Raw genomic sequence first — 144,179 nt, 5'->3', positions numbered from 1 at the left:
TCCCACATGTACCCAGCAAAGCAAACAAGTTAATTGGAATAGAAAGGCGGAACCTTCATTGATTTGCATACAGCAGGTGATAATTTAGCCTGTTCTGGCCTATAGCCAGATTAGCGGAGAGCAGCCCTGGGCATGACTCATAAAATAGGCACTTGAACAATTGATAAGTACATTTCACGAAACAGTGATGCGTGATGGGCTCCAGGACTACAGATTTTTTATTTTTTTTATCCTAGACAGGGTATAGTACCAGGCCCTTTAGAAAGACCTTTCTGCTGTGCATGCTGTGAAAGTATCTGGTGCCAAAGAAGAAAATGAATTTTTTTCTTTCATAATCAAAAGCTGTGCAATGTTTTCAAGTAGCACTTTGTACAGCAGCTGGCAGAGTTTCACTTGGCGGGAATGCTTTTCTCTTCCTTGTTCTGCTGCTTTAATCTCACTATTTCTGGAGTCGTGAACATTTCTGCCTCTCAGAGGCAATCATTTGTCTTTGTTTTGACTCAAAGTTATAATTTTGATTGGTAGAAAAAGTCCAAAAGGTGTTTGTATGAACGAGTGTTTTGCAACTCTCAATCTCAGGAACATTTAGACAAGTTCATTTCAGAGGCAATATTCCTTGCACAAACCCAATCTTTAATTAACCTTCACAAAACAATGTTTTGAAGTGGACGAACAAGACAAAAAAATGGCAGTCTGATTCAAAAATTATTTTTTCCCTAGGAGAGCCAATGTGCAAAATAGAGCGTTTTGCAGACATATATTCTGAGCTTAGGTTCACATGACATCTTTTGGGGGTGTACCAGGTAGATGGTGGCTTTAGCGTTGCACAACAAGGAGGAATACTTTTATTCCTCCTTGTTTTTTGCTTTTTCTATTTGTGCTGCATTCCGTAGCAAACATAGAAGAAGCAAAATGCCATGGATGATTGTTTATATGCAGGAAGGGACACCTTCCTGCACATAAACAATCACAATCCTCAATGCAGACACTATGGTGCAAGGATGCCTGCATTGGCGCAAGCTGCCTAATTTAGTGCCGGTGTAAGGGGAAACATAGGGTTGTGCTGTATTCTTGTAAATACAGTGCATCCCTGCATTTCAAAACTGGTGCAGCGAGGCACTGCTAATTTTTGCACAGTCCAGTGCTGCACCAGTTTCTTGTAAATCTGACTCTATTTTTTTTACACAAACCTGGTGCAAAGTGTAGTGGTGGTTTTTACAGTCCAACACAACTCACAATTTGGGTTGAATAAAAGGCAGAATAAATGCAAAGCTGTGCAATGTGCTGCCTTGCTTTATTTTGCTTAATGAGGGTGTTCCATGGGTGGTACAGGGTTGTTCTCATGCAGCCACCCATGCGTTTAAGGCAAATCCCTACCTAAAAAGAATTATTGACAAGGATTTGTTCCAAAATTCGGTGTCTCATTAAGGAAAGGACAATAAGATTTTTTTTTTATTTCTCCCTACAATTCCCACTTTGCATGAATTCTGCATTTCACTGCACACATGCAACGTGGGAAATGCCTTAAAGCATAGTTTTTGCACTCTAAGGAGCCCTTTCCTGTAAAAAGAACTAGCTTACCACAAAGCAGACACTCTTGCACTAAGGTTCAAGGGTGTTGGCATTAGTGCATGTCAGCCAAAAAGTGTGCCAGGACAGGAAGAGAGCAGACCCGCCCACATATTAGTAGATCTTGTCCTGTTGTGCTCTCTCCTTTTCATCCTATGCAGGGCAGAAAGTGAACTTGCTTCCCTGTGAAGTGTGATCCTTTTTTAGCAAATCTGGGTCCTGATTCTGGAGATAAGCTGCCAAGGTAGCACGTTATCCATAGTATTTACTATAGAGTTACAAACATAAATGAGGGTATGCCAAGAAAGGAGGACCATGTGCAATGCAGAGATCTCACATAACATTTTTAGGCGTGAAACATATGTGTGTCACATTACATCATTTTTTACACGAAAACAGTGCAAACTGAACATCATATTTATACTTTGACACTAGACCCGTCTAGTGTCAAAATATTGGGCTTAGCGCCATTTTTAGGATGTGTGAACCCAAATTGTGTCAAGGAGATGCAAGGTAGACGTTCCCGTCCTAAAAATGGCACTAACCCCCTAGTGCCATATTTATCTCACAGCACAGAAACGATGCACAAGGAGGAGGAGGACCTAAATAATGGCACTACGCCTGCTTAGCACCATTATTTAACACCTGGTCCGACCAGGCGTTAAGGGCCCGATAGGCTCATTTCCATGGAGAAACACCATGGAATGGGCACACTGATGCCCACTGAAACCTCCAAAACACCACCACCCTCACCACAGGGGCACTACTGGTGGAGGGAGCCCATAACAGATAAGTATTTTTTAAATTCTATGGGGTGCCACTGGGGGCCCCTTACAATGGGCCCCCTGCCTTGCACTGGGTGTAATGGGCTTGACCAGGGGACACTGGTCTCCTGTGGTGGTCATTGGGGCAGTGGGCATGACTCCTGTCTAAACATAGACAGGAGTCAATTCTTAGCTGCTTGTAAGTCAGAAAGTAGCGCTAGGCCATTTAGCTGCAGAAATTCTGCTGCTAACCAGTCTAGAGTCATTTCTGACCCACTAGTTCCATTTCACCTAACACCATTCCTGCTCGGCCAACATCATTTTTTTTACACTAGCCAGTCCTTAGCACCATCTTGCGTAGTTTCTTAAATATTGTGCCTGGATGACATTAGGGAATGGCGTTAACTCGCGGTAAAATAATGACACACAACTGCATTAGCGCAGTTGTGTGCCATTTTTCATAAATATGGGCATTAATGTTTTGGGTAAACAAAGATTTTGCTGATTTTTTCCAATGGAAATTCATTTTGAAAGTGAGAAAGAACACCCCATGTTGCATGGTAGTGTAGGAGAATGAGAGTGTCCAGAGGGGTAATTGATTCCCTCTGATGAACAAAAAATAAAAATAACGCGTAAAATGTTACATAAATGCCAAATATTATCGGTGAGCAGGATATGTCGATTGGAGAAAAGAATGCATAAGAATGTATGTTTTGCAAAAAAAGTTTCTGCACGCATAGGCTTTTGTTAATGTTGGAAAAGTGAGAAATATTTGCAAATCTTAAGCATCAATCATTGTTTGGGAGAATTCCTGTGTGCATCTTGCTATATGTGTTAATCTGTGGTTTTAAGTAAATTGGGTTCCACTGACCTTAACTACAAGAAATACTTAAAAAATGACATCGTAAGACTTTTGAATGGAATGAAACGTATTAATTAGCTCACATCTGCCTTAATAGAAGAAAGGCTGACCTTACATTGTTAGCCTACCAAGGAAGTCTCAATTCATGGCTTGAAATGTACTCATCCGTCATTCATTCGAGCTTTTGTTACGAATGTCATTAAGAACATGTGTGCATAGAAGTTACTGTACGATGCTGAATGTACACTACTGATGCAAATTTAACAAGACACCAATCGCTTCATTCATTACCAGTCTTGGGCCCATTCATATAGAAGTATTACAGCTTCCCAGACAAATCTTTGACTTCGCTTGGTTGCAGACTTTCTGGAATTCACCAAACCTGAGTAGGTCATGATTAGAATTATGGTGCAGTTTTAGCTTTACACTTAGTATCCTGCGAAAGCTTTCAGAATGTTTTATATGATTTGGTGGAGACATTTGTCCAAAGCGCAATTGCATGAATAACCTGCATAATTAGACATTACGAAATGTCAATGCCATTGAGCATTTTCTTACTTTTCCAAGCAGAAAATATTTTCCCTCTCGAGGAACCCCAAACTCAATACCCCTCAAATTTTAAGTGTGATCACATCACTTTCATAACAGTATTAGCTACTATTCTTTATGTTAGTGAACTTCAACCATTTCCAAAGTGAGGAGGGTTTGGAAAGGAGTTTGAGAACTTTCACAGACTATCAAGTTAGAGAGTTTTGTAAAACTTTGCCCTGGGAGGTTGTGCAGGAGTATACCTACCTAAGTAATGTCGCCCAGCAATTCAGAATATCGACTTCTACTATACTGGGACAGATATACAAAGCCTGTTTGCATTTCTTAATGGTCCGAATTGCTATTTCGGGCCATTAAGAAAAACATACAGGGCTTTTTTTATATACAAATCCCTTTAAGAAATCGTAAATTGCGATTTCTGCCCTTAGAAATCACAGTTTGCGATTCCAAGAATAGGGATTTCCTATTTGCGATCTCCATTCTGTTTTACCATGCATTTCCTAAATGCGACTTGGGTATTTAGGAAATGCAATAACCATTGACTTGAGTCCATGGCAACCAGGTGCAATTTAAACAAAAACATCCCAAAGTATTTTGTTTTAATTGCAATAAAGGCATATGTGTGCTCTACATGTGCACTCCCTATTTTTAGGATGCACCAAGGGGGGCCTTTTGCCCAATGCCATCTTTGGTTTTGCATTTCCTAAAGAGCAATTTCCTAATAAGGAATCTCTATTTAGGAAATGCAAAACCGGTCCATTGACTCAAATGCAATGGCATTTCTTAATAGCGATTCCCTAATAGCGATGCCTACTTTGTAGGCATTTCTATTAAGAAATAGGTATCTTAGTATATTGCATCTTGAATTTTTTAAATAGCAATTTCTATTTGCATTTTCGTACATCCGGCCCATTGTGAGAAATATTGTTGGAAACTGGGTTATTGGTAAGGGCAGGTACGCACCTACACTTAGCAATAGGGCACTCCCCTCCACTTAAGTCCAGTTAGGTCTCAATAAATTAAACCTAGCTCAACCCTTGGTAGCTTGGCAACGAGAGACAAGGCTTAACTTAGGAGGCAAAGCGCAAAGCATTCAAAATCACAAAACAGTAATTAAATAAAACACAGGAAACAGTTCAAAAATCCAAAACCAATTCATACAAATAGGACATATTTTTAGCTTTAAAAGGACATCAAAGCAAAGAAAATTGGATAAAGGGAAAGGAGATATTAATTTTTAAAGAATTAATGCTTTTTAGCGCTTGGAAATGAAGAGCGCCAATCTGGTCATCTGGTCGCACCTCGACTGGGGCAGCGTCAAAGTTTAAGGCCTCCTGAGAAGGAGCCCTGCTTGGTTACAGCCCAAGGGAGGCCTCGGTCAAAAGTTTACCTTAGGGCTTAGTCGTTTTTCTGGAGATTTTCTTCAGTGGGACCAAGTCGCCAATCCAATCCGACCTCATGAAACTCTTCCTCTGATATGCGTCGCTGGAGCCCATGTTGGAGATTTTTACCTTCGGACTTAGACGATTTTTCAAGATGAAAATCCCTTGACCGGGGCAAACCTGAATCTTGATTTGATGTCCTTGGAGCCCTCTTCGGACACACTGCCTGGGAGGTCCCGGTTGACTTCCTACGTTCAGACTTAGTCACTTTTTTGGAGATCTTCTTCACCTGGACGAACCTGCAAGTCAGGCTGGGTCGATGCTGAGGAAAGCCGGCAAGAGTTGCCGCGGCAGGGCTCAGTCCCTTTAAAGAGCCTTTTTGAAACGTGTAAGGAAATTCCTCCTTGGCATGGTTACCCCCTGACTTTTTGCCTTTGCTGATGCTGATGCTAAGTTTTGATTTGAAAGTGTGCTGAGGCCTGCTAACCAGGCCCCAGCACCAGTGTTCTTTCTCTAACCTGTACTTTTGTTGCCACAATTGGCACACCCTGGCATCCAGGTAAGTCCCTTGTAACTGGTACCCCTGGTACCAAGGGCCCTGATGCCAGGGAAGGTCTCTAAGGGATGCAGCATGTCTTATGCCACCCTGGGGACCCCTCACTCAGCACAGACACACTGCTTGCCAGCTTGTGTGTGCTAGTGAGGACAAAACGAGTACGTCGACATGGCACTCCCCTCAGGGTGCCATGCCAACCTCACACTGCCTATGCAGTATAGATAAGTCACCCCTCTAGCAGGCCTTACAGCCCTAAGGCAGGGGGCACCATACCATAGGTGAGGGCACCAGTGCATGAGCACTGTGCCCCTACAGTGTCTAAGCAAAACCTTAGACATTGTAAGTGCAGGGTAGCCATAATAGTATATGGTCTGGGAGTCTTTCATGAACGATCTCCACAGCACCATAATGGCTACACTGAAAACTGTGAAGTTTGGTATCAAACGTCTCAGCAGAATAAATACACACTGATGCCAGTGTACATTTTATTGTAACATACACCCCAGAGGGCACCTTAGAGGTGCCCCCTGAAACCTTAACCGACTATCTGTGTAGGCTGACTAGTTCTAGCAGCCTTCCACACACCAGACATGTTGCTGGCCACATGGGGAGAGTGCCTTTGTCACTCTGTGGCTAGTAACAAAGCCTGTACTGGGTGGAGATGCTTATCACCTCCCCCTGCAGGAACTGTAACACCTGGTGGTGAGCCTCAAAGGCTCACCCCCTTTGTTACAGCACCACAGGGCACTCCAGCTAGTGGAGTTGCCCGCCCCCTCCGGCCACAGCCCCACTTTTGGCGGCAAGGCCGGAGGAGATAATGAGAAAAACAAGGAGGAGTCACTGGCCAGTCAGGACAGCCCCTAAGGTGTCCTGAGCTGAGGTGACTCTGACTTTTAGAAATCCTCCATCTTGCAGATGGAGGATTCACCTAATAGGTATAGGAATGTGCCCCCCTCCCCTCAGGAGGAGGCACAAAGAGGGTGTACCTACCCTCAGGGCTAGTAGCCATTGGCTACTAACCCCCCAGACCTAAACACGCCCTTAAATTTAGTATTTAAGGGCTCCCCAGAACCTAGGAACTCAGATTCCCCCAACCTAAGAAGAAGAGGACTGCTGAACTGAAAAACCTGCAGAGAAGACGGAGACACCAACTGCTTTGGCCCCAGCCCTACCGGCCTGTTTCCCCACTTCTAAAGACACTGCTCCAGCGACACGTTCCCAGGGTCCAGCAACCTCTGAAGCCTCAGAGAACTACCATGCATCTAGAAGGACCAAGAACTCCTGAGGACAGCGGCTCTGTTCACCAAAGACTGCAACTTTGCAACAAAGAAGCAACTTTGAAACAACACATGTTTCCCGCAGGAAGCGTGAGACTTTGCACTCTGCACCCGACGCCCCCGGCTCGACTTGTGGAGAACAATCCAAATTATACTTTATTTCGGCTAAAAGCCATAAAAGTAAACAATAAAACATCATATCATAGTTGAGCAGTATGCCAGTTACAAATGGAAATCAATAGCAATTACCACATTATGCATTAAGACCCTGAATAAATATTAAAATCGCTTTTTATAAAACCAATGTAATACAGACATTATTCTAAAAATCTTTTGTCTTAAGGTGTTAAATATGTAGTGCGATGACCACTGTATCTTGGCTCTGGTCAATTTACAACTTGCTTCTTAAGATAAGTAAATGAGTAGAATCTAAAACCAATATGTTAAAACACACAATTATGACAATTCTCTGTTTCTTATTGCCCATGCACTTTGCAGGTATCTTGCGACAAAATAAACTATTTTGTCATTTGTGTCAGTTATGAAGAGACGTAAGGCTGTGTTCCATTCCCTTATCCCTATTGACCTTCATAACGGGGCAATCCACTTCTTCCTGGGCACCAGATATCTAGGGCAAAAGAACATAAAGTGCGCGAGTGACTATTTGTCTTTTGGCAATAATGACAAAATATTGAGTTACAGTCCTCCACGCTCCATCGTGCAGTGAATGTCTTAAGTGGGAGGATCCCTAATCTAAACTAAATAAAAAGTGTTTTGGTATAGGGAGGATTTATGTTATCCATATAGGCCTCAAATTTGGGGCTACATTTATGATCCAGGAACTGTAGCGTCAGACTACCTTTTCCGTCCAAATTTGCACCAGGATGTTCTCCCAATAACACCTATTAATACGCTCTTTTGCTTCCTTGGTCAGGTTATATGGAGCACTCCACACCTCCTCCATTTTAAGGAGTTTACACGTGTCTCTAATGTGTCTAAGCCAAGGGATCTTTAATGCGCAGTCACCTACAAGAAACTCCTTTAATGCTATGTGTAGGATAGACAGGTGCTCGGAAGTCCAAAGACGCACCCAATACTTAAGTGGTCTTAGCGCAATTTCGTAGTGGATTTCATTTAAGGCTAGGTCGAATCTAAGCGGAGTAAGAGGGGTGCTCATCGGCAGTCGCAGAAAGTTCCGTAAAAAACGGTTTTCTGCCATAGTCAAACACCTGGAATTAGTATAGCCCCAGAGCTCAGCACCATAGGTTGAGGCTGCAACTGCTGCTGCTTTATAAACAGTAATAGCAGGTGATATCTCCCCTTGCAAAGTATTCGCAATATTCCTCCCTATCACTGAAGACCTTTGCCTCAAGGCTGTCAAACTCTTCCCAATCTGCGCCGACCATTTTTGGTCATCGCTTAGCCTGATCCCCAGATAATCAAATTGGCTGACTCTCTCCACTGGTTGGCCTGCTATGGTCATTTCCCCCCCTAAACGATTTATGTGGGTTAAAAGCCATGAACTTTGATTTTGTTGGATTTATTTCAAGCCCTCTGTTCAAAATTTATAAAAAGCATCCAATTCATTTTGCAAGCCCATAGGTGTTCTTGAAATTAGTAGAGTATCGTCAGCGGGCATTAAAATGGGGACAGGGGTTCCAGCGAGCTTTGGGGCATCGTGGTTGCAATGTAATAATTGGTCTGCCGCACCATTAATATAAAGATAAAACAATATTGGGGCCAGAACGCACCCCTGCCTAACCCCCCTGTTAACAGGTATTGCTTCTGTTAAGTCGCCACTTTGAGACCAACGTACTTGAGCGTACGTTCCCTCATGTAGATACCTAATCAATCTTAGTAGTTCTCCATCAAGTTGATAGCTCTCCAAGATATTCCACAATAGATCACGGGGGACCATGTCAAAAGCAGCTTTTAGATCAATGAAAGCTCCATACAGGTGGCTTTTATTCAGTGACAGATATTTCCAACAAAGGAGATTGAACCTGAATACCTGATCTATTGTACTCATTCCTTTCCTAAATCCTACCTGGAAGTCGGAAAGAATGTGAAAATCCTCTGTCCATGCCTGCAATCTATTCAATACCTGCTTGCTAAATATCTTTTGAGTGACATCGAGTAGGCTAATCGGCCTATAGTTAGTAGGTTCTTCTCTTGGCCCTTTCTTGTGAATAGGGACTATGATTGCTCCTTGCCACATGGGGAGAAGTCCTCCCCCCCTCAGTATCTCATTGCTGAGCGCATTTAAGTACAAGGACCAAATTGTCGGTCGAGGGGCCTTCCCTTTGCGCACTGATTGTAGGGCCAAAGTTGTTTCTTTTAGGGAAAAGAAAGCCAGAGCAAATTTGGGTGATATAGCTCTCCCAGCAGGTAGTGTGTTAGCAATAAGATCATTAGATTTAAGTAAAGGGATGGTAATACTATTAATTTGAGGTTTTCCATATACTTTGCTAAAATGTGTCACCCAAGTTTCTGGCTGGATTACGGGATAAGTCTCCCCATCTTTAGGGCTACCTTTGTCTACCACTAATTTCCAAAATAGTTTGAAATCCTTCTCGTGAAGTGCATCTACCAGCCCACTCCAATATTTGGCTTCCCACTCTTTTTTTGCTTTTTTGAGTGCAACTTTGTACGCAACCCTGGATTCTCTTATCTCTAAATGGCTCCCTGCCTTTAGTGCTCCCAATAACAGTATTTTGGCCTGGCGACAGGAGTTAGAGAACCAGCTTACAGTTCTAATTCCAATCGCTGTCCGCCTCCTTGCTACCTGAAAGTGTGGTTTTAGCCGGTTGGTCAAAATGCTATGCAGACTGATCAAATCCACCAATGTGATGTTTGTATGCTTCAATGGGGAAAGCGTTGTTGCAACTATTCTATATATAGATAGCTGGACGTTTGCATCATCTTCTACCCGTTCCCATTTTACACTTTTAAGATCATTCGTCATAGCTAGGACATTGCCCTTAACCCATGTTGTCAGTGTTTTACAGCTGAATGAGATTGTAGAAAAGACGGTGCTCAGGGCTTGGTGATCACTATCATTTCGAGGGAGGACAGCCATGTCAATGAGAGATTTCCAGACAACATCATCTACTAAGACGTAGTCAAGATGGCTAGGGTACAGTCCTCTCCTATAAGTGGACGAGGCCGGACTGTCTGATCTAGTGTTTCCATTTACTATTCTTAGTCCCCTTGTTGTTATTAGGTTGTCTAATATATTTAATGCTCCCCCTTCTCTTTTAGCCGTGGCTCGAGCCTGCCCAGATCTATCCCAAGGCTCTGCAAACTGGATTTCTTTTTGCTGATTTACATCTCTGGAATTCAGTTCCATATTGAAATCTCCTGCGATGATTAGGCCCTGCCCTCCTGGTAGACAGTTAAGAAAATCTGCTAACATGCTCATCAATGCAATCTGCATCCTTTGAATGCCAGGTCTAACGTATATGTTTGCAATTACTATGCTAACAGGTCCCCTGGCAGTACTAAGTTCCACCTCAACGGCTAATAGATCTCTTGTGGGAGTTATTAGCTCCTTCACCTTTGGGAACCGATCGTGTTTTATCCATGTTATCAAACCCCCTGACGCCCTACCAGATGGTGAGGGAAGCGCGGTCTTCTGAAAGGCCCAGTAACCTTCCCTGTTAGTCACTGATGACACCCATGTCTCCTGTAGTAAAATGATATGGTGTTGGTCTATAAAACTACACCAGTTAGGGTTATCTGATTTCTGAAGCAGCCCTGCCACATTCCAAGATAAAAACCTAATCGGAGGATTAAGACCATTCCCCGTATCTAGTGGGATCTCTCTGTTCTCATTTAAACAAGGCATTGCTCCATAGTCCAGCTCCTCTAGTGGATCACTACAATGTGCTCCTAGTTCCGCTCCCCGGGTGTACAGTGTCTGGTTACTTGGCTTAGAGGGTTCTAGGTTGGATATGCCATCTTTCCCATCCTCCAACATGTGGGCCTCACGTCAGTCTATGGCTGAGGTTGGGCTCCTCTTTTGATGCCTTCTAGGTGTGTTTATATGCAGGGCCGTTGAGATGTTATATCTCTCTTGGGGAGACAGATTTGCCAATGGTTGAGGGATTTTTTGAGCGAGTGACATTTGTGAAAAAGTACCAGGTCTCACTCTTGAATCCAGTGCCAAGAGACCCTTTACTAGGCTCTGGCTACTCAGTTTGAGGCCTATGATGTCTGTTGTTAAACCTACTCTTGTATGTCTGTGAGCGGTGACTATGTCGTCTCTTATGATGGAGCTACACTTCTTCGTCCCCCTTATCCAATGGATTACTTTATTTGTGAGGGAATCTCTCTGCTCCTTTTGGCCATTGCTTAGCTTGGGTACATTTAGCATGTATATGTCGTAGTTACTATATCTAGTCTGGCTTGGAGGGACATTTCTCAATGGGCCTATGGTCCTTTTATCTAAAAGATCATTCCTATGCACCTCATAGCTAGGCCCTCTATTACACATTGTGTCATACTTGTTAGAAACGCCCACAGTCGGAGGTACACCTTTGCCCCCCTGGAAGTTCTGCTTTACCACTTCGGTCCTTTTGTCCCTACATATTTCTGTCATAGATGTTCCAGCTGGATGGGTTTGCTTGGGGAGGGGGTTAGGGTCAGATTTGGGTGATGAATTCCTTATGTCCCCAATTGCAGCAGATATGTCGTCCAGTTTCTTATGCATCATGAGGCTAAAGGACGTGAGGTATTCTTTTAAGCTCAGGATTTCAGCTCTTATCTGCACTAGCTGTGGCTCGGCGGGTTCATCCCTCTGCCTGGCTGAGGGAGTTGGTGACTCCTCTACCTCCCTGTATCTGCTCCTCTCTAATTCAGGTGGCATCAATAGTGCGAGTGGCGCAAAACGGTTGTTACAGTTTATAAGTGGGGACACACCACCCTGGTAGCTAGGCTGGCTCTGTTTAGGACTCGCTATTAGGTTGTTTGAATTTCCTGACCTGGTAGGTTCTGTATTAGGTCCTTGTAATACAGGCAGCTGTGGGTCTCTGCTCACAGGGACAAAGAAAGTTTTTATGTCATTAGTAGTAACAGTCATGTCTTTCTTGTGAGATTTTGCAGGCTTGGTGGCTAAGAGGCTTTCCACTTCCTCAATGAACTCGTCAATTTGAGTCAGAGTGTAATTTTCGGCGGCATGTCGAGGAACTTTCTTTGCCCCTCCCTGGTCAGTGGAGTTACCACTGGCTTTCCTCTTCCCCATCCTTATAAGTTATTTAAGTATCCTCCGTTTAATTGTCACGTAAATAAGAAGGTGGAAGACAGGAGGAATATAAGCGCCGTAGCAGTATGTGGGAACTCGACCTAGCCTAGCCACAATGACTAAATACTGGTGTTTAAGTTTATTTTCCTAAATACTGAAGGTTGAATCCAATCACAAGGTGGTATGTAAAACAATCAAAACAAACACCAAACAGTACCTCTAGGCAGACACTCGCCTGTGTGCCACCTAATCCTGCAGTCTTTGGGAGGATGTCAGGCCGCCTCCAGGCAAAAAAACGCGCTTCCCGCGAGCAGGAGCGCGATTATAGAATTTAAAGGGCTCCTGCCCTACTCGAATGCTGCTGCCGCCGCCTCCAGGCAAAAAACGCGCTTCTTGCGAGCGGGAGTGCGATTGTAGAATTTAAAGGGCTCCTGCCCTACTCGAATGCCGCTGCCGCCGCCTCCAGGCAAAAAAATGCGCTTCCCGCGAGCGGGAGCGCGATTGTAGAATTTAAAGGGCTCCTGCCCTACTCGAATGCCGCAGCCGCCGCCTCCAGGCAAAAAACGCACTTCCCACGAGCAGAAGCGCGATTGTAGAATTTAAAGGGTTCCTGTCCTACTCGAATGCCGCTGCCGGTGCCTCCAGGCAAAAAAAAACGCTTCCCGCGAGCGGGAGCGTGATTGTAGAATTTAAAGGGCTCCTGCCCTACTCGAATGCCGCTGCCGCCGCCTCCAGACAAAAAAACGCGCTTCTGTGGAGAACAATCACTTCAGGGAGGACTCCCTGGCGACTGCGAGACCGTGAGTAGCCAGAGTTGCCCCCCCTGAGCCCCCACAGCGACGCCTGCAGAGGGAATCCCGAGGCTCCCCCTGACCGCAACTGCCTGCTCCTCAGATCCCGACGCCTGGTAAAGACTCTGCACCCGCAGCCCCCAGGACCTGAAGGATCCGAACTCCAGTGCAGGAGTGACCCCCAGGAGGCCCTCTCCCTTGCCCAGGTGGTGGCTAACCCGAGGAGCACCCCCCTTGCCTGCCTGCCACGCTGAAGAGACCCCTTGGTCTCCCTTTGAAACCTATTGAAAACCAGATGTGTGTTTGCACACTGCACCCGGCCGCCCCCGTGCTGCTGAGGGTGTACTTTCTGTGTGGACTGGTGTCCCCCCCGGTGCCCTACAAAACCCCCCTGGTCTGCCCTCCGAAGACGCGGGTACTTACCTGCTGGCAGACTGGAACTGGGGCACCCCCTTTTCCATTGAAGCCTATGCGTTTTGGGCACCACTTTGACCTCTGCACCTGACCGGCCCTGATCTGCTGGTGTGGTAACTTTGGGGTTGCTCTGAACCCCCAACGGTGTGCTACCTTGGACCCAAACTTGAACCCCGTAGGTGGTTTACTTACCTGAAAAAACTAACAAACTCTTACTCCCCCCAGGAACTGTTGAAAATTGCACTGTCTAGTTTTAAAATAGCTATATGTGATTTATGTGAAAAGTGTATATGCTATTTTGCTAATTCAAAGTTCCTAAAGTACCTACCTACAATACCTTTCATTTGAAGTATTACATGTAAATCTTGAACCTGTGGTTCTTAAAATAAACTAAGAAAATATATTTTTCTATACAAAAACCTATTGGCCTGGAATTGTCTTCGAGTGTGTGTTCCTCATTTATTGCTTGTGTATGTACAACAAATGCTTAACACTAATCCTTTGATAAGCCTACTGCTCGACCACACTACCACAAAATAGAGCATTAGTATTGTCTCTTTTTGCCACTATCTTACCTCTAAGGGGAACCCTTGGACTCTGTGCATACTATTCCTTACTTTTAAATAGTGCATACAGAGCCAACTTCCCACAAAACGGTTCTCCAAACTTCTCCAATCTTCTTCCCGATGTTCTTTGAAGGTTCTTTTAAGGTCCACACCTCACCCAAGGTTCCAGAAGCTCTGAGATGCTCCTTGAGGGGGGGCAGGGCAGGCCTTCTTCTCTTGTAGTTCTTCCTTGTAGGGATCTGATGTGTGGGTGTAGGTCTGCCAGTTTTATCCTTGCTCCTGGGTGAAAAACAGGGGTGTCCTGGTTCTCCAATCAGGTGTAGGGTTCTTCCACCTGTGATGACCACTTCCTAGGAAGTGTGGCATAAATCAATCCCAAAGAGCAACATTCCTCAAAAATCCATCATAGCTGAAAATGATTTTTGGGGGGTACATCTGGCTGAGCCCACCCACTGGTGTGGCTAAAAATCCTAAACACACCCCTCTCCTGCCCTCTCCTAATCAAGGGGGCACCTAATTGTCTGGGTTTGCAGGATGTGAGGGAGGTGCTGGGTTGCTCCAAATGTCCTTCCCTGCCTTTGTAGATCAGTTTGGCAGCCCTCCCACCTTCCTGCTTCCCCATTTGCTGAGGGAAGATCTCCTATCCCAGGCACATCTCTTTGTATTGAGCACAGGCCACTTCATACCTCATCAATGCAGCCTGGCCAGGCTACCAGAGGCTGGCCAATCAGAGCAAAGCAGCAAAACACTACAGTGCTGAAGTTAGCAACTTTTTAGGTAAAGTTTAAAACTCTTTAGGTGAACAAGTTATATTAAATCCAACAATCATAATTTGTGGGATTTATTATAACAATGAATTTGATACCAAACATGAGGAATCTGTCACTAAAGTGGACTTTATAAATTAAAATAAAGTCTCCCCATTCTATCTTATGGAGGCCATTCAACACAATGAGGGAAAACAAATTTGGCTGTTTTACCTCACCAGGGTTTATAAAATTATTTTTATAAGGTCCCTGCTTATAGTTAAATGGCACCCAACCGTAGGGGCACACAGGGCACACCTTAGGGGTGACTTATATGTAAAGATAAAGTAGTTTAAGACTTTGGAAGTACTTTTAATTCCAAAGTCGAATTTGCAAGAAACTTTAATTTAAAAGCAGCCAGCAAGTCAGGCCTGCCTTTAAAATGACACTGGGCACCTCAGCAGGACACCGGACACCTATGGGCGCACTACCTATGCTGGAGTCCCTAAACCTACACGCCTTACCATATAATAGGGACTTATAAATAAGTTAATATTGCCAATTATAATTAGCCTAATTTCCACATCCACTTTACACAGCGCACTGGCCCTGGGACTGGTAAGCAGTACCCAGGGCACAGTCAAGAGTCAGTAACCACCAATATCTGTCCAAAAAGTTTCGGGGTGACCAGGGCAAAAAGGATGACTTTCCTACACTGCCCCCCGCAGATGAAAGGTGATGGGTACTAACCTTCACCCTGGTAGTCCTCATCAGCTAAGTGGAAAAACCTGGAAAGGCCTTCTGCGTTGGCATGGGCAGTCCCAGGTCTGTGGTCCACTGTGAAATACATCCCCTGTAGGGAAAGATACCACCTTAACAGTTTTGGGTTCTCCCCCCTCATTTGCATCAACCATCTGAGAGGTCTGTGGTTAGTTTGTACATGGAAGTGAGTGCCAAATAGGTATGGCTTCAACTCCTTCAGGAACTAGACCACAGCAGAGGCCTCCCTCTCAATGGCACTCCATCTTTTCTCTCTTGGGAGTAGTCGCCTGCTGGTGAAGGCAACTGTTTGATCTTGGCCCTCTTCATTAATTTGTGCTAATACTGCTCCAATCCCTTTCTCTGAAGCATCTGATTGCACTATAAACGCCTTGCTATAGTCAGGGGCCAGTAACACTGGTGCGGAACGCATAGCCTGCTTCAGAGTGTCAAAAGCTTTCTGACACTCTGAGGTCCAACTGCCCTTCTTGGGCTGTTTCATTGAAGTAAGCTCATTCAGAGGGGCCGCTATGGTCCCATACTTCTGAAAATCCTCCTGCAGTACCCAGTCAGGCCAAGAAAGTCCCTGACCTGAGTCTGGGTTTTAGGAGCCTCCCAATCCAGGATAGTATGGCTCTTGGGATAGAGAGGATGTACATGGCCTCCACCAACAAGGTGGCCCAGGTACACAACTGAACTTTGCCCTATCTCACACTTGCTTGCCTTGATAGTCAGGCCTGCTTGAAGCAGGGCCTGAAGCACTTCCTTCAGGTGGACCAAGTGGTCCTCCCAGGTGGAACTGAATACAGCCATATCGTCCAGATAAGCTGCACTGAAAGATTCTAGCACAGACAGGACTCTATTAACCAACCGTTGGAAGGTTGCAGAAGTATTCTTCAGGCCAAAGGGCAGCACCTTGAACTGAAAGTGGCCCTCTGGTGTGGAAAATTCTGACCTCCCCTCAGCTCCTAGACTTAAGGCAATTTGTCAGTATCCTGAGGTCAGATCAACTGTGCTCAGGAATTTGGCAGCCCCCAACCTATCAATGAGCTCATCAGCTCTAGGTATGGGGTTAGCATCCATCCTAGTGACTGCATTTAGACCTCTCTAGTCCACACAGAATCTCAGTTCCTTCTTCCTACCCTGGGGATTAGGTTTGGGTCCCAGAACCACTGGACTAGACCAAGGACTGTCGGAGGGCTCAATTACCTTGAGCTCCAATATCTTAGCCACTTCAGCTTTGATGTTAGGCTTGACCTGGTCAGACAGCCTGTACAGCTTGTTTTTGACAGGTAAGCTGTCACCAGTGCCAATGTCATGGACACACCAATTGGTGAGTCCAGGCGTCAAGGAAAACAGACTAGCAAACTGTTCCAAAACATTTCTGCAGTGTTGTTGCTGATGGTCTGTCAACTTGGGAGAGAGTACCACTCCCTCCACTGACCCATATTGTACATTGGAGGACAGGAATTCTGGCAGAGGTTCACTCTCTTCTTCCTTCCCTTCATCAGTGACCATTCAGCATGTCTGCCCTGTCCTGGTGGGGTTTCAATCTATTGACATGCAGAATCCTATGAAGATTTCTGGGGTTGTCAAGGACCACCAGGTAGGTGACCTTACCCTTTTTCTCCACAGTTGTATAGGGCCCACCCATTTGGCCTGAAGTGCCCTAGGAGCCAAAGGCTCCAAAACCCACACCAGCTGACCTGGGTGATACTCAGTCATGGTAGCCTTCTGGTCATGCCAGAGCTTCATGAGCTCTTGGCTAGCCTTGAGGTTGCTGCTTGCCTTCTTCATGTACTCAGCCATGCGTGACCGCAGGCCTAGCACATAATACAGCACGTTCTCCTTGGCTTCTTTGACAGGCTTCTCCCAAGACTCTCTCACCAAGCATAATGGGCCTCTTACAGGGTGCTCAAACAGTAACGCAAAGGGGCTGAATCCCACCCTTTTCTGTGGCATCTCTCTGTAGGCATACAGCAGGCATGGGAGGAGAACATCCCATCTCCTCCTGAGTTTGTCAGACAAACCCATGATCATGCCCTTCAGGGTCTTCTTAAATCTTTCCATCAGACCATTGATCTGTGGATGAAAGGGGGTGGTGAACTTATAAGAAACACCACACTCATCCCACATTGCTTTCAGACAGACAGACATAGAATTTGTGCATCTATCTGAGACCACCTCCTTTGGGAATCCCCCTCTGGTGAACACCCCAATAGGGCCCTAACCACTGTGGGAGCAGTGACTGTCCTGAGGGGTATTGCCTCAGGGTACATGGTGGCATGGTCCACAACCACCAAAATGTACCTGTTGCCTGAGGCAGTTGGTGGGTCTAGGGGACCAACAATGTCAATCCCCATCCTCTCAAAGGGAGTCCCAACCACTGGCAGTGGTATCAAGGGAGCCTTTGGCTTGCCCCCTGCCTTGCCACCGGTCTGACAGGTGACACAGGAGCTGCAAAACTCTCTGACCTTTTCTGACACTTGGGACCAATAATAATGGTTGACTAGCGTGTTCCAGTTCTTGATCTGTCCTAAATGTCCAGCGAAGGAAATATCATGGCTTAAAGTCAGGAGGGATTATCGCTACTTCTAGGGGACCACCACTCTCATGATTGCCCCCTGGCCTGGGGTCCCTTGCCTCGGTGTAGAGAACTCCATCCTCCCAATAAACTTGTAGGTTCCACTGGTATCCTCTTTTTCCTGCCTGGCACCAGTCTGCCTCATATCCCCAAGAATGGGCCACTCTCTTTGTCCCTGGTACAATTCTTCTTTGGTGGGTGGGCCTAAAGTCAATGGGACCCCACCCGCCCCTTGCAGTTCTGCCAAGTCAGGCAGAGCTTGCAGGGGAAGGGGCTCTCCCTCAGAGGTCAGATCCTCCCCCTCAGGTTTGGATTCCTCCTGATTCTTTGTACTTGTTGGGGCTGGCAAGCCAGACACAGTGCCCTTTCTCTTTTACTTGGAGGCTTGGCCCATTGTTCCAGGGTCCAAGTGTCCAGCACTTCCCTGTTGTGCTGTCTGTGACCTGGTCACAGTACATACCCATTCAGGGAGAATCATCATCTGGGCATGGACCCTTCTTTCCACGTCTGATCATTCAGATGCTTCCAGATCATTTACCAGTAGACACTCTACTGGGAGGGCAGGAGCTACAGCTATTTTCTTAGGGCCAGTTACACCTCCCCATTCCAGGCTCACCAGGGCCATGGGATGAAGTTTAGTTCTGCTATCTGTATATGTTACTTGGAGGAAGACACCAGGTAAGACATGTTTTGGAGAAACCAGCATCTCTGTGACCATTGTCACACTGGCTCCTGTATCTCTCAGAGCTTCCTCCTCAGTCCCATTGACTTTAGGCCTCTGCCTATTGTAGGAAAGTACCATCTTGCCTGGCATGTTACCCCCATTTTTACTGTATGTATGTTTGTTTTTGCCTATGTGTCACTGGGATCCTGCTAGTCATGACCCCAGTGCTCATAAAGTATGCCCTGTATGTGTTCCCTGTGTGGTGCCTAACTGTATTGCTGCGGCTCTGCTAACCAGAACCTCAGTGTTTATGCTCTCTCTGCTTTTAAAACTGTAACTGCAGGCTAGTGACTAATTTTACCAATTCTGATAGGCCCACTGGAACACCCTTATAATTCCCTAGTATATGGTACCTAGGTACCCCGGGTATTGGGGTTCCAGGAGATCCCTATGGGCTGCAGCATTTCTTTTGCCACCCATTGGGAGCTGAGACAAATCTTACACAGGACTGCCACTGCATCCTGCGTGAAATAACGCCCACGTTATTTCACCGCAATTTTACACTGCACTCAAGTAACTTATAAGTCACCTATATGTCTAACCCTCACTTGGTGAAGGTTAGGTGCAAAGGTACTTAGTGTGTGGGCACCCTGGCACTAGCCAAGGTGCCCCCACATTGTTCAGGGCAAATTCCCCAGACTTTGTGAGTGCAGGACACCATTACACGCATGCACTACCTATAGGTCAATACCTATATGTGGCGTCACAATGGTAACTCCGAACATGGCCATGTAACATATCTAGGTTCATGGGATTGTCACACCAATACCATTGTGGTATTGGGGCGACAATTCCATGCATCCCCGGGTCTCCAGCATAGAGCCCGGGTACTGCCAAACTAACTTTCTGGGGTCTCCTCTGCAGCTACCGCTGCTGCCAACCCCTCAGACAGGTTTCTGCCCCCCTGGGGCCTGGGCAGCTTAGTCCCAGGAAGGCAGAACAAAGGATTTCCTCTGAGAGAGGGTGAGACACCCTCTCCCTTTGGAAATAGGTGTGAAGGGCCTGGGAGGAGTAACCTCTCCTGGCCTCTGGAAATGCTTTGAAGGGCACAGATGGTGCCCTCCTTGCATAAGCCAGTCTACACCAGTTCAGGGATCCACCCAGCCCTGCTCTGGTGTGAAACTGGACAAAGGAAAGGGGAGTGACCACTCTCCTGACCAGCACCTCCCAAGGGGAGATGCCCAGAGCTCCTCCAGTGTGTCCCAGACCTCTGCCATCTTGGATGCAGAGGTGTGAGGGCACAATGGACACCTCTGAGTGGCCAGTGCCAGCAGGTGACTCCAGAGACCCCTCCTGATAGGTGCTTACCTTTCTCTGTAGCCAATCCTCCTCTGAGGGCTATTTAGAATCTCTCCTGTGGGTATCTCACCAGATAACTAATGCAGGAGCTCACCAGAGTTCCTCTGCACTTCCCTCTTCGACTTCTGGCAAGGATCGACCGATGACTGCTCCAGGACGCCTGCAAAACTACAACAAAGTAGCAAGAAGACTACCAGAAACGTTGTAGCGCCTCATCCTGCTGGTTTTCTCGACTGTTTCCTGGTGGTGTATGCTCTGAGGGCTGTCTGCCTTCACCCTGCACTGGAAGCCAAGAAGAAATCTCCCGTGGGTCAATGGAATCTTCCCCCTGCCAACACAGGCACCAAACTTCTGAAATACCCTTCCTCTGGGTCCCCTCTCATCCTGACGAGCTTGGTCCCTGGAACACAGGAGCTGGGTCCAAGTGTCTCCGACAGTCCAGTGGCCCCTCTGTCCAAATTTGGTGGAGGTAAGTCCTTGCCTCCCACGCCAGACAGTAATCCTGTGTACTGTGTGAACTGCAGCTGCTCGGGCTTCTGTGCACTTTTGCAAGACTTCCTTTGTGCACAGCCTAGCCCAAGTCCCCAGCACTCCGTCCTGCATTGCCCAACTCGCTGAGTTGGATTCTGACGTCGTGGGACCCTCTTTTGTTGTTCTGAGGGAACTGTCATCCTCAGATCTTCTAAGTGCCTGTTCAGGTACTTCTGCGGGTGCTGCCTGCTTCTGCATGGGCTCTCTGTGTTGCTGAGCGCCCCCTCTGTCTCCTCCTCCAAGGGGAGACCTCCTGGTTTTTCCTGGGCCCTGGCAGCACCCAAAATCCTCAACTGTGACTCTTGCAGCTATCAAGGCTTGTGTCTGGTCTTTCTGCGTGGAAACAACTCTGCATCCTTCAGCATGCCGTGGACATCTTCTGATCAAAGAAGAAATTCCTGGCACCTTCCGTTGTTGCAGAATCTTCAGCTTCTTCCACCCTGAGGCAGCCCTTTTGCATCTTCATCCGGGGTTTAGTGGGCTCCTACCCCCCCCTGGACACTTGCGTAACTCTTGGACTTGGTCCCCTTCCTTTAAAGGTCCTCAGGTCCAGGAATCTGTCATCAGTGCTTTGTAGTCAGTTATTATCCTTGCAAAATCCCCCATCTTGACTTTTCTGTCTTTCTGGGGTAGTAGGGTAACTTTACTCCTACTTTTCAGGGTCTTTTGGTGGGGTATCTTGGACACCCTTAGTGTGTTATTACACTCCCAGCGACCCTCTACACTTTTGGAGTATATGGTTTGTGTTGCCCCTCGGCCTATTTCTCCCTATTGCATTCTATTGTGTTCTACAGTGCTTGCGCTACTTTTCTAACTGTTTACTTACCTGATTTGGTTGTTGTGTGTATATTTTGTGTATTTTACTTACATCCTAAGGGAGTATATACTCTGAGATACTTTTGGCATATTGTCACTACAATAAAGTACCTTTATTTTTAGTAACTCTGAGTATTGTGTTTTCTCATGATATAGTGCTAAGTGATATAAGTGGTATGGTAGGAGCTTTGCATGTCTCCTAGTTCAGCCTAAGCTGCTCTGCTATAGCTACCTCTATCAGCCTAAGCTGCTAGAACACCTGTAATCTACTAATAAGGGATAACTGGACCTGGCACAAGGTATAAGTAACACAAGGTACCCACTATAAGCCAGGCCAGCCTCCTACATTGGTGGTGCAGCGGTGGGATAAGTACTTGTAACTGCTTTACCACTTTGTCATCAGTGCTTTTCATGAGAAAAACATATACCAAATACTTCAAGATATACAAACCGAACTCAACAGTTTAACTTTCCTTTTTTTTAACTTTCTTAAAAGTTTTCAAAATGTTTGAAAACTTTTTTTTCTCTGTCCCTTCAAAAGTTCCAAAACCTTTTTCTCTCTCTGTCCTAAACCTTTTCTATCTGTCTGCAGTAGAACTTACTCCCAAAGTCAAGCAACCTATGAGAGTTTAAACTTTTAATGTTTGAGGGGTCTCTGCATACTGTAGAAAGAGGATTAAGCATTGGCAAGAATCATACCAAAGACTTTCTCTTTAGCCTTCTCCTAAAAAATGACCAGAACCAGGCTGGTCCATCCCAGGAACAGGTGGTAGAAGAGGGGTGTGCCCAGACAGACTCAAAGGAGTCCCCTGAGGAGGCTGGAGAGGGATCTTCTAAAACCTGCCACCTATCAGGCCACCCAGTGACACTGGTAGTGGGAGGGGGTCACACATTAGTAGGGCACCTTTCACTCCTAAAGGCCAGGTTACTAGGGTCTAGCCAGTTAGGGACAGGTCTCTCTCTGCCAATTCCCATATCTCCTCTGTATCTCACAATTCCCAAGCCTCCCACCCTGAGGATGACTTAATGGAAAGGGAACTCAGAAAGGTGAGGTTGGAAGAGGCCAGGCTGAAGCTTAAACAGCAGCAGCTGGCCTTAGACAGGGAATCTCTGGATGTAGAGAGGTAAAGGCAGAGATTGGGGTTAGTTCCCCATGGTGACAGCAGCAGTGTTTTTGATAGCAATCCTGTTAGAGAGCAAGATTCCAGAAACCTGCATAAGATAGTCCCCCCTTACAAGGAGGTGGATGACATTAACAAGTGGTTTTCTGCACTTGAGAGGGCCTGTATGGTACAGTTGGTCCCTCAAAGGCAGTGGGCTGCTATCTTGTGGCTAGCTTTCACTGGTAAGGGTAGGGATAGGTTCCTTACTGTCAGAGAAAGTGATGCTAATAACTACAAAGTTTTGAAGGATGCACTCTTGGATGGATTTGGCTTAACCACTGAACAATACAGGATTAAGTTCAGAGACACCAGAAAAGAGTCTTCTCAAGACTGGACAGACTTTGTAGACTGTTCAGTGAAGGCCTTGGAGGGTTGGTTACATGGCAGTAAGGTGACTGACTATGAAAGCCTGTATAATCTAATTCTGAGAGAACATATTTTGAACAATTGTGTATCTGATTTGTTGCACCAGTACTTGGTAGTGCCAGATCTGACCTCTTCCCAAGAATTGGGAAAGAATGCAGACAAATGGGTCAGAACAAGAGTGAATAGAAAAGTTCATACAGGGGGTGACAAGGATGGCAAGAAGAAGGATGGTAAGTCTTCTGACAAGGGTGGGGACAAAGATAGAACACATTCTGAGTCTTAATCAGGCCCACAAAAATCTTCTGGTGGTGGTGGTTCCAAATCCTCTTCTAACAATCAGAAATGCCTTGGTGTTATTTATGTGAAGTAAGAGGCCATTGGGCAAGTGACTCCACTTGCCCAAAGAAAAACACCAAACCTCCCACCACCACAACCCCAACTGCAACCTCTAGTGCCCCTAGTAATAGCAGTGGTGGTGGGAAGTCTACTACAAATATCCAAGGGTGTAGCTGGGCTCACTATTGGCAGTGTAGTTGGGGTTGGTCTTGTTAGGGAGACCAGAGAGGCTGCTTTAGTCTCTGATGGGGGCATTTACTTTGCCACCTTGGTTGCTTGTCCCCTTAATATGGGTAAGTACAAGCAACTACCCCTAATTAACGGTGTTGAGGTTGAGGCCTACACGGACACAGGATGGTTATAGAGAAACTGGTTCACCCTGATCAACACCTACTTGGTGAGCAGTACCAAGTGACTGATGCTCATAATAACATACTTAGCCACCCCATGGCTGTTGTGAATCTCAACTGGGGGCGGTTGCTGGTCCAAAGAAAGTTGTGGTAGCCACTAAATTACCTGCAGATTGCTTACTAGGCAATGATTTGGAGACATCAGCTTGGGCTGAAGTGGAGTTGGGGGCTCATGCAGCAATGCTGGGCATTCCTGTGCATATTTTTGCTTTAACCAGGGCTCAGGCCAGAAAGCAAAAAGGACAGGGAATCTTGGAACTTGAAACAATGGACCAATTGCTCCCAAAAGCTAGGGGTAGGAAGGGTAAATCCTTGCCCACTATCCCTCCCTCCCTTTTGAGGAAGAGGAATCCTCTCCCTGTGCAGAACCTACACCAGATGAGCTGGCAGCAGATACTGCTGAGCTTTTGGGTGCAGGGGGCCTACTAGGGAAGAGCTGAGTGTGGCACAGCAGACCTGTCCCACACTAGAGGGTTTGAGACAGCAAGCTGTCAAACAGCAGAATGGGGATGTTAGTGATAGCCATAAGGCGTATTGGGAAGACAACCTCCTGTATACTGAGTCAAGGGACCCTAAATCTGGAGCAGCCAGGAGATTGGTCATTCCCTTGCAATACAGAGAGTTTCTTCTTACCTTGGCACATGACATTCCCTTGGCTGGGCATTTGGGCCAAAGTAAAACTTGGGACAGGCTTGTTCCCCTGTTTCACTGGCCTCATATGTCAGAGGACACTAAAGAGTTTTATCACTCTTGTGTGACCTGCCAAGCCAGTGGCAAGACTGGTGGCACTCCAAAGGCCCCTTTAATTCCACTTCCCGTGGTTGGGGTGCCCTTTGAAAGGGTAGGGGTTGACATAGTTGCCCCCCTGGACCCTCCAACAGCTTCAGGCAATAGGTTCATCCTTGTGGTAGTGGACCATGACACTAGGTATCCTGAAACCATCCCCTTAAGGACCACTACAGCTCCTGCAGTGGCAAAGGCCCTCCTGGGAATCTTTTCCATAGTGGGCTTCCCTAAGGAAGTGGTGTCAGACAGAGGTAGTAACTTCATGTCTTCATACCTTAAAGCAATGTGGAAGGAGTTTGGTGTAACTTACACGTTCACTACTCCTTATCATCCACAAACAAATGGTCTGATTGAGAGGTTTAATAAAACTCTCAAAGGTATGATGATGGGACTCCCTGAAAAACTCAGAAGGAGATGGGATGTCCTGTTACCTTGCCTCCTTTTTGCTCACAGGGAGGTACCCCAAAAAGGAGTGGGCTTCAGTCCATTTGAAATCCTCTTTCGGCACCCTGTGAGTGGTCCCCTTGCTCTTGTTGAGGAGGGTTGGGAACAACCTTTAAAAGCTCCTATACAAGACATTGTGGATTACGTACTTGGCCTAACATCAAGAATGGCTGAGTACATGAAAAAGGCCAGTAAAAACCTTCAGGCCAGCCAGGAGCTGCAAAAGCAATGGCATGACCAGAAGGCTGTCCTGACTCAGTACCACCCAGGACAGAAGGTTTGGGCATTGGAGCCTGTGGCCCCAAGAGCACTCCAGGACAAATGGAGTGGACCCCATCTAATTTGTTGAGAAAAAGGGTGACGTTGCCTATCTGGTAGACCTTGGTACTGCCAGGAGTCTCCTTAGGGTGCTCCATGTCAACCGCCTGAAACCCTACTGTGACAGGGCTGATCTCACCCTGCTCATGGCAACTGATGAGGGACAGGAAGAAGAGAGTGACCCTCTCCCTGATCTCTTCTCCACCACTGAAGCAGATGGCTTTGTGGAGGGAGTAGTATTGGCAGATTGTCTTACTGCTGAGCAGAAAGACAACTGTGTAAATCTCTTAAGTCAGTTTTCTGAACTCTTCTCACTGATACCAGGTACCACTACTTGGTGTGAGCATACAATCAATACTGGAGACAGTTTGCCTGTCAAAAGTAAGATTTATATGCAGCCTGACCGTGTCAGAAAATGCTAGACTTAGGAGTGATTGAGCCTTCAGAAAGCCCATGGGCTAGCCCAGTGGTGCTTGTCCCTAAACCTCACAGTAAGGATGGAAAAAGAGAGATGAGGTTTTGTGTTGACTATAGAGGGCTCAACCAAGTAACCAAGACAGATGCTCACCCTATTCCCAGGGCAGATGAGCTGATTGATACACTGGCTTTTGCCAAGTATCTGAGCGTCTTTGACTTAACTGCAGGGTATTGGCAGATTAAGTTGTCAGAAGATGCAAAACCTAAAACTGCATTCTCAACCATTGGAGGGCACTATCAGTTCACTGTGATGCCCTTTGGTCTGAAGAATGCACCTGCCACTTTTCAAAAGTTGGTGAACACAGTCCTGCAAGGGTTGTAAGCTTTTAGTGCAGCATATCTGGATGTTATAGCTGTCTTTAGCTCCACCTGGGATGATCACCTGGTCCACCTATGGAAAGTTTTGGAGGCCGTGCAAAAGGCAGGCCTCACTATCAAGGCCTCATAGTGCCAGATTTATCTGGGCCACTTGGTAGGTGGGAAACAGATTGCACCATTGCAGGGGAAGATCCAGACCATTATGGAATGGGCTCCCCCTGCAACTCAATCCCAGGTGAGAGCCTTTTTAGACCTCACAGGGTACTACAGGAGGTTTATTAAGAATTATGGCTCCATTGCGGTTCTTCTTAATGACCTCACTAGTAAGAAGATTCCTAAGAAGGTATTGTGGATAGCTAGCTGTCAAAACGCTTTTTGATAAGCTCAGAAAGGCCACGTGCTCTACATCTGTCCTAAAAAGCCCTTGCTTCTCCAAAAAGTTCATAGTCCAGACTGATGCTTCTGAATTGGGGGTTGGGGCAGTGCTATCACAGCTTAATACTGAGGGCCAGGATCAACCTGTTGCTTTTATCAGCAGGAGGTTGACCCCTAAAGAAAAGCTTTGGTCTGCCATAGAGAGTGAGGCCTTTGCTGTGGTCTGGGCACTGAAAAAGTTGAGACTATGCCTGTTTGGTACAAACTTTATTGTTCAGACAGACCACAAACCTCTACTTTGGCTAAAATTGATGAAAGGTGAAACCCCTAAATTGCTGAGGTGGTCCATATCCCTACAGGGAATGGACTATACAGTAGAACATAGACCTGGGAGTACCCACTCCAATGCATATGGACTCTCCAGATATTTCCACTTAGACAATGAAGACTCATCTGGGCAAGGTTAGCCTTATTGTCCCTCATTTGGGGGGGGAGGTTGTGTAGGAACATACCATCTTGCCTGGCATATTACCCCCACTTTTACTGTATGTATGTTTGTTTTTGCCTATGTGTCACTGGGATCCTGCTAGCCAGGACCCCAGTGCTCATAAAGTATGCCCTGTATGTGTTCCTTGTGTGGTGCTAACTGTATCACTGAGTCTCTGCTAACCAGAACCTCAGTGTTTATGCTCTCTCTGCTTTTAAAATTGTCACTGCAGGCTACTGACTAATTTTACCAATTCTGATTGACACACTGGAACACCCTTATAATACCCTAGTATATGGTACCTCCTACACTTATACCTCTCCATGCTGGGAGGTAAAGTGGCCATAGTTGCAATGTCCACCCCACCCATGGATACTAAGGTGACCTCTGTGTACCCTGATCCAAGCCCTTTGCCAACTTCCACCCCCATCCCTACACTAGAAATCCCATGGGATTGCCCACCAGTCGGGGGCTTCTTGGATCAGAAGGCATTTCCTCTTTTGTGTCCAGGTTGATGACACTCAAAGCACTTTCCGTCCTTAGCAAGCTCCCGAAACTTTCCTGCCTTAATAGGATCATAATGCTTCCCCTGATACCCTTTCCACTTAGAAGTGGAATGGCTCGGGTTTCCCCAACCCTAAGAGGCTTTTGGGGACTCTTGAGAGGACTCCTTGGGCTTTTTGTCATCTTTCCTTTGGTTCTTCCCCTGGGAAGAACCATATCCTCCCTTTTTCTGATCATCCCTTAGGGGTTTCTGGGTAACCCTGGTTCTTATCCATTCATCTGCTGCCTCCCCCAGCCCTCTGGGGTTGGTCAGCTTAGAGTCAACTAGATACTGGCAGAGCTTTTCTTGGGCACAGTTAGTTAGAAGGTGCTCCCTCATATTCAAATTGTAAAGCCCCTCAAAGGTTCTTACCTTGTTGCCCTGTATCCAGCCCTCTAGTGCCTTAACTGAGATGTGCACAAAATCCACCCATGGCTGGGTGCTTGTCTTTTGGGTGTCCCTAAACTTGAGCCTATACTGTTCTGGAGTCAGACCAAACTTTTCAGATAAGCACCTCTTCATGCTAGTGTATGAATCTTCCTCCTCCCCACTTAAGGTCAGAAGCCTGTCCTTTCCAGAGTTGGGGTCCAATTCCCAAAGAAGTGAACCCCAGAACAGAGGCTTAACTCTCTTCATCTGAAGGGCCCTCTCAAAGGCCCCCAGCCACTTGTTGATGTTATTCCCCCTCTACATAGGCAGGAACCACCCACCCCCATTGGTAATCTGGGGCAAAACCCCCAACCATGGACATCTCAGCTTCTCTGTCGCTGCCACCGTCTCTTTTCTATTCCCTTGCCCACTTTTTCTTTTCTTGGGCCAGCTTCTCTGCCTCCAAAGCTATAAATTCTAGGTAGGCCTCCAGCTCACTATGGGACAGGTTATCTCCTTTTGAAGGGACCCCCTTCCCCAACTAGCTTTGGGTATGACCCTAGCAACTGTGTGCAGTGAGGATCGGTCTTCCTCCTCCTAACCTAGGCTCAGATGCCCTCCCTCCACTGAGTGGTTGGAGCTAGCATCCTCCTCTTCTTCCTCCGCTGGAGCTTCCTCTGGGCCTACTTCTTGGGCCTCAGCCCATGCTGTCAGGGATTTCATCAAAACATGCTTCCTGAGGTTAGTGGCTGCAGGTAACCCCCTCTCAGTGCACAACCCCATAAGCTGGACTACTGTCAGTGTGGGTAGGCTAGTCAGATCAAGCTATATGGTTCCCTAGTTTTGTGTCAACAAAAACTTTTAGCAAAATTTGGAAACAAGAAATTTGAAAAAATCACAAAAATGCAAAAATTGAAATGAATCCAAATTAAAAATGTAAAACACATTTTTCACTAGGACAATTTAAAGCTTTTTAAATTTGCTTTACTTAAAACTGTAACGTGATACTGAACACAAGTACAGTATCCCACCATTGTGCTCCTAAATGTTGGAAAATGGGTTATTGGTAAGGACAGGTAAGTACCTACACTGAGCAATAGGCCACTAACCTCCAGATACAGTTAGGTCTCAATAAATGAAACCTAGCTCAACCCTTGGTAGCTTGGCAACGAACAACAAGGCACAAAACAGTAATTAAATAAAACACAGGAAACAGTTTAAAATTCCAAAACCAATTTATAAAAATAGAAAATATGTTTAGCTTTAAAATGACACCAAAACTAATAAAATTGGATAAAGGGAACGGGTTATATGAATTTTTAAATAATTAAAGCTTTTTAGTGCTTAGAAACAAATATCGCCAATCTGGTCATCTGGTCGCACCTCGACTGGGGCTAAGTCAAAGTTTAACACCGACCGCGATGGAGCCCTGCTCAGCTACAGCCCGCGGGAGGCCTCAGTCAAAACTTTAACTTAGGACTTAGTTGTTTTTCCGGAGATTTTCTTCAGCGGGACCAAGTATCCAGTCCAATCCGACCTCATGGAACTCTTCCTCAGATACGCGTTGCAAGAGCCCTTGTTGGAGACTTTTACCTTCGGACTTAGACTATTTTTCGAGATGAAAATCCCTTGACCGGGGCAAACCTGAATCTTGATCCGACGTCCTTGGAGCCCTTTTCGGATACACTGCCTGGGAGGTCCCCATCAACTTCCTATGTTCGGACTTAGGGCCATATGTATGAAAACTGGAGCTTGCGATTCGCAAATAGCGTTTTTTAAGAAATCGCTATTTCCGAGTCGCAATTGGCAATGTAACAAAATTGCGATTTTTGAATTAGCGATTTCTTAAAAATCGATATTTGTGGTTTGCGAGGCCCATTTACCGAATCGCATTTGCATTCTCGCAATTTGCGATTTGGTAAAAAATCGCAAATTGCAAGAAAGTTAGAGAATGCACACCTGGAGGAGCCTGATGACATCACCAGAAGGAAATGAGTCATCCCAGGCAGTTTCAGGTGCCACACCCAAACCAGCATCCTGAGAGAGAGCAGCCCAGCCACACAGAGCAGCACTCAGCAGGAGCAGAAACACCTGAGCCAGGATGGAGACCCCAGGAACATCACAGGAGAAGCCAGAGAGGATGCGCAAGCTTAAATTTAGTGAACAGGAGCTGGAGGTCCTGACTGAAGAGGTGGAGAGGAGCCATGACCGCCTGTTTGGGAAATCTTCACTCCAGGTTCCTGAGAGCGAAAGAAGAAGCTTCTGGCTGGACATTCAAGGAAAAATCTGCGCCATTGGAGTGGCACAGCGCTCCATAGAGGAGATTAAAAAAAGGTGGTACGACCTGCGCTCCGGTGCAAAGGAGAGGGTGGCAAGGAGACTTGCGGAGGCCAGGGGTACAGGTGGCGGTGACCAACCGAAGCACCAGCCACACCATTGGAGGACCTGGTGGAATCCACACTCCTCCCTGAAGCTGTGACAGGGGTCACAGACATCGACACCTCCGGTACACCGAGTGCCAGCCAAGGTAAGTGCAATGTTGTTTGTGAACCCAATATGTATATGCACACAAACCCCTTAGGAATTAGCATGTAATGTGAAGTAGTGTGTGAAGTAGTCCATTCCACATCTTAGAAGCAGCACAACAATGCATTATGGGAGTTGCAGTCCACAAACTAGTACAGACAGTAGCATAACAATGTAATGAAGCAGAGTGACAACCAAGGTAACACAACACACACACCGTGTAGAGCAGTACCTGTACCTTTATTGCCATTTTCAGACAGATAATGTAACATACAGAACTGACATGCTGCATATTGTTGTTGTAGGTAGGCCAGGCCCAGCAGCTACACACAGTCCATGTGTAGGGGAGACGGACACCCATCATCCCTCTGACACCAACACCAGTGGGTCCCTCCACATCTCCACTGTCTGCCGCAGGCCCAGGGCACTACCACTGCCAGACTTCAGCAGCGACTCGGATGTGCAGCAGGAAGGGCCAAGCACACCGTCTGCACCAGACAGGCGCAGCCAGATTCTGGAGGGCAGGGGTCAGCCAGCACCACGCAGGAGTGCAACAGAGTCCCAGCAGTAACCTCATGTGGCAGGTGAGGGTCCGTCCTTGTTCGGGGGCCTAGAGGCTGCTATGTTGCAGCAGCAGTGCCTGCAAAACAAGCGCATACTTAGTTTGGACCGGAACCTGCGAGTCCACAACAGACACATGATGGGCCTGCATCGGCAACTGGACGCACTGAATAACAACATTACACAGCTGCGTGAGGGACAGGTGCAGGCTTCTGAGGACACTAGGGACCTAACTAGTGCAGTTCGTGAACTCTGCCAGGAGCTGCGTCATGAAAGGATTAGCCGGCGCAGACAGGAACACAGATTCTGGACAATGTTTGGCAGCTACTGCAGGTCCTCCAACAGGATGGCAAACTCAACAGCATTAATCGCCCGTCGCGCAGTCGCGCAGGCTGCACACACCAGCAGGGACGTTGTCCAGGGCCTTGTGCACATCACAAATGTGATTGAACATGTCATGGGACAGAGATCTGCCACTCCCAGTGAGGTAGCCTTGGGGGACACTAAGGACAGTTCAAGCCTCAGTAGTGTTGCCGTACCTGCAGCAGACACCAGACTTCGCAGTGCCAGACGCAGCACTGCCACTGAAGGTGACATTCAAGGTGCCAGTGAGTTAACTGGGCACCCGAGTGATGTGCGTGGGAGGAGAAAGTGACTCTTGCCGCCATTACACTGCTGTTGCCACTATGACGGAATAGTGCGTGACTCAGTTCATTTGTTAATTTGAGTTTCTTACATCACCTGTTTACTTTATTTATCACTCATTCAATACCTGACGTAAGGTAATAAATGTATATCACTACAGGTACAGTTGTCGGTGGATTTGTATCATTCATACTCACGTCTGAAATGGTTGTGTGTGATGTCGGCACGCCTTTGCCTTCCCTCTGCTGCACTGGTCCTGTCTGCAGGCTGTAGAGGTGGTATGGGATCGTCCTCCTCATCTGATTCATTGTCACTGATTTCTATAGGTATACTTCTGGTTGTAGCTATATTGTGCAACATTGCACAAGTAGCCACTATTCTATGTGTGGTTTCTGGACTGTACTGTAGTGCCCCTCCACTTTTGTGGAGGCAACGGAAGCGACTCTTCAGCAGTCCAAATGTGCGCTCCAAAATGTTGCGGGTTGCCCTGTGTGCTGCTTTGTATCTCCGTTCTGCTGGTGTTGTGGGATTGAGGTAGGGCGTCATCATGTAGGTGCGCACTGCGTAGGCACTGTTTCCTGGAAGGGACAGAAGGTGTGATGAGTAACTGAGCCATCTGACATGGGTTCGCCATCTATGCACCAGTGTACAGAGTGACATTAACTAGTAGATATCCTTCACTAAACTCCCCAGCTAGCAGTCTTGTGTGAATGCCGCTGTGGCGAAAGATGTACGAATCATGTGTGCTCACTGGGTACCTGGCCACAAGATCGGTTATGATATAGGAGGCATTGCATATCACCTGTATATTCATGGAATGTTGGTATTTACGGTTTCGGTACACATACTCTGTGGCTGATGGTGGACAGATTGCCACATGTGTGCCATCTATGGCACCTAGGACGTGGGGGAACTGTGCTATCTGGTAAAACTCTATTTTTGTCTGCTGGATTTCCTGTGGGGTGTGGGGAAATCTGATGTACTGTTGGAGTTTGCTTAGCATGGCGTTGATAAATGCATTGAAAAATCTGGAGAGGGTACTCTGTGACACCTCCCCGGCCGCTGCTATGACCCCTTGATAGCTCCTTGAGGCGAGTAGGTGTAGGGAGCATAATGCCTGCACATGGCTGGGTATGCTGTGAGTCCTTAGTGTTCTGCGCTGCAGTATGGGTTGTAGCTCAGCTATCAGATCAAGTATCGAGGCTGAGTTCAACCTATACCTCTCAAATATTCCCTCCTCTGTCAGGTCAAATAGTGTAATGCGCACTCTGAAAATGCGCTCCTGTCTCCTCCTCCCTCTCCTCAAACCTGCCAAGATCCTCATCCTCCTCGCCATGACGTAGAGTGCAGCCATTGTGGAAAAGAGTCTGAGGCATTCTAGGCCTCTTTATATAGGTTGCACCTGGTTACCACTTGGTTTGACTTAGTGGTATTTTGCATGTGCATATGCCATTCTGCGAAAATGTGCAAATTGCGATTTTTTGATGCATCTATTTGAGAATTGGATTTTGCGAATCGCATTTTGCGCCTCGCAATTTCCTACTGGAAATACTGAAACGCAAAATGCGACTCGCAAAACCAGGTCGCACTGCAAATAAACGCAATTTTTGCGATTTCTTTTTTTTGGTCTGCGAATGCCTTTCATGCATCGCAGACCACGTTTTTGCACTCGTGAATGGCCGTTTTTTGGGATTTACACCATTTGCGAGTGCAAAAACTTTTCATACATCTGGTCCTTAGTCACTTTTTCAGATATTTTCTTCTCCGGGACTAACCTGCAAGTCAGGCTGGGTCGCGGTTGAGGCATGCCGGCTAGAGTTGCCGCGGCGGGTCAGTCCCTTTGTGGAGCTTTTTAAAAAAAAAATCCCCAAACTTCTCCAAACATCTGGATCTTCTTCCAGATGTTCTATTAAGGTTCTTTTGAGGTCCACAGCTCACCCCAAGGTCCTAGAAGCTCTGAGATGTTCCTTGAGGGTGCGGACTACAACTCCCAGAATGCACCTGGCACAAATTCTAATGTGGCCACTATAGAGTGGTCAGCTGGTCAGTTTCTTCAGGAGTTGGTGCAGGGGACTCAGTTTCAACTGAAGCCAGGCAAAGTCCTTTTTGTGGTGAACCCAAGCGTGCAGCTGGTGTAGTTCTCCGGAGTGCAGTGTCCAGGTGCAGGTCAGTGGTCCAGCAGGGCAGTCCTTTTTCTCCTGTAGTTCTTACTTGTAGGGATCTGGTAGGGATCTGAGGTGTGGGTGCAGGTCTGTATTGTATCCTTTCTCCTGGGTGAAAAACATGGGTATCCTGGTTCTTCAATCAGGTGTAGGGTCCTTCCCCCTATGATGACCACTTCCTGGGAAGTGTGGCAAAAAACAATCCCAGGGAGCCACATCGATCATGGCTGAAAATGAGTTTTGGAGGTTCCATCTGGCTGAGCCTACCCACTGGTGTGGCTAAAAATCCTAAACACACCCCTCTCCTCTCCCCTCCTAATCTAATCAAGGGTTACTTAATTGTCTGGGTTTGCAGGATGTGAGGGTGGTGCTGGGTTGCTCCAAATGTTCTTCCCTGCCTTTGAAGAATAGTTTGGCAGCCCTCCCCTTCCTGCTTCCCCATCTGCCGAGGGAAGATCTCCTCCCCCAGGCATAGCTCTTTGTGTTGAACCCAGGTCACTTCACACCTCGTCAATGCAGCCTGGCCAGGCTGTCAGAGGCTAGCCAGTCAGAGCAAAGCAGCAAAACACTACAGGTATGAAGTTGGCAACTTTTTAGGTAAACTTTCAAACTCTTAACCTAAATAAATTATATTAAATCCAACAATTGTAAGTTGTGGGATGTCTTATAATAATTAATTTGATACCAAACTTGATTTATCTGTCACTTAAGGGGACATTATAAATTAAAATAAAAGTCTCCCTATTCTAGCCTATGGAGGCCATTCACTACAATGAGGGAAACATGAATTTGGATATTTTACCTTACCAGGGCTTATAACACTATTTTTGTAAGATCCCTGCTTATAGTACATAGCACCCAACCCTAGGGGCACATAGGACACACCTTCGGGGTTACTTATATGTAAAATATGGTAGTTTAAGACTTTGGAAGTACTTTTTTAACTCCAAAGTCGAATTTTCATGTAACTTTAATTTAAAAGCAGCCAGCAAGACACTGGGCACCTCAGCAGTGCACCTATGGGTGTACTACCTATGCCCCGGTCCCTAAACCTCCATGCCCTGCCATAGACTAGGGACTTATAGGTAGGTTGATATTGCCAATTATAAGTAGCCCAATTTGCATATCCATTTTACACAGAGCACTGGTCCTGGGACTGGTAAGCAGTACCCAGGGCACAGGCAAGAGTCAGTAACCACCAGTATCTGTCCAAAATGTTTCGGGGTGGCAAGGGCAAAAAGGAGGACTTTCCTACACATATATAGTTATATATAGATTTGTAATTGATATCCTGGATAAGGTATTTTGTCTGAATAAAATTAACAACTCGATAATAAGGTAGAACACCAAAAGAAACTACAAGAGGCGAAAGATTTTGCTCCAATCCATATTGCATGACAATTATCATTTCAGGAAAAATTAAATGAAAGGAAACAGACTGAAAATCAATTAGAACACAACATGGTGCATCATTTACTTGTAACTCTCTTTTCTTTCTTAAATAGAGAACAAGTGCCCATTGTTAAAATCCTAAAGTAAATTATAATAATCGTTTTGCTTTTATGATAAACAATGCCAAACATTTGTTGTGCCTTAAATGTATTTACATGTTTGAAACCTCGGAAAATGTATTTATCTATTTAGAAACTTTGAAAAGAGCAACATGCAGCCGATTTATTTCAGAGCTGCGAGGATGGTACATATGCAATATATTTGTTACATTAATTTGCAGAAAATACCAAAACAGAGCAAATGTACTGTCTTTCATTATTCCAATGCTGAATTAATGTTTGCAAATCATAAGTGGGAGAAAATTGTGGTTGTTCCCATCAGTCCTTTGTATCAGTCTTGACCCTGTTCCCCATGGGAATAGTCCAACCTGAACTGCCATGTCAGGCCCTCCCTGGACGGAAAACACGCATCCTGGTATCCCCCTTCCTCAGCATGGCTAGCTTGAATCCAGTGGCAACTTTAGCAACACAAAAGGATGATGGGCAGAATGCTGGGAACAGGGTCAAGACTCCATTGCATATGGCTGGGTCCAACCTGAGGTGGCATGGTGAGCAAAAGAATGATAGATTAAACCTAGATTTGTGACTGGGGGTGAGTATCTGAAATGTTTCAGCACTACGTCCATCATTCTTCTGTGTTGCTTAAGTTGCCCTAAGTGGGAAGGGTATACCCAGACATGGGTCCCTTTCTCAGTGTGCCATTGCATTCAAGCTAGCCTGGTTGATGATACCCTGAAACTGGTCCCAGGATGTTTGTTTCTGGTCCAGGGAGGACATAGTCCGGCAGTTTGAGCTGGACTGTTTCCATGGGGAACAGGATCAAGACCGATTTGAGTTTGGCTGAAAAGTGTCAGCTCCCTGTCCTTTACCTTGTTCTGCTGCTACAAGCCAGGAACAGGATCAAGACCGATTTGCGTATGGCTGAAAAGTGTCAGCTCCCTGTCCATTACCTTGTTATGCTGCTACAAGCCAAAACCAGACCATAGCCAATCATACCAACCATTTCTTGAATAGAGATTTAACAGTAACTTTATTAGCTTCAAATCTGACCACCATAGACTCACAAAGACCACCAAAAACACCCCAGTCCTTGCCTAGGTCAACCCTAGACACTACTGACATTCTAAACTGCCTCTCAACTATCCTCTAGTTAGCCCATACATATTGTGTCCCAACTATCCCATGTGGATCAATCACATCTACCCAAAGGGCCTTCAATTTACAAGAATCCCATGAAGCTCAAACAGCCTCTGCCCTAGCCCACCTGTCACCCCAGCTCAAGTCTGCTTATCCATTTACTCTAGAGATCTTGTACATTGTCCCTAGAAAACCCATGATGCCCCTTCACACCCAGTCTGATTTTTAAAGAAGAACCTCAGTGAGTTTCCTACAAATCAAAGACGAGGCTAAATGTAGCCAATGGCCATAATGGGTAAATGACCACCCCTCTGCTAAAAACCTTCAGATACAACCAGTGGACCAACACAAACCATTCCTGGGTTGCCCTAAGAATCAAAATATTAATTACCTGGGCCAGTTAAAAAACTCCCACTGACGCTATGGCTTGCCCATTGATTCCCATCGGTACATCCAGATTCAATCTAGTTAAATCCAAAATCTCTAAACATTCCCCCAAAACATATATCAAACACCAGATACAATATTTTGGTCCACTTTTAAACATAGCCAGTCCCTTGACCCAGCCACCAGTCCAAGGAGGTCCAAAGACTCTTTGATAGTGCACAAGTCGGCCATATGGCCCTCAGTGCCATTCACTGGCCTTGAACTAGCTACAGCAGTTCACTGAGCGGTACTCCAAACTCTTACTGTTTCAGTCAATCAATAATAATAGATCCTCAACTAGCTCCCAATCTTCTTCAAACAACCCATCCTTCCCCGACAGACCCATCCCCAGCATCCAGATGTCAATGTACAGTGCACAGAAACCAGTACTAATCACCTGATTCTACAAAACATCGCAAAGGCTATCTATAAAAATGTCTACATGGGAATGGAGGGTGTGTGGAGAGAAGCATGTCAATGAACACAAGAGCATTGTAAAGGCATGTACATCTCTGGCCCGGAGGTTCATACCGTCATGGTGATATGTGGAGATGTGGCAGGTTGCCAGCGGCCAACCCACCACACTCATAATGTGGCGGTATACACCTCCAGCCTGTTGGTGGTGATACCGCCATATTAACCCTGGCAGTCAAAAAAACGCCAAGGTCTCAATAAGGGCCTCTGTGTTTTCTCAGAAGACGAATTGGAAATCCGAATAGATAGGCCTTCAATGGAGAGAAGGAGATATCCAGCAGTATCTTGCAAGCATATACCTCCAGGGCTATGCCAACCCACACTCAAACAATGACTGCAGTTTGGCGGGAGGCCATGAGGTTTGTGGGATGGGAGGGAACTCTCACAGATTACACTAATTTATGGGACAGTGATGCACTTCTGGAAGTAGGTGCCCACAACCAGCTCAAAGCATGGGACAATACAGGCCTAAGCAAAATAGGGGATCTATGATCAGGTGAGGAGATTATTTTCTGTGATACCTTTCAGCAGGACTACCAGATTCCGTAAAATGAATATTATACAGTATGGTTAAGAATGCACTAGCATCCCTGATTAAAAGGGGCATTATTCTGGCTGAATCCTCCAGCTTGGAGGAAAGGATATTGAGTGAGCCACTACACAAGGAAGTTGCCTCTTTAATGTATAAAAAAAATAAACAACTCACCTGACGATATGCAGACGCTAAAGGAGAGATGGGAGGTAGACATGGGTGGCCTGGAGGAAATGGAATGGAAAGAGGCAGATAAAAGCCCAAAGGAAGGTATCAATACAATGAGGATTGCAATAAATACTGCTGCACTTATTGCATAGATCATACTATTCTGCAAATATGCAATTGAAAATGGGAAGAATGAGCAGTGATGATTGCCTTGGGGACTGCACACAACACTATTGGGAGGGATTAATTAAACATATCGATCAGGTGTTGGATGGCCTGATTGAGGTCGTCACCAAGCGCTGTATATTGAATATTTGGGAGAGGATGGAATTCCAAAATACTTGAAGCCATGGGTGAATCTGGGTTGGGCGGTGGCAACACAAAATATTGCCAGAAATTGGAGGGGAGGAGACCAGACCTCACAAGCTGGCAAGAGGACATGGGTTTGTGCATCCTGGCTGAAAAACAAATATATGGAAGTAGAGGTTGCCTTAAGAAATGGATTAAGATTACGGAGGGGTGGCAAATGTGTACTGGATTGAATGTCTTGCTGTAATGTAAGAGACCGATGGACGAAATGTTTGGGAAATATAAATAAAGCAACCACCTTATAACTGATAGATTTGATGGGTTAAATATCGGATACAGCCAAGGCCAAGACGAAACAACCGTACTGGGAACATCTTGATAAACTGCTGTTTTGTATGTTGATGTAATCATCAATAATAACGTTTCAGAAATAGAAATTACTGCATATTGCAAGCAGCATTCCAGGACCATGATCTTACACATGATGAGTTTCTGAGATATGGTAGATGCTTGACATGTGCATTGATCCTCAAAGGTGGGATTCACATTTTACTCAGCTCTTCGCAAAACCTACTCCAGAACAGATGTTTTTAATATCACATTGCTTCATCCCTTTATAAAAACTTAGATTTACCAACTCATAGTAGCTGATTAAAATCAGCTGATGCTTAGCATTACAACCAGATGATTCAATTTATCCCCAAGACTTCCACAATGGACATGTGAGAGAAATCTCAGTAACTTAATCTATAATCCTTGTACGTCCAAAAGGCTTCAGGAGTACATTGCTGATAATATGCATATTGCCTTCCTTAACATAGTATAGGATTGTATAAGGGCTGTCATTAGAGGTTGCACTCTTTTGTATATTAATTCAAGCGAGAGCAATAATAGATCTAATATTTATGGTTTGAGAGCTTCCCTACAAATATTAGAAACACAATAGGCACTATCATCGAGAAGCCAAAGCGAATAATTCACTTTGGAGTAATTATTTAATCATCTAACCACCATAAATTCTTTTATACAAAAGCAATTATGTGACAAGGTTATCAGCAGAACTAGGCATAATGTGTTAGAAACATCAATATCAAGAAGAACAAATGCAGCACAGTTACAGATCAATAGTTCTATTCAAGAATCTAGCCCTCAATTAATTTCATCCACACGATGGGCCTCACTATGAGTTTGACAGACAGCCTCTGCCTGTGCGGCCTGAACCCCGCTGGCCCTATTAGTAGTTCTCGGCAGGGTCGGCAGGCAGAAACAGCAGGCCCCATCCAGCAGCACCTGTTGCTCATTCCACTGCCTGTAATTCAGACAGTGGAATGAGCAATGGGGTTGTATATGGGGGCCCCTGCATTGCCCATGCCAAGTGCATGAGCAGTGCAGCCACCCACCCCGAGTCCCCCATACCGCCAGCCTTTCCATGGAGGTGTAAACTGCCATGGACAGGCTGGCGGATGGGGACTGGTACTGGCTGATTACAACCGGCGGGACCGCCAGGCTGCAGGCTGGCAGTAGCCTGGCGGTGTCTGTGGTTGGTCAGTGGCGGCTCCGCCACAGTCAAAATGTCAAGTTCGGACCGTCACTTTAGCGGCAGTCCGACCGTGACCGTGACCCTGGCGGTCTAGTGACTGCCAGTGTCATAATGAGTCCCAATGTCTAATTATGGAAACACCTACAACAGAGCAGAATTTAGATAAACCAGTTAAGCCCCTGTCCCTGATTCAATCCCTACATAGTTTTTCAAAATCTTTATAATCCTCTGCCCTCTCTCCTATTATCGATTTTTAACTCATTTGACAACAAAGAGAAAATCCTCTCTACTTGGAGAGAAACTCACATTTCAAAATGAAGATAAGGAATTGTGAATCATATGATCCCATATGCTCATTAAGAGAAAACTCAAAGATAGACACTATCAAACAATCAATATATACTTTAGTTGGTTTAAATTTGCAAATCATAAACGCAAAATACAATACCACCAAGTAGTACACAAACAATATATGACAAGGCAAAACATTAAAAATTAACAATCATGGAATTCCTTAATTTAATAGCACAGTTAAAAAAATAGGCAACTGAGTGACAAATCAAAGGATCACTTAATAGTTGTAAAAACAAAACAGGTATGGCCTGACTAAAATTTCTCCCCACTAAGAGTGGCTTCAAATAGAGAAGCGTGCTTATAAATAGGGCAGAAGAAGCTAAGGTGCAAGGTGTCTGAGTAGATTTATTATCACAGCTACATGGAGGGGTGACCGCATCGCAAGACCACCTCTTGAAGGTACTAAGTAGAAAGTGAACCATATTTACCTAAATTGGGTTAACACATAATGATGGGTGTTGGACATGTCAAACAAACTGTAGGATTCCATTGACAGAGTAGACTACACAAGAGAACATGACCTGAATGAAGCCTTAGTTAGATCGAAGGATTTCCTCTCTTTCGAACAGTTGTCTATGAAAAGCATCTTCAATCCAGGTGAGATCTGCCTTCTTGATGCTCTCAGGAGACCCATAATTAAAACAGACAATCTCTGACATACGTGATCAAGGTGTGGAAGATGCACAGTCCAAACATGGGCAGTCCTTAAGTAATTTCCTGATAAATGCTAGTTCCGGTTTATTCCATATAGTCAACCATAATATAAGTGGTCTCAATCAAATCGTGTCAGCCAGAAATCTCTTCCCCAGCTCTTCCTGAACCATGAAATTAAATGAGCAGCTGGGAAGTATAAGTAACCTTCTAACAAAAAAGGTGTCCTCAGCACACTGTAAAAAGGCAACATTAGCATAACCCCAAATTCCACAACTGTATGTCATTACAGGTATGCACTTGGCCTTATAGCTCTCTAGCATGGCACCCACTGATTTGTGCCTAATCTGGCAGCAATGTCAAAAACAGCAGCAATACTTCTTGCAAAAATGTCTCTTTGTCCTAACCAAATGGAGGAGTCAGAGAAGGGAAAGTTTTAATTCTGGTTAGTATAAGGCTCTTGCATAGATGAGCTCTACTTTTAGGCCCAAATTTAAGAAAAGTTAGTGCTGCTTTTGCACCATTTGTTTATGCAAAAGCAGCGCTAACCCAGCACCATATTTAGATATTGTCACTAGAGCAGTCCAGTGACAAATTTCCTGACTTTGTGTCATTTTTTAGGAGCACATCCTCACTTTGCATCGTATAACGACAATGATACGCAAGATAGGTGTTCCCTACTAAAAAAAGATACTATCCCGCTAGCACCATATCTACAAGGCGACAGAAAAACAATGCACATCTAGGATCGGGTCCAAAAAATGACACTCATTCCGATTAGCTTCAGAAACTTAACGCCTGTCAGACCAGTCATTAAAAGGAGGCCCAGCCACGACTACATAAGAAAAACATGCAGAAGAAACCTTGGCAAACAACTGTACAATATGGACCTGTTACTCCTACAGCTTGGCATCCAGAGAAGACGACAGCGACAACGCCAAGTGCCACCAGCACCACCGCAGCAACCTCAAACACCACCACTGCAGCCACAAAGGCAGAGCAGAAGGAGGGAGAGAATATTCCACATATGTGTATCCATCCTTGTCCTCAGGGACGAAGAGGTAATGAGACTGTATCGTCTCAAGCAGGAGTCCATCATATGACTGCTCCACCACAATGCTCCTGACATCACAGCAAGAGTGGAAAGTCATTCAACCATACCACCCGTGACCAGACTCATTCCCGTCCTCCACATGCTGGCCTCTGGATCATTTCAGACCACTACAGCACAGGTGGGTGGGATATCACAACCATCCCTTTCTGCCTTCTTCCCTATGGTCCTGCATACCATCATCCACCTCAAGCCCCACTACATCTGGTTCACCAACACCCAGCAACTGTAGCAGGAGACTAAACACGGATTGTACCAAATTGCTGGGTTTCTGCATGTGCTGGGTGCAATGGACTGCACACATGTCCAACTTGACCCTCCTGCAACAACGGAACACCTCTTCAGGAAACATGCACACTCAATTAATGTGCAGGCCAATGTGGACCATTGTGGAATATTTACAAACATCCTTGCTAAATATCCGGGCAGCATCCATGATGCCTACATCTTCAGACACTCAACTATTAATAGACGATTCCAGGATGGACAATATGGCAATGACTTAATCGTAGGTAAGCCAGCTTACATATCATAACACAGACAACCCACTAAACATGTGGGAGAAAAAATACATACACCACACTAAACACACATGGACAGGGAAGCACAGATGTGTGGACAACATCATATATGCCACATGCCTCACTACCTCACACTTAATGCACATCACCTTCACATACACCCATATGTACAAGTTCTTAGCACCACCTGACTGACACTCTACATGATGGACTGGTGGAGCAATGTCCCCTTTGCATTCAAATGCTGGGGTCAAATCACTATGGCCCTCATTACAACCCTGGCAGTAAATCCCACCTACTGCCCTGCTGAAGGCCGCCAACATACCGTGGCCGTGGCAAAAATCCGCTACAGGTATTACGGCCCACATCTGGGAATCCGCCACAATACAGACACCCACACAAGTAAGCCACACCAAAGGTCAGTGATAAACTGCCGATACCAAAACCCACACCGTCATGCCAACAGGAATACACCCACACTATCACAATCTACGAATCAATGCAGCGGTCTTTCAACCGCGGTAATCCATTGGCGGTACACACCGCCGAGCTCAACATACACACACACTTACAAAACACAACTACATTGGACAATTCAAAATACACACACCTGATACACATACACACACCACACCCACACACTCACAACACTATAAAATGCCCACCCACATTATCCACAAACCCTTACAATGATTTTTGTTGAAGAAGCCGAGAGAGAGAATAGCAAACACAACCCCAGCATCCACAGGCACACAACACCATCACTCATACAACATCCACACACCTCAAACAACACACCCCAACACATCACATCACACAGCACACAAACATCACCTCACACATTACCCACACCACATCATGGCACCTCAAATTCCCCCCAGGTTTTCTGAGGAGGAACTCAGGGTCATGGTGGAGGAAATCATCCGGGTAGAGCCACAGATTTTCGGATCACGGGTGCAGCACACCTCCATTGCTGGGAAGATGGAGCTATGGTGGAGAATCGTCGACAGGGTCAACGCAGTGGGACAGCATCCAAGAACAAGGGATGACATCAGGAAGAGGTGGAACGACCTATAGGGGAAGGTGCGTTCTGTGGTATCCAGACCCCAGATAGCAGTACAGAGGACTGGCGGTGGACCCCCACCTCCTACCCCACAACTAACAACATGGGAGGAGCAAGTCCTGGCAATACTGCATCCTGAGGGCCTCACAGGAGTTGCAGGAGGACTGGACTCTGGTAAGTCATATCTTTACTACTATATCCCCCCACCCCACCTGCATGCCATCACATAAACACCTCACATATGCCCCACCATAACAACCCACCCATCCCAATCCCAAGCCCTGATTGCAACACCTCTGCATAGACACCCATCACCAAAGCATGTCCAGTACAGATACTCACCCATGCCCCAAAATCACTGATCACACAAGGGCCAACACAATAATGCAAGCACAGGAGTAGAGGGTAACTCACCCATTGCAAAGATGGCACACACAGATACAATAACTACGCATTTACACCCCAACAGGACCCCTACCCAACGTCACCGGATAGGAGGTGCCAGACATATCCAGTACCCCCACAGAAGAGACTCACAGTGATGATAGCAGCTCTGCACGCCTGGATCAAGATGACCAGCCCGGCCCATCTGGGACCTCTGGACAGTCGGTTCCCCTGCCACAGTCACAAACCACCACAGACCCTCCCCCTCAGGAAACACCAGCACAGCACCCACCCAGCGGGCCCATCCCTCTGTCCCCAGGACACGTCAATCAGCAGTGTGTCCCCCACTACAGGGACCCCAGGCAAACCCACCAACCCAAGACAATCAGGGACCTGAGGTCAGTGGAAGTGGGCACACGGTTCAGGGGACAGAGGCACAGGATAACAGGGAAACTGGGAGGACTGCTGTGCGACAGGGGAAGGACAGGCCCAGGGAACCCACACTCCACAAGGCACTCTCCAACATCATGGGAGCATACCATAATTCCCAGGAGACCATGGGCACGGTACTGGCCAAGTTTCAGGAGACCCAGCGGATGCAGGAGGATCAAAACCTGGGGATCAGGGAGGACTTGAAGTCCATCAACACCACCCTGGTCACCACTGCAGGGGTGCTGGCAGACCTGGCCAACACCATGAGGAACACAGTGGCACACAAACGGGCCCCTGACACTAGCCTGAATGATGAACAGCCCTCCACCTCCGCCAGCGCTAGAGGAGGGGATGTCCTGCCACAGGACCAAGAGGCCACCAGCACCCCACCCTGTGCAGAAGGCGAACCAGCCCGCCAACGGTCCCTGAGATCCAGCAAAAAGACAGAGAACATTGCCAAGACCCCGCCAGGAAATAACACTGTCCTGATTGTCACCCTTTTGTCCCACTTTGTCACCCTGACAACTTTGAACTGCCATTACTCCACTTCCTATGCCCCCTTGGACAATGCACCTGTGAGACCAAGAGACTGGACTCTACCATAGACATTCCTCCACCATCACCCCAGCCCATTGCACAACCCCTCCACTTATTTGCACAGAAATAAACACCCTTGAATCATAAATCAATCTGGAGTCAGTCTGTACTTTCACAAATGTGTAGTTGCAACCTCTCAGAAACATAGTAATGTCAATGTTCATGTTCACACAGCAATGTTAGACAGTTGTAAACATAGCAGAAGGCAGAAAGTGGGACCCAGATCTGTGAATAGGAAAGCCAAAGAGACATGTCAGGGTCCATACACAGAGGAAAAAAGGCAGATTCATGCAATGTCCTACAGTAGTATGATATGAGAGAAGCAGTGCCATCCTCTTACCTGTGTCTCACTGGAAGTATTGCATGATGATGTTGTTTCGGTTGTCTAGATCTTCTTCTTCTGCCTCCTCTTCTTCACTGTCCACAGGCTCCACAGCTGCCACAAGACCACCATCAGGCCCATCCTCATGCAGAAAAGGCACCTGGCATCGCAAAGCCAGGTTTGTACAACATACGGCATGCCACGATGATCTGGCATACCTTCCTCGGTGAGTAGTATAGGGAGCCACTTGTCAGATGGAGGCACCGGAATCTGACCTTCAGGAGGCAGAAGGTGCGCTCTATTATCCTCCTAGTTCACCAATGCGCCTCATTGTAGCCTTCCTCTGCCCTTGTCCTGGGATTCCTCACTGGGGTCAGTAGCCATGATAGGTTGGGGTAACCCGAGTCACCTGCAAATATCTAGGGACAACTGTTAGACATCACATAAGGGATGCTGTTATTCCTCAAAATGTAAGCGTCATGCCCTGAGCCAGGATACTTGCCATTGACAAGGGAGATGGACTGGTCTGCCAAACACACCATCTGCACATTCAAAGAATGGTAGCTTTTCCGGTTTTTGCACACCTGTTCATTCCTGCGTGGGGGGGCAAATGCCACATGTTTACCATCAAAGGCACTAATGATATTGGGGATATGTCCCAGGGCATAGAAGTCACCTTTCACTGTGGTCAAATCCTCCACCTGAGGGAAAACAATGTAGCTGTGCATGTGTTTCAGCTGGGCAGACAACACTCTGGACAACACGTAAGAGAACATTGGCTGTGACATTCCTGATGCCATGGCCACTGTTGTTTGAAAGGACCCACTGGCCAGGAAATTGAGTACTGACAGGACCTGCACTAGAGGGAGGAATTCCTGTGGGATGGCAGATAGCTGACATCCGGTCTGCCTCCAACTGGGGACACAGTTCATGGATTGTGGCACGATCAATCCGTAGGTGATAATGATGTGTCTGTCTTCCATTGTCGATAGGTCCACCAGGAGTCTGTATACTGGAGGATGACGTCATCTCATCACCTGCCCCAGCGGAAGTGCCCTATGGAAGAGAAGGGTGAGCATTGGCTCACACACCACGTAGGTTTCACAAGGCTGTTTAGAACAATTGTGATGTAATCGGTGTGTGGTGCTGTCTGCCCATATTCCTGGGCAAAAGTGCTGTGACGCAGTTAGTTGCCCTGCCATGTGCCCCTGTGAAATAGCGGCTGCCTGACCTGTAAGGAAGGACAAGGGGAAATGAGATAACTGCGCTGGCGTTGTACAGCGTCACGGTAGGTGGTCGAGGAACGCGGCGCAATTCAGCATTGGTTATCATTGGGCCCTATGGGTTCCAGGAGCCAATGACGACGTACGCCGGTGGTGACGGTATGCACCACTGTGGACGTGACCGCCATTTTCTATCTGTTCACTCACTTGATACCTGACCTTCAACAGGAGAGGACCTACACTGCAAGTGCTGCTCTGATCTGAGTCTGGAAGCGACAATGGCTACAGTGTCTGGGGAAAGGGCCCCCTACCTTCACTGCGGAGGATTTGGAGAAACTGGTGGTTGGGGTCCTCCTCCAGTACACGCTACTCTACGGTCCTCCAGACAAACAGGTGAGTACACTGTGAGCATGATGCATGGCACATGAAGGTGTGGAGTGTCGTGGTTGGAAGAGACGGGGGCAGAGGCCATCATGTGAGGATGGGGAATGTTTTTCTGGGCCAGGGTGGAAGGTTTGTGGCCAATGACTAAGAAGAACCGGATGGGGGAGTAACATCCATTCTTATTTCACTATTCCTCTAGGTCAGCACCCACCAGATGAAGGGGATTTGGCATGCCATCGCCAAGGATGTGCCGACCCTGGGGGTCTACCATAGACGGAGCACCCACTGCCGCAAAAGATGGGAGGACCTGTGCCGCTGGAGCAAGAAGACGATGGAGGCCCAGCTGGGGATGACCTCCCAACGTGGAAGGGGCGCCCGTCGCACCATGAACCCCCTGATGTACCAGATCCTGGTGGTGGCATATCCTGAGTTGGATGGGCGCTTGAGGGCATCACAGCAGCCACAAGTGGGTGAGTACAGTCTCATTCAGCTAGCTCTGCGCACTTAATGAGGTTTCTGGGTGGGGGAAGTGGGCTGTGGGTTCCCCTAGGCCAGGCCAGACGTGCCAAGGTAGATCCATTGTTTTGCAGACTTAGTGCCAATCCAACCCCAAAAGTGGTAGTGGCCCTCGACACCCAGTCAAGCTCCGGTGCGGTACAGGTGTGTATCAAATGGGTCTAGGCAGAGTCCCCCATGGGCAAGTGGTTTTCCCCTGAACTGTTAGTGCATGGGCTAATTCATAGGGCTGCTCCCTGTGTGTTGTGTCCGCCAACGGTAGTGGTGTTGCAGGCATTGACCATGTGTCTCTTCTGTCTTTCCCCCCCTTTTTGTTTTGTCACACTGTCTTGTGTACATTAGCATTATCTGGCGGAGGAGCATTGGCACCGGAGCAGGAGGAAGCTGCAACCCACATGGCCCTGGACGGTGAATTAACGGAGTCTTAAAGGCACCAGTGGGATGGAGGGCGAGGGGAGCTCCACGATGGGGACAGGAGGAGACACCAGTGACAGCAACTCCTCCTCTGATGGGATCTCTCTTGCGGAAGCGGGCATCTCTGTGCCCACCGCATCAACAGGTACAGCCGCCACCCCCCTACCAGCACCGCCCTCTCAGCGGCCCCTCGGCGTGTTTCCCACGCCCGCTCACCCAGGAGGGTGGGCATCTCCTTCTCCCCAGGCACCTCAGACCCTGCCCCAGTCAGCCCTACTGCCCTCAGTGAGGAGGCTATTGACCTCCTGAGATCCCTCACTGTTGGGCAGTCAACCATTTTGAATGCCATCTTGGGTGTCGAGAGGCATTTGCAACAAACAAATGCATACCTGGCGGGCATTCATTCTGGCGTGGCAGCCCAACAGAGAGCATTTCAGGCTCTGGCCTCAGCACTGATGGCAGCCTTGTCCCTGTGTCCAGCCTCCTCCCTCCAACTTCCACTACCTAGACCCACTACCTCAGCCTATCCGAAGCACACCATCAGACCAGCATGCACACTCATCAACACACAAGAGTGGACATGGCAAACATAAGCACCACACATCCCACAGGCACTCACACAAGCACCATTCCCATGCAGACACACCAACATCCACTGCCTCCACTGTGTGTCCCTCCTCCACGTCCTCCTCCTCCCTCCCACTCTCGTCTCCACTCACACCTAGATGCACTACATCCTCAGCCACTACCTCCATCACCAGCACGCCCATCACCACACACCGCTCATGTGCAATCACCACCCCTACTACCATGCACACGTCCTGTAGGAAAGTATCATCTTGCCTGGCATGTTACCCCCATATTTCACTGTATATATGTTGGTTTAGTGTATGTGTCACTGGGACCCTGCCAGCCAGGGCCCCAGTGCTCATAAGTGTGCCCTGTATGTGTTCCCTGTGTGATGACTAACTGTCTCACTGAGGCTCGGCTAACCAGAACCTCAGTGGTTATGCTCTCTCTGCTTTCTAAATTGTCACTAACAGGCTAGTGATCGATTTCACCAATTCACATTGGCATACTGGAACACCCTTATAATTCCCTAGTATATGGTACTGAGGTACCCAGGGTATTGAGGTTCCAGGAGATCCCTATGGGCTGCAGCATTTCTTTTGCCACCCATAGGGAGCTCTGACAATTCTTACACAGGCCTGCCACTGCAGCCTGAGTGAAATAACGTCCATGTTATTTCACAGCCATTTACCACTGCACTTAAGTAACTTATAAGTCACCTATATGTCTAACCTTTACCTGGTAAAGGTTGGGTGCTAAGTTACTTAGGGGGTCATTCCAACCCTGGCGGTCGGTGTTAAAGCGGCGGCCAACCCGCCAACAGGCAGGCGGTAAAAAAAAAAGAATTCTGACCCTGGCGGAAACTGCCAACAGAGACCGCCACTTTAAGACTCCGACCGCCACGGCGGGACAAACAAACAGCACGGCGATCACCGCCAACAGACAGGCGGGAGACAATGTACCGCCCACCCTATCACAACCCACCAAACCGCCACCTTTTCCAGGGCGGTAGCCCCGCCGATAAAAACACGGCGGAAACAGACATTACGAACGGAAAACGCTCACCTCTACACACTCCACGAGGAATCTGGACAGCATGGAACCCGAGCTACACATCCTACCAGCTATTGTCCTCCTGCTCCTCTACCAGGAGCACGAACGCCGGCGCAGAAGACAATGGTGAGTACTGCACCTACGACACAGGGGAGGGTGGAGGCCAAAAATGACGGGGACACACATACGTGACACACCCACCTTCACCCACAACTACATACACATCAATGCAGAGCAACAACTCAGAGTAACACCCCCAAACCCCCCGGAAGAAAGCAAAGACAAAATAAAATGACCATGAAATTTGAAGTATATTGTACGGCTAAGTAAAAAAATATATCAAACATCTATAACTATATATACATATGTAAATTGTCCTGTCCAAATTGGGTATCAGGCATTGTTCGTGGGCCAATGGGCCTAAACACATGGGCAAAGCCCACACAGGATACCCAACTCTAATGGAGAGAACACTGCAGGGGCATCAGATAGCAAAACTACAGGCACCTCAGGGGGAAGGGAAGGGGGGGCACCTCAGCCAGATGAGTCCACGACGCCAGATCCACGAGGGGCCTCCATGGCCACTGTTCAATCCTGGGGAGTGCAAAGCCACAGTCTCACAAGTCTCTACAGTGGGTGGATTGCCCACTGTGCCATCCTGGGGAGTGCAAAGCCACAGTCTCACAAGTCTCTACAGTGGGTGGATTGCCCACTGTGCCATCCTGGGGAGTGCAAAGCCACAGTCTCACGAGTCTCTACAGTGGGTGGATTGCCCACTGTGCCATCCTGGGGAGTGCAAAGCCACAGTCTCACAAGTGGATTACAGACTCCACTGGTTCTGGAGGAGGCATGGTGCCCAGAGTGCTTCGTGCAGCCGTGCCTGACACAGATGCGGGCCGGCCCCTTCTGCGAATGGGCCAGCGGTGCTTGAGACGGCGGTGCCCAGCGGAGCGATGCTTGAGATGAAGGGCCCAGCGGAGCGGTGCAGAGATGGCAGTGCCCAGCGGAGCGGTGCTTGAGTTGAAGGGCCCAGCGGAGCGGTGCAGAGACGGCGGTGCCCAGCGGAGAGGTGCTTGAGATGAAGGGCCCCGCGGAGCGGTGCAGAGATGGCAGTGCCCAGCGGAGCGGTGCTTGAGTTGAAGGGCCCAGCGGAGCGGTGCAGAGACGGCGGTGCCCAGCAGAGCGGTGCTTGAGTTGAAGGGCCCAGCGGAGCGGTGCAGAGACGGCGGTGCCCAGCGGAGCGGTGCTTGAGATGAAGGGCCCAGCGGAGCGGTGCAGAGACGGCGGTGCCCAGCGGAGCGGTTCTTGACTTGAAGGGCCCTGTTCAGCGGTTCTTGACTTGAAGGGCCCTGTTCACTTGACTTGAAGGGCCCTGTTCAGCGGTTCTTGAGACGGCAGTGCCCTGTTCAGCGGTTCTTGACTTGAAGGGCCCTGTTCAGCGGTGCTTGACTTGAAGGGCCCTGTTCAGCGGTTCTTGAGACAGCGGTGCCCTGTTCAGCGGTTCTTGACTTGAAGGGCCCTGTTCAGCGGTGCTTGACTTGAAGGGCCCTGTTCAGCGGTTCTTGAGACGGCGGTGCCCTGTTCAGCGGTTCTTGACTTGAAGGGCCCTTTTCAGCGGTGCTTGACTTGAAGGGCCCTGTTCAGCGGTGCTTGGCTTGAAGGGCCCTGTTCAGCGGTGCTTGACATGTGTGTCCAGGTCACCAGATCCGGCCATTACATGGATTTCACTCGCCACCTGACATGTGGCTGCCGGGCCCTTCGTGCACATCTGTCTTCTCGCTTGCGGGGCCCTCCTGTGCTGCCGTCCCGGGCCCGTGGGTGTCCTCCTGCACACCTGGAATGGGGCTGGTGGGGCCCTCCTGGGCAGCTCGCCTGCTGCCGGACTTGTCGGGCGTGCTGCCCTTGCCACCCTTCCCTGCTCGTCTGTGGCCCTTTCCTCCCTTTGGCGGTGTGCCAGGTGGCACCCCACTCCCTGACGGTGCCAGGGTAGTGCTTTTGGAGCCTGCTGTCTTTGGCCTGTCGCGCCAGGCACTGGCTTTCTTGGCTTTTTTTTTCAGGGGGTGGGCTGGCCGTCTCTTTACTCCTAGCCGAAGTAGCTGGCCTTGAAGGTGGTGGACTCCAAAATCCTTGGACTATTGTCTTTGTAGGTCCAGGTTTTGTGGTGGCTGAGGTGCTGATTGGAGTCTAATGAGATGGAGGGGGTGGGTCAGTTGTTGGAAAGAGGTCAAGGTTGGAAAGGAAAATCAATTTAGAAAGACAGGGACGGGTAGTTGTAGTGGGTATGGGAGTGGAGGAAGAGGATGTGGTTGTAGGAGAGTGAAGTCTGGTGTCTTTGTGTGCAGGTGCTTATGCTGGAGACTGTCGTGAGGTGGATGGCTGTTGGGTGGGTGGCTGCCTGCATTTGTGTGGTTTGGAAGAGGGGGTGACAGACACACTGGGAGAGGACACAGGGGACGTGTAAATGGTAGTGGGGGTGGTGACTGCACGTGTGCGGAGTGTTCTGGTGGGTGTGCTGGTGATGGACGTAGTGGCTGAAGATGTTGTGCATGCAAGTGTGAGTGGAGACATCACAGGGAGGGAAGAGGGAGACGAGGAGGAGGGGGACACAGAGGAGGCAGTGGCTGTTGGCATGTCTGCATGTGGATGTTGCTTGGGTGAATGCTTGTGTGATGTGTGGTGCTTATGTCTGGATGAGCTTCCCTTGGGTGTTGAGGTGTGTGCAGGCTGGTCTGTAGGTGTGTCTGGGATAGGCAGAGGTACAGGGGAGTGGGACTGGGTTGAGGAAGTTGGAGGAGAGAGGCAGGAGACAGGGACAATGGCTGCCGTCAGTGTTGAGGCCAGAGCGTTGAACGATCGCTGATGGGCAGCCTGACCCGAATGAATGCCCTCCAGGTATGCATTACTCCGGTGCACCTCCCTTTCTACACCCTGGATGGCATTCAAAAGGGTAGACTGCCCAACAATAATTGTCCTCAGGAGGTCAATGACCTCCTCACTGAGAGCAGCAGGGGTAACTGGGGCAGGGCCTGAGGTGCCTGGGGCGAAGGAGATGCCCACCTTCCTGGGTGAGAGGGCACGGGGCGAACGCTGAGGGGCTGCTGGGAGGGCGGAGCTGGTGTGCTGGGTGGCGGCTGTACCTGTTGTTGCAGTGGGCACGGATGTTGCCGCCACCACAAGGGAGCTCCCTTCCGAGGACGTGTCTGTGTCGCTGGTGTCACCACGTGTCCCCGCTGTGGAGCTCCCCTCGCCCTCCGTCTCACTGGTGAAATCCGAGTCAGTTGCATGGTCCTCCATGCCCATGTGAGATGCAGCTCCCTCGTGCTCCGATGCCACTTCTCCTCCGCCTGATGATGCTAATGCACACATGAACAGGAAGACCACCAAAAAAGGGGGGGGGTGGAGAAACAAAGACATGTTGAGTGCATGCATTGGCGACACTGTTGGCGGAGAGGACAGACACAGAAGCCCCCTGCACTACGCCGCGCACTTGGGGTACACTACTCAATCCGTGGGACATGCCCTACAAGCCTATGGACGACAACTCCACACATAGGTGACACAGGGCCATGAATAGCTGTACTAGGCAACCTACAGAGGTGGGGGGCGGGGGCACAGGGCCATGCCTAACGGAGGGGCCTAGCCTACAGAAATCGCCCTGGCCTAGGGATATCCACAGCCCTCCTCCCCCACCCAGACACCTCCAATGTGCGCAAAATCAGCAGAATGTGCTTGTACTCACCCCCTTGTGTCTGCTGTGATGTCCTCACGTGCCCATCCAAATCAGGGTAGGCCACCGCCAGGATCCGGGACATCAGGGGGGTCAAGGTACGACTGGCACCCCTCCTACGTAGGGAGGCCATCCCCAGCAGAGCCTCCGCGGTCTTCCTGCTCCCGCGGCGGATGTCCTCCCACCTCTTCCGGCAGTGGGTGCCCCGTCTGTTGTGGACCCCCAGGGTCCGGACGTCCTTGGCGATGGCACGCCAAATGTCGATTTTCTGATGGGCGCTGACCTATGTGACATGTACAGGGGGAGAAAATAAAAAATCATCACCTTCTGCATGCTCGATGTGAGTGGCCCCCCATCCCCACCCTTGCCATGTGGCACATGCTCTCATCTGTCGTTTGATGCATGCCTCATTCGCTCCCCTCCCCACCATCTTTCATTCAACCCACTCAACCCAGGCATTGGCCACAAAGCATGGTCCCAATGTACTTCCCTGTTGGTCTGGAGGACCGCAGAGTAGCGCATACTGGGGGAGGACCCCATCCACGAGTTTCTCCAATTCTTCAGAAGTAAAGGCAGGGGCCCTTTCCCCGGTCGCAGCAGCCATTGTCTCTTCCAGACCGAGGTCACAGCAGCACTTGCAGTATAGGTCCTCTCCTGTGGATGATCAGGTATCGAGTGATTAAGCAGATAGAAAATGGCGGTCATGCCCGCGGCGGTGCGTACCGCGGCGGGGCATACCGCGACCGCCGGCGCACCACATCATTGGCTCCTGAAACCCATAGGGTTCAATGTTAACCAATGCGGCTTTGCGCTGCGGTCTTTGACCGCCTACCGCCACGGTGTGCCACACCAGCGCATTGACCTCACATCCCACTGTTGCACTTCACAGGTCAGGCAGTCGCCATTTCAAGGGCCCCCATATCTTAATTTCTACTGCATCACACATGCCTAGGCCTTGCATCAACACTCATACAAGCCATTCAATGCATTGAGAATCGTGTACTGTGCAAGCTGTGGGAACGTACCTGTGGGTTGATTGACTCTGTGCTCCATGTTGTCCTTCCTAGGCACCGTCCGCTGGGACTTGCGAGGAGATGGAGGAATCTTCCTGTGTACAGACCTCTGGTGGACCTGTCGACAATGGAAGAAAGACATGTCATACTGACATACAGGCTTGACAGAGCCACTATACAGGAACTATGTGCCCAGCTGGAGCCAGACCTGATGTCACCCATCCGCCAACCCACAGGGATCCCCCCTCTAGTGCAGGTTCTGTCAGTACTCCATTTTTTGGCAAGTGGGTCATTTCAAACAACAGTGGCCATTTCATCAGGGATGTCTCAGCCTATGTTTTCCAAGGTGTTGTCCAGAGTGTTGTCTGCCCTGCTGAAATACATGCGGAGCTACATTGTTTTCCCTGAGGTGGGCGATTTGGCTACAGTGAAGGGTGATTTCTATGCGCTTGGACATATTCCCAACATCATTGGTGCAATTGATGGGACACATGTTGCTTTGGTCCCCCCCAGTACGAGTGAACAGGTGTACAGGAACAGAAAAAGTTATCATTCCATGAATGTCCAGGTGGTCTGTTTGGCTGACCAGTACATCTCCCATGTAAATGCCAAGTTCCCTGGGTCAGTGCATGACGCGTACATCATGCGAAATAGCAGCATCCCTTACGTGATGGAACTACTTCAGAGACACCATGTGTGGCTAATTGGTGACTCTGGTTACCCCAACATGTCATGGCTACTGACCCCAGTGAGGAATCCCAGGTCAAGGGCAGAGGAACGGTACAATGAGGCCCATGGGCGTACTAGGAGGGTGATCGAGCGGACCTTCGGCCTCCTGAAGGCCAGGTTTAGGTGCCTCCATATGACAGGTGGATCCCTAATGTACTCACCAAAGAAGGTGTGCCATATCATCGTGGCCTGCTGTATGCTTCACAACCTGGCTTTGCGACGCCAGGTGCCTTTCCTGCAGGAGGATGGTCCAGATGGTGGTGTTGTGGCAGCTGTGGAGCCTGCGGAGAGTGAAGAGGAGGAAGACGAAGAGGACGACACAGACAACAGGGACACAGTAATACAGCAGTAGTTTCAATGACATACAGGTAAGAATCAACACCGGCATTTTACATTTACTTAAAGTCTCCTGCCTCTCTACTGTCTGAGTTTCCCCCCAGTGTATGTTAACTGAGTTGTGACTTTCCCTTCCAATTTCAGAGATGTGGGCCCCACTCCGTGACCTCTGCTTTGTTTCCCCATGGACTACAGCTGTGTGACAGTGGTATGTTGTCATCACAATGTAACTGGACATTTTGGCACGGTTCTGTGTAATACATTTGTTCAAAAATACAGGCAGACTCCAGATTATTTTTGTGCAATAGTGTGTTTATTAAAGTGCTCAATTTTGGGTAATGGTTGCAATTCGGTGATGGGTGATGGTAGAGGAATGTCCATGGCAGAGTCCAGATTTTCAGTCTCACAGGTGCATTGTCCATATGCCTGTGAAAGGTGGAGCAGGGGCAGTTTAAGGTTGGACAGGGTGACAATGTGGGACAGTGGGATGATAATCAGGGGGTATCCTTTCCTGGCGGGGGTCTTGGAATCCTACTCTGTCTTCTTCCTAGATCTCAGGCCCGCTTGCGGGGTGGTTCTCCTTCTGCAGGGGGTGGGGTTCTGGTGGCCTGTTGTTCTTGTGTCGGGGCCTCCTGTCCACTAGCACCGGCGGAGGTGGTAGCCTGTTCTTGGTCCATGCTAGTGACAGGGGCCCTTTGTGGTGCCACATGGTCCCGCAATGTGCTGACAATCTGATTGAGAGCCACAACGATGGTGCCCATTGTGGAACTGATGTTTCTGAGTTCTTCCCTGAACCCCATAAACTGTTCCTCCTGCAGTACCTGGTTCTCCTGGAACCTGGCCAGGACCGCCGCCATCGTCTCCTGGGAGTGGTGGTATGCTCCCATGATGGAGGATAGGGCCTCGTGGAGAGTGGGTTCCCTGGGCCTGTCCCTCCCTGTCGCACAGAAACCCTCCCAGTTCCCCTGTTTCCCTGGGCCTCTGTCCCCTGGACCGTGTGCCCACTACCACTGCCCCCAGGTCCCTGTTGTTGTTGGGGTGGTGGGTTAACCTGGGTGCCCTGTAGTGGTGGACACACCGCTGCTTGACGTGTCCTGGAGACAGAGGCATGGGCCCGCTGGGTGGGTGCTGTGCTGGTGTTCCCAGAGTGGGGTAGGTCTGCTGTGGCCTGTGGCTGTCTGAGGGGAACCGACTGTCCCGAGGTCCCCGATGGGCCGGGCTGGTCATCTGGGTCCAGGGAGACAGAGCTGCTGTCATCACTGTGGGCCTCTTCTGGGGGTGGAATGGACATTTCTGGACCCTCCTGGGCGGTGTCGTGGCGTTCGGGTCCTGGAGGGGTATAAGAGTATGGTTATTTCTTCTGTGTGTGCCACAGCGTGCAATGGGTGGGTGCCCGTGTACCCCAGTGCTGGCATTCCCTTGTGGGGGCTGTTGTGACAGTGGTTTGGGGGGGATGGGTATGTGCAGTGGGCATGCTTAGGTGATGGGTGTCCATAGTTTGTGGTTGCATGCAGGGATTGGTGTTGGGATGGGTGGGTTGTGATGGTGAGACATTAGCAAGGAGGATGTGTGATGGGGGAGGGGGGGGAGGTTGGGGGTATGATTTGGCATGCCGGTGGTTGGGTGGGATGAAGTAGTTGAGATTAGACTTACCAGAGTCCATTCCTCCGCCTACTCCTGCGAGGCCCTCAGGATGCAGGATCGCCAAGACCTGTTCCTCCCATGTTGTAAATTCTGGGGGTTGAGGTGGGGGTCCGCCGCCAGTCTTCTGCACCGCGATGTTGTGTCTGGATACCATGGAAAGCACCTTCCCCCGTAGGTCGTTCCACCGCTTCCTGATGTCGTCCCGATTTCGTGGATGCTGACCCACAGCGTTGACCCTGTCCACTATTCTTTGCCATAGCTCCATCTTCCTGGCAATGGTGGTGTTCTGCACCTGTGTCCCGAAGAGCTGGGGCTCTACCCGAACTATTTCCTCCACCATGACCCTGAGTTCAGCGTCTGAAAACCTGGGGTGTCTTTGGGGTGTCATGGGGTGGTGTGGATGAGGTGTGGGGTGGTGTTTGTGGTGATGAGTGTGGTGAGTGTGGTGGTGTGTGGTGTTTTGTGCTTGGATGTTGTGTGAGTGATGGTGTAATGTGCCTGTGAATGCTCTGTACTAGCTGGTGGTGTCTCTCTCTGGCCTTAGTCAATAAATGGTGGTCGTAGGGGTTTGTGGGTGATGTGGGTGTGTGTTTTATATTGTGTTGGGTGTGTGTGAGTGGTGTTTGTATGTGTATCAGGTGTGTGTATTTCAAAATGTCCAATGTGGCAGTGTTTTGGAGCTGTGTGTGTATTTTGACCACAGCGGTGTGTACCGCCAATGGAATACCGTGGTTGAAATACTGCCGCGTGGATTCGTGGGTCGGAATGGAATGGGTGTATTTCTGTTGGCGTGACGGTGGAGGTTTGGTCATCGCCAGTTTTTCGCTGGCCGTTGGTGTTGCAGACTTTTGTGGATGTCGGGTTTTTGGCGGTTTGCCTGTTGCGGGTCAGAATGACCGTGGCGGTTTCCTGCGCCCGCGGCGGTGTTATGGCGGTCTTCTGACCGGCGGTAAGTGCCTTTTACCGCCGAGGTCAGAATGACCCCCTTAGTGTGTGGCACCCTGGCACTAGCCAAGGTGCCCCCACATCGTTCAGGGCAAATTCCCCAGACATTGTGAGTGTGGGGACACCATTTCACGCGTGCACTATACATAGGTCACTACCTATGTATAGCGTCACAATGGTAACTCTGAACATGGCCATGTAACATGTCTAAGATCATGGAATTGTCCATGGTCCCCCGAGTCTCTAGCACAGACCCGGGTACTGCCAAACTGCCTTTCCTGGGGTTTCACTGCAGCTGCTGCCAACCCCTCAGACAGGTTTCTGCCCTCCTGGGGTCCAGCCAGGCCTGGCCCAGGAAGGCAGAACAAAGGACTTCCTCAGAGAGAGGGTGTTACACCCTCTCCCTTTGGAAAAAGTTGTCAGGGCTGGGGAGGAGTAGCCTCCCCCAGCCTCTGGAAATGCTTTGATGGGCACAGATGGTGCCCATCTCTGCATAAGCCAGTCTACACCGGTTCAGGGATCCCCCAGCCCTGCTCTGGTGCGAAACTGGACAAAGGAAAGGGGGGTGACCACTCCCCTGACCTGCACCTCCCAGGGGAGGTGCCCAGAGCTCCTCCAGTGTGCTCCAGACCTCTGCCATCTTGGAAACAGAGGTGCTGCTGGCACACTGGACTGCTCTGAGTGGCCAGTGCCAGCAGGTGACGTCAGAGACTCCTCCTGATAGGCTCTTAACTGTGTTGCTAGCCTATCCTCCTTCCTAAGTAGCCAAACCTCCTTTTCTGACTATTTAGGGTCTCTGCTTTGGGGAATTCTCCAGATAACGAATGCAAGAGCTCATCAGAGTTCCTCTGCATCTCTCTCTTCACCTTCTGCCAAAGGATCGACCGCTGACTTCTCAGGACGCCTGCAAAACCGCAACAAAGTAGCAAAAATGACTACTGCAACCTTGTATCGCTGATCCTGCCGCCTTCTCGACTGTTTCCTGGTGGTGCATGCTCTGGGGGTAGCCTGCCTCCTCTCTGCACTAGGAGCTCTGAAGAAATCTCCAGTGGGACGACGGAATCCTCCCCCTGCAATCGCAGGCAACAAAAGATTGCATCACCCACCGGTCCTCTGGGTCCCCTCTCAGCACGACGAGCGTGGTCCCTGGAACTCAGCAACTCTGTCCAAGTGACTCCCACAGTCCAGTAACTCTTCAGTCCAAGTTTGGTGGAGGTAAGTCCTTGCCTCCCCACGCTAGACTGCATTGCTTGGTACCGCGTGATTTGCAGCTGCTCCGGCTCCTGTGCACTCCTCCAGGATTTCCTTTGTGCACAGCCAAGCCTGGGTCCCCAACACTCTAACCTACAGTGCACAACCTCCTGAGTTGTCATCCGGCATTGTGGGACTCCCTTTTGTGTCTTTGGGTGAGCTCCGGTTCACTCCTCTTCCAAGTGCCTGTTCCAGTACTTCTGCGGGTGCTGCCTGCTTCTTTGAGGGCTCCCTGAGCTGCTGGGTGCCCCCTCTGTCTCCTCACCCAAATGGCGACATCCTGGTCCCTCCTGGGCCACAGCAGCCTCCAAAAACTCTAACCGTGACCCTTGCAGCTAACAAGGCTTGTTTGCGGTCTTTCTGCGTGGGAACACCTCTGCAAGCTTCTACACAACGTGGGACATCTATCCTCCAAAGGGGAAGTTTCTAGCCCGCTTTGTTCTTGCAGAATCCACAGCTTCTACCATCTGGTGGCAGCTCCTTTGCACCCTCAGCGGGCATTTCCTGGGCATCTGCCCACTCTCGACTTTGTAGCGAATCTTGGACTTGGTCCCCTTGTTCCACAGGTACTCTCGTCCAGAAATCCACTTTGGTTGCTTTGCTGGTGTTGGTCTTCCTTGCAGAATTCCCCTATCACGACTTCTGTGCTCTCTGGGGAACCTAGGTGCACTTTACACCTACTTTTCAGGGTCTTGGGGTGGGCTATTTTTCTAACCCTCACTGTTTTCTTACAGCCCCAGCGACCCTCTACAAGCTCACATAGGTTTGGGGTACATTCGTGGTTCGCATTCCACTTTTGGAGTATATGGTTTATGTTGCCCCTATGCCTATGTGCTCCTATTGCAATCTACTGTAACTTTACATTGCTTGCATTACTTCCTTTTGCTATTACTGCATATTTTTGATATTGTGTACATATATCCTGTGTATATTTGGCATCCTCATACTGAGGGTACTCACTGAGATACTTTTGGCATATTGTCATAAAAATAAAGTACCTTTATTTTTAGTATATCTGTGTATTGTGTTTTCTTATGATATTGTGCATATGACACCAGTGGTATAGTAGGAGTTTGGCATGTCTCCTAGTTCAGCCTAAGCTGCTCTGCTATAGCTACCTTCTATCAGCCTAAGCTGCTAGAAACACCTCTTCTACACTAATAAGGGATAACTGGACCTGGTACAGAGTGTAAGTATCCCTTGGTACCCACTACAAGCCAGGACAGCCTCCTACACGTCCCCTGTGTCCTCTTCCAGTGTATCTGTGAGCCCTCCTCCCAAGCTACACAAACGCAGGCACACACCCACTCAAAAGCCATCCACCTCACAACAGCCTCCAGCCCATGCACCTTCAACCAAATGCAGCAGACCTACACCTCCTACAACCACTACCTCTTCCTCCACTCCCAAACCTCCTCCATCTTACCGTCCCAGTGTGTATATAAAACTTTTCCTGGCTAACATTGACCTATTCCCTACACCTTCCCCCCCGTCCTTCCCCTAGGGCCAGGATGTCCAGATCCCAGCCCAGCACCTCAACCACCAAATCCTCCAGCACTGTGGTCCCTGTAAGTCCGGGAACATCGAAGGCGGCACCCATCAGGGCTGCCAGTGTGCCACCTAGCGAGGCCAAGGATAAGCCCATTCCGTCACCTGCCAAGGTGAAGAAGGTGCCCACATTCCGTAGGGAAAAGCCGCACCAACCACCCAGCAAGGCCTCCTCCAAGCCAAAAGGGGACAGTGCCAGGGTCTCAGCAGCCACTTCCAAGGTGGGGAAGGGACACAAGTCTAAAGGGAAGTCAGCACAGGGCACGGAGCCTCCGGTTGAGTGACCATTGTCACCCCTTCTGGCAAACAGAGCAGCAACCTGTACTGCGGTGGACACCGCCACCTGCACCGCCACCTGCACCACCACCTGCCCTGACACCTGCACCGCCACCTGCACCACCACCTGCACCACCACCTGCACTGCCACCTGCACATCTGTTGCCTCAGCAACAGTCCCCAGCATCATCCCCAGTGGGCAGTCGTCCGAGGCTGCAGGAGACGTCCTTCTGCTCCCTCCACAGGTGCTGACACATGCACCACCGGCAGCATCTCCGCCACAGACACCGCCACTGCCACCACCACCAGCCCTGTGACGTGCACAGACAGTGGTACCACAGCCGACATGGACAACATTCCCAGTGGACAGCTGTCCCAGGCTGCAGGAGATGTCCTAGAGCCTGCACAGCGTATGTGAGGCACCACGACCAGCACTGTTAGCACCAGCAGTTGGCTGGCAAAGTTGCAGCAGCAGCAGTGTGTCTCTGACTCCATGGAGTATCATGCTACCTGTTCCCAGGCAATCGCGTGGCATCCATACCCAGATGAGGGAATGGGACCAGCCACACAGCATGTGCAGCACTCTGGGCACCATGCCTCCTCCAGAACCAGTGGAGAACTGCATCCACTACCCCAGTCCTTGGAAGGATGAAGCACTCTGGGCACAAAACCCCCTCCAGAACCAGTGGAGAAAAGCATCCACTACCCCAGTCCTTGGTAGGATGAAGCACCCTGGGCACAAAGCCCCCTCCAGAACCAGTGGAGAAAGGCATCCACTACCCCAGTCCTTGGCAGGATGAAGCACTCTGGGCACCATGCCTCCTCCAGAACCAGTGGAGAACTACATCCACTACCCCAGTCCTTGGCAGGATGAAGCACTCCGGGCACTAACCCCCCTCCAGAACCAGTGGAGAAAAGCATCCACGAACACAGTCCTTTGCAGGATGAAGCACTCTGGGCACTAAGCTCCCTCTAGTACCAGTGAAACATGTCACCCACTTGAGAGACTGTGGCTTTGCACTCCCCAGGATCAAGCAGTGGCAAACCACCCACTTAAGAGACTTGAGAGACTGTGGCTTTGCACTCCCCAGGATCAAGCAGTGGGCAAACCACCCACTTAAGAGACTCGAGAGACTGTGGCTTTGCACTCCCCAGGATAAGGCAGTGGGCAATCTACCCACTTGAGAGACTGTGGCTTTGCACTCCCCAGGATAAGGCAGTGGGCAAACTACCCACTTGAGAGACTTGAGAGACTGTGGCTTTGCACTCCCCAGGATAAAACAGTGGGAAAACCACCCACTTGAGAGACTTGAGAGACTGTGGCTTTGCACTCCCCGGGATAAAGCAGTGGGCAAACCACCCACTTGAAAGACTTGAGAGACTGTGGCTTTGCACTATGCAGAATAAGGCAGTGGGCAACCCACCCACTTGAGAGACTGTGGCTTTGCACTCCCCAGGATAAAGCAGTGGACAAACCACCCACTTGAGAGACTGTGGCTTTTCACTCCCCAGGATAAGGCAGTGGGCAACCCACCAACTTGAGAGACTGGCTTTGCACTCCCAGGATAAAGCAGTGGGCAAACCATCCACTTGAGAGACTTGTGAGACTGTGGCTTTGCACTCCCCAGGACCAATCTGTGGGCATGGAGCCCCCTCATGGAGCAGTGGCATCGTCCCTTCATCCAGCTGAGGTGCCCACTCTCCCCTTCCCCCTGAGCTGCCTGTTTCTTTTCGACCTGATGCCCCAGCAGTATTCCCTCCGTTTACAGTCAGGTATCATGTGTGGGCTTCGCCCATGCATTTTGGGACCACTGTTCCACGGACAATGATTGGAACACTATCCGGACTTGTGTAGTTGCTGTACATATTTTTATATACTGATCTGTTACAGACCTGGTTCCACATCTGAATTTTCGATGATTACACTCATTACAATCATTTCATTTTGTCCTTGCGTTCTTCCAGGGGGTTACGGGGTGTATTTGTAATGTTGCGGCATGTATTTGTGTGTATGGTGTTGTGGGTTAGGCTGGGGGTGGGAGTGTTGCGTGTGTGTGTCACTCTCTTTTTTCTCCCCCCTCCCATGTGTACTAGGTGCAGTACTCACCGTGGTCATCGCCGCCATCTTTGCTGCTCCTGGTAGAAGAGAAGGTAAACCAACATTGGTAGCACATGAAGTTTGGGCTCCATGGCGTCCTGGTTCCTCGTAGGGTGTCGAGAGGTAAGTGGTTTCCGTTCCAAAGACTGTTTCCACTGTGCTTTTGATGGTGTTGGTACCACCCCGGAAAAGGTGGCAGATTGGTGCCTTGTAATACAGTGGGCGGTACATTGTGTTTCGCCTGTCTGTTGGCGGTTACTGCCGCAGTGTTTGTTTCTATCTCCGTGGCAGTCGAAGTGTTAAAATGGCTGTCTATGTTGGCGGTTTCCGCCATGGTCGTGATTAATTTTTTTTTACCGCCGGCCTGTTGGCGGTATTACCGCCACTTTATCACCGACGGCCAGGGTGGTAATGAGGGCCTATATGTGCCCACATGTCTATGACAACATACAGATTCTTCACACATAAACACCCAGCATGGAATAACTCAACTATGAGTATTGTATTGGCCATGCCACTGTCAAACAACTCACATATTGGTATATCCCTACATTTAACATGCTGTAGGAGCTTCAGGCAGCACTGACAATTGATGCTAACCTGTTGGTGGCATTCCTTTCTACATATCATCAAAATATATCTGATATACTCATCGTATTCACCTTACCCTTATGTAGTGCGTAGTGCAGCAAACATTGAAATAGATCATCACCATCATTGATAGATCATCTGTAAGAATGGACACCTCACAGCACACCAACAATCATACCCATAAATCCCATATCTCTCTAACATGATACAAGGATACCTACAGTGGACTGTGGCAGCTGAACTAATGCCAGTGCATTGGTAGAGGCCAGCAATGCACAATAATGAGACATAGGACTTTTCAGGGCTGGATTGGTGATGTAGGGCAGTGCAGAAAAGCACCTTGTGCTCTGTCTTGTCCCACAGGTGCCTGGAAACTTGTTGCATACATCACAATACATCCCATACAACTGTGCCATACTGTGCATATAAACCACATGCACATACGCATGCTAGCCAGAAATTGTCAACAACAACACTTTGTGCAAGGGAGGTATTTCAAGGCCAAGGGGGTGGGATTCACATGCAACACACAGGGTGCAACACCTGTGTCATGGCACACAACACACAAAATAGGCACAAATGATACAGACATCACTCTTCTGCAGGGCTATGGTAATAGGACTGAGGGACAAATACAGACAACAAAACACATATTCTGCGTGGGTGAACTGTCAGACCAGAAAATAATTAACGATCACCAGGCTTCTGAGGCACAACTCATGATTGGAAAATACCTCACCACAGACCAATACAACTATGCATTCAAACAGGAACACAAACAATACTAGATGTAAGTCTCAGTCACCACTCTACTGAAAACAATTGTGTGCCATGGCACAAAGCAAGTTACAAATATGCATGTCTGACACATTTTCTCACATTCAATTGCAGTGGGCCTAGGTTACGGTATCCAGCCATGGGTCATGACCCCATATGGAAATCCACAAACTGATGCTGAATGGGCTTACAATGAAGCACATAAAGGGACCAGGTATGTGGTGGAGAGGACATTTGACCTGCTGAAATCCAGGTTCAGGTGCCTAAGTCTAACTGGAGGAAGCCTGTTATATGCACCACTCCTTGTATGCAACTTAATACTTGTCTGTGCAATTTTGCACAACATCTATGTATGCACCAATGTACTCTGAGACAAATAGGTAGACGTCCCCAGTGAGGAGGATGAAGACAATGATGCACAACAGGAGGATGGGGAACAACCAAGCTCTGCACCTGGAGCATGCAGAAGAGACCAAATTGTGCACAACATTTTCAGTTAGAGACTGCACTGCATCAATAAATAAAATGGCATACCATCGCATCACCATCACATGTCTATTTAACTTGCCCACATCTCAGAGAGTATGATTAAACCACAACAGATGTAAAAAACTTAGGAACATAGGAACTAAAAACAACTTAAAGCAATGGACTACCATATGAAAGTGTGGGTGAAACGTAGGATTAGTCTGTAGCACTAACAATTTACATTGTCACACACATATCACACAAGTGTGTTGGCTTGACATATGCCTGCACTAATCCTGGAAATACATGTGAAGACAGATGTATGGCTTAGGTAGGAAAAGAGTAGCAATTACCTACAATGGCAGGTTTGCTTGCTATGTAACCAAGCAATTTCTGAATGTCACTATAACAGGTGATAAAAGAAAATATGCTCCTCAGTGTCACTCACATGTTTGACATACAGGGACCAAAACACCTAAATGTCCAGGTATCTCAGACTCAGTACAGTTTGGAATGAGTATGTGAGTCAAGCAATGCCTAAACAAGTCACAGGCCCTTGCCAAATAGTATGTGTGATGAAGGACACAGATAGTTTGAATGTCACATCTTCTCCACGCACAGCGGTCATGAGTAATCACACAATCTAAATACACTCATTGTGAATGTGATAAAAGTTGTAGAATGCAGGTGTGAGTGTGTGCCCATGTCAAATAAATGATGTGGAAGGACAGCTAAGAGACTCCCTTACGTCACTTTGAGATCCAATATGTGTAGGACACTCAGACACCACACAAGTGCTGTGGGTGGTGTTGTGTGATGAGTGGGGGGATAGTCGTATGATCTAGCAATTCATAGAAACGTGAGGCCAAATATTGCTTAGCCTGTAGAAGAAGCTATGTCTATCAGCAAAGTATACAGGTCTGACTTAGCATCCTGTGCATAAATGAAGGGACACTGTTGATGAAGTAGATTGGTACTAAGGGCAATCTGCTGAAATTATGACAGTAATTCTGAGCTAGAAGCATATCAGACAAAATATGCCATCAATGTGTAAGAAGGATCACACATAGACTAATGCACACTGTACAACAAAACAATGTTTCCATGTAGCACCAGACACATATTCACATAGATTGTGTAGGTCTATACATATTGCAGTCACATTGGCAACAACTGCAACTATGTACTTGCCAGCACAACCATTTGTGACATAAGCAAGTGACAAATGACAGTATATGTAGCCTGAGTCTGCAGATATGACACAGTTCTACAATCTATCAATGACCTAACCAAGCATCACAGGAATAATCCCACCTATGCATGCCACGTCATGTCAAACCCTAGAAAATGATGAGACATGTCTAACAAAAACAAGCTGTAAGTCCCAAATAAATAATAGGGCAAGCCTGACATCAAGAGCCTCAAAGTGAACAAAACATACTTGGCCATGGGACCACAAATGTGCAGGTGTTTGTCTACAGGTGTGTAGGAGGCTGGCCTGGCTTGTAGTGGGTACAAAGGGGTACTTACAATCTGTACCAGGTCCAGTTATCCCTTATTAGTGTAGAAGAGGTGTTTCTAGCAGCTTAGGCTGATAGAAGGTAGCTATAGCAGAGCAGCTCAGGCTGAACTAGGAGACATGCAAAGCTCCTACTATACCACTGGTGTCATATCCACAATATCAGAAGAAAACACAATACACAGATATACTAAAAATAAAGGTACTTTATTTTTATGACAATATGCCAAAAGTATCTCAGTGAGTACCCTCAGTATGAGGATGCCAAATATACACAAGATATATGTACACAATACCAAAAATATGCAGTAATAGCAAAAGGAAGTAATGCAAGCAATGTAAAGTTACAGTAGATTGCAATAGGAGCACATAGGTATAGGGGCAACACAAACCATATACTCCAAAAGTGGAATGCGAATAACGTATGGACCCCAAACCTATGTGAGCTCGTAGAGGGTCGCTGGGACTGTAAGAAAACAGTGAGGGTTAGAAAAATAGCCCACCCCAAGACCCAGAAAAGTAGGTGTAAAGTGCACCTATATTCCCCAGAGAGCACAGTAGTCGTGATAGGGGAATTCTGCAAGGAAGACCAACACCAGCAATGCAACCAAAGTGGATTTCTGGATGAGAGTACCTGTGGAACAAGGGGACCAAGTCCAAGAGTCGCGACAAAGTCGAGATTGGGCAAATGCCCACGAAATGCCAGCTGAGGGTGCAAAGGAGCTGTCACCGGATGGTAGAAGCTGTGGATTCTGCAAGAATGAAGAGGGCTAGAACCTTCCCATTTGGAAGATGGATGTCCCACGTCGTGTAGAAGCTTGCAGAGCTGTTCCCACACAGAAAGACCGCAAACAAGCCTTGCTAGCTGCAAGGGTTGCGGTTAGGGTTTTTGGATGCTGCTGTGGCCCAGGAGGGACCAAGAAGTCGCCACTTGGATGAGGAGACAGAGGGGGCACCCACAAAGTCAGGGAGCCCTCACAGAAGGAGGCAGCACCCGCAGAAGTGCCGGAACAGGCACTACGAAGAAGAGTGAACTGGAGCTCACCCGAAGACACAAAAAGGAATCCCACGACGCCAGAGGACAACTCAGGAAGTTGTGCACTGCAGGTTAGAGTGTCCGGGACCCAGGCTTGGCTGTGCACGAAGTAAATCCTGGAAGAGTGCACAGGAGCCGGAGCAGCTGCAAATCACGCAGTACCCAGCAATGCAGTCTAGCGTGGGGAGGCAAGGACTTACCTCCACCAAACTTGGACTGAAGAGTCACTGGACTGTGGGAGTCACTTGGACAGAGTTGCTGAGTTCCAGGGACCACACTCATCGTGCTGAGAGGGGACCCAGAAGACCAGTGATGCAGTCTTTTGTTGCCTTCGGTTGCAGGGGGAAGATTCCGTCGACCCACAGGAGATTTCTTCAGAGCTCCTAGTGCAGAGAGGTGGCAGGCTACCCCCAGAGCATGCACCACCAGGAAACAGTCGAGAAGGCGGCAGGATCAGTGATACAAGGTTGCATTAGTCGTCTTTGCTACTTTGTTGCGGTTTTGCAGGCGTCCTGAGCAGTCAGCGGTCGATCCTTTGGCAGAAGGTGAAGAGAGAGATACAGAGGAACTCTGATGAGCTCTTGCATTCGTTACCTAAAGAATTCCCCAAAGCAGAGACCCTAAATAGCCAGAAAAGGAGGTTTGGCTACTTAGGAAGGAGGATAGGCTAGCAACACAGGTAAGAGCCTATCAGAAGGAGTCTCTGACGTCACCTGCTGGCACTGGCCACTCAGAGCAGTCCAGTGTGCCAGCAGCACCTCTGTTTCCAAGATGGCAGAGGTCTGGAGCACACTGGAGGAGCTCTGGGCACCTCGCCTGGGAGGTGCAGGTCAGAGGAGTGGTCACTCCCCTTTCCTTTGTCCAGTTTCGCGCCAGAGCAGGGCTGGGGGATCCCTGAACCGGTGTAGACTGGCTTATGCAGAGATGGGCACCATCTGTGCCCATCAAAGCATTTCCAGAGGCTGGGGGAGGCTACTCCTCCCCAGCCCTGACACCTTTTTCCAAAGGGAGAGGGTGTAACACCCTCTCTCTGAGGAAGTCCTTTTTTCTGCCTTCCTGGGCCAGGCCTGGCTGGACCCCAGGAGGGCAGAAACCTGTCTGAGGGGTTGGCAGCAGCAGCAGCTGCAGTGAAACCCCAGGAAAGGTAGTTTGGCAGTACCCGGGTCTTTGCTAGAGACTCGGGGGATTATGGAATTGTCTCCCCAATGCCAGGATGGCATTGGGGTGACAATTCCATGATCTTAGACATGTTACATGGCCATGTTCGGAGTTACCATTGTTACGCTGTACATATGTAGTGACCTATGTACAGTGCACGTGTGTAATGGTGTCCCCACACTCACAAAGTCCGGGGAATTTGCCCTGAACAATGTGGGGGCACCTTGGCTAGTGCCAGGGTGCCCACACACTAAGTAACTTAGCACCCAACCTTTACCAGGTAAAGGTTAGACATATAGGTGACTTATAGGTTACTTAAGTGCAGTGGTAAATGGCTGTGAAATAACGTGGACGTTATTTCACTCAGGCTGCACTGGCAGGCCTGTGTAAGAATAGTCAGATCTCCCTATGGGTGGGAAAAGAAATGCTGCAGCCCATAGGGATCTCCTGGAACCCCAATACCCTGGGTACCTCAGTACCATATACTAGGGAATTATAAGGGTGTTCCAGTATGTCAATGTGAATTGGTGAAATTGGTCACTAGCCTGTTAGTGCCAATTTAGAAAGCAGAGAGAGCATACCCACTGAGGTTCTGGTTAGCAGAGCCTCAGTGAGACAGTTAGGCATAACACAGGGAACACATACATATAGGCCACAAACTTATGAGCACTGGGGTCCTGGCTAGCAGGTTCCCAGTGACACATAACAAACATACTGAAAACATAGGGTTTTCACTATGAGCACTGGGCCCTGGCTTGCAGGATCCCAGTGAGACAGTGAAAACACCCTGACATATACTCACAAACAGGCCAAAAGTGGGGGTAACAAGGCCAGAAAGAGGCTACTTTCTCACAAGGTGATTGTGCATTGCAGTGCTGATGACTGATCTTGAGGATGGCAAATACCCACCAACCCCCAGATATTGCCATAGGAGGCTACATCAACTCTAGACACAGTCAGGGGCCTGCCTGCTGCCTGTGCACAGTGAACTGAGCTGAGGTGACCACAGTCAACCTATGTCAATACATACAACAATGGACCTGTGCAGGCATACAAAATGCCACTGGAGCAATGATGACTAGGGTGCCATCACTGCCTGAGAGCAGATCTGCTATACAGATGGAATGCTAATAGGGAAATCTGGCAATACAAAAAAGGGTGAGTCATAGTACATTCCAAGTGTATATGCTAATCATATAAATCCTATATCTTAGCACACGTGCCACTATGTGGACCAGGTTTGGTAGTGTCTATTTGTGTATGGACAAAAGAGAACAATTTACATATGAAAATGTGTATATGTCACATATTCACGTACAAACATATGAACAGTACATATGTTTCCACATAGGGAACCATAGTGCACACAGATATGAGTACACAGCCTTGAGATATTCAACTACATATATCCATGCTCGAAAAGAGAATTGGTAGTTGTCACATCCCTAAACACACCGCTGCAGTATGCATTACTTATCATACATGAAACATATCTTTTCACACACAAACATGTCCAATACATACCAACAATGAGACATGCCAGCACGCCATCTCCAACAATTATCATGCATGGGGAACTATATGCTACACATGTTGCATTGCATCATAAAGTCTGGCACGTAGAACACACCAGAGTGTGACACACACTTGCACTTACATCACCATGGGTTACCGCAACATAACCCAACCTTAGTCAACAGCATCCTTTGTTGAACATTTGTCAAGGGTATCATATGCTTGAACATGTTTTGCACATGGCCCTTCCTATCTTAGGCTGTGCTGTGAAACAAACAGTGGTAATTCTGACATAACAATGTGGTAGACATACAATATGAGTTCCATCACATATGTACACTCACAGTACACACATTGTACTCATGTGTAAACATGTATGTGGAAAATAGTCTTCATACACATGCACATTTACAAACAGTATCAGTCCTCCAATGCATCACACACACCCACAACTGCCATGAATAATTTCCACAATGTGATGGAAGACTTCGCTGCCTGGATGAAGGACAGCTGCCTCAAGCTCCACTTTCTGGGACCCTCCACATCCCCCTGGAACAACTCCTGGTGGCCTGCTTCCCTCATCATTCCCCCACCCCAATAAACCACACAGGCAACCTCAGCTTCATCTTGGGTTCATCGCTGACCATGACCCATCAGGTCAACTCGGTCACATCCTCCTGTTTTCACACACTACGACTTCTCCGGAAGCTATTCAAATGGAATCCAAATGACTACCTAAAAACTGTAACCCACGCCTGGTCACCAGCAGACTCAACTATGACAACTGCCTCTATGCCAGCATCACTCAGAAGAACCTGAAGAAACTACAACACATCAAAAACACCTCCACCAGACTCATCCTGGACGTCCCCCACTACAAACAAATCACCAGACACCCAAGGGACCTCTACTGGCTCACCATCGAGAAGATAATCAACTTCAAACTCCACATCCATGTATACAAGGTGCTCCACAACCTAGGACCCACCTATCTCAACCACTGCATCGCCTTCTACTTCCCCACCAGACTGCTCCCCTCTGCTCAACAGGCACTAGCACCCGTACCTCACGATCGGAAGACCTCATCCAGAGAAAGGTGCTTCGCCTACCTTGCGGCAAAGATCTGGAACACACCTCAGGCAGTCACCATCCTTGCCTCACTTCAGGAAGGACGTTAAGACCTGGCACAGAGAACAAATCCCTTCAGCGCCTTGAAACCCTTGCGAGTGGGTAGTTGTGCTCTATAAATATGATTGATTGATTGCTTGCTTGATATGGAAACACATTCCTTAGTTACCTGTACACAGTGGAATACACATGCATACATGTGTTGCCCAACCATATAAACCACAAAGATGCATAGCACCTGTAACTAGGAATGTGAATCTGGGTGTCCTGTCAGCCTTCCCTGTAAAACCCATGTATGCCTGCCATGCGTAAAAAAAAATTCTGCATAAAGTAGTTCAACAGACATCGCAAATACCAAAAATGAAGCTTCGCCCCTGCGCATCTAATCAAAATCGTCCTGCCTTGCCAGCCTTCATACAAAATTTCATGCATGGCAGTCAAAAAAACAATGCACATAGTAATCCTTGAAACATCGCAAATACAGAAAAGATACCTTGCATCTGCGCGTCGAAACTAAATGGTTATACCTTGTCAGCCTTCATACAAAATTTCACGCATGGCAGTCATGCACCCAAAAAAATGATGCATATCAGGAAACATGATGCATACACCCAGGAAATGACATAATAGAACTTCCTTGCTGCACACATGGAAAAGTGAACTTACTTTCACGTTTACTTTACAGTCTTATAGTCTGTGCTTGGGAGAGGTTGTTTGGTGCTTGTGCTGGTGTGAGGAATGGTGGATTTTGATTCTTTTGTGTTTTGTGCTGTCTGTGTCATTTTCATCTAGTAATTGTTGTCATTGTATTGTAAATATTTGCCCTGTTATTGTGTCAGTATTATTGAGTGTCTGTCTTGGGATAGTTAAGTTTGTTGGGGTAGTTGGGGTTAGGTGGGGAATAGTATTTTTCTTATTTTTTGGGGGTATTTAGGTTGCAGTGGAGGGAAACTGTAACATGTCAGAGAAGGGTGCAGAGGATGACTGGGGATGAACTGGGAGGGTTCATCTTGTTGGTGTGCCATTACCTCCCTAACATTGTGGCTATGGGTGGCCTTGTGATTGAAAGCTACCCAACAGAGGCACGGAATCTGCACTGGGCCAGAGTGCTGTACCAGCTCAGACACATCTTCTCAGTTGAGTGCACTGACCACCAGTAGAAGCACAAGTGGGTAGACCTTATCGCCTGTGAAATGGATCTCCTGGATCACCTTGTTATTTGGGTCAGTGGAACTGTTGGTAAGTACCCCTTATACATAGCTACATCCTCATTTGCATTTTCCTAACTGCAGGACATAAGGATTAGTTCACAATGTCATGACAAAGATGAGGACAGCAAGTTCTGTGTCTCAGCCAACCTGCATTCATGAGGTCAGCAATGCACCAGTTGCTGACAATTTGCACATTCCTCTCTTTGTACCTTATGTATCGCATATACATATTGAAGTGCTGAAAACAAAACACACATGTGTAATGGTGCAAGGGTTCATGTGTCCCACGCACAATGGACCATGTCCATCATGGGCTTGACAACTATGGAAATGTCCACAGTAATATCTAACTGATGACAAACATGATGCTGGAGTATAGGTGGTCATGGATGTATGTGATCCTTGAGTCATGTATGTTCAGAGTGGCACAACAAGGACACAAATATAAGAAGGACTTAGCGGCTCCTACTGTTACATTATTGCACTGTTTTTTTAATGTAATGTGGCTGATGGCAGCAAGTATTGACACACCATTTGTCAAAAGTGGTACAATGCAAGCATTGTGGCACTTTTAATCCCTGGTGCCACATCATGTCTGTGCCAAGTATGATGAATGTAAGGGGTGTGTTCGGCTATAGGAGGCATACAAGCAGTTACATCAACTAGATTCTCCTGCACCATTTTTGGAGTCAACTTGAATGCATGCCTAAGGCAGGTTGGTTAAATGACACTCTCGTTGTTTTTAATGTGCCTAATTTCACTTAGACGTTTGGCACCTTCATGTATGATGCAAAACATCCAAAGTACCACCATAATGTCATAGTTTACAACATAGTGTCATGACATGTGCCATAGTGCGCCGTATGTCAAATACGGCACACACATGGTGGAGTTTTGTGGTGGTTGGGGGTAGCAGAAAAAGTTGAGCATCTGAGTTGCTGCTCCTTTTTCACATAGATTTACTACAAAGTACTAAGCTTATGACAATTGACAGTGTCCCGTCCTCAAGAAATTGTTACATATGTATTTGAGACATGTATGAATGGGTGAATCCCATATCTGTAAATATTTTTCTGGGCTAACAATGTTTGTCTAGATGGCATGTTAGAGGTGCCAGTTGCTCATTCCTGAACCTAAGTTAACTAGGTCAATCTGCTAAACAAGTAGAATGTGTAACAGCTGTCCATAATTTTCTTTGTGAAACAATCACACAGCTGTGTTTTCCTGTCATGCCTTGCAGGTGGACCTACTCCCTACACTATTGGCGAGGTTTCACAATTTGAAAACCCCGATGCAACCAGTAAGTGTTACCCTGTATGTCAAATGTGTAGATCAAGGGTTGTGCGGAAGAGAGCATAATGTGTGCAATGTCATGTTAAAAATGCATGTGTGTCAATTAAGACACCATTATCTATCCTTGGGTATCAACATCATGTCTGATGTTGTGTTGAGGATGTGAAATAAGAATAAGTGATGCACAGGTGGCAACATGTGCTGTAATCGATTTGTGAGCCTTTGGAAAAGATAAATAGGCTCACAAACACAGTGATCAGTCAAGATATGTGTCAGAGGTGCTGGGTCTCATAAATTTATGGATGTTGGCAACATATCTGTCACAGCAACTGTTACTGCAGTGTGTGCCATAGGTGACACAAAGTTACTTTGGACATGCTACAAGTTATGTCCATGTGTCAAGGTCTCCAAGGGGTTTATCAACTATAAAACTTGCACCACTGGTGCTTCACTACTATTCTGAAATAAAGTGATGCACCGGCCAAGGAAGGAGCTTTTTGAAAAGGCCAACAGTTAGTTGAGTACACATTGAGATTTCAACTCTTCTTCTGATAATTGTGGTCCATGTTTATGGATTGTAGTAAATAAAATGTGTGCAGATGAACCTACATCATGATGAATGTGAGTGAGAATTGTCACATCATGTGTGTATGAGATGTGCATGGTGAATTTTTACTTGGTACGTAGGAAATGTTTCTAGCTTGTGTGCAAATAGTGTGCAATAGTGGCTAGCCCTTAACCCTGTGACATGAATAATATATCATACGTGCTTGGGTGGCAGATTGGTATAGCCTTTGAGCTTGATGTTGTTTTATGAGGTCTTGTGGATGAAATGCGTAAGGACATGGCCGAGGTCAAGTTTCGGTTGGCCAAACTGGAGCAGGATAATGAGTGTAACTACAAACTTTTGAAGTTCATCAAAAAGAAGCTGAAGAAGCACTGTCTTTGAAACCTTTCCTCTTCCCAGTACCTTCCTTTCCTCTAGTTTTAGTGGGTTTTAGATGAGTAGACATAGGTAAGGTAGCATAGAGTAAGTTAGTTTTAGGACATAGTTGGTATAGTTAGGGGTGGGATTTAGGTATCTTTTTTGTTTTTGGCAGGTATTGGGGGTGTTGTGTATAGGATTATGTGTAAATAGAAGAATTCAAAATAATATATATTTGTTTAGGCAATAGGATTAGGTAGTCTATGTTTAGCTTTAGTTCGTGTTGTTCTTCTTGTCTATAGTCTCTTAAGGGGGGTGGGGGAACAGTGTTTGTTATGTGGCATCATATGTACACAATAAGTTTAGATAAGGATAGTTAGCTGTAGGGATAAGTTAAGATTAGTTAGTATAGGTTAGGTTAATGTAGGTTAGTGTGTAGTTTAGACTTTTGTTAGGTAGTGATTTTTAGAATTAATACATCTTGTTAGTTTCCTACAATATGGTGTCCATGATGATTGACTGTTTGGGTGATATCATGTCTAGACTGCTCACATTAGACAAATGCCTTTGGGTTAGCATTCAGTATTGATTTACATGTGTGAATATGTGTATCCTCTATGACCAAGAACCTGTCTGATTGGCAGTGGTATGACATCAGCTACTCAATACACTATTCAGTGCAGTTCCTGACACTCTGATTGTGCATTGATACAAATTCTAAGACAGGTTAGCAGGCAAAATCTATTGTTTGTGGTCACTAATTTAATATTCAGTGCTGGGAAGTTTTGAACCTTGCATTCTACCTCATTTGGGGAATAGATACAAGCACACGAACTGCTGCACCTCGCAGTCTCACATATGCCCATTTTATTGGTCACATCGATGATGTGCTGGTACAGTCATCAGGGATATTCCTAGACACTTGTGTTCCGAACCACACATGCCATATTTAAACTTGCTTGGTACCTGTTTATTACATGCTTGCAAAACCCAGAAATGTTATTGTGGTCCCGAATGCTATCAGTCACCTTAATCATGTTTAGGTTTATGTGTGTGGCTTTGTGTCTGACAGAAAGCCACACATGTCATTTTGTTCTGTAGTCATTGTCCTATCTTCACCCAATGCATACATTTGAAACAGTTGATGAATCACAGAAAACAAACCAGAATACATGTGATTATGGTAATTTATTTACATGTGCAAATTTTGTTTCAGATGATGTACAATGTACAGTTCACTGACCCCATGAAAGATCCCAAGCCATTGGATGTTCAGTCTGAGTCCAAGGGTGAGGGACATGGGTGGTGCTGTTGTTGAAGTTGAGGGTGGCACACACACATTATGGGACAGAGATGTGAAATAAAAGGTCCTGGCAGCTGCCATTTGTGAGAAAGTGAAAGGCATCACTGCAGCAAGGAGGAAGACATTCACGTTCTCAATGAGGGAGGCCAGATTCTGCTGCATGGACTCCAGGAAATTTTGGATTGAACCCATCCTGTTGTCAATCATGCTGTTGCCACTTTGGATGGGGGGGCAATTGTTCCAGCCTCTGCCTCAAGACAGCAGCTATGTCTGCCATGGACTGCTGGAGTCCACGTAGTGGAGAGTGGGTGCTTCTGATGGCAGGATAATTGTCCTCATTTGGATTAAGGCACCTCTGCACTCCCTTTAGGCTACCCGCCATCGTCTCCATCTCAACCTGTACCTGCTGTGCCAGCTCCAGCTAGACTCCTACTGCTGTTTTCTGAAAGATAATGTCTGGGTCCTCAGAGGCCTGGGCTGAGGCTGGACTGGTCATTGCTGTGTGTAGGTTGTTGGTTGATTCATCTGGAAACCCCACAATGCTGTGTGTCCTCCCTGTGACTGGAGATGTTGTCTAGAGGGAAGGCAGGACATCCTGGAGAGTGTTAGCATTGGTGGCCGCCACGTGGTCATCCAGATCATCTGAAAAACCCAGGACAGGCGGCTCAGCAGGAGGTAAGGCTTCATCCTCTGCAATGGGATAGTGAAAGGTCAATCTTGGACTGTAGTGGCTGTTGACATGAGTCATCATTTTCTTTCTATTTGTGCATTTGTGACATAGTACTGACCCACACATCAATGCACACATATATGGACCCCTAGTTGCATACTGTGCCACCTGAGCATCATTTCTATGGAGTCACCATTGACACTATCTGCCAGTTCACATTTTCCAGTGTGTTACCCCAACTTGATTGACCCCTTTTATTGATTTGACTCTGTTACATATGCGTGCCATGAGCATTGTTGGGGATTTGTGCACACACAACAAATGGAGATGTACAGAATAAATTGCATTTGTTTTTTTAAGATAATTGAGTAAGTAACTGACTCCTCTGACATCCCAAGTGTGTTGTTAGAGTGATGGAAGGGTGCGATCTGTCCACATGCAACAGGTTTCCTTGTTTAGGAGGCTGGGGTGGTTTGTAGTGGGTACCACAGGTACTTACACCTTACACTAGGTCCAGTTACCCTTATTAGTGTACGTAGTCAAGGCCTAACTAGTAGACATGGAAAGCTCATGCAATATCACTACTGCCAAACAGTACTTACACACATGAAAGAAAATACTCAGTGGTACAAAAAGGTACTTTATTTTGGTGACACACTTGCCTAAAATACCATAGAGATTATACTCCCTTAGGAGGTAAGTAAAATACACAATATACACACTAGTATGCAAAAACAGGTAAGTAAACAGTTAGAAAACAGTGCAAATAGAGAAAATCACAATAGTTAGAAATACGCCTAGGGGGAACACAAACCATATACTAAAAATATGGAATGCGAATGTCGGCTTCCCACCTAGGCAAGTGTAGTGTGTAGAGGGTTGCTGGGAGTGTTACAAAACACCAAAGGTAAGTAATAGAACCCACCCCAGAGTCCAGGAAAGTAGGAGTAAATCACAGGAACCTACCTGGAACACACAAGAAAACAAAACAGAAGATAATGCAAGGATCAGAAGAGACTGCAAGACACAAACAGTGGATTCCTGGACCTGGCGACCTGTGGAAGAAGGGGACTAAGTCCAAGAAGCACATAAGAGTCCAGGAAGAACAGGAGCCCTTGCTAACCCGGATGAAGGTGCAAAAGGAGAACCACTGGTGAAGAACAACAGTCAGTGCTTGTAGGAAAGTCCTCCTTTTTGCCCTGGTCAATCCGCAAATGTTTTGGACAGATACTGGTGGTTATTGACTCTTGGCTCTGCCCTGGGTACTGCTTACCAGTCCCAGGGCCAGTGCTCTTTATAAAGTGGATATGCAAATTAGGCTAATTATAATTGGCAAAGTTAACCTACCTATAAGTCCATAGTATATGGTAGGGCATGGAGGTTTAGAGACCCCATCATGGTGGCTGCTTTTAAATTAAAGTTACATGCAAATTCGACTTTGAAATTAAAAGTAGTTCCAAAGTCTTAAACTACCTTATTTTTACATAAAAGTCACCCCTAAGGTGTGCCCTATGTGCCCCTAGGGCTGGGTGCCATGTAACTATAAGCAGGGACCTTATAAAAATAGTTTTATAAGCCCTGGTGAGGTAAAACAGCCAAATTCGTTTTTCCCTCATTGTAGTGAATGACCTCCATAGGCTAGAATGGGGAGACTTTATTTTAATTTTAAAAGTCCCCTTAAGTAACAGATACCAAGAGTTTGGTATCAAATTAATTGTTATAGTAAATCACACAACTTCCAGTTGTTGGATTTAATATAACTTGTTCAGGTAAAGAGTTTTAAAATTTACCTGAAAAGTGGCCAACTTCAGCCCTGCAGTGTTTTTGCTGCTGTGCTCTGATTGGTCAGCCTCTGGCAGCCTGGCCAGGCTGCCTTGATGAGGTGTGAAGTGGCCTGTCTTCACACAAAGAGATGTGCCTGTGAGAGGAGATCTCCCCTCAGCAGATGGTGAGGCAGGAAGGGGGAGGGCTGCCAAACTGGTCTTGAAGGGCAGAGAAGGACATTTGGAGCAACCCAGCAACACCCCCACATCCTGCAAACCCAGACAATTAGGTGCCCCCTTGGTTAGATTAGGAGAGTACAGGAGAGGGGTGTGTTTAGGATTTTTAGCCACACCAGTGGGTGGGCTCAGTCAGATGTAACCTCCAAAAATCACTTTCAGCCATGATGGACTTTTGAGGAATGTTGCTCCCTGGGATTGATTTTTGCCACACTTCCCAGGAAGTGGTCATCATAGGGAGAAGGACCCTGCACCTAATTGGAGAACCAGGACCCCCCCCTGTTTTTCACCCAGGAGCAGGGATAAAACTGGCAGACCTGCAGCCACACCTCAGATCACCATCAGACTCCAACAAGGAAGAACTACAGGAGAAGAAGGACTGCCCTGCTGGACCCCTGGCCTGCACCTGGACCCTGCACTCTGAAGGACTGCACCAGCTGCATACCTGGGCTTCACCACAAGAAGGACTTTGCCTGGCTTCAGCTGGTTCAAGGAGGGACCCCCTGTTTGCAACAGGTGAAAAATTGCTAACCAGAGTCCCCTGCACCAACTCCTGATGAAAACCAACCAGCAGACCACTGTCCAGTGGCCAAAAAGGAGTTTGCGCAAGGTGCATTCTGGGAGTTGTAGTCCACACACCCAAGGAGCATCGCAGAGCTTCTGGAACCTTGGGGTGAGCTGTGGACACCAAAAGAACCTTATAAGAACATCTGGGAGAAGATCCAGAAGTTTGGAGAACTTTTGGAAAAAAGCTCCATAGAGGAACCGACCCGCCGTGGCAACTCTAGCTGGCTTGTCTCCACCGCGACCCGGCCTGACTTGCAGGTCCATCCCAGTGAAGAAAATCTCCAAAAAAGAGACTAAGTCCGAATGTAGGAAGTTGACTGGGACCTCCCAGCCAGTGTATCCGAGGAGGGCTCCAAGTACATCAGATCAAGATCCAGGTTTGCCCCTGTTGAAGGATTTTCACCTTGAAAAAACGACTACGTCCGAAGGTAAAAATCTCCACAGAGGGTTCCCATGACGCGCATCTGAGGAAGAGTTCCAGGAGGTCGGATTGGACTGGCAGGTTCGTCCCGTTGAAGAAAATCTTCAGAAAAACAACTAAATCCGAAGGTCAACTTTTGAGCGAGGCCTCCCCTGGGCTGTAGCCCAGTCGGGCTCCATCGCGGTCGGCCTTAAACTTTGACTTTGCCCCGGTCGAGGCGCTAGAAAACAATCATTCTTTAAAAATTCATATCTCCGGTTCCCCTTATCCGATTTTATTCATTTTTGTGTCATTTTAAAGATAAAAATATAAGCTATGTTTATAAATTGGTTTTGATTTTTAAACTGTTTCCTGTGTTTTATTTAATTACTGTTTTGTGATATTTGAATGCTTTACACTTTGTCTCCTAAGTTAAGCCTTGTCGCTCATTGCCAAGCTACCAAGCGTTGAGCTGGGTTTAATTTACTGAGACCTAACTGGGCCTAAGTGGAGGTTAGTGGCCTATTACTTAGTGTAGGCACCTACCTGCCCTTACCAATAACCCATTTTTCAACAATGCTGCACCCAAGAAGACGGATAAGGTTCCTGGTTGATGCAGATGTTGTCCCACACCGCATGGATGATTGCAGTCTGGTTTGTGTTGCTGGATTCTGCCAACAAGCCTTGGTAAACGCAAAGCTCGTGGTTAGCGGTAAATGGCGCTGCCCGGGACCAGGAAGGACCAGGTTGACTCCACCCAGGAGGGAGAGTCAGAGGGGGCTCTCAGCAGTCCAGAGTGCCCACAGAAGACCAGGCAGCATGCACAGGAGTCCCACAGCATGCAGACAAAGAAGGTGCAGATAGAGGCCCATGTAGCTCTACACAAAGAGATTCCACGCCAAAGGAGAACCACTCAGGAAACTGTGCGTCACAGGAAGGAGCGCTGGGGGCCGGAGCTGTGCTGTGCACAAAGGACTTCGTGGAGGGTCACACACAAGCCTTGGCAACTGCAAATCACGTGGTGGCAAGCCCTTACCTCCACCAAATTTGGACAGCTGGGCGTCTGGACCGTCAGGACCACTTCAGTTCACCAGCCGTGTTGCTGGATCTACACACTTCTTCAGGAGAGGGGACCCAAGCCACCGGTTGTCGCTGCAAAGAGGTGCCTGCTGAAGCAGGGAAGTGACTCCTTCACTTCAAGGGATGTTCCTTTGTTCTTCTGGTGCACGCTAAAGACAGGCAGTCCTTGGAGGATGCACGACCTGGAAACAGTTGCAGATGCTGGGAGGAGCTGAAGATACAATGTTGCAGAAGTCATCTTTGCTTCTTTGTTGCAGATTGTAGAGTTCCTGGAGGGTCCAGATGCAGTTCCGTCGGTAAGAAGGTGAAGTAAAGAATGCAGAGGATTCCTGCTGGAGTCTTGCAATCCGAATCTGAAGAACCACCCAAGAGAGAGACCAGAAATAGCCCTGAAAGGGGGACTGGTTGGCTACATAGGTAAGCACCTATCAGGGGAGAGCGCTGATGTCACCTGCTGGCACTGGAATCCAAGATGGCAAAACCCAGGGAAGCCTCTGGAGAAGCTCTGAGCACCACCCCTAGGGTGGTGATGGACAGGGAAGTGGTCACTCCACTTTTCTTTGTCCAGTTTTGCGCCACAGTAGGACTGGAGGTCCCTCAACCGGTGTAGACTGGATTATGCAAGGAGGGCAACAACTGTGCCCTTCAAAGCATTTCCAGCGGCTTGAGGAAGCTATCCCTTCAAAGCCTTTAACACCTATTTCCAAAGGGAGAGGGTGTAACACTTCTCTCCCAAAGGAAAACCTTTGTTCTGCCTTCATGGGCTTGAGATTCTCAAGCAACAGGAGGGCCGAAACCTGTCTGAGACGTGGCAGCAGCTGGGGCTGCCTGGAAAACCTCAGAAGGCTGGAATGGCAATACTGGGGCTACTCTAAGGAGCCCCAGAGTGCATGATATCATACAACCAATGCTTGCAAAAGACTTTGGGTAAAATTTCAACATGTTTGATACCAAACATGGCTATGTTCAGAGTTACCATTATGTAGCTGGACATAGGTACTGACCTATGTTCAGTACACATGTAAAATGGCGTCCCTGCGCTCACAAAGTCTGGGAAAATGGTCCTGGAGGTCATGGGGGTTCCTCTGCTAATGCAAGAGTGCCCTCACACACAGGTCCTCAGCACCCTGACCTCATGGCTGGGCGGCCTGCTATAGGGGTGACTAATAAGTGACCTGGTGCAGTGTGGATGGCAGTGAAGGGGGTGCATGCAGATTTTCAAACAGGCTGCAATGGCAGCCCCGTAGAAGCCTTTGCACAGGCTCACTATGGGTGGCAAAAGATACGCTGTACCCCATAGGGATCTCCCGGAACCCCAAAGCCCTGGCTACCTAGGTACCATATACTAGGGACTTGTGAGGGGGCACCAGTATGCCAATTTTGGGTGAAATACTGGGTTAACCACATCCAGTGACCAATTTTAAGAGAGAGCATAACTACTGGGATCCTGATTAGCAGTCAAACACACTGACAAACAGGCCAAAAGTGGAGGTCACCAAGCTAGAAAGAGGCTACTTTCCTACACCTTGTTGCAGAGCTGCAGGATGTCTGCATTTCTCAAATGAGTGTTGTTTTGCTGGAAGGTAGACCTTCCTGTTTGCACACATAGACACAAGGTAGTTCATTGTTACGTTGTGTGGTACAGGATGCTGAACACATGACTCAAAGTGACGAGAGGGATGCATGTGGAAAGCCCACCCACTTGCATCACTCTGGCTACACACATGGGGTGGCATGAGGACCTGACACCCTTTGAGGCTTGTTGATGTGTGGATGCATTATGTTGGGACACCACATCAGGGGTGGTATTATAGTCGCAGGTCTAAGGACTGACATTGTTGCAATTCTATTGTGGACTACATTCAATGTGTGTTGCAATCATCATCTAACATTGTGGCAGACAGCAGTCCTGTTATTTGAATTTGCAGGATCTGTACCTTCCTGCACATGTGCATTAGGACGGGCAAGAGTGACACCCCTCCACCATGCAGGTTGTGTTGCAAAGTTGGTATTGTCTTTCATATTTTTTGCCATAACCAAGGTTAATAGAGGGATGCATTGACTGTGACAGATACACATCCCTGCACATTTGAAATGATGCTGCACAGCAGAGCAAACTGAGCTGTTGCACTGTGTCTTTCTACATAAGTGGGTAAATATGTGCCACAATATCCAGACACATACATCAAAGTGCTCTACCAAAGCATATTTTTTTATCTTACACTCCAGTTGTGTATTGTAGTAGCTCAGTATCAACATGCCAAGGTAAGGCACCTTGCATGCCTCATCCTGTCCTAATTCTCATGTGTCCCTCTCAAACCTGACACTGCATGTAGTAGCCATTCCATGTGTATACTTGGGATCTTCCCAAACAACACACGTGTGACCCACCCAGCTTATGATGCCTTTGGAAGTGCACATCTGTAGTTGGTTCAGTGTAGTCCAGGAACTCAGGGATGGTGTGGGAGTGACAAATGTGTCCGTGACAAGTTTGTATTTCCAAAGAAAGTAGCTGTTCATTGTGTGTCACATTATGCATCACACGTAGGGCAGCCTTTCTGTGTATTTGATGGATTGATTCCAAACCGCCATTTTCCTTGCAGCCCAGCCAATAGCACATTGGAAGCACCGTTTTTTGATACTGGTCACCATGGTGGAAGTTTCCACAGTAGCTTCATGTGTTTTGTCACTATTGTGGTGCTTTACTGCATTGGCACCATAAATCATGGCACTAGTGCAGCAGAGCACAAGTAGGTCCACTGCTCGCAATGCTTGCATCACTTTCACATCTCCCTTTGGCAAGCTTCACAAATAAGGTTAACAGATAGCATAGTGCAATCTTAATCACATTTCTGCCTCATTTGTTCTTCCCTCCTAGAGTAAGAAATATTTCCTTGCAAACATCATATCTAGCACAGGCATAGTGTGGGGCAAGGATGTACTAAGTGGATTTTTGCGTGCATTCTGTGACTTTGTTAATGTGGCACAAGGGGAATGGGTGGCTTGAATACAAATTGACACCAATCGATATGATGCTAATTTTGCTGTAAGGGCTTGCAAATATGGCCCCCTACTGAGACAGTGAGACCACTTGTAGCTGATGTTATGCATGAAGGTTTCACTTTCTGCATGAGACCAGTCATTCCCACTACAAAGGCAACCTTGCTACAGGGTGACGTGGCAGCTACTTGTACAGCAGCACAGATGATCATCACAGACATGCCCATATGTTGTGTCTGATCACTTTTTTGCCAATTCTCAATGGTGTATCGTGGTGCCTCACAATTCTTGTTGCCCCCCCCACTGTGCGACAAGCATAGTACATGTTGCCCAATGAGTGTTACACATGGGCAGGTGGTTAAGTTGCAGCAGTGAAGGAATTGATGTGAGGGTTGGGCTATGGTCACTGCATATATGGGGGAATGTGTGAGCGCATTAGAAGTGTTTGGCCCTTATGTGTCCCCATGCAACCCTTTTGCATGCATTCAATGTGTCCTATGTGCCTCCCCCTTCTGCCATTTGTTAGTTTCAAGATTGCCCCCACCGCAACTTACCCTGCATGTGTGGTAGGTCTTGGAACTCTGCACTGTCCTGTCCTCAGACTCCAGTAACCATCTCCTCCAGGATGACCGCTGCCACTGTCTCCTCCAGGTCATCCAGGTCCTCCTGGGGTGCCGGACTTTCACCTCCAGTCTGCAGTGCTGCCTTTCGGTTCCTGGACAATTTCCCTTTGGTTGTACACTTGCTATTGTGCCAGCGCTTCTTAAAACCGGTGACAGTCCTCTACACCGCTGCCACACTGTTGATTTTATTGACTATTGACTAACATATGGTCTCCTTCCTAACTGTTGGCAATTTGGAAGTGACGAAGAGCTGGTGTTGGTGCTTCGTCACCTCTCTGACCAAGATGTTATTCTCCTCCTCACAGAAGTGACACTTCTTCTTCCCTTTCCCCTTCTCCTGTGAATTTGTTTGTCCATCCTAGCTTGTACTGAGCGGACTGGGGTCTCTCCGGGGTCTCTCCTATCCTACATTGTCCATTTTGGGTCCTTGAGGCTTGTTTGGCACTATCACAGGCTTTTGTTTGATGCTTTGAGACACAAATGGTGCTAGCATGATTAGTGTAAACAAACATGCAGCTAGTCATGCTAATGCCATTTTTGCAGCATTAGCGTCATTTTTCTGTGAGACGCTTCGCAGTGGTTAGCGTAATTTTTGTTTTACAGTAACTTTACCTTTGCGCCTTGGTGTACCATTTTGTAAATAAGGTGCACAGATGGTGCAAGGAAATACCTTTATGCATTATTAATTTTTTTGCTGCACAACTTCGCTAGCGCAGTTTGCATCATTTTTCTTAAATTTGGGCCTTAGTATTTCTATTGCCTATCATCATGGTATGCGATTTAGTCAAATTAATGCTAAGATAAAGTTCCAGAAAAATTTGAAGCCCTTACGCTGTCCTTCAGATTAACACAGTATCATCTACATATTAGAAAAAAGGAGAGCCATTCAACATAGGTAGGTCACGACCCCCAGAGACAAGGATCGGCTGCAGATTGTTAACATATAGGAAAAATAAAAAAGGAGCTCCAATACAACATTGTCTAACCCTTCTGTTAAGTTTGAAGAGCTCAGTGAATTCCCTATTCAGACCATACCTGACAGAAGCATTCCGGTTAAGGTGCATCTCACGTAAAAAAGAAACAATATTTTTGTCAATCATTCAATCAATTCCCTCTTTATTCGAATGTCATTAACAATCATAAAAGATAAACATACAGAATACTAAATCATACGTAACAATCAATAAAACAATACACAAATATTACAGTTTAAAAGTCAAGACGCTTACGATATGACACAGTTGCCTTGACAGAACGACCCACTCTAAAATATACATCAGCACTTGGTAGCGATTGAAAAAATCCGAGGGCAACCCTACACTGTTTAAAATTGTGGATTTTAAAAAGAGGTAATACATAGTGAGATATTTATACAGTTTGAAAAAAATATCATAAAGTGCAACAAAGATTGGAAAGAAACAGTATCACTAGCACTTTTATTTCTGTCAGATTCCCATAGTAGCCCAGCGGAAAACACAACATATAACACATGGAACAAGCTCTAAATTTTAACAGTAGGACTCTTACCCAATTATTAGACACGTTCTTTAAATAAGATTCTGGGTCAGGACTGATTTTTAATATGTAATAATTGCTATCAAGTGGTTTCTTTAATTCTAAGATATACCTTTCGACGCAACGTTTTTCCATAAACAAATGCTTCACGGTATTCTTGTCAGATTTGCATACAGATAAAATTGTTAAACAAAGTGCATTTACCCAAATAGCAAAATTTTGTTTGACATATGTAAGCCTTGGGACATCCATTCTTCAGGAATACTGAAGACAGTTGTTAATAATGTTATGAAAGAAAGAAGCTCTGGGGTTGCTCCATATAGATAACCACAACACAGGGTGCCCATCTTAATGGAATTCTCAAGTTACAACAAGGCCATCTCTTCATGACAGAAATAATGAGGAGTTGAAAGAGGAAGAGAGAGAAGACGTCTACAAAAGTGATCCTCTTCGACCAGCAAAACACGACAATCACCATAATGCCAAATTCCACGCCCATAGCTTGCAACAGAGACACATTTCTTAGAATACATTTCTTTGAGAGAGGCTATTGGCTTTTCCGCTACAGATTTACAGACGTTTAAAAGAGAACAAATGGCTTGCTTGTATTGCTTCCTGTGTTTCTAAAACTGATGTCCTCTGCCTAAGAACCATTAGCATCAAATACTAAGCCAAAATATGGGAATTTAGAGAAACTCTCTAGGCAATTCTCATTAACCCGTAGAGTGAGCAACTAATAACTTTTGGGGCCACATACATGCTGTGGTTTGAGATTTGGTATAGTTGGTGGACAAAGCTAAATTAAGCATGAACCCAGAGGAAGCTTGTTCCAGGCACCTCAAAGCATTTAGGATCCGCGCTATAAGCACGGCATCATCAGCGGACAGCAGCAAGAGTATGGAAACAGAATTAACATGGGGAACATCTTCTATAATAGTGCTTAAAAAGGCATTACGTTTAATAATATATAAAATAAAAATAAGTGGTGCTAAAACACTTCCTTGCCTAGCTCCATGCTGCAAGTTGATAGGGTCGGATAATTCACAGTTAGGACCAAACCTCACTCTGGTACTGAAACCTCGGTGGAGGTGTGTCAAAAAGTGCATACTTAAGCACAATTGCCCAGAACTTGTTAACGATTAACTTTACCGAAAGCAGAAGATAGATCCATGGATGCAAGGTATAAAGGTAATTATTTAAATATAGTATATTTCCTTAACAACAAATTAAGATTTAGACATTGTTCCTAACCTTTGCCTAAACCCATATTGACAGGGAGAAAAAACACTATTATCATCACACCAAACCCTCAACCTGTTAAAAATGACTCTACTCATTAATGGTTGAATCAATAAGAGATATGGGTCTGTACCACTTAGGATCAGTGGGGCTGCCTTTTTCAAAAGCAGTAACTATAATGGTGCTAGATCACGAAGAGAGAACAGCTTTTAAGTCCAAGTTGATAAAAACATTAGTTAACAGAGGTGCCTACCGATCAAACCTACATTTAAAAATATCAATGAGTACTCCTTCCGACCCAGGAGCTTTAGAGGAGGAACTACTGTTGAGGGCAGTAATCACCTCCTCTACATTGAATCAGTTTTACCATCTGGGAAAAATGAATCTGCACGATCAATAGCATCAGCAGTTCTGCAGTAAAAATAATTAAAATGGCCTACCCACCCGTAATATGACTAATCATTAAGGACAGAATTGTCTTTTGTACATTAAATTCACTGACACCTCTCTAGAATTCACCTAAATTCTTAACAGAGGCTGCACTAGTCAAATGGCCCAAATTAGCTATTTGGATTTCACGCTTCCTAATCCCCACGGCTTCTTTATAGCGTGCCCAAGCCAAGGCAATTGCATTAGAGTTTCTGGGTTTAGCTGACTCTACATATCTCAGACCTCTATTGTCATGAGAGCAGGATTTATCAAACCAACAAATAGGTGAACAATCATGTCTGACAGTCAGCTTAAGTAACTGGTTCTTTATTATATTATATAATGCTCTAAAATGATTGCACACACTTTTCCCCGCAGGAATCTCAGCCAAACAAACTGGGAAAATATCCAAATTGGACTTGATTAGACCATCCACGAATTTAGTAGGATCTGGCAAATGCCATACAAGCCAAAGACTGGTATGCTGTGGCGTTGGCAATGTGACTGCCTCCTCAGGACCTCTAGTGATATCAATTGGGAAAAGTAGAGTAGCAGTCAATTGATTGTGATCACTGAAGGCTAGACACATTCATGCAAATACAGTGTTAAGCCACAGGTTATAAAAAATAATCAATAACTGACTTGCAATCTCTGCCATGAAAAGTAGGCACGCTGGTCCTCTTTCAAAAACAGATTAATTTGTGTTAACAAGGTCACAGGCCAGAAGATAGCATCCTAACTGAACATCTCTTATTCCAGATGAGCCGGTCACTGAAAACGTATTACCATGGTGCGAAGAGCTAGTGTCAGATGCTATATTATTAAGTTTTTTGTTAAAATCACCACAGATAAGAATATTATATTCAGAATGAGCAGAATTAGGATTGTACATATGTTTGTCAATGAAACAAAATAAAGTCTGACAATTCCTAATTATGAAACTAGAAAAATCGTTATTATAAAAATGAATAATATATCATTTAAATCAATGGGAGCCAGTCTGTTCTAACACCTGGACCTCAGAACAACTAAGATTTAATCGGACTATTTTGACCTTGACTCCAAGTCTTACCCCTATTCCCAAACCTCCCTTTTGTTGACCGGATGAAGAAGGAGTAGCAGGAATAGTAAAACATGAATAACCATTATAAACCACTGAAGTTATAGCCCAGGTTTTTTGCAAGATAATACAATCAAACTGTTCTGCCAAGGAAAGCCAATTCATGACCAGTTTGCTGTTAATCCTTGCAATATTCAGGACATAAAACTAAACCCAGTTAAATATCCCCTGGATTTAATGCTAGGGTCAGAACTCTGATCGACTGAAGCCACCTCGGTTCTGGCAGGGAATAATTTATCAGACGAACAATTTTGTACAATGTGACCACTGGGCATAGAAGGAAAAACTTTGTTACAGCCTTTGAATCTCTCAAATAATAACCATCCCCGCTATTCATAGATTCGGCACCAGGGACAACTGTAAGTCAATCACCCCCCTCTCATCCTCAAAGAGTGCAAATGTATTGGTAAGAGGGATTTAGGGAAGACTTTTAGTCAAAAAACAGGAACGGCAACTGAGCCAGAAGCATAAGGCAGCCTAAAGAGTTGGAGTTTTCAGAAATGTCCCAATGGAAGTGGAAGTATCTAAGAAAACTCTGGAAAGGAGAGTTTTGGTCGGGTTAAAAGGCTGAGGACAACATTTGGATCTCTAAAATTTACAACTATACAGTCGCCAGGCAATGTTTTAAGAGATGGCTTAATCCAATCAACTATTCTGGCCATTAAAATGTGAGCTGATAAAGAGTGATGAAATCCCATATGCTTATTTAGTCAATGCAAGTTCTTATGGATCAGTTGATCAGTTGACTCATTCTAATCCAATTAGAGTCTAGGTACATTAGCCAATATTAAAACATAAGGGGAAATTGTAAGGAGTAAATTCAGTGAAAAGTACTTCCCGTTAGAATGCATAGATCATCTATCCGGTTGCTCAGAATGGATAGGAAAAGAATACTCCTCATGCAAAAAAGAAACAGGTTAATTAAGCATGGCTGCCTGCGGGAGAAGTAGGGGAAAAAGGGGGTAAAATAGGAGTGCATGGAGGGGCATACACCAATTGACTTGACGAAGCCACAAAAGAAAGATTATCATTATTCCTAGCTTGGGGAACATAAAATGCATTAGAAAGTGCTTTATTAGCAACATTAAATGTATTACAATCAACTTGGAGGTTAGCTACTCCTGGAAGAGTAGCTGAAGATACAATGACAGAGGGGCCACCGCCTTCGGATTGAGACAATTTGGCAAAACTTGCTTCAATACTGTCAAGGCGATCTTGCAGGGGCTTTAGGAACCTTTTGAATATAGTTTCAAACCTGGTGCATATTTCATCAGAATTGTTCGATACAGGATCAACTGCCCCAGTGTCATGTATGGCATTATCAGCCTTAGGACCTGTTAGTACCTTCGATCGCACAGTTCATCCTTTCTTCTTTTCAACAGGAGGTTCGTTAGAAAAGAAATAGCGTGATTTGTGAAAACATTGTCCATACTCTCCAGGTAAGCAGTATCATTCGTAGCAAAAACATGCCCCACCAGCTCTCCATCAGATTGTGTACAGACATGCATGCCCCCCACCCCCCAAAGAAAGTCTCTTTTCTGTCAGTGCAATTTCCTTGGAAAGCACCCCAGCTGCATGCACTAAAAAATAGTTAATAGTAGCAATTGTGTTATCCGCAGCAGAACTACTCACGATTTTCCTTTTGCCCATGATCGAAGAAAATAATGGTGCAGATCAGTAAAACAAAGAGTGGTGGCGCAGCCTTCTACGGTCAATGATGGTGAAGTAGGGCCTGGTCTTGGTCCGGGCATGTGTCCTTTTAGCACTGTTCAGAAGCCCCTACAGGTGCAGTCAATGCTGGGTGCAGGCTGGGGTTAGCGACCCAAGACTAGGCAAACCGGCATTTTTTTGTCAATCCGCATATCCAGCATGATACCCCACACCTTGTCTCTGCTGAATCTATTGAGAGCAAAGATTAAGTCCATAAAAGCCAGGTGTACTGCTCCAGGTTTGACTACGGTGTATTTATTGATTAAAAGCTATAGTTTAAAGCACTTATCGACAGTGGCCTTGCCTGAGCTACAGTCATATTGAACATTCAATAGCATTCAGGGTTTTTTAGACCAGGTTGTTAGTCTGGATAAGAGCACTTTACTAATGATTTTAACCTCTGAGTCTATCGAGCAAATCGAGTGGTAACACCGAGGCTCATATTTCAGGCCCTTTTTATATTCAGGGATAACAACACATGTAGTCCAAGTGCTGGGGAAGTTATACTTAAAAACAGTGTTTAAATGGATGTTTAGAATTGGGGCCCATAAATGAACGTTAGATTTAAATAGATCCATCAGAACCCTGTTGGGACCTGGATCCTTGTGGCTAGGAACATTTATAACAGCACATCTTACTATCCAGTCAAGAGAGAGAGGGAGATCATGCGGAGAGGTTGATGTTGATTTTGACCCACATGTCAGCCATGATGTGCTGTGACAAACAGCGTTATTGGTCACTGGTGAGCAACGGGTGGTTCATGATCTCTCAAAAATTGGCACTAAATCTGGAGGCACAGACAGAGATCAGATAATGTCAGGCCTCTTGTTTCAGTGCACACATCCTACCCTGCGAAGCAGTTTTATACTGGATTCTAAGGAGGCAGCTTTGCATGTGTCCCTAGGCTTTTTCTTGAGAGCTGCCAAGAGAGCTCTGTGGGCCCTAGAACAGGAGCAATAAAACTATTTAATATGTGTGGGTTGGCATGGTCTGGAAGGAGTAAGGAGGACCACCCTGCGTCTACTTATAAGCTAATACGAGAAAATAAGCACCACATTTGAGCACTGGAGGTCAAGACATAGAATGAGAAAATTAAAACAATGACCAAACAATTTGCAGTGAGAAAGGTCAGGGTAAATGCCTTTCGACCTAAGTCTATGCCCTGGGAATGTGTGGACAGATGACCATAGGTTACTGTAGGAAGGTAGCCTCCATCTAGCATTGTTACCCCCACTTTTGGCCTGTTTGTGAGTATATGTCCATGTGTTTTTACTGTCTCACTGGGATCCTGCTAGCCAGGACCCCAGTGCTCATAGTGAAAACCCTATTTGTCAGTGTGTTTTATATGTCTCTCTGGGACCCTGCTAGCCTGGACCCCAGTGCTCATAGTTTGTGGCCTGAATGTGCTCCCTGTGTGGTGCCTAACTGTGTCTCTGAGGCTCTGCTAATCAGAACCTCAGTGCTTATGCTCTCTCTGCCTTTAAAATTGTCACTGCAGGCTAGTGACCATTTTTTCCGATTCTAATTGGCACACTGGAACACCCTTATGATTCCCTAGTATATGGTACCTAGGTACCCAGGATATTGGGGTTCCAGGAGATCCCTATGGGCTGCAGCATTTCCTTTACCACCCATATGGAGCTCAGACAATTCTTAGACAGGACTGCCACTGCAGCCTGAGTGAAATAACATCCACATTATTTCACAACCCTTTTACACTGCACTTAAGTAACTTATAAGTCACCTATATGTCTAACCCTCACTTGGTGAAGGTTAGGTGCAAAGTTACTAAGTGTGAGGGCACCTTGACACTAGCCAAGGTGCCCCCTCATAGTTCAGGGCAATTTCCCCCGGACTTTGTAAGTGCGGGGACACCATTACACACATGTACTACATATAGGTCAATGTAACTCCGAATATGGCCATGTGACATGTCTAAGATCATGGAATTGTCCCCCCATGCCAAATATGGTATTGGGGTGCCAATCCCATGCATCCCCTGGGCTCCAGCATGGACCCTGGGTACTGCCACCAGCTCTCTGGGGTTTTCACTGCAGCTACCACTTCTGCCAACCCACAGACAGGCTTCTGGCCTCCTAGAGGGTGTTACACCCTCTCCCTTTGGAAACGATTGTTAAGGGCCTGAGAGGAGCAGCCTCTCCTGGCCTCTGGGAATGCTTTGAAGGGCACAGATGGTGCACTCCTTGCATAAACCAGTCTACACTGGTTCAGGGATCCCCCAGTCTCTGCTCTGGCACGCACCTGGACAAAGGAAAGGGGAGTGACCACTCCCCTGTCCATCACCATCCCAGGGGTGGTGCCCAGAGCTCCTCCAGTGTGTCTCAGACCTCTGCCATCTTGAATGCAGAGGTGTGAGGACACAATGGAGGCCTCTGAGTGGCCAGTGCCAGCAGTTGATGTCAGAGACCCCTCCTGATAGGTTCTTACCACACTAGGTGGCCAATCCTCCTCTGAGGGCTATTTAGGATCTCTCCTGTGGGCTTCATTTCAGATAACGAATGAATGAGCTCATGAGAGTTCCTCTGCATCTCTGTGTTTGACTTCTACCAAGGATCTACCGCTGACTGCTCCAGGACTCCTGCAAAACTGCAACAAAGTAGCAAGAAGACTACCAGCGACATTGTAGCGGCTAATCCTCCTGACTTTCTCAACTGTTTCCTGGCGGTGCATGCTCTGGGGGCGGTCTGCCTTCACCCTGCACTGGAAGCCAAGAAGAAATCTCCTGTGGGTCGACGGAATCTTCCCCCTGCTAACGCAGGCACCAAACTTCTGCTTCACCGGTCCTCTGAGTCCCCTCTCATCATGACAAGCGTGATCCCTGGAACACAAGGGCTGGATCCAAGTGACTCCGGCAGTCCAGTGGTCCATCTATCCAAATTTGGTGGAGGTAAGTCCTTGCCTCCCCATGCCAGACAGTAATCCTGTGTACTGCGTGAACTGCAGCTGCTAGGGTTTCTGTGCACTTTTGCAAGGAATCATTCGTGCAGAGCACAGCCCAGGTCCCCAGCACTCCGTCCTGCATCGCTCAATTCACTGAGTTGACCACCAGCTTTGTGGAACCCTCCTTTTTAGTGTTGAGACAACCGCCATGCTCAGTTTTCTGGAACCCATGTTCAAGTACTTCTGCAGGTGCTGCCTGCTTCTGCATGGGCTCTCTGTATTGCTGAGTGCCCCCTCTGTCTCCTCCTCCAAGGGGCGACCTCCTGGTCCTTCCTGGTCCCGGGCAGCACCCATTTTCTTTAACCGCAACCTTTGCAACTAGCAAGGTTTGTTTGCACTCTTTCTGTGTGGAAACAACTGTGCATCCTCCAGCACACTGTGGGACATCTTCTGTACAAAGGAGAAGGTCCTGGCATCTTCAGTTGTTGCAGAATCTTCAGCTTCTTCCACCCAAAGGCAGCCGTTTTGCACCTTCATCTGGGGTTTAGTGGGCTCCTGCCCCCTGGACACTTTCGTGACTCTTGGACTTGGTCTCCTTCCTTTACAGGCCCTCAGGACCAGGAATCCGTCTTCAGTGCTTGGCAGTCTGTTGTGGTCTTTGCAGAATCTCCTATTACAACTTTATTGTGTTTCTGGGGAAGTAGGGTAACTTTACTCCTACTTTTCAGGGTCTTGGCGTGTGGTATCTTGGACACCCTTAGTGTTTTCTTACACTCTCAGTGACCCTCTACACAGTACACTAGGCCTAAGGTCCCTAAGTGGTTTGCATTCCACTTTCTTAGTATATGGTTTGTGTTGCCCCTAGGCCTATTGCATCTTATTGTATTCTACAGTGTTTGCACAACTTTTCTAACTGTTTACTTACCTTATTTTTGGCTTGTGTGTATGTTTTGTGTATTTAACTTACCTCCTAAGGGAGTATATCCTCTCAGATATGTTTGGCACATTGCCACTAAACTAAAGTACCTTTATTTGTAGTACCTCTGAGTATTGTGATTCTTATGATATAGTGCTATATGATATAAGTGGTATAGTAGGAGCTTTGCATGTCTCCTAGTTCAGCCTAAGCTGCTCTGCTATAGCTACCTCTATCAGCCTAACCTGCTAGAACACTACTGATCTACTAATAAGGGATAACTGGACCTGGCACAAGATGTAAGTACCATCAGGTACCCACTATAAGCCAGGCCAGCCTCCTACATTGGTGGTGCAGCAGTGAGATAGGTACTTGTAACTGTTTTACCACTTTGTCATTGGTGCTTTTCATAAGAAAGACATATTCCAAATACCAAAGAATATACACTGTTAGCCTAAAACAGTTTAACTTTCGTACTACAAACTTTCTAAAAAGTTTCTAAAAAGTTTTCAAAAGTTTGAAAGGTTTTTCTCTTTTCTTTAAAAAGTTTCTAAACTTTTTTCTCTCCATCCTAAACCCTTTCTAACAACTATGTCCGCAGTAGAATTTACTCCCACAGTTGTCCAGGCAACCTATGGTAGTTTAAACTTTAAAAGTTTGAGGTGTCTCTGCATAGAAAGAGGTTTAAGCCTTGGTAAGAACCCTACCAAAGATCTTCTACTTAGCCTTCTCCTAGAAAATTACCAGAACCAGTCTGGCCCATCCCAGGATCAGGAGGTAGAGGATGGGGGTACCCTGCAAGAATCAGGGAAGGGCCCTGAGGACTCTGGGGGTGGGTTCATCCAAAGACCTGCTAGCTAACAGGCCACCTAGTGATACTGGTAGTGGGAGGGGTTCACACACTAGTAGGGCACCTTTCACTCCAAATGGCCAAGTAACTATAGTCCAGACAGTTAGAGACAGGTCCACTTCTGCCAATTCCCACATTTCCTCTGTGTCTCAGAATTCCCAAGCCTCCCAACCTGAGGATAACACCCTAGAGAGGAAACTCAGAAAGCTGAGGTTGGAAGAGGCCACACTGAAGGTAAGACAGCAGCAGTTGGCCTTAGACAGATAATCCCTAGATGTAGAGAGGGAAAGGCAGAGGTTGGGCTAGTTCCCCATGGTGGCAGCAGCAGTGTCCTTGATTTTAATCCTGTAATAGAACAAGATTCTAGGAACCTGCATAAGATAGTCCCCCCTTACAAGGAGGGGGATGACATTAACAAGTGGTTTGCTGCACTTGAGAGGGCCTGTATGGTGCGATTGGTCCCTCAAAGGCAGTGGGCTGCTATCTTGTGGCTATCTTTCACTGGTAAGGGTAGGGATAGGCTCCTTACTGTCAGAGAAAGTGATGCTAATAATAACAAAGTTTTGAAGGATGCACTCTTAGATGGATTTGAATTAACCACTGAACAATACAGGATACAGTTCAGAGATACCAGAAAAGAGTCCTCTCAAGACTGGACAGACTTTGTAGACTGTTCAGTGAAGGCCTTGGAGGGATGGTTACATGGCAGTAAGGTGACTGACTATGAAAGCCTGTATAATCTAATCCTGAGAGAGCATCTTTTGAATAATTGTGTGTCTGACTTGTTGCATCAGTACTTGGTAGACTCAGATCTGACCTCTCCCCAAGAATTGGGAAAGAAGGCAGACAAATGGGTCAGAACACGAGTGAGCAGAAAAGCTCATACAGGGGGCGACAAGGAAGGCAAGAAGAAAGATGGTGAGAAATCTCAGAATAAGCATGGGGATAAAGGTAAAAACAAAGAACCTTCTTCACATCCTAAACACTCTTCAGGGGGTGGGGATAAATCATCATCTCCTTCTTTTTCACAATCCACACACACTAAAAAGCCTTGGTGCTATGTGTGTGAAAATAAAGGTCATTGGCCGGGGGATAAGTCCTGCCCAGGTAAAGCCCCTGAGCAACCACCACTAATACATCAAACTCTAGTGCCCCTAGCAGTATTGTTAATAGTGGTGGGACTGCTGGCAACAGTCAAAATAAGGGTGAAGTTGGGTTCACTTTTGGGTTCATCATAGACACTGGGGTAGTCAGTCCCAAGACAGTTTCTGTCACACCTGGTGGCACTGGCCTTGCCACACTGGCTGCTTGTCCCCTTACAATGGATAGGTACAGGCAGTCAGTTTTAATAAATGGTGTTGAGGCCCAGGCCTACAGGGACACAGGTACCAGTATCACTTTAGTGACTGAAAACCTGGTGTCTCCTGAACAACACCTCTTTGGACAACAGTACAAGATTATTCATGTCCATAACTCCACTCAGTTCCTCTCCTTAGCTATAGTTCAGTTTAGTTGGGGTGGAGTTACTGGCCCTAAGCAGGTGGTAGTATCACCTAGCTTACCTGTAGACAATCTCTTAGGTAAAGATCTAGAGACCACAGGTTGGGCTGAGGTAGAGTTTAGGACCCATGCTTCCATGCTGGGTATCCCTTTGGAATTGCTTCCTCTCATTTCAGTTGAAATTAAAAAGCAAAGGAGAGAAAAAGGCCTGAAATCTTAGGATCCTTTTCCAACAACAGGTAAAAAGGGCATCAAAGTATCCACTACCCACCCTGCCATGAAGGATACCATTCCTGTGGTGGGAAAAACCTCTCCTGGGGTGGAACCTGTACCAAGGGAACCATCAGCTACCACAGCTGTACTACCTGAGGTGAAAGTACCTCTCTGTGGGATAACTAATACTGGTGAGAAAAATTGCACCATTTTAGTTAACATGGAGCATCCCTCCAACCGTCCCAGAGAAACTTAGTGCAGTAGCCCTGCACTGCCTCACAACACTTAGGACAGCAGCCCTGCCCTAGTGTGGAGCTTTAGGACAGCAACCCTGCCCTGCTCCAACTCAAGAGAAAAAGCAAACCTGTTCTCTCTTACAGCCATATGGATAAACATTTTGCCCAAGTATGGCCTTATTGAGACACATCCTTGTCTGGCATTCTCATCACTTGATATAGGCCCAGTGGATCAATCCCACTGCTCTAAACTAAAACATACTAATAGGAACTCTGAGAATATATCTTCACATTGTTGGCTAGCTAAACAACTCCAAACAGGGTGGTTCACATCCCCACAAGGAAGTAACCATACAGTGGACGATAAAGGGAGTAACCAATCAATTGCAGAGCTACTCTCCACTTATCACCACTTAGACAATAGAGACTAAACTGGCCAAGGTTAGTCTTATCGTCCTTCATTTGGGGGGTTGTGTAGGAAGGTAGCCTCCATCTAGCATTGCTACCCACACTTTTGGCCTGTTTATGAGTATGTGTCAGTGTGTTTTTACTGTCTCACTGGGATTCTGCTAGCCAGGACCCCAGTGCTCATAGTGAAAACCCTATTTGTCAGTGTGTTTTTATATGTCTCACTGGTACCCTGCTAGCCAGGACCCCATTGCTCATAGTTTGTGGCCTGAATGTGTTCTCTGTGTGGTGCCTAACTGTGTCACTGAGGCTCTGCTAATCAGAACTTCAGTGCTTATGCTCTCTCTGCCTTTAAAATTGTCACTGCAGGCTAGTGACCATTTTTACCGATTCTAATTGGCACACTGGAACACCCTTATATTTCCCTAGTATATGGTACCTAGGTGCCCAGGTGTAGGAAAGTACCTTCTTGCCTGGCATGTTATCCCCATTTTCACTGCATGTATGTTTGTTTTTGCCCTTGTTTCACTGGGATCCTGCTAGGCAAGACGCCAGTGCTCATAATGTATGCCCTGTATGTGTTCCCTGTGTGGTGCCTAACTGTATCACGGAGGCTCTGCTAACCAGAACATCAGTGTTTATGCTCTCCTTGCTTTCTAAAATTGTCACTGCAGGCTAGTGACTAATTTTAACAATTCTCATTGGCACACTGGTACACCCATATAATTCCCTTGTATATGGTACCTAGGTACCCAGGGTATTGGGGTTCCAGGAGACCCCTATGGGCTGAAGCATTTCTTTTGCCACCCATAGGGAGCTCAGACAATTCTGACACAGGACTGCCACTGCAGCCTGAGTGGAATAACGTCCAAATTATTTCACAGCCATTTTTCACTGCACATAAGTATCTTATTAGTCACCTATATGTCTAACCCTCACTTGGTGAAGGTTAGGTGCCAAGATACTTAGTGTGTGGGCACCCTGGCACTAGCCAAGGTGCCCCCACATCGTTCAGGGCAAAGTCCTCGAACTTTGTGAGTGCGGGGACACCATTACACGCGTGCACAGCACATAGGTCACTACCTATGTGTAGCAGCACAATGGTAACTCCGAACATGGCCATGTAACATGTCTAAGATCATGGAATTGTCACCCCAATACCATTCTGGTATTGGGGGACAATTCCATGATCCCTCTGGTCTCTAGCACAGAACCCGGGTACTGCCAAACTGCCTTTCCGGGGTTTTCACTGCAGGTGCTGCTGCTGCCAACCCCTCAGACAGGATTCTGCCCTTCTGGGGTCTGGGCAGCCCATTCCCAGGAAGTCAGAACAAAGGATTTCCTCTGAGAGAGGGTGTCACACCCTCTCCCTTTGGAAATAGGTGTGCAGGGCTGGGAAGGAGTAGCCTCCCCCAGCCTCTGGAAATGCTTTGATGGGCACAGATGGTGCCCACCTCTGCATAAGCCAGTCTACACCGGTTCAGGGATCCCCCAGCCCTGCTCTGGTGCAAAACTGGACAAAGGAACGGGGAGTGACCACTCCCCTGACCTGCACCTCCCAGGGGAGGTGCCCAGAGATCCTCCAGTGTGTCCCCGACCTCTGACATCTTGGATTCAGAGGTGTGGGGGCGAAATGGACTGCTCTGAGTGGCCAGTGCCAGCAGGTTATGTCAGAGACCCCTCCTGATAGGTTCTTACCTCTCTTGGTAGCCAAACCTCCTTTCTTGGTAGCCAAACCTCCTTTTCTGGCTATTTAGGGTCTCTCCTCTGGGCTATTCCTCAGATAACGAATGCAAGAGCTCACCAGAGTTCCTCTGCACTTCTCTCTTCGACTTCTGCAAAGGATCGACCGCTGACTGCTCCAAGACGCCTGCAAAACCGCAACAAAGTAGCAAGACGACTACCAGCAACATCGTAGCGCCTCATCCTGCAGGCTCTCTTGACTTTTTCCTGGTGGTGCATGCTCTGAGGGCTATCTGCCTTCACCCTTCACTGGAAGCCAAGAAGAAATCTCCCGTGGGTAGTCGGAATCTTCCCCCTGCCAACGCAGGCACCAAATTACTGCATCACCGGTCCTCTGGGTCCCCTCTCATCCTGACGAGCGTGGTCGCTGGAACACAGGAGCTGGGTCCAAGTGTCTCCACAGTCCAGTGGCCCTTCTGTCCAAATTTGTTGGAGGTAAGTCCTTGCCTCTCCACGCCAGACAGCAAACCTGTGCACTGCGTGATTTGCAGCTGCTCCAGCTTCTGTGCACTTCTCCAAGGATTCCTTTCTGCACAGCCTAGCCTGGGTCCCCAGCACTCCATCCTGCAGTGCTCAACCCGCTGAGTTGGACTCCGACGTCGTGGGACCCTCCTTTGTGACTCTGAGTTCACAGAACTTCCAAGTGCCTGCTCCGGTACTTATGCGGGTGCTGCCTGCTTCTGCGGGGGCTCCCTGAGTTGCTGAGTGCCTCCTCTGTCTCCTCCTCCAAGGGGCGACATCCTGTTCCTTCCTGGTCCCCAGCAGCACTCAAAAACCTCTACCGTGACCCTTGCAGCTAGCAAGGCTTGTTTGTGGTATTTCTGCATGGAAACACTTCTGCAACATCCAGCACGCCGTGGGACATCTTCCATCCAAAGGAGAAGTTTCTAGCCCTTTTCGTTGTTGCCGAATCTTTGGCTTCTTTCACCAAGAGGCAGCCCTTTTGCACCTCCATCTGGAGTTTTCTGGGCTCCTGCCCCCCTGGACACTATTGCGACTCTTGGACTTGGTCCCCTTCCTTTTCAGGACCTCAGGTCCAGGAATCCGTCTTCAGTGTTTTGTGGTGCTTGTGGTTCTTGCAGAATCCCCCTATCACGACTATTGTGTCTTTCTGGGGTAGTAGGGTAACTTTACTCCTACGTTCTAGGGTCTTGGGGTGGGGTATTTTGGACACCCTGCACCCAGCGACCCTCTACAAGCTCCCATAGGTCTGGGGTCCATTCGTGATTCGCATTCCACTTTTGGAGTATATGGTTTGTGTTGCCCCTATACCTATGTCTACCTATTGCATCCTATTGTGATTCTACATTGTTTGCACTACTTTTCATACTGTTACTTACTTGTCCTGGGTTGTGTACATATAACTTGTGTATATTACTTACCTCCTAAGTGAGGGTATTCTCTGAGATACTTTTGGCATATTGTCACTAAAATAAAGTACCTTTATTTTTTAGTAACTCTGAGTATTGTGTTTTCTTATGATATTGTGCTATGTGATATAAGTGGTATGGTAGGAGCTCTGCATGCCTCATAGTTCAGCCTAAGCTGCTTTACCATAGCTACCTTCTATCAGCCTAAGCTTCTAGAGAGACCTCTATTCTACTAATAAGGGATAACTGGACCTGGCACAGGGTGTAGGTATTGGGTTTCCAGGAGATCCCTATGGGCTCCAGCATTTCTTTTGCCACCCATAGGGAGCTCAGACAATTCTTACACAGGACTGCCACTGCAGCTTGAGTGAAATAACATCCACATTATTTCATAGCCATTTTACAGTGCACTTAAGTAACTTATAAGTCACCTATATGTCTAACCCTTACTTGGTGAAGGTTAGGTGCAAAGTTACAAACTGTGAGGGCACCCTGGCACTAGCCAAGGTGCCCCCACATAGTTCAGGGCAATTTCCCCAGACTTTGTGAGTGCGGGGACACCATTACATGCGTGCACTACATATAGGTCAATACCTGTATGTAGCTTCACAATGGTAACTCAGAATATGACCATGTAACATGTCTAAGATCATGGAATTGTCCCCTCATGCCAAATATGGCAATGTGGTGCCAATCCCATGCATCTCCGGGGCTCCAGCATGGACCCCGGGTACTGCCACCAGCTCTCTGGGATTTTCACTGCAACTACCGCTGCTGCCAACCCACAGACAGGCTTCTGCCCTTCTGGGGTCTGGGCAGCCCAGTCCCAGGAAGGCAGAACAAAGGATTTCCTCTGAGAGGGGGTGACACACCCTCTCCCTTTGGAAATAGGTGTTCAGGGCCTGAGAGGAGTAGCCTCTCCTGGCCTTTGGGAATGCTTTGAAGGGCACAGATGGTGCCCTCCTTGCATAAACCAGTCTACTCCGGTTCAGGCATCCCCCAGCCCCTGCTCTAGCACAAAACTGGACAAAGGAAAGGGGAGTGGCCACTCCCCTGTCCATCACCACCCCAGAGGTGGTGCCCAGAGCTCCTCCAGTGTCTCCCAGACCTCTGCCATCATGAATGCAGAGGTGTGAGGGCACAATGGAGGCCTCTGAGTGGCCAGTGTCAGCAGGTGACGTCAGAGACCCCTCCTGATACGTGCTTACCTGACTAGGTGGCCAATCCTCCTCTGAGGACTATTTAGGGTCTCTCCTGTGGGCTTCTCTTCAGATAACGAATGCAAGAGCTCATGAGAGTTACTCTGCATCTCATTCTTTGGCTTCTGCCAAGGATTGACCGCTGACTGCTCCAGGACGCCTGCAAAACTGCAACAAAGTAGCAAGAAGACTACCAGCGACATTGTAATGCCTAATCCTGCCGGCTTTCTCAACTGTTTCCTGGTGGTGCATGCTCTGGGGGCTGTCTGCCTTCACCCTGCACTGGAAGCCAATAAGAAATCTCCTGCGGGTCGACATAATCTTCCCCTGCTAACACAGGCACCAAACTTCTGCTTCACTGGTCCTCTGAGTCCCCTCTCATCGTGATAAGCGTGGTCCCTGGAACACAGGAGCTGGATTCAAGTGACCCCGACAGTCAGTAATCCTGTGTACTGCATGAACTGCAGCTGCTAGGGCTTCTGTGCAATTTTGCAAGGAATCCTTCATGCACAGCACAGCCCAGGTTGCAAGCACTCCGTCCTGCATTGCTCAACTCTCTGAGTTGACCACCGGCTTCGTGGGACCCTCCTTTGTAGTGTTGAGACAAACGCTGTGCTCAGTTTTTTTCTTGAACCTGTGTTCAAGTACTTTTGCGGCTGCTGCCTGCTTCTGCGTGGGCTCTTTTTGTTGCTGAGCACCCCGTCTGTCTCCTCCTCTAAGGGCCAAACCTCTGGTCCTTCCTGGGCCCTGGCAGCAGCCATATTCGTCAACCACGACCTTTACAGCTAGCAAGGCTTGTTTGTGGTCTTTCTGCGTGAAAACAACTCTGCATCCTCCAGCACTCCGTGGGACATCTTCTGTGCAAAGGAGAAGTTCCTGGCATCCTCTGTTGTTGCCGAATCTTCAGCTTCTTCCACCCAGAGGCAGCCATTTTGTACCTTCATCTGGGGTTTAGTGGGCTCCTGCTCCGCTCCGGACAATTTCGTGACTCTTGGACTTGGTCCTGTTCCTTTACAGGTCCTCAGGACCAGGAATCTGTCTTCAGTGCTTGGCAGTCTGTTGTGATCCTTGCAGAATCTCCTATCACGACTTTAGTGTGTTTCTGGGGAATTAGGGAAACTTTACTTCTACTTTTCAGGGTCTTGGGGTGGGGTATCCTAGACACCCTTAGTTTTTTCTTACACTCCCAGCGACCCTCTATACACTACACTAGGCCTGGGGCCCTTAAGTGGTTCGCATTCTACTTTCTTAGTATATGGTTTGTGTTGCCCCTAGGCCTATTGCATCTTCCTGTATTATACAGTGTTTGTACTACTTTTCTAACTGTTTACTTACCTGATTTTGGTTTGTGTGTATATTTTGTGTATTTTACTTACCTCCTAAGGGAGTATATCCTCTGAGATATTTTTGCCACATTGTCACTAAAATAAAGTACCTTTATTTTTAGTAACTCAGAGTATTGTGATTCTTATGATATAGTGCTATATGATATAAGTGGTATAGTAGGAGCTTTGCATGTCTCCTAGTTCAGCCTAAGCTGCTCTGCTATAGCTGCCTCTATCAGCCTAAGCTGCTAGAACACTACTAATCTACTATTAAGGAATAACTGGATCTAACACAAGGTGTAAGTACAATCAGGGACCCACTAAAAGCCAGGCCAGCCTCCTACAGTTACATCCTGGGGAAAATCTAAGTTTTGCATCCCAGACAGAATGGAAACAAGTGGATTTTGATCACTTCTAGTGTCCCATATTACATCACAATTTGTCAACAGTGGCACCAAGGAGGCAGAGACAAAACATAAATCCTATGATGGTAAATGCATGTCATGGAGGAGATAACACTGTCACCGAACTGCGCTTCACCCTGACATACTATGGACAAATTAAAGTCACTCACCAGAGTGTTAAACATCTCTCCTTGTGCAGAGCGTACAAAGTGAGTGTTCTGAGCAGGTACAATAAAACTGCAAAAGCCATCAAGGAAGAAGCTGCAACTTGTGTCCTAGGTCTATTGGAGGCAAATAATTTCATAGCTCCTTAAATAAAGTCAAACAGGAAAAGTCATCCCTGAGTCCCTCAGTACCAGCAATATTCCAGGAAAGGATACACAGCGTACAAAGGGGATTGTATACACAACTATTTGGCTCTGAGAGTGGAGGATCCTGTTGCCCAAGAAGTACAGTCAAAGATGTAAGTCAGTCCGTAATATCCAGGATGCTCAGGGGATCAAAGGGATTTGAGGTAGGTATACCAAACAAACCACTATGGAATTGAGCTGTATGAGCAGGGAAAGAAACAATTCCTCGATGGGGGCCTGCTGTACGGTGAACACTAAGGTATGAACTATGATGTGAGAGGAGATGTTTATAAAAATACTCCAATGGTACTGGAGAGAGGTAGGTTTCAATGTTACACCACAAGGTTTGTGACCTGAGAATGTTCCTAGCGCATAACATGATAGTCCCCGGACAAAGTTTAGAACTCTTGCTTAGCCATGTGACATGTCTGACCATGTTAATAACAGGTGCAGGCTGGAGCCCAACTGACGGTGAAACCAGTGAACAGTCTTGTACCTAAGTTGGTGGATATCTTCAGTCGAGCCGGCTTCGGTAGTGGGGCATTGGTCAAAACAACAACAAATGCCGCAGCAGCCAGGGAAGATCTAAACACATGTGGGGCCTCACTTACAAGGATTGACACATTGCTTCATTGTGGCAGCGGTGCATGAAAATAAGTTACATCGCATTAAAAAAGTTTATGACACAATGATTGCATCATATTTACAATACGATGATCCACAGCGCTGGGTCCCAGTATGTGTCAGAAATACTGATGCATCCAAGTGAAGGATGTTGCAAGGCATCCACTCAAAAACAGATGCATTGCTGAAGTTGGCATCAGAACTGACCCATCTTCAGCAAACCATCAAAACATGAGGTGATGTATCAGTTTAAATTGATGCATGGAGCCTAATGTGTGAGGACCAATGTAAAAAATTGAAAAATGGTGGAATATCACCTTCTACACTTTTACATTGGTCCTAGATGTAATAGGTTATATATGAAGTATGGCTATGTGTCACATTACAGTGGGCATAGTCTACGTATGTGTATGCAGAGACCTGAGTATGTGTGACATAGTGAGTGAAATGTAATGTAAGTGAATATAAGTATATGTTGGAATGTGAAGTGGAAATACATGTGTTACATACCTTATGTGTGTGCTTACCTGTTCTTCTTTAGAGTACACAGACCCTGACTTTGGGACCCATTCCTCCTTGGAGAAGCGACAATCCTGGCCTATCCCTTGTAAAAAGTACACAATGTCACATTGCCTTGTTCCAGAGGTAATAGTATCATAGGTGTCATGGTCCTAGGTTGGTCAAGGGGTCTTACAACATGAATGGCACATGTGTAGACCTATTTCAACCAGTGGGGAGGTGCACAACAGACATATTTTAGGGTGTGAATTGTCTTCAAATGTTGAGAATCCTGTTTTAAAGTCACTGCATCAGTCCCTTTTCCTGGGTTTGGTGGCATAGGAATTCTGACGAATTTTAGGCTATGTGTGATTCATCTTGAAGAAGTGTCAAAAGAGGAAATGTTGTAAAAACCAGTGCATAAGTTGTAAGTGACTTTTTCCAAAGTAACGCACACACTGCATAGATTTAAATTTACGTGACGCAGTCGGATACCATGCAGGTTTTTTTGGGCCAAGTGCATCACTTTTTAAATATGGAGCTAGCACAGTGCGGCATCAAAAAAAATGAAGCAACGGCGACACAAGGTCCTTGTAAATAAGCCCTTTGGTCTCTGTCAATCAAGTGCACCTTATTCCCCAATTTCTACCTCCTTCTTAGCAAAGTGCTCCCTGAACTGGATTGTAAAAAATCAGCAGAGGATTGCACACAAGGGAGATCAGACAATTTCTCGTTGGAAAGGCCAGGTGAGGAAACACTAGCAGATTTCTTAAAAAGTGGCTTAGGAGCTGGAGTAGTACACAGGACAGGGGTTCTTCTATCAGCAGAAACTATAGCAACAGTAGATGGCAGATTGTTAGTGAGAGAATTAGAGCCCCAGCCATCTCCTCAATAACTTTACTGCAAATATTACATTGACATTGTCAATGATGTAATAAAATATGTCATGACTGCTGTAATATCTGGGGTAAGTAGCAGTGCTTAGCGAGGGCATGAGTTATAGTTACTAGAAATAACTCTAACTATAACAGGTGAATGTTTAAAATGTGAGCTTAACTATAATGTCCCTATAATTGTTGTTTTTTTAATGTGAATTTCAATGTTTTTTTTATTCTGTATCCTAACTATAATGGCCTTGTTACCTTTGCTTTTTTCAGTCAATTTCTATGTTTTTTTTAATGCAAAGTGATTTTAATTACTAAATGTTAATCTAACCACCGCCACACATAGCCTTCGGCTGAGAGACGAAGAGGTTGACTGCAGGTCCTGCGGCCAACCTCCTTATAATCACCCAACTGCACACAATGCATAGCACATGGGTTGGCTGCAGGGCCTGGCCTATTGCCAGGCCCTGTCACCAACCTTCCTATAACCACCCAACCCCACTCCATGGCTTTCAACAGTGCATGGTGGGTGTTGGCTGGAGGGCCTTGCAGTCAATTGCCTATAAGCTTCAACCCACGTGTGATGCACAGCCAAAGGAGTTTGGAGCTAAGAAGGGGCCCCACTAAATATATATATATATATATATATATATATATACATATATATATATATATATATACATATATATATATATATATACATATATATATATATATATATATATATATATATATATATATATATATATATATATATATATATATATATATGAAGGGGGCTACACAAGGCACCCTGGGCCCCGGATAACACCACCTTCCAAGTGGCTGCTTAATAAAAATGTTGGGGGGCACGTGGGCCTCCATTGGGCCCACCACATCTCTGGGGCTGCATGAAAGATAATTGAGAAGGCCACAGAAACCCCCTGGGCCCCACCAGCTCCAAAGGGCTATTTTTGATATTTGTATAGGGGGCTGTGCAGATCTCCCCAGGTCCCAGGGACTACTAGCTGCCCTGGGCTTTTTAAAAATTATTTATGGGGGGTTGCAAGGACTCCCTGGGGATCACCATGTCCCTTTGGCAATTTCTAAATTATTTTTAGGTGGGTCCACAAGGACTCCCCTGTGCCCTGGTGACTACCAAATCACAAAAGAGAGTACGTTTTTTTTTGGCAACTATAAGTAGATTGATAGTATGGCAATTGCGACACTAGACCAGTCTTGTACCTCGACTAAAGGTAAAATGTGGATGGAAAGTGGGGTGGTATGAGGTCTGTAGAGGGGGATTTCCTTTACGGACTAGGTGGTCTCACACACTATATAGTGTCATGCTTCATCATATGACCACCTAGCCCCACCCAGGTAGGACAATACCACCTGGGCGGACTCAACCTCACTGTTAAAAGAACAGGAGGGAGTGCGTAAATTAATTTGATTTCTGGAAAGAAGGGATCCAGCTATGCTATGGGAATAAAAACACCTACTCAGATACCAGGGTGAATTTAATAGAAGGTTCTGTGTGGTGTGATTAAAAGAAATGGGGAACCAGTGTGAGAGCAATGACTCACAAGGTCACCTATCTAAAAGAAGTAGCCGACATGTTTCTGCCCTTATAATTGAGCTATGGAGGGTCTCTGGGCATTCATCAGGGCTTTGGATCCCTGTTGCAAATGCTTATTGCGCGCTGCATAAATAATCGCAGTAGGGAAAGAGGGGAAAAAGGAAGGGCCTACCTTAACCAAGGGAATACCTGGGGAGGACCTACAATAAATACAATAACATGAACAGACCAAAATTGACGGTGAGAAGATAATCCACAGCAAACCACAGCACACGTGACAAATTTCATGCAGAACACAAGAGTACTGGTTGCAATAAAAACGGTCGCAGAAATGCTGGCTATGCAAGGCGAATGGTAGGTCAGGGAAGACAATTCCTTACCCTAACAATGGAGGCTACTAGCCTCTGGTATCCTGGAGAGGGAGGGTCCCCTTATAGTCAGACTCTAGGGTTAGAAGGGAAAGAACAGAAGGGGAGAGTAAAGATGAAAAATAGTACAGAGGTAGTCAAGAAATAGACGGTGGAAGCCAAGAACAGAGTGGAAGAACTGTAGAAATCTGAAAGAGGAGGGCACTGGAGAAGGGAGAAAAAACAGGGGGGGAAGAGGGGGGGGGGGGGGAAAGGAGAAGGAAAAAGGAGGAAAAAAGGGAAAAAAATGGGGGGGCGCAAAGAGGGGGGAAGAACAAAGAAAGGAATAAGGAAGAAAGAGAAGAAGAAAAGACAACAGGGGAAAAGGAACGAAAGCAAGAGAAAAGGGGGGAGGAGAAGAAAGGGGGAAAAAAGGGGCAGGAAGGAAAGGTAGAAGGGAGGCTTCTTATCTGTGTTTCCATCATTGGTCGACTCACTGCATCAAAGGTGGGCGCTCTCTGTGCGCCTATACCGACCTCTCTGTCAGGACCGCTTGAGTAAAGTGGCCTGAAAGTCGGTAGCTGATATAGTGGTCTTAATAGGGAGAAATTACTTGCAGCTGCAGGGAATCACCGCCGCGGCCCGGGGGCCGGAAGTCTAACGAGCTGCTAACGTTTCTAAGCGCCGGAATTGATTACGGCCGACCCGGATGTGCCGGGGACCGGAAATGGCCAATGGTGCAGAGGGACACCCGTGGGTGGCGCCGCCCTGATGAGCTATGCCCCCTCTGGGGGCCGCGGCTAAGGGAATACCCTGTTTGGGCAGATACGCCCACCCGCAAGCGCTGTAGGGAAACGTAGTTTCCCGGCAGCCCCGCGGGTTGCCTGCACTCGCGAAGCTGGGAAACGTAGTTTCCCAGCGGCGAGCGAGGCTGCACAGGATAGGAGTGGCCGGGACAAGGGCGGGGTGGAAGGAAGGGGGGGGGGGTTGAGGGGTTTGGGAAAATAGGACAAAAAGGGGGGGGGTTGGAAGAAGGTTTTTTTTTTTTTAAAGTGGGAAGGGGGTTAAGGGGGAAAAAACGGGCAGAAAAGGAGGGAGCAAAGGAAGGAGAGGAGAGGCAGAGAGGGAAAGAGATGTGAAGGTGAGGGAAATAGAGGACCAAGAGGAGACCGAGGGTCGAGGAAAAGGAGGGAAGGAAAAAGTGAAAGAAAAAGAAGGTGTGAGGGACAGGAGGGTGACAATGAAAAGAAGAAAGTAAAAGAAAAAAGTGAGAGAAGGAGAGAAGAGGGAAAGAAGAAAAGGGTTAAGAAGAGAAGGAAGGAAAAGGGGGACCAAGGCCAGAGAAAGCGAAAAAAGGGGGAACTAAGAGGGTTATAATTTTAAAGAGAGAACCAAGGTATCTCATCATTTAATCCAACCGTGTCGGTGTGCAATCTCCAAATCCAGCGTTGCTCTGCCCTAAATAGTTTTTCTGACATGCTGGGGGTCGAAGGAGAGAAATGTTCCAGGACCGTCCAAGACATGTCATCTGGGGAGTGGTTTCTTTGTAGGAAATGGCTAGTGAGCTTTGTTGCGTCTCGTTTGCACCTAATCGTGCTTCTATGTTCACAAATTCTGGTGCTCACCATCCTCGTAGTCATACCCACATATTTAAGTAGGCAAGGGCATTTGATTAAATAAACTACGTTTTTGGTGTTACAATTTGTAAGTGATTTTTGCACCCATGGGGTTTTAAGGTCAAGATCGGTGGTAGTAGATCTATGGGTAAAAGGTCAAACGCTGCAGTTACCACATGGGTGATGCCCTGCGGGGGGGCCATTTGCCAAAGTGTAGTCTGTGTGGAACCTCGCTTCTCCTTTGGTCTAGTGTGGACCACCATGTCCCGTTTTGTTGATTGCTCTCTTATACGCGTGTAATGGCGGTTCAAAGGGTAAGCCACCTGATGTCAAAATTTTCCAATTCTCTCTTATAATCTTCTGGATTTCATTGGATAGGGGATTGAAGGTGGTGACACATACGATCTTATCCAGACTTGGTTTCTGTGCTCGAGGCTGTAGCAACTGGTCTCTGCTATTGTTGCGTGCCCGTTTTCGTGCCCTATTAACCAGATATGGGGGATAATCCTTGGTGTGTAGCTTGGTGGACAGTTTGTCTGCATGTTTGCGGTAATCGGTGACGGATGAGCAGTTTCGTCTTAACCGTAGGAACTGCCCAACCGGGAGGTTATCTCTTAGGGCTCGTGGGTGGAAGCTCTGGTATTGTAATAAATTGTTGCAATCCGTTGGTTTATAGTAAACTTCAGTAGCTAACCCGCCGTCTTGTTCATAGATTAGTAGATCGAGGAAAGGTAGTTTGTTTTCACCTATGTTCATTGTGAAGGTTAGAAATGGATTAGCCCTGTTAAGCCAAACGGCGAATGCCTGGGCCTCTTCTTTACTACCGGTCCATATTAGCAGTACATCATCGATGTATCGCTTCCAGAGTTTGATCTGATCTCGGTAGGGGTTGTCCTCATGTAGGACCGTATGTCTTTCAAAATGGTCAACGTATAGACATGCTAGACTAGGGGCAAATGTACTACCCATCGATGTGCCTTGTGTCTGCAAGTAGAAACTATCTTCAAACTTGAAGTAGTTTCTGGTGAGAGCGAGATGTGCTAAGTCCAGTATGAACCCAGGTAGGGTTTGGGATTCACCCATATGTATGTCCAGCAGGTTGCTTATTACTTCCAGAGTAGCCTCTTGCGGGATGTTTGTGTAGAGGGATTCCACATCAAGAGTAATTAGAAGTTCCTTAGATTTTTCAAAGGTTATAGACTCCAGTAAAAGGAGGACATGGGTGGTGTCCTTAAGATAGGTCGGGATCCTTTTGACTAACGGTTGAAGGAAGAAATCCACAAATTTTGACAAGGGCTCTAGTGCTGAGCCTATCCCGGAAACTATGGGCCTACCGGGTGGAGGGATCTTCTCTTTATGTACTTTTGGTAGAATATAAAAGTACGGGATTTTTGGGTTGGTCTGTATCAGATATGATGCCTCATGATCTGTGATCTAGTTGTTTTCTTTCCCTTTTGACACTAGGAAGGTGATCTCTTCTTGGACATCAGTTGTAGGGTCACGTGCCAGACGCTTGTAGTGTCTGATATTCCCCAACAGTCGCTCACACTCGTCTCTATACATTTTATGTGGAAGAATCACTGTGGCCCCGCCTTTGTCGGCTGGTTTGATGATGATATTAGGATCGGCTGTAAGGCTCTTCAATTACTCTATTTCGATTTTACTCATATTGTGAAATACTTTGTTGGATGACTCAGTCAGCCCATTGATCTTAAGGGATACTGATTTCTCGAAAGCCAGTACCTCCGGGGGCATTTGCCCTGCTGGGGGGCAAAAGGTAGATTTCGGGCGTAGTCCTGTATTCTGTACGGGAGTATCATATTCTTTCCCTAGGAAAAAGGTTTTTAGGCGGATCTTACGAAACAGACCTGCCAATTCTGTTCTGGTTCGGAATAGGTCTACTTTAGGGGTAGGCACGAAGTTCAGGCCTTTATTTAATGCTTGGGTTTCGATTTGACTCAGGGCCCGATTGGTTAGGTTAATGATGTTAACTGTATTCTCTGAATCGGGATTCACTTTGCCTTGCTTGTCCCTGGTGCGGCGTCCCTGTGCATTGGGTTTTCCAAAACATCCTCTTTTGGACGCCACTGTACTTCTTTTCTCCTCCCTCTGTCCCTCCCATGACCTCTGTCTAAAAAAGGGGGTGGGGGTTCAGAGAAGAACCATTGGGCAGGGTGTTGCAGGTAAGGTGCTTGGTATTGTGGAGGGCCATACTGGTTAGGCCAACCCCATTTTTGGTTAAAGTATGGGGGGTATTGGGGAGGTAAGGGTGGATAGTTCCACCCTCCTCGACATTGGCCACGTCGTCCGCGGCGTTGTCGTGTGTACCCTAACGAGTTGCTGTCACTATCTGAGCTGGTGTTGCTCCCTGAGGAAGTATCAGATATGTTAGTGGAATTTTTTGCTGCATAGTCTGGTTTTGTATAGCGGTATATTTTTTCTAGGGAAAACCGATTTAGGTCTTTTTGAAACTTTCCTATTTTTTGCTGAGTTAAATATTCTTTGTATTCATTTATATTTTTGTTTACCTCCTCCAGTTTCTTTTTGAAGGAGAGAATGCTCACTCCTGACTTCAGGTTATTTTCACTGGTTTTTCTCTGGATCAGTAGGGTTTCAGATAGCCTAGTAGCGGTTTTTATAATTAATATCAACCAATCTCGTGTGCATTTCCATGCTATGAGCGACCAATCTTTACGAAACTCTAGGTCGTCTAGGAATATGCAAGGCTCATTGGTGACAAGTAATCCGTTTGGTGCAGAGTTACTGCGTAGGTATTCAGTGAGGACAGCTCTGTGTAAAATGGTCTTAACCTGGGAGCGTTTCAATTCCACTAGGGAGTCCCAGTCCCCAAGCTGGGAAAGGCTTTTAGACAAAGCCGTGTCCCCAAGGAGTGAGGGGGCTGAGAGGATAGTGGATACTTCCTCGTCGTTGAAGTAGAGACCTTCTGCCATAGTGTGGCAGACGTGGTGGAGGGGGGTGGGGATAAAGAAAAAGAAGGTGGGTAGGTAAGGGGTTAGGTCCACAAGTGGAGGGAACATCAGAAAAGGGAGAAGGCCTAAAGTACTGATGGGCGCAAGCAAAGCAATGCGCTTGCTAGGGGAAAAAAGGGGGTAAAGAGCAAACAACTCTCGCAACCGGAAGGTTGCTCTACTATGATAAAACACAAAGGGAGAGTATGAGGGAGCGGGAAAGGACACACGCCGTACTCGACTCCCTAAACAAAATACTAAATCACAAAAGAGAGTACGGGTTTTTTTGGCAACTATAAGTAGATTGATAGTATGCCAATTGCGACACTAGACCAGTCTTGTACCTCGACTAAAGGTAAAATGTGGATGGAAAGTGGGGTGGTATGTGGTCTGTAGAGGGGGATTTCCTTTACGGACTAGGTGGTCTCACACACTATATAGTGTCATGCTTCATCATATGACCACCTAGCCCCACCCAGTTAGGACAATACCACCTGGGCGGACTCAACCTCACTGTTAAAAGAACAGGAGGGAGTGCGTAAATTAATTTGATTTCTGGAAAGAAGGGATCCAGCTATGCTATGGGAATAAAATCACCTACTCAGATACCAGGGTGAATTTAATAGAAGGTTCTGTGTGGTGTGATTAAAAGAAATGGGGAACCAGTGTGAGAGCAATGACTCACAAAGTCACCTATCTAAAAGAAGTAGCCGACATGTTTCTGCCCTTATGATTGAGCTATGGAGGGTCTCTGGGCATTCATCAGGGCGTTGGATCCCTGTTGCAAATGCTTATTGCGCGCTGCATAAATAATCGCAGTAGGGAAAGGGGGGAAAAAGGAAGGGCCTACCTTAACCAAGGGAATACCTGGGTAGGACCTACAATAAATACAATAACATGAACAGACCAAAATTGACGGTGAGAAGATACTCCACAGCAAACCACAGCACACGTGACAAATTTCATGCAGAACACAAGAGTACTGGTTGCAATAAAAACGGTCGCAGAAATGCTGGCTATGCAAGGCGAATGGTAGGTCAGGGAATACAATTCCTTACCCTAACAATGGAGGCTACTAGCCTCTGGTATCCTGGAGAGGGAGCGTCCCCTTATAGTCAGACTCTAGGGTTAGAAGGGAAAGAACAGAAGGGGAGAGTAAAGATGAAAAATAGTACAGAGGTAGTCAAGAAATAGACGGTGGAAGCCAAGAACAGAGTGGAAGAACTGTAGAAATCTGAAAGAGGAGGGCACTGGAGAAGGGAGAAAAAACAGGGGGAGGGGAAGAGGGGGGGGGAAAGGAGAAGGAAAAAGGAGGAAAAAAGGGAAAAAAACGGGGGGGCGCAAAGAGGGGGGAAGAACAAAGAAAGGAATAAGGAAGAAAGAGAAGAAGAAAAGACAACAGGGGAAAAGGAACGAAAGCAAGAGAAAAGGGGGGAGGAGAAGAAAGGGGGAGAAAAAGGGGCAGGAAGGAAAGGGAGAAGGGAGGCTTCTTATCTGTGTTTCCATCGTTGGTCGACTCACTGCATCAAAGGTGGGCGCTCTCTGTGCGCCTATACCGACCTCTCTGTCAGGACCGCTTGAGTAAAGTGGCCTCTAAGTCGGTAGCTGATATAGTGGTCTTAATAGGGAGAAATTACTTGCAGCTGCAGGCAATCACCAGTGTGAGATTTAGTATTTTGTTTAGGGAGTCGAGTACGGTGTGTGTCCTTTCCCGCTCCCTCATACTCTCCCTTTGTGTATTACCCTGGTGACCACCACCTCCTTGGAGCTATTTTCAAATAATTGTTAGGAGGGCTGTACTGATCCCCCCATGCCACAGATCAACTACCTAGCTGGGGTTACATTTTAAAACAATAAGGTGGGGTCTGTGGTGCCCTGGGGCCCATCTGTGCTGCCCCCCTGGGCCCCGGAGACCACCAACTCCCTGGGCCTATTTTAAAACATTTTAGGGGGCCACAATGTTCCCCCCGGCCCTGGGCACCACTACTGCCCTGGGGCTAAATACTTTTGAAAAGGGAGGAGGGCCATGTGCCCCCCCACCCTAGGCCTTGTTCGGCCCTGGAGACCCCATCCCCTTGGGGCTGGGCCATGTATTTATGGGTGCCCTGACCCTACTCATAAATCGCTATAGAGACTGCGGGGGAGGCCTCAAGGTCCCTGGGGTCCCACTGGCTCTCATCTTGTGTGGTATCCGGCATTGCTCCCACACACAGGGAGCTACCTCAAATAGCAGCCCCCTGCGCACAGGAGCAATTTTTTCCTATCCTTCCCTGATCGCATGTCTGTGGCTCCAGGAAAGTAACTGCAGATCCAAGGTGTGTTAAAGAATACAAATGATTAACAAGCCTTTATGCTCCTTATTTAGGACAGTATCCCATTTATGAAATACGCACCATCTGTTCGAAGCAAAAAGAGTGGCATGATGTTGGTAGAAATAAGGAAATGAAAGACAACAAGGAATTAATTAAGAAAAAAGAAATGTAAATGATGGAGAAATTCTTGGTTTCCAGTTGTCAAACCCTTCTGGTGTCAACTGCTATGCTAATTTTGCTCTAATTGCACTTTTTCAATTACCTCATGTTGTTTATGCAATTAAACAGAAACATCAGAAGACATTGGGGCATATACACAAGCCCCTAGCACCACTGGAGTGTCACTTTTTGTGACGCTCTGGTGGTGCTGTGCACTGCGCCTTATTTACAAGGTGAAGTTAACCCACTTTTTATGGTTTAATGCCACCTTGTAAATATGGCCCCTTCACACTCAGCAATTGGGTGGAAGGGGCGTGCAAAGGTTGTTGCTGTGGGCGTTCCACAGCAACACCCATTGCTTTTGACGCTGTCCCAGATTTACAAGAAATCGTAAATCTGTGGCAGCGCCAAACTCTTATGCTACCCCAGGGCATCAAGTACAGAAATAGATGTGGAGCAATTTATTTATTTAACATTACCAGATTTGCAAAACTGTGACTTTTGACAGATTGTTAAAACAAGATGCACAAAACAATACCTGTCCAAATTGTCAAACAGATCTTGTGTCAACATTACGTGCACAAAGAAGGGGAAAATATATTATTTTAATGCTACAAAGATGCAGAACCAATGGCAGTAATTATGGAACTGAGATTACAAACTTTAAAGCAGGACAAATATCTTTTTCTGGAAAAACATAGAGTACTATTGCCATCATACTTCATGAAAGAGTTATTGTTATATTTAAAACGTAAAAGTTGATTGACAGAATGTAATTATAGCAATCTTATATTCAAACAAAAATTATCTTTCAAGTTATCAGGGGCCACACGTACAATGTTTTTTTCTCATTGCAAATGGCCTGATTCACAGAATCGGGCCATTTGCAACAAGAAAAAAGCATTTGACGATGCACAAACCCAATTTTGCGATTCGGTAATCTCTTTAAAAGGTTTGTGAGTTGCAATTAGGAAAGGGTGCTTCCTTCCTAATTGCAAGTCGCAGTGCAATGTATGATTGTTTTGTAACCTTGAATGTGGTCACAAAGCAATTGCAGTTAGCACCAATTTCAAGTTGGTGCTAACCCATTCACAAACAGGAAGGCTCCCCATAGGACACTTCTCATTTGTGAATGCATCTGAAAAAATGAAAAGAAAACTTTTCATTTTTGTTTTTGAAATGCATTCCATTTTCCTTTAAGGAAAACGGGCTGCATTTAAAAGCAAAATACTGCTTTATTTAAAAGCAGTCACAGACATGGTGGTCTGCTGTCCCCAGCAGGCCACCATGCCTGTGAGTGCAGCCTTTCCGACTGGGGGTCACAAATTGCGACCGCCCTCATGAATATTAATGAGGTAGGTAGTTTGCAACCCCATTGATGTGTAATGTACACTGTTGTACATAAGGGTTTGCAACTCGCAAATGAATCACAAATTGCAAGTCGCTAAATTCTGGGACATACATCTGGCCCCAAATTCTTAACTTTTATTTCTGGAACCAAAATTCTAACTAGGACTACAGTTGTAAAAGTGGTAAAGTGTATTTTTGCTTTCTGCATTAATAATATTTATGATATCATACAGCCTACCAGGGGTGATGTATTTATAAGACTCTCCATATGCTGGTGTGCCTTATACATCTATTAGTAGTTCTAAAGATGAAAGTCTCATTTTCAGCATTATTTTTTAAATTAGTAAAACAACTGTAGTGAGTGCAATGCACTAAATGTAATGACATAGATACTCATTACAAGTTTGGTGGTCTCAGGACTGCCATGTTGGTGGCGGCAGTCCCAATGCTGACTGCACACCTCCACATGACAACACATACAATAGGTAACAACACCACAATACCAAGCAACAAAATCACATTGCCATACAACAAACCATTTGACACACCACATACACGCAACGCATAAGACATAGCCAACACCACACACACAAATACACGCACAACAACCACACAAGGGCACACAACACCACCATCACACATGCCAACGCAAACAATACACATTTTGGCTGCACACATGCATGTACCAAACACAAACATCTCCTACAGAGAAAACACAGCAATGACAGTGGGACCAGTGGCAGGGCGACACACACACATGCAGCCCAGCACAACAGGTAGCACAATGAACACACACACGCGTGTCACACACAAACCAAAGCCCACAAACACTAAACAGCCATGTAGAAAGAAAGGCAGGACAAGTATGTTACAATCGATGCCAACAGCAGGTTGGACCAGATGTATTAAGATATTAAAAGATTTAAAATGAACGATATAAAAGCAGAAGGCCACTGGCCAGCCCATAGTCATAGGTGCACAAAGCACAAATGGCACCTCACTGTGTCCCAACTTGACTCCTAACTGCAAAATGACATCCATAGGGCAGGGGCATCAAGGGGGCCGGCAGGCACCTCAGGGATTGGGGGGTGGAGGGTGGGTTTGGGATTGGGAGGGGGGTCCTTGGGCTTGGGAGGGAGGTCCATGGGCCTGGGCTTGCGAGGGGCAGATTTCTTGGCAGGGGTAGGGGCATGGGCATTAGCAGGAGGAGCAGGGCAGGGCTTGGAGGTGGAAGGGCTCGATTTGGGAAGGGACACACAACACTTGGGGGGGTCTTACAGGGTGGGAGAGAGGTAGGAAACATGGAAAACTCCATGAGGAAATGCTTTTTAAACACACCAGGTGGTCATGGCAAAGGGGTTTGGGAGAGGAGGTAGAGAGAGTGGTTGTCAGATGTGTAGGTGTGGATGTATTGGGTGCAGGTGCATGCAAGGAATGCTTGTGGGTGCGGGGTGTCTGGTGGGTGGGTGAGGGAGTGCGGGCATTTAAGTGTTTTCGGAGGAGGGGGAGGAGGTACTGGGAGATGCAGTGGTGAATGGGTGACTGTTGGGGTGGTGTCTGCAGTTATGGTGCATGTGCTGCATGCAGAGGTGTGAGTGGCTGTGGTGGGTGCGGTTGTTGGACCGGGGTGGATGTTTGTTGGTCTGCTAGTGTGCTGACTGTGGGTAAGATGAGACCGGTGGCTGAATCCATGCATGATGGTGTGGTGGCTGCAGGTGTGTCTGGTGTAGTGTCTGTGTGGGAGGGGGTGACGGGGGAGTCAGTGCAGGGAGTGGATGTTGGTGTGTCTGCAGGTTTTTGTTGCTTGTGTGCATGCCAGTGGTGGGTCTGGTGGTGCTTGTGTTTGTCTGAGCTATCCCGGTCTGTTGAGGTGGAAAACAAAGGGACTCTGGCTGTCATCAGAGTGGAGGCCAAAGCCTGAAAGGATCTCTGTAGGCCAGCAATGACACTGTCAATGCCTTCCAGGAATGCATTGCTCTGTTGGACCTGAGCTGCCAGTCCCTGGATGGCATTCACAATGGTCGACGGACCCACAGAGATGGACCTCAGGAGGTCAATAGCCTCCTCACTGAGGGCAGCAGGGCTGACTGAGGCAGGGGCTGAGGTGCCTGTGGCAAAGGAGAAGCCCGCCCTCCTTGGTGAGTGGGCACTGGCAACCGGGTAAGGACCTACAGGGAGGGTGGTGGTAGTAACGGGGTGGTGAACATAGATGTAGCTGGGGTGGTCCCTGATGGGACTGCCACCTCCAGGGAGTGTCCACTGGAGGAGGATTCTGAGGATGAGGTGTTCAATCTGGTCCCCCCCATGGTACTCCCCTCGCCCTCTGTCCCACTGGGTCCCTCGGGGTCACTGGTGCCAGCTTCCTAGGTTCCGTGGGCTGCTGCTTCCTCACTCACCTGTGCCCCTTCTCCTTCTCTAGATGATGATGATGCACACAATAAGAGAGAAAGAGAAAGGGAGCGAGGGAGAGAGAGGTATAGGGGGCACAATGGTTAGCATATACCTACCATTGACCGAGCTACAGATGTACGTCTGTCGCAAAACATATAATGGCTAGGACATTGCATTTGCCGATAGACATTTCCTCCATCATGTCATGCCAATGCACTACTACCCACACGTTTGCCATCCCTCACACCTACAGCTATACCTAAGTAGGAGTATACTAGTAAACTCATCCCCATTATGCCAACCTAAGCCCTTTAGCTGGCATTGCATGGCCTGGATGCTGAAGCAATAGTAAGCCTGAATACACATTTTACCCCTCAATACCCCTTTCACCCATTGGCTGTGCAGATGACTAGACACAACACATCAGATCGCAGTCCATGTCCTCTGTAGCATGTCAATTACAGTGACAACTCCACTCACAGACCACAGAGCACCTACCTGTCATTTTACATGGCTGCCCACTCAGTATACTGAAGGATTACCCAGATATAGCCTATACCAGTCAGACACCCAAACAGTTCACATCTGATGTGTGCAATGTGAATCTGTGGTATAGGCATGTGAGTAGTAAGACTCCATCACAGAGCCAGAGCAGGTGACACACAGCACATACATCACTACCCAGCATACTGCTAAGTGCATCTACAATGGCCCATGTACCACATGTAAAGCATCTAAACACATCCACTCAGTGCACTGTCACAACAGATGTACATCAGGAACAATCATACCACTACATGGACCACTTCCAATGCCACCACACATGTAGGTACACCAGTTGGAATAAGCACCATAACAACTCCAGCTCACACACAACATTCCACAAATAGCAAAACCAGTCACAGATGCCAGACAACACACATCTCAGGAGGTATATATTTGAATGCATTAGGCACACATGGACAAACACCATTGCTAGTATACCAAATATACACCCCACTACCACAAAAGCAGCCTGAGGAGACTGAATACACGTTTTCCTTCACATCAACATGCTATGTGTTCAAACAGTACCTAAACCACTTCTAATCTGGCACTACCTAATAGTCAAGGCAAGCTGTAATAGTCACAGGCCATCAGATGTGCCCCCAAATATCCATGACCACATAATGTAGGCAATCAGTCAGCAATGCAGCATAGGACCTGCTAGGACTATGTCCTACATGCCATGTACACACCATGTTGACAAATAAGGGATCTCAAAGGGGACTTACCACCTCCAGTACCAACCCATAGGTTGGAAGCCCACATCCCCACAAGTAAATCTCCTAGGAATGCATCACCCGTGCTATCAGACCTCATTAAATCAGCATGTTACAGTATCCAAGGTTCACCCCCTTGTGGCTGCTGTGCTGCCTCAAATGCCCATCCACCTCAGGGTAGGCCACCACCAAAAATGCAGGCCGTTAGGGGGGTCAGAGTCCAATGGGCACCCGTCCCTTGTTGGGAGGACATCCGCAGCTGGGCCTCTGTGGTCTTCTGGGCCCAGCATCTCAGGTCCTCCTACCGCTTCCGACAATGGATGCTCCACTGCACATGGACCCCCAGGGTCTGCACTTGCTTGATGATGGCATGCCCCTTCTTCTGATCGTTATTTACCTGCATGAGTGACACAGATAAGAGGAGCAAGTTACATAGACTGGCACCATACCAACAGCAGTGGACTTTAAACAGCAGACCCAGCAAATACCCACACATGCACATCCTCACGGTTCACATGCCTAAACACCATGTCCCCTGCATGCATGTACTCCCTGACCGAAACACGTACGCCATTCACCTTTACACACACCCCTATCACACATGGCTATGGCATTGGGCTCACCTGTTACTCTGGTGCCCCATACAGCGTCCATACATGGGTAGGACCCCTTTCCACTAGATTCTCAAACTCTTGTAGGGTGAAGGCTGGGGCCCTATTACCTGAAGGACATGGCATAATGGCTGTCAGAGACAGTACGCAGAAGCTCAGCTCGTGGAGGTCTTGCTTGCAAGAGCATCAGGAACCTAGGGCCATATTTATACTTTTTGACGCAAAACTGTGCTAACGCAGTTTTGCGTCAAAAAAATTAGCGCCGGCTAACGCCATTCTGAAGCGCCATGCGGGCGCTGTATTTAATCATTGACGTTAGCCGGCGTTAGCCGCCGGCGCTGCCTGGTGTGCGTGAAAAATAACGACGTACACCAGGCAGCGCCGGCGTAGGGGGATATGGAGCTTGGGCATCAAAAAATGGGGCAAGTCAGGCTGAGGCAAATTTTTCGCCTCAACCCGATTTGCGCCATTTATTTTTACTCCCAACCCCCATAGAAATGACTCCTGTCTTAGCAAAGACAGGAGTCATGCCCCCTTGCCCAATGGCCATGCCCAGGGGACTTCTGTCCCCTGGGCATGGTCATTGGGCATAGTGGCATCTAGGGGGGCACAAATCAGGCCCCCCTATGCCACCCAAAAAAATTAAAAAAAATACTTACCTGAACTTACCTTAATGTCCCTGGGATGGGTCCCTCCAGCCTTGGGTGTCCTCCTGGGGTGGGCAAGGGTGACAGGGGGTGTCCCTGGGGGTATGGGGGGGCACCTCTGGGCTCCTTCAGAGCCCACAGGTCCCTTAACGCCTGCCTTTTCCAGGCGCTAAAAAATGGCGCAAAAGCGGCCGTACGTCATTTTTTTTGACCCGCCCACTCCCGGGAGTGTAAATACGGCGCACATGCCTCGGAGTCAATTTTTTAGATGGGAACGCCTACCTTGCATGTCATTAATGCAAAGTAGGTGTCAACGCTAAAAAATGACGCAAACTCCATGGACTTTGCCGCTAGACGCGTCTAACGCCAAAGTATAAATATGGAGTTAGTTTTGCGCCGGAATTGCGTAAAAAAAAACGACGCAATTCCGGCGCAAACAGAGTATAATTATGCCCCCAAGTGAGCAAGGCAGCAGAAAATAGTGGTCCCAGCCGCCACTTACAGGACAGGTCCCCCACAGGCAGCAATGTTACCCAATGAGGAGTTGCACGGTGGTTGCGACCGCCTACCACCATGAAGACATATGCCGGCGGACATACATCACTTCCATCTGTCCAGTGCTGCAGGACAAGCGGCTGCCATTTTATGCTCATATCATGCCTTGATGCATGAAAATAAGTGCACCATACACTTTTTTCACATGAAGGTGGAGTAGGCCTATGTTGTGGTATCATGGTTTGGCTCATACATGTGACATGCATGACACAGTGGTTTTTTACTGCTGGTTGTCATATGACGTGTGTGTCCAGATGCACGTCCGATCATAGACAGTGTAACTGTATAGGTATATAGCATGACTACATACATGCTCAGTGAAGGCCAGCTCAGTGTACCACATATGGAACCCCACACATGTGATGTATGTCAGATACTATTGATCAGGGGCAGCAAATTGCAACAATGATGGAGTCCATACCGCTTCAGCATGGCTATATAGTATGTGTCAGCAGTGTGCTGAATGTCTACAGTGTTAGGTGTGTGCGAAAATGGTATGATATAATGATAACAATATCACATTGTATATTCTCTCCTCTCTATCCTAGATACACTGTCATGAGGATATTAAGACATACACCAGTGTACCGTTCGCTAGTGGACCTTTCAACCCTAGAGGAGAAGCATAAAATTCGGACCTATCCTCTGAATCGTCAGACCATCATGGATCTATGTACCCAGTTGGAGCCAGATATATTGCCTGCCATACGTAATCCCTGTGCCATCCCTCTCACAGTTAAAGTTCTGTCAGTGCTACAGTTTCTTGCGACAGGCTCCTTTCAGATTACAGTGGGTTTGGCAGCAGGAATGTCAGAGCCCATGTTCAGTCTTGTGTTGAAGGATGTACTGTGTGCTTTATTGAAACACATGGACAGCTACATCAGTTTCCCCAATGAGGGGATTTAGCCTATGTGAAGGCAGACTTCTGTGATGTGGGACACAATCCTCATGTGCTAGGGGCCATAGATGGCACCCATAACAGGTGTTTAGGAACATGAACATCTACCATTCCATCAATGTTCAGGTGGTATTGGTGGCAGATCAATACATCACCCAAGTGAAAGCCAAGTTTCCTGGATCTGTGCATGACTCCTACATTCCGATGAACAGCAATGCCCCCACATGATGGCACGACTATACAGAGAGAGGGCTTGACTCATTGGTATGTATGAATTTGGATGTGTGTCTCTGTTTTGGCACCTGCCATCACATTCTTCCCTGTGGCTGGATCTGTATTATAACTGGTCCTACCACTGTGCACACAGGTGACTCTGGCTATCCTAACCTTCCCTGGCTGTTAACTCCTGTGAGATACCCTGCCACTGAAGTGGAACTCTATTTCAGTGAAGCACACTGCAGGATGAGACGTGTAATAGAAAGGGCATTTGGCCTTCTGAAGGTCAGATTCAGGTGCCTGACCATTTCTGGAGGTGTCCTCCTCTACAGTGTCCCAAAAGGTCTGTCAGATCATAGTTGCCTGCTGTATGCTCCACAATCTGGCCCTGAAACATCAGATGCCCTTACTAGTTGATGATGAGGAGGCAGCTAGACCAGTTGCTGGTGATGAAGAAGTGGAAAGTGATGAGGAGGCAGATGAGGAAGGTAAACTGACTCCAGGTCAGAGTTCATCAATAAGTACTTCCAGTAACATACAGATATGCTATGTGTGTATTTGCATGTATACTATGTCAACATAGTTTGCTGTCAATGGTCCTCCTGATTTGGATTTTCAGTGGTGGTGTAATGTGTACCTATCCCTATGTGTGTGGGAGGTAACTGAATACATGTAAGCTGCTGTCTGAAAATATATCACCTGTACCATGTGTACTCTCTGCAGGTTGCAAGATTCACATCTCCTATGGACAGGCCTATATTGTGCTATATCTCCTGCATTCTCCTGTTCTCATGTCATATCTGTTGTGCCCTGTTTAGATGGCTATCTACAGTGGATACGACAATTATGAACTGCATATATGCTTTGTGTGGTTCCAGGACTACAATCCTGATGGTAGTCTCTCGTGTTCTTTTTGCAGGTTGGATAATTGAATATACTCTGGTGTGTGGCTGGACTAGAGACTCCTTTACATCTACCCTGGGACATATGTGTTGTACACTGTCTCCTGCAGAGGATGCCTCCCTCTGCAGTCCATTACACTGCCTGTTGGATTAGGGGGCCATACCACATTACATATTGCAGACCAAACATTTGTATGTGTACAAATAAAGACACAAGAGCTGCAGTTGGGATCCATAGTGTTTATTGTGCATACAGTGGCAAAAAGGTGATGAGTGGGGTCATAGTAGATGGAATCCTCAGAGTAGGTGGCACAGCTGTAGGTAGCACAAGTCCAGTGTTCATGGACCATTGAAAAATGGAGTAATGTGATTGTACAGTCAACAGGGTGTCTCAGTGGCACACAAAGGAGAGTAATCAGGAGAGGGTCACTTCCTTGCAGTGGGTTTGGTCTTGGCATCTTTTCCAGCCAGATGTCTGGATGGATGTCCACATTTGCGGGGAGGTTGCTCAGCCACAGAGGGAGGGGTGCTTGAGGCCTGTGATTCCCCTGGCAGAGTCTCCATTCTACTAGCAGCCGCAGATGTAGAAGGCTCTGATGTGGTGTGGCTAGTGGAAGGGGCCTGCTGGTGGGTGGAGGAAACATGCAGGCTGGTGTTATAGTCCTTGAGCACCACTGCAATGGAGGCCATAGTGGCATCGTGGGCCTATCACTGCTGCATGAACTCCTGGTGGTATTACCTCTGCAACCTCTGTGTTCCCCCAACAAGGTTATGATCTAGCCCATGAGATTGATGATATGCTCCAAGGACTTGGTAAATGGTTTCCTGGTCAGATGACTGCATTGTGTGCCGCGTCCTCTGGCCCACAGGTTCCCTTCCATGCCCCCCCTGCCCCCATGTACCTGTGCCCTTGCCACATCGTGCCCACTACCAGTGTCAGCAGGCCCTTGTTTCGAGTGTGAGGGGGTGACTCAGGTCCCTGTACTGTGGGGCACACGATTGATTGAACAGTCCTTAGGGCACAGGTTTGGGGACAAAGGATTGGCTGAGGTGGTAATGCCACAGAGTGGGGGGGTTGATGTCGGCAGGGTGAGGCAGGGAGTGGTTGACTGACCAGGGATTCTGGATGGGCCAGGTAGGTCATCACTTTCTGGAGATCCAGTGGCATTGTCCTCACTGGGGCCTTCATCTTGAGGAGGGCTGCCTATCTCTGGCATCCTCCCCGTGGTGGAAGGGGTACCTGTGGATGGAGTGAGAGAGAGCTAAATGCTGGAAGTGTGATTGGTTGTCTGTTTTTCTGATGCATACAGTGGCTTGACTTGATTCCCAGCAATGTCAATGACATGTGCAGCTGTGCTAACACAGTTTGTGGATAGTGGATTGTAAGATTTTTACCATGCTCCATAGGGCTTGTTTGGCATTGTGCTGTGTCTTAGCATCACTGTCATTGCTATGTAGTGGTCCTCAGTCGAATCATCCAATTGTTGTAGCTAGTGTAATAGTCATACATGCAAGAGATGTGATGTGATTTGCACATTGCAGGTTTCGATGTAGATGGGCTAATGCGTTGTGGGAGTGTGAGTAATAGTAATTGGCTGTGCTATCTGTGCATTTGGCAGGCTGTGGGTAGGCATTGGGGCAGGGTGGTGGTGTGGCATGCAGGAGAGGGGCATTAGGTGATTAGGTGGGAAGTGTAGTGGGAGATAGGGTGTATTGGGGAGTGTTTGGGCGGTGAGGAAGCATGCTGGACAGGTCAAATTAGTGCCAGGGGAGTGGCAGTTACTCACAAGAGTCCAGTCCTCAGGGTATTCCAATAAGGCCTTCAGGATGCAGGATGTCCAAGACCTTCTCCTCCCACAATGTGAGCTCTGGGGGAGGAGATGGGGGCCCACCGCCCGTCTCCTGCATGGCTATCTTGTGTCAAGAAGCCATGGAACACACCTTCCATCTGATGTTGTTCGACCTCTTCTGATGTCCTCCCTTGTGCATGGATTGTTGCCCACTGAGTTGACCCTGTCAACTATTCTTTGCCAACTCTATTTTTCTGGCTATGGAGGTTTGCTGTGCCTATGCTCCTCAGAGTTGTGACTCTACCCAGATGGATTCATCGACAATGACCCTCAACTAATTTTCAGTGAGGCATGGGCGCTTTTGACATGACACGGTGGCTGTGTTGTGGGTAGGAGTGGGGGTTGTGTGTGTAGGGTGCAGTGTAGGGTGCTTGGTGGGGTGGGGGTGTTTGGTTGTGAGTGGTGGTAGTTTATGGTGTTTATGTGTTGTTGTGATGTGTGTATAGTGTTGTTCGTGCAGTTGTGTGGTGTGTGGTGAGTGTGAAGTGTAAATGTGCTCTTGGTGTATGAGTGCTGAGTAATGAGATTGTGGGTTCTCCATGTAGGTGGTGGTCGTTTTTGTTGCAAAGGATTGCAAGTTGTCTGTGGGTGTGTTATATATACTGCAGTGAGTATGTGTGCCTGGTGTGTGGATGTGTGTCAGATGTGGGATATTCGAACAGTCTAATGTTGTGTTCTGTTCTGACAGGAGTGAGTTCTATGCACGGCGGATTGGACCACCAATGGTTTTCTGCCATGAAAGAACCACTTGGTAATTTGCGAGTCGTAATCTGGTGGGTGGAAGGTTGTTGGCATGGAGGAGGTGGTGGTGGAAGTGCCTCATTCCCGCCCTCCTGAGTTCTGGCGGTGTCAGATTTGTGGCTGCTTTTTGGAGGTCTTGATAGTGTGACTCTTAATACTGCGGTCGGATTTCCACCAACATGGCAGTCTTTTGGCGCCCGCCACCGCAACGGTCTTGCAAAAAGACCACCAAAGTCATTATGAGGCCCATAGTGTGCAATTTTGAGTTTTTTTTCCTACAATCTATATGATTGATTTTTTCTGTTCAAGGATGACTCTTTATACGGTACATCATTTATGGTGTAAGAGTATAGAACCTGAGAACAGTATATAAAGGATAAATTAAATTCTTTATTTTAATGTAAGATGGCATTACAGCGTAGGAAATGTGTAGTAATGTTTTTATATTAAGAAATTGTCTATTGCTGACACATCCAGGCACACATTGATAAAGCTAATCACACAGGCACTCACACACCAGTAGAGCCACTTACACACCCAAACACTGATACAGTCACTTACACACCCACCGAAACACAATACAGCCTCTCAAACACCCATGCACACACTGATACAGACTCTATACTCCCAGGCACACATCAATACAGACACTGACACATCCAGTCACAGACCAATACAGCCAGAGACACACTGAGATAGCCACTGATACACTAAGGTACACACCGATATAGCCACTGACACACCCAGTCAAACATTGATATAGTCACTTGCACACCCACCCAAACATCAATACAGCCTTTCAAACAGCCATACACACACTGATACACCCACTGACATAGCCAGCCACACACTAATATAGTTTCTGATGCACCCACGTGCACATCGATACAGACACTGATACACCCAGGGACACACTGATGCAGCCACTGACACACCCAGACACACACTGATGCAATGATTGACACACCCAGCTACACACTGATAAAGCCACTGACACACCCGGACAAACACCGATGCAGCCACTGACACACCCAGCCAACTACTGATACAGGATCTTAAACACCCAATCACACACTGATACAGGCACTGACACCCAGCCACACAGCAATACAGTCATTTACATACCCAGGTACACACTGATACAGTGACATACAAGGCTGACACCAATACAGCCACTGACATACCTAGGCAAACTCCAATACAACCTCTCAAATACTCTGCAACACACTGATTCAGCGACTGACACACTCAGACGCACACCGATACCGAGACTAACAGACCCAGTTACACACTGATACAGCCACTAACACACCAAGCCACACTCCAACACAGGCACTCACAACCGATTCATACAGCAAAACAGACACTTATACACTAATACAACCACTCACAGACCATTCACATACAGGCACTGTATTGTGTGACAGGGAGTGAGCCGGACAGCACCAATTCTACAAAAAGATGGCACTCTCCTCCCTTCTCCCTAGTGTCAGCACTGATTTCAGCTGTTGTGCACACACACACACTGTTGCGTAGGGTCTCATTATTCTAATGAGACTACTGGATTTTGAGCAGCAGAGTTGCCCACGGCGTGGGAGACTGAGTCCAACCCACTGCGGGTGACACCTGTCGCTCCAATCTGGGTTTTGTTCCGGCTAACTAGCAGTGCCTCACCCCTACCAAAGGATAGTGATGATTGGGCAGCCCAGCGCATGACATACTTAGCTTGTCACTGAAGTCGTGGTCACTCAGGTCTCATATCGTTCTCTCATTTACAATCAAGTCTCATATATAAATGACAAACAGAAGCAGTATATGTTTTAATAATTAATTTAATAAAATTACTGCATCTTAGATAGCAAAGCGTGAGCTGCAAAAACCAGGACAACACAACATGACAGTATTAAGATTGTGACGAGAAGAGTGAAGTATAAAAACAACACTATCATATTGTCACTATAATCAATGGACTATTACCTATCTAGGTTATGATTGAGCACAGCATGTGAAGCTCTAATTCTGCCAATCAGGTTCACCTGGGAAGACATCAACCCCCACACCAGAGCAAAGGCCTGTGATCTGTTTTAGCATCTATGCGAATTACTCAGCAGTCAGCATACAGTTGTGGTTCCCTGACTGGAATCTCCCTCTAACGAGTAAGGGACAAGGAAGTGTTAATATAATAACACAGCTAATATTCTGAGAAAATGCCCCTACATAAGGATGTGTATTTTCTACGAATGTTGGAGACTAAACTTCTACCACGTTCACCGGCAATGTACCAAGCCGTAGCCTTGAAGAAAGTACAGAGTGATCAAGAATGTCTTGTTTGAGAACAGAGTGCTGGCCTAGGCAAAAACAGTTAGATAGATGAAAATAAAACAAGACCCTAAAACTGGTTATTGTAATAATAAAACAAAGCCGAATAAAATATATCTAGGTTAGAGTGCACAGCGGCCTAGTTTGTTAAAATAACGTGCATGGAGCTATAACTAAAATGGCTACACAATACCATTGCGCCATACTGCAAGGTTGCGTGCATGAATCTAGCATAGATTTGTACTGGAATGGTACCCAACCAGAACAAAATACTATGTTTAGACACATTGCAGTACACATGCAAAGTCAGAAAAGAAAGAAGAAATGAAAACATTTCTCAATTTAATGCCTGCTTACAAATGGCACTAACTTTTTGTGCAAAACCCTGCAATCTAATGTTGTAAATAGGGTTTTGTGTCAAAGGCATGGGTGGGTGCACGGATACGCCTATGTACCACCCATGTAATGCCCCCTTGGTGCTAAGTAACGCAAAGCAGTGCTTCACTCTGCTTTGTGCTACTTTTAGAGTACTTTCCAGCAGAAAATAAGTTTTGCACTGGAAAGTAAATGAGGAAAAAAAACATTTTGTGCCTGTTAGCATCACTTTTGTGATGCTAGCCCACTGCAAAATGTATGTAAATCTCCCCCTTAGACATAAAAAAGTACTCGTACAACCATGTAGCCACTTCGTAAATACTTTATAGGATCATTACCCTTTGTGAATATTAAAGTAGTCACATGTACTATTTTAATTTCACTTATGCAGGGTGTAACACATATACATATACAAAAACTCAAAAACACAAACAGATATAAATACAAAAACATAAAACACGTAGCTCTTTCTTTGACCAGATGGAGTGGTTCTAAAAAGAACTATTTTTTTGAGGGGTTTTATACCAGTTTTATATTTTTTGTTGTGTTTTTTTAATAACAAAACTAAACAAGGTAGAAAGGTGGATAGCAGAAGGGAATTAGGAAGGAGCAACAGGCTTCAGATTCCCAAAAAAGGTTAACTTGTAACTGGGTTAAAAAAAATACTCAATGGTGATTAGTAACAGCATCAAAGTATACAGCCACCAATGTCATAGTCAATCCAACAGGCATGTGGCACTTCACACAGTGTGTGATCATATTGTTAAGGTTGCCACACACAGTTGGCCCTGTGATGACATCAGTTGCAGAAGGCTGTGGCATGGTTGCAGATGATGATGATGGTTCTGTGCCAGCTGCCCTCTCCCAGATCATTCTGTTACATGTTCTTTCCTGGGAGGTTTTAAGATGCTTCTACATGGAATTTTTCCCATGTGAATATTTTTTCGCAGTACATCTGAACAGCTACTTTACACGGATGTTGCACTGGACATATGGGGCAGTGACCTTTTTTCACAAGAAGGTATGGTGAAGTGCTTCCGGACATCAATTTCCTTCTTTGGTGCTGGCATCTTTTCGTCCTCTTTTACAGCAAGTGTAGGATCTTGATGTTCTGATCAGGACATTTCTGCAACTATGGTACCTTCCTTCTTAATAAAAAATCCAAACACGGCACAGATGCAGTTGTTCTCTAGCCTTCCCTGTAGAGAAGAAAACAATAATAACTGATTTGGGGTGTGGTTTTCTTTGAACATGGGTGTGGTCCTAATGTATAGAATAAGAAGGTTGAGGTTTCGGTGTGTGATCAAGCGAGTTTGCAGATTTAAGGACATATTTATAAGCCTCTAGCACCACCTTGTGCCACATTAGTGTCATTTTTTATGTTAATGTGGTTCTACAAGGCCAAAATCCTCGCGCCACATTTACAAAGTGGCGCAATGCATGCATTGCACCACTTTGTAACCCTTTGCGCTACATTATGCCTGCGCCAGGCATAATGGATGCAAAAGGGGAATTCCCCGTTTGGGGCAAACAAATGGCGCAAGGAAATCTATCAGATTTCCTTGCGCCATTTTGTACAGCACTTTTAATGCCTGTACAGAGCAGGCGTTAAAAAGGGGCTTCCATTATTTAGAATAGACCCCTATGTACTCTGCTGAATTAGAGCCATTATTTTGGCACTACTCCTGCAGAGTACATCAATAGCGTCACATTGAATTACGTTATTGCCCCAAACCATGCGCCATGGTGCGCCGTATTTTTAATACGGCACACACGTGGCAGTGGAGGGGTGCTAAGGGGAGCAGGGAAAGTGGCGCTGCACTCTGTGCAGCGCCCCTTTCCATAATTCTGCCCCTTAGCCTGTAGATTCATGGATTTGTGAAACTCATAAAAGAAGTAAGTATATTCAAAATCGGATATAGGATGCCGTATATGTATATATGTTCAAATAAATATGTTCACACTGATGTCATTAATGAAAATAGAGGGACATATATATTTAAAATATTTTATTTTTATTTTTGACGAATCCAAGGTTTTGAATTTGCAGATTTGTTCTGATCACGTGATCGGAATTAAAAACCATAGAGTACTTGTAGTCTGATCTTTGTTTTTGGACCAGCGGAGGATCCGTTGAACCAAAAAATAATTTTTTAAAAACGTCTTTTTATTACATTTATAAAAACATTAGTTATTTTACATTAGGTATATTTGTGATGTTTAACTTTTAAAATGTACTAAAAGTATAATTATTAAAAGAAATTGGAGTTCAAAATAAAAGTTTTACTAAATTAAATAGGAAAATGAAATTGTAGTATACTTTGTACTAAAAAACCCTAGAAATTCACTGAAAAAAACAACATTACAGGGAGGTTATAGTTAGGAATACAATTTAAATAACCATAGAAAATCACTGAAAAAACAAAGGTTAGAGGTATGTTATAGTTAGGAAATAGGATTGATAGAACCTTTGAAATTCACTGAAAAACTCGAACGTTAGAGGGACGATATAGTTAGGTTGACATTTCACCCATACAAAACCATAGACATTTAGCAGTTATATTTACCAACAATAACTATAACTTATGCCCTTGCCATGCACTGCTTATGGCCTCACATACTACATCACTGATGACGCAGTCAGTGACATCACTGATGACAACACAGATGATATCTCAAATGATATCACTGATAACATCATCCAGTGAATGTCTGTTTCGTAAATGGTTTTGAGATTTAAAGATATATACTAACCTAAGGAACAAAATAAATTGCTGTTCATTTCGTACTACTGAGTGATACCGTGTGTAACATATATCATCAGATCTATGATCCTGTGTTTAAAGTGCACATACTATTTATCAATATAGTAGCCCCTACTCTGTGGCCTGCGGCCTCTACCCAACCCCCCCAACAGGCACATGGCTAAAGGGTGAGCACAGCATGAGGTTGCATGTATGTGGGCTTGCCCGTAGGCAATCCCTGCCATGCACGTCTGACGGCCAAGTACAGCGGTGGGTTTTTTAACATATGGGAATTATGTATTACTTTATGTTAAAAAAAACATAGAAATTCACTGATAAAACCAAAGGATAAAGGGACATTATAGCTTGATTCACACTTTATCCCCTCAAAGCTGAAGAAATTTGCAGTTACAGTTATACTTACGGTTATACTTATCTGAAGAATCTACAACTTGTACCATTAAGTAACTTTAGGCCACTCTTATATATATAGTACCAAAATGGCTGCCAGCACATGTAGTATATATATATATATATATATATATATATATATATATATATATATATATATATATTACCTATTGGTGGTCACCAGTAGGTAGTTATATTTAGGACCTAGTTTCCATAGGAAAAGCGTTTTTTGACTTGCCTATAACTTTGGCGCAGTTCGTCAAATCTTCAAAACAAATTCAAAAAAGTGTCCTACTAAGTCTTATTATGCAAGTTTCAGGGTGATTTGTCAAGCAGAGGCTGAGAAAAGGGGTGGTCAAAAAAGTGCTTTTCCCAAAGGGACTTTGAACTTGACTACAGTCCGAACCGCTGGATGGAATTACACCAAATTTGGTAGAAAGCTAGCTCTTGGTTCAGGAAGTATGTTTATTGTGATTTGGTGTAAAGTTGTTCAGTAGATTTGAGATATCAATGGAAAAAGAAATATAGGTATACGGCTGGAGCCTGTGCACAGATCTCATGGTGGGATCAGATTGGCTGTCAGCACTTCAACCAGAAAGTGCTGGTAGCCATTTTAGGACCAATATACATGATACCACCCATTGAAATGCATTGTAGTGAATGGCAGGTTTTGAGGATCACAAAAAAGAGAATGTATAAAGGGTGAAAACTGATTTTAGGTACAATATAAATAATTTGCTGCTAAGGTGATATTTTCGGTAAATTTGTGCTAACTTTCTCAGCCATATGAGAATGAAGTCTGACATTCTCAGTAAAGCATGTATTTCCAAGAAGAGAAGCCTGTCAGTTGATTCCCTTGTGTTCTACTGCAGCCTCCTAGAGTGTTCTAAAGAAGAACTAGAGCACTTGCAGACCTATTTATGACAAAGGTGTGGCACACTTGAAACCATCTTGATTGAAGCAAACTGGTAAAACCCAAAAATATTTAATTTAGAAAGGAACAAAGTGTGGGTGGTTAATTTTGTCATAGAAAATATGGCAGAAAGAAAAAATAGGGCATGGTTTACATGAGTTCTCAAATATCCTTCTCTTGTACTTCCAACAGGAGCAGCCTGATAGTTCATTCTCTTGTGTTCTACTGCAGCCTCCCACAGTGTTCTAAAGAACAACAGGAGCTCTAACAGTCTTAGTTATGACAAAGCATTTTCAACCAAGGATACTGCAGTAAATGAGGAGATTAGGGAGCTTCATAACAAATAAGGCTCCCAAGATGGCCACCAGAGGAACAAAAACACAAAAATAGCGCAAATATCACCCAAATATAGCCCAATGACACAAGTGTGCAGTTCTATATAGCACAGACTTGACCCGAAGGTATTGGAGTGTTTCAAATGAGCATCAGTTAAATTACACAAGGGCACATTCTATTTGAACTTTAGACATGATGAGATTAAGTGATTTGCCTAGAATTACAGAATGTTGAGCTGACAGCGAAACTTGAACCTGGTTCTCCAGTTGTAAAGCCTGCACCTCTGGCCGTAACACCACATTCTCTCCCCTAAGTGTAACATACAATCAAGTGATCAACTGCCTAAAGCAAATCAAGATAGCAAATATTTTAAAAGTGCTTTGTCACTATTTGAGAACTCAGGAAATATGTACTCATTTACATTTTTTAGTGCACCAACCATAATTTCCATGGGATTAAGACCCTCTAATGTTTATAATTTCTAAAGGAAATGGTTTAGGTACTATATTTTTTATTACAACAAGATGACATCAGACATGTCACACTTTTATAACAAATATAAGACCTCATTTACAAGAACTGATGTATCGGCATTGATTCGTCAGTTTTATTGTACCTGCCACAAATGGCCTCACGACCCTATGAATGTGCTGTATTTACAACACAGGCCTCCATGGCGCAAGGACTCATGGATGTGTCAGAAATGCTGGTTCATCTTTTGGCACTAAAGTGACGCATTGCTGGAGTTGGTAGTAAGACTGGTGCAACTCCAGCAATGTGCCAGAACACAGAGGTGAGTTCCATGTTAAAAGTGCTGTGTCAATCCCTATGCGCTGTGCCAACCCCTGTTTTGAGGAGGCGTAGGGAGTTTGACACAGTCAAGTTGTAGATTGACGCAGTGAAAAGTTGTAAATTTCATTACTTCAGTTTTATGTGGCTTTTAATGTTGGAATTATTCCTGGCACAGGTATAATGCGACACAGGCCTCTACAGATTGACGCATTGGGCCCAATGAATCTATTTGTAACTATGGAGCAGTTGGAGCCCTTTATGGGACATCTAAAACCTCAAGGCCTTCCCCGCAGCCCTAGCCAGCTCCCACCTCCTGCAAGAGCTGCTTTGCTCCCTTCTTGCTAGAGCTATGTTTTCATCTGTCTTCCCTGCATGCATATCTGTGTGCAGGGAAGACACATGAAAAGACAGATGAAAACTCCGCTTTCTGACAGCAAGACCTGTTTGACAGGTCCCGCTATCAGAAAGCAGAGTTCAGTTTGCTGTGACTTGACCAAAAAAATAAAATAAAAATAATAATATATATATATATATATATATATATATATAATTCTTCAACAGATGGACAGTTAGCCATCTGACGGCTGCACCGATCCCGTCAGTGAATTTTTAATGGTAAAGTAAACTCGCATTCAACAGGCTCGAATTCAGTTGATAATTTTATTTCTTAATACAGGTGACACAGCGTCCTGAAATGCGATGTCAACGCGTTTCGGCAAAACGCCTTTTACTGGACAGCTGTGGCTACAAAGCCAACATCTTTTAAGTGCAAATTAACAGTCCTTCATTTATTTCCATAACACCACGGTGTGAACTAAAGCGGCAGCCATCTTAAGACATGTTTAAATATAGAATTATGTTTAAATTTCACAATTAATGAATGAATCACCTATAATTGTTAAACTACTTCAAATAATTTACATAGTTTGCATAACTGAGACATAGATACCTTATAGATAAGACATGATAAAACCCCAATAAACAATACATAATTTTAATTCAATCCAATGTCACTCTTTAGTTATCCTATTCAATACATAAATAAATAAATAGAAAATAACACATGTAGTATATCGACCGTTCATTACTTTCATCTATAATCTATTACTAGCGACAATAACTTACGTTGTATTTATATTGCAATCTAATCTATGTTGTCAAAACGACATCATGTTGGTAATGGGTTTTCATATCTAAGAGACATTCGATCAATTATAGTCTACAACCTCATTTTGAGTTATTTGCTTAACAGTTGATATCCAATTTCTTTACTATTTTTATATTTGGTATATATGTGGCCAATTAGTGCCATATTTCAAAAGACATCCTGAATTATGACTTAGTACCTAGATATTTATCTAGTGTCCACATCTTCTAAAGTGATTCTTCTTCGTTTTTATCTGTATATTAATTAACCCTAAAAATACATGTTATTGGTCTATAATTAGACAAGGCCTGAGCTTAAAATGTAAAGTGCTAAGTGCTGAGTAATACAATAATTAAGTGTGCAAAACATGCATATATATATAATCAATAAGAATTGTTCACCGCACTCCAAAGAATCCAATTATAGCATTTATTGGTCAAACAGTCAGCAACCACCAACGCGTTTCAACTCCACTTGAGTCTTGTTCACGGTCAGTGAGTCCTACTATCTTGCCCTTAATTAGTAAAATTCTATTCTCCCCATATTGATGCATTCTGGGTATAATAGTTTTACTAAACATAACCAAAAAGGAAAACAAAGAACACATAAAGTTAAAATAAAACAGGCAATTTAAAAAAGTGATATCCTTTCAGATGGATCAATTATCTCTAGATGTTCAATTATTGTTGGGCTGGTAATTTGGAGCTGCAGTTCAAGCCTCAGAGAGCTAGTTTGGCAGTACTGGGGGTCCATGGTGGAGCCCCCAGGATGCATGGAATTGGCTCCCAAATACCAGATTTGGAATGGGGGGATAATTCCATGATCTTAGACACTTTACATGGCCAAATTCTGAGTTATCATTGTGAAGCTACAAATAGGTATTGACGTATATGTAGTGCAGGCGTGTAGTGGCGTCCCCCCACTCACAAAGTCCAGGGAATTGGTCCTGAACTATGTGCGGGCACCTTTGCTAGTGCAAGGGTGCCCTCATTCTTAGTAACTTTGCCCCTAGCCTTCATTAAATGAAGGTTAGACATATAGGGGACATATAAGTTACCTAAGTGCAGTGAAAATGGCTGTGAAATAGTGTGTGCACTCTTTCACGCAGGCTGCAATGGCAGGCCTGTGGAAGTGTTTGTCTGAGCTTCTTATGGGTGGCAAAAGAAATGCTGCAGCCCATAAGGATCTCCTGGAACCCCAATGCCCTGGGTACCAAGATACCGTATACTAGGGATTTATATTGGGGGTCCAGTGTGCCAGTTGAAATTGGTAAATGAAGTCACTAGCCTATAATGACAAATTTAAAAGCAGAGTGAGCATAAGCACTGAGGTTCTGATTAGCAGAGCCTCAGTGACACAGTCAAGAACTATACAGACACACACATTAGGCCATAAACTATGAGCACTGGGGTCCTGACCAGCAGGATCCAAGTGAGACAGGCAAAAACATACTGACATACAGGTAAAAATGGGGGTAACATGCCAAGGAAGATGGTACTTTCCTACAATATATATATATTTATATGTTAGAAATTAGGGCTCTAGTTGCCAGAGATATGCACTCTGTCTAAGTAAGAACCACAATTCTAGTCAGGGTAAGTCAGATACACAACCTAAATTGACCTGTGCTCAACCTCTGGTAGCTTGGCACAGAGCAGTCAGGCTTATCTTAAGAGGCAATGTGTAAAGTATTTGTGCAAAACTTAAATTATAGTATCACATTTAAAAACCTCAAAAAGACTTCACACCAGTTAGACAAATAGAGAATATATATCTGAGTGAAACCAGACCAAAATAACAAAAATCCAACAAGTAGAAGCGAAGATATAAATTGTTAAAGAATAAACTGCAAAATAGCGTATAAAAGTCAATAGAGCTGAAACGTTACTTGTAGTCACAGTAGACCAAGGTAAATTCACATTTCAGGCCAACCACGATGAAGGGCAGGCCAGCTACAGGACCTGCAGAAGGCCCACTTAAATAGTACCTTGGATGAAGCAATAGGTGAAGACTTGATGTGTCCATTCCAATCCATGTAGTCTACTAGATGTGTCATCATCAAGCCTCGCTGTCGGGTCCCACTTCAGCATCAAACCCCTTTCGATGCAGGCAATGCATCATCATCAGGCCGTGCAGCGATGTCCTCAGATTTGTGATGGGACGTCGTCAAACCTTGTGGTCGGATCCCACGTCGTTGTCAAATCAGCACTGCACCGCCATTGAATGGCAGTGCTGCAGTTCCAAGTGGTGCAACTACATTGATGCATTGAGCTTTGAAGAAAAGCAGCTGCAGATTCCCCTCTCAAGGCTCAGGACTTGATTTGCACCTGTTGGCAGGGCAGGACTCACAGTGGCAGAGTTCAGCATCTGAGGCACAGCTGAGGGAAGTCTTTGATGCCCTTTGACTCCCAGAACAGGAGGCAAACCAGGAAGCCCTTGGAGTCACTTGGTTCTGAAGAAGATGGAAAGAGTTATGTCCATTCCTTCTCACTACCAGACAAGAGACAGCAGGCCAACACAGCAATGCAGTTGAACAGAGTGGGAGTCCCTCCTGGCAACACAGCAGTCTTTCTTCCTGATGTGTACTGAAGTGCTGGTGTCTGAAGTCCAGTAATTAGACTTTGGTGCCCTGGTTCTTGAAGGTGGGAGAAGTTTTTAGATGAATGCCTTTGAAGTGCATAGATGTCCTACCTCCCCTGTGCTGTCTCCAAGCTGACTGGAATGACAATGCTGGGTCTTGAAGCTGTATTGGGGTAGAGAGGACAAGCCTATTTAGGTGTAAGAGAGGCAGTGCTAAACACAGCTCCCCCATCAAGCAAGTTAATGGCCCATTAAGGTTCATCAAGTCACACATAATCTCCTGTTGTGTGTGGCTATCTAAAGGGAATGCACAAGGACTGTCTGTCACCCACCCCAGACATGTTTTGGAAAAAGGCAGCAGTCACACAGGGCCAAGAGCAGAAAAAGACGTAATGTAAATTAAATATGCCAATTGTTCATATGCCAATGTTACCATGTTTAAAGGAAAGAACATATGTACTTTAGCACTGGTTCGCAGTTATAAACTGCAACTGGTTAGCAGGTGGTTAGCAGTGGTAAAGTACCCAAAGTCCTAAATCCAACAATAACAAGTTCAGCAAAAAGGGGAGGATAAAGGCAAAATGTTTGGTGGTGACCCTACAGAAAGGACCATTTTCAACATGACCCCCCCTTGAGCCTATAGCCAGGGTAGACTAATGAATTCCTTGATGTACTTTCCTGTTAGACGATAGAATGTGGACAATGGCTCTCTATTTCAGTGACACTTGTCAGTTCTATGCCTCACTGAACTCAGTTGGATCACTCAGTCTGTACTCTCCTGAGCCACTGAACTGACCCATAGGAACCCTTCTTCTCAATTGTGGACCTCACCTGTGCAGCACCTAACCTTGTTTTGCTCACAGATGAATTCCAGTAGGCAGACAGCACCTCCATTCTACCACTTATCTCTGACATTTGCCCCCAACCCAAAGAAAATCCTGTCCACATGGACAACAACCAATAGAGGCCTTTGACAGCTGCCAGTGCCAATACTCAGGCCCCAAGCCATTCAGGGGTCCCTGGTCTCTTTAGTTTCTCACAGCGGGAAGGGGGCAGTAACCCCAGGTGCCTTGTACCCTTTTGCCACCCTACCTCCCACCAGTTCAGGGGTGGTATCCTGAACCTGGTGTGTACCCTGAGACTGAACATGTACCTGGCAAGACAGGACTTCCAGGGGAGTACAGCTACCCCTTCCGAAGGAAACACAATCTGCAAGTGTTGTGTAAAAGACTGCCTGGCACAGGACCCTAGCCCTCACTCCCTCTGACAGTACATGGAGTCCCCCAGGCCAGAAGTAGGCTTAGTCTTGAGGTGCTCTGATCTTGGAGCTGGCAACCTCTGACGCTCAGATCCTCCCACTGTGGATGGTTTCCAAATTCTGCCCCTCCATCTGGGACTTGGTACCCTCTTCTATGGAGGGGTGTCACTAGAAAGTAGAACTGGTAGTGCACCTGTGGTGGCCACCTGCCCTGCTCTCCTTACACTGTGAGACTCCCCTCAGTGGATGGTCTCCTGGTACAGAGAAGGTCCTCCTGCTTGTGCCCCCAATGAGATTAATCCAAGCATTGGGGCTGGAAATAGGGCACCCTGGGCCTTTGCCACCCCACCCTTTCTTCTCATCTTGGATAGGACATGGGACCATTTTCCCTCATTACCATAATCAAACCTGACTTGGTCACTGTGTACCACCCCTTCATTCTGTTGGGGGAGCCTGAGCCAACTTCCTTAGAATCACTTCCCAATACAACCCTAGACACTCTGGTACTCACCCAGAGATCTGTCCCCTTTGCCAGATTCCTGGGATTAAAGAACTTCCAATCCACTAGCTGTTGTCGTAGCTATGGAAAACAGTGACTGAATATGTGCTCTCTAGAAATCAAGCTGTACAGCCCCTCAAAAGTGTTCACCATACTAGCCTTCACTCAATCATCCAAGGCCCTCCAAAAGTGACCCACAAAATCCCCCCAGGACTAATGAGAATGTTTTGAACCGTCCCTGACTCTCAACCTGCAATCTTCTAGGGTGAAGCCATACTTCTTGACAAGAGTCTCCTTCATGGTGGGACACTTCAGCCTACCCTCTTCTCTAGGGTCAGTAGGGTGTCTCTACCACTACCAGGTACATGCCTCTACAGGACAGCCCCCAATTTTCCTCAGGGATCCTGTGTGCTACTGGAGGGACCTCATACACCTCAAACCAACTGCCCATGTCATCCCTCTTTCTGAAGTCAGTCAAAGTGTGGATCTTTCCTTCAGCACTGGACATGGTACTTTTGCTGCCACCATTCTTGTCAGACTCCTCCAGTTAGTTAGCCTACATGTCAGCTCCTTGAGACTGAGCTCATTGGCTAGTCCATTCTCCCCCATTGCCAGTTTCTCCTTGGCTAGGGCTGTCTCAACCTCAGCACTCCTCTCTTTTGCCAGGGCTTTGTCAGCCTCATCCCTTCTCTCCTTTGCAGTCAGTTGGGCCAGTTGGAGTTACAGGTCCCACTCTGCCTGTCTGTCCTTTAACTCCTCAAGGGACAGGGTGTGTGAGGAGACATTGCTTCCTCTCTCTGGGCTGCCTCTCTCCTTTTGAGCCTCTGGAAAGTCATTATCCTCTGCCTCCTTCTCAGGGCCACTGCCCTCCTGGGCCTCTAGATCATTCTGAATCATTCAGGAGCGACAGGGCTTTGGGTTCTTTAGGATTCTAAAGGAGTCCTCCTCCTCAGAGTCCTCGCAAGAGCCCCCTTTTGTTTCTCTACCCCAGCATTTGAACTCAAATGAATGTAGGGGCAGTCTTAGGTCCAGATTAGTGGCTCCTCTATTCACAGGCAGCCCCCTCTCCATGCAGAAACTAGTCAACTTCCTCCTAGTGTAGGATGCAAGGCAGTTGAGATCCATTTCCATTCTGACAAGGTCTCACAGGTGCAACAACAACAAAATAGTCCCTCGTTGATGATGATGAAGCAAAAGTAAAATTTTGAAAAATGGACAATAGAGAAAAAAAGGAGAAAAAAGCTTGGAACCGTCTTTAGATATGGATGCTAATGTACACAGAATTACTAGGAGGTACTGCACAAACACAAGACCTATGCTCACCGTTGATCACCAATGTTAGAAATTTGGGCCCTCATTCCTACTTTGGCGGAAACCGGCTCCGAATGGAGCCGGCGGAGTTGCTGGTGTGCGACGGGTGCAGTTGCACCCGTCGCGATTTTCAGTGTCTGACAAGCAGACACTGAAAATCAATGTGGGACCCTGTTAGGGGGCCCCTGCAGTGCCCATGCCAGTGGCATGGGCACTGCAGGGGCCCCCAGGGGCCCCACGACACCTGTTCCTGCCAGCCTGGTTCTGGCGGTGAAAACCGCCAGAACCAGGCTGGCGGAAAGGGGGTCGGAATCCCCATGGCGGCGCTGCTTGCAGCGCCGCCGTGGAGGATTCACAGGGGCAGCGGAAAACCGCTGGCTTCCCTTTTCTGACCGTGGCTTTACCGCCGCGGTCAGAATAGCCCCAGAAGCACCGCCAGCCTGTTGGCGGTGCTTCCTCCGTCCCCTACCCTGGCGGTCTCGGACCGCCAGGGTAGGAATGACCCCCTTGGTGTCTGACTTGCAGAAGTATGCCCCCTTTCTAAGTAGGGACCACAAACTTAGCCAGGGTAAGTTAGATACACAACCTAAATTAACCTGTGGTCACCATTTGGTAGATAGGCACAGAGCAGCCAGACCAAACTTAAGAGGCAATGCGTAAAGTATTTGTGCAACACTTAAATTACAGTAACAAAGTGAAAAACACCACAAAAGACTCCACAACAGATTAGAACAATAGAGAATATTTATCTGAGTAAAACCAGACTAAAAGAACAAAAATGCAATACATAGAACTCGAGATATGAGTTTTTAAAGAATAAACTGCAATGTAATGCTTAAAAGTCAATAGCGCTGACAGGTACTTGAGGTCACACTAGACTGGGGTAAATCCAAAGCTCAGGCTGACCGCGATGGAGGGAAGTCTGGCCCATGTAGGCCCCACATAAAAAAAAAAACCTTGGAGGAAGCAATCGTCTGCATCGAAGATTTCTCATCCAGTCAGGTAGATGCGTCATTGTAGAGCCTTGCAGTCGGATCCTGCATTGGCATCAAACCTCTTTCGATGCAGGCTATGCGTTGTGGTCGAGCCATGCAGTGATGTCTTTGGATTGGGCATGCGTCATTGTCAAACCTCACAGTTGGGTTCCGCGAAGTCATCAAATCAGCACTGCATCGGCTTCAAAGGTCACTGCTGCAGTTCTGGCAGCGCATCTGCCTTGATGTGTTGATTTTTTAAGATAAGTACCGGCAGAGTCCTCTCCCAAGACTCAGGACTGGATTTGTTACCCCTTGGCAGGGCAGGTCTCACAGTGGCAGATTCCAGCAGCTGAAATAGAGTTGAGGGAGGTCTTTGATGGCCCTGAGACTTCCAGAACAGGAAGCAAGCCAGGAAGCCCATGGAGTCACTTAGTTCTCCAGAGGATGTAGAGAGTTAAGTCCAGTTCATCTCACTCCCAGGCAAGAGGCAACAGGTAGCAGGCCAATACAGCAAGGCAGTTGAGCAAAATGGCAGTCCCTCCTGGCAGTACAGCAATCCTTCTTCCTGGCAGAATGCCCTTAGATTCAGAAGTGTATTTCTGAAAGTGTTTTTTTACTCATAATGGATGCTCCCTTGTGTCTGAACAAAGCTAAACCTCTTTGATGAACTATAATGATAGGAACACACATTTCAGGGCTTGCTTTTGCCCATTCAAGATTTGTTTGGGTGGTATTTTACCAATTCAAAGCTGTAGTACTGTGCCTGAAGTGGTGAAAGGCTTTTGTCATGTATCAGCTTGGCAAGGATGGCACTGTGCCAATCCTATGCTTAAAGATTTTGCTGTACAAATGGCAAAAGACTTTGGACCTGATTTAGATCTTTGCGGTTGCACCACCAAGATGCGTTGGCAGTGGACCTGAGAAGACTGTCAAGTCGCGGCCTTCTGCCTGCCATATTTAGTTGTTACAGCTCTGCAGATGGTGTACTAGCAGCAGTTCACTGATGAGGGACTCAATGGACATCCTACATTTGCAGTGGCTGAAGAATAGAGGTAAGTCACACAAACACTCACCCTACTTTTGCCATATGCGTCCCCCTGCACCACACAGGACACAACACACCACATACAAACCCATATCTATTGCCATACCAACCCAACACAGACCTATTGCAAACACACATTGATGGATGTCCATGACACAACTTACACACACCACACACCCACACATGACACAACCACAACAACACACTCATCTACACAAATAGATCAGAACTACACACATTACAACAATGATCACCACACAACACCACTCACCCGAACGTTGCAGGTAGCAGCACAGCACACAACACAACATACACAAAAACACCAATGCCATATGCAAGTGGCACACATACTGACATAACCACAGCATCTACTCAAGCTCCCTCCACCTCAAACAGCCACTCATATTGTGCACACATATTGACACACAACTCGCAGCACAACATGACAGGTGCAGGTCCCCGGCAATGTGCACACATGGTCACAATTGATAGGTGTGAATGTACCGTCATTGTGGTGCAGGCATTCATACATCAATGAATGACACCATAATGACAGTTGTGTATGTGTGTGATATGTCTTGTGTACCAGTGTGTCCCCACCCATGTCTGACCTATTTGTGTCCCCGACATATGCATGTCACAGTAACTTAAAAAATATTGTGACATTAATATTTCTGCAGTCTTCCTGTGCCCATGTGCAGTTACCCCCCAACGTACACAGCCAATGCAGGTTTCCAACCTTTGTGTCCAGCGATGTGGGGGGACATGTTTTCTCTGTGGTCCAGTTTCAGCAGCAACAGAGGGTGTAATCCAGTCAGAGGTGGAATGGGGAAAAAAGATGGCCAGTTCCCCTTAGATGTAATGCAGGCCCTTTGTCCCTTTCTAGCTCGGTGTGGATGGCATTCTGCTAATCCTATGCTTCAAACTTTGCTAGAAAGACAGACATTTGAGGTAAACAAATGTAGAGTATCGCTGGTTTTGCAAGGTGCTCCTTACTGGAGCTGCTCTCCACCTAAACTTGGGAACTACCCAGAATTCTCTCTTCTTTTTTGCATATATATATATATATATATATATATATATATATATATATATATATATATATATATATATATATATACACAAAACCATAGGAATTCAGCAGTTATAGTTAGAGCTATTTCAAGTTACTATAACTTGCGCCCTAAGGTAGCTATAACTTGTGCTCCCGCCATGCAAAGTTTTCTCTTCAATAATTTGACTACTTATGTTTCATGGATATTTTGAATGATGCTATAAAAGTTTTCATGAGTTCTGTAATATCTGGGGTAATTAGCAGTACATGGTGAGGACACGAGTAATAGTTACCTTCGGGCGCGAGTTTTAGGTACACGAAATAACTCTAACTATAACTGCTGAGTTTCTATGTTTTTG

Source organism: Pleurodeles waltl, chromosome 8 (assembly GCF_031143425.1).
Source record: "Pleurodeles waltl isolate 20211129_DDA chromosome 8, aPleWal1.hap1.20221129, whole genome shotgun sequence".
Taxonomy (NCBI): Eukaryota; Metazoa; Chordata; class Amphibia; order Caudata; family Salamandridae; genus Pleurodeles; species Pleurodeles waltl.
This window is presented reverse-complemented; position numbering follows the sequence as displayed.